Genomic DNA, 144,179 nt, shown 5'->3' on the forward strand with positions numbered 1-144,179 from the left:
TTCTGGGATAATGCTGTTGATGTGAGCCATGACCAGCCTTTCAAAGCACTTCATGGCTACAGACATCAGTGCTACGGGTCGGTAGTCATTTAGGCAGGTTATCTTAGAGTCCTTGGGTACGGGGACTATGGTGGTCTGCTTGAAACATGTTGGTATTACAGACTCAGTCAGGGACATGTTGAAAATGTCAGTGAAGACACTTGCCAGTTGGTCAGCACATGCTCGGAGTACACATCCTGGTAATCCGTCTGGCCCTGCGGCCTTGTGAATGTTGACCTGCTTAAAAGTCTTACTCACATCGACTACGGAGAGCGTGATCACATAGTCATCCGGAACAGCTGGTGCTCTCATGCAGTAGTGAATGCATACATTTTCATATTTGTTCGTACTGGTCCCCCATGGGAATCAAACCCACAACCCTGGCGTTGCAAGTGCCATTCTCTACCAACTGAGCCACACGAGAGCAGTAATCCAGATGGGAGAGGACAAATGCTTGGATTAGGACCTGTGCTGCTTCCTGTGTGAGGTAGGGTCAAACTCTATAGATGTTGTAGAGCATGGGTATTCAACTCTTACCCTACGAGGTCCGGAGCCTGCTGGTTTTCTGTTCTATCTGATACTTAATTGCACCCACCTGGTGTCCCAGGTCTAAATCAGTCCGTAATTAGAGGGGAACCATTTAAAAAAGCAGTGGAACTGGCTTCGAGGTCCAGGGAGCATGAACCTGCAGGAGCGAGTCACTGCTTTGGCGTTTGCAGAGAATGACAGGATGTTGTCCAGGGTCACGCCAAGGTTCTTTGCACTCTGGGAGGGGGACGCCATAGAGTTGTCAACCGTGATGGAGAGGTCTAAGAGCGGGCAAGCCTTCCCCTGGTGGAAGAGTGGTCTTGTCAAGCTGGTGGGGCAACATCCAAGCTGAGATATCTGCCAGGCACACAGAGATGTGTGTCACTGCCTGGGTGTCTGAAGGGGGAAGGAGAAAAGTAATTGAGTGTCATCTGCATAGCAATGATAGGAGAGACCATGTGAGAATATGACGGAGCCGAGTGACTTGGTGTATAAAGAGAAGAGGGCCTAGACCGAGCTCTGGGGGACACCAGTAGTGAGAGTATGTGGTGTAGACACAGATCCTCTCCATGTCACCTGGTAGGATGCATCCAAGAGTGTGCAGAGCCTGAGACGCCCAGCCCTGAGAGGGTGGAGAGGAGGAGAGGAGGATCTTGATGGTTCACGGTGTCGAAGGCAGCGGATAGATCTAGGATGAGAACAGAGGAGAGAGAGCAGTCTCGGTTGATTGACCCATCTTGAAGCCTGACTCGTTAGGGTCAAGAAGTTAGTTCTGAGAGAGATAATGAGATAGTTGTTCTGAGATAGCAAGCTCAAGTATTTTGGAAAGAAAAGAAAGAAGGGATACTGGTCTGTATTTTTTGCCATCAGAGGGGTTGAGGAGGGGAGCGACTCGGGGCATTTTGAAGTCAGAGCTGACGCAGCCAGTGGTCAGGGATGAGTTGATGAGGGAAGTGAGGAATGGGAGAAGGCCTCCAGATATGGTCTGGAGAATGGAGGAGGGGAAGGGCCCAGCGGGTATGTTGTCGGGCGGCCGGACCTCACTAATTGCAGGATTTTATCTGAAGAGAGAGGGAAGAAAGAGGTCAAGCCGTAGGGTAGTTATGTGTGAGTGGGACCAGTGGATTAAATAGGCTTAGTGAATGAGGAGCGGATGTCGTCCACCTTCTTTTCAAAGTGGTTGACAAAGTCGTCTGCATAGAGGGAATAGGCAGGGGGAGGATTAAGGAGGGAGGAGAAGGTGGAAAAGAGTTTCCTAGGGTTAGAGGCAGAAGCTTGAAATGTAAAGTGATAGTGGCTTTAGCAGCAGATACAGAGGAAGAGAAGGTAGAGAGGAGGGAGTGAAAAGATGATAGGTCCCCAGAAGTTTATTTTTCCTCAATTGTTGCTCAGCTGCCCACAGCCCTGTTCTGTAAGCCCACAATGAGCCACTTAGCAGGAAGAGAGGGCAAAGCCTGCCGGGAGGAAAGGGGACAGTGCGAGTCATAGGTTGCGGAAAGAGAGGATAGGAGGGTTGAAGAGGCAGAATCAGGAGACAGGAGGAAGAAGGATTTAGCAGAAGGTAGAGATGATAGGATAGAAGAGCGACTAGTGGGAGAGAGAGTGTGAACATTGTGACGGTGCATGACCATCTGGGTAGGAGCTCAGTGGAGGAGAGGGAGACAGAAAAGGAAACAAAGTAGTGATAGGAGACCTGGAGGGTGTTGGCAGAGGGGGGGCAGAAGTGAAGGGGTTGGCAGGGGTGGGTGCTGTTTCTGGGACATCTTGAGCACTGACAGGGGTGGGGGCCGTTTCTGGGACATCTTGGGTGGTTTGTTGGGTGGTGCTTGTGGAAAGGTTCTGGGTCTTTGATGTTGTTGTCTGGTGGAGGGGGTGGGGGTTGGTGGGGTTGGGTTTTGGGTTAGTGGGGTTGGGGTTGGTGGTGTTGGCGCTTGCCCTGCCGGCGTAGGAACTGGGGCAGTTTCTGAAGAAGTGGCCTCCTTTCCCGCACAGGTTGCAGGGGCATGTGAAGGTACAGTCTGATGTGGAATGGTTGCCTTTACAGATTTTGCAGATGATGGCTGTGTACGCTGCGGCCAGTTGGCCGCAGTTTCTGCAGAGTCTGGGTCTGCCGTAGTAGTGGACAGAGCCTGTGTTGTTCTGCAGTGTGAAGGTGCTGGGGAGGTGCTAGACCACCCACTCCGGTTGGGTCCGGTCTTAACTGGACCAGCCATTTTCGTGCCACAGTCCGGACGCTGTCTTGGTCTAGGACCCTACTTGCTGCTGACTTGAGGAAGGGACACAACCTCAGAAAATCTCCACCACACAGGGTTGTGCGTAATGAAGCGAAACCAGTGTGTGTAAGCCTCAATAAAGTTACAAATGTGTCTTTGCTCAACCTTAACATGTGATGACAATATAACAAAACAAATGAAAAGGAATGACATTTATTTCCACAGGTGGCCTAAAACAACTATCTAAAAGCCACACCCCTACTATGCCACGCCTCCAGTCTTCAAAGTGAATAACCCAACTAAGTGACCCAACTCACTGGGTCAAAATAACCACCATTTACCCAGGGCTGGGTTGTTTTTAACCCAGCATTTTTTTGAGTAAATACTTAAAATGGAGTTGATGCTACATATAGCAGTGAACCCCTTGGATCCTTGACCGGAGCTCATCCAGATCTAAATAATGTATACTGATTGTGTTGAAGGTAATGGGACAATGTAATGGTATAACACCTTAAGAATTTATGATCAGAAATGGAGGAGGGCAAAGTCCAAACCATCTCACCAGTAATAAGCTCAGTCCCCATGGGACAGTGATGTCTCCAACCTCTGCCAGTGCACATCAGTCAACAAACCCAACACAGAATCTCTAGGTAGACAGCCAAAGGTAATCTTGTTTCCCAACTTACTCCTTTGAGAATAAGATCAAATCAAATCAAATGTATTGGTCACATACACATGGTTAGCAGATGTTATTGCGAGTGTAGCGAAGTGCTTGTTCTTCTATTTCCGACAGTGCAGTAATATCTAGCAAGTAATATCTAACAGTTCCACAACAAATATGTGTAAAGGAAGGATTAAGAATATATAAGTAAATATATGGATGAGCAATGTCATTGTCAGAGCGGCATAAGCTAAGATGCAATAGATAGTGAAGAATACAGTATATACATATGAGATGGGTAATGCAAGATATGTAAACATTATTACAATAGTATAGAAAACAGTATATATATATGAGACGAGTAATGCAAGATATGTAAACATTATTAAAGTGGCATTATCAAAGTGTTACATTTATTAAAGTGGCCAGTGATTTTCAAGTCTGTATGTAGGGAGCAGCGCCTCTGTGCTAGTGATGGCTGTTTACAGTTTTTCTCAGTCGCTTTGGTGCATTTCTTAGATCAAAAGTGCAATTCTTGATACTACTTGTACAAATTCCAAATCATCTAGTCACTTGTGCACATCATTAAAGCAATGTATTATTCCTTTGAACAAATTGCAATTGCTTTTGTACATATTGCAATTGATAATGTACAAGTGTCAGCTTTTTTCCACATTTTCAATTGCTCATGTCATGTTGATCAAAATATAGTAGATGGTTCTCTGTTGAATAGTCTTACCCCTCAAAACATCTAGGCATTAGTTCCTTGCATAAGCCATTACATGCAAAATTGTTGAACTATTTGTCATAAACTGTCAAGCATAGTTTTACACATTTCTATTAGACCTTTTGTACAAAAACGTAAATTGCTGAATTGTGCAGGTGAAATTAACCCTCACTCATGAAGGAATGTAAAGTGTTAGTTCAACCAACAATCAACCAGTTGTCTAAATTGCTCAAAGGTGCATCTCATGAAGAATCAATTGGCAAGCATATATAGACAGACCACAACACAGAGTTGCAATTTTCCAATAATGGATGGACCAGGAAACGAACAGGGTCAACAGCCAAGAGGAGGAAGAAGAGGAGCAAGGATGCGTGGTGGAAGGCAAAACAGAGGAAGAGGCAGAAGAGGACATAGGCGCATATCTGATGACATAAGGGCCACTATTGTAGACCATGTTGTCAATCATGGCCTTACAATGGCTGAGGCGGGTCGAAGGGTGCAGCCGAATATTGGGAGATCAACCGTGTCCTCAATAGTACAAACGTTTCGAAGAGAGAACAGGTATGTCCACCAATGTACAGTGCACTGTTACTGTATATAAGCAGTATACTGTATACTTCCTACAATGCTTCATATTACAGTAGTCCACTTGTATTTCACAGCATACAGAAATATACTCTATACAGATACATACTGCACCTTACATGCACCCACCTGTATGTTTTACAGTAAAATGTGTGTTCGCATAGTTTTTGTCTATGTGAAAGTGTGCAATGCATCACTGCATTTTTCCACACATAGGACTGCAAGATTACCTCAAACCGGTGGCAGAGGACGCCTTTTCACACCTCAACAGGAGGAGGCTATTTGCACCATGGTCCGAGCAAACAATGCCATGAGACTCAGGGAAATACAAAGGACCATTATAGAAGACAACGATGTCTTTGAAAACATCCATACGGTTAGCATCTCAACCATCGACAGGGTGCTGCATAGAAACCAGATGAGTATGAAACAGCTGTACCGTGTACCATTCCAAAGGAATGAGGACAGAGTTAAGGAGCTACGGTACCAGTATGTACAGGTAAAACATATATCTATGTAACTACTTTACAGCAACATTTTATAGTGTTACATAGTACAGTAAGCATAAACTGCACACATTTCCATTGCTGTGGAAGGAACATGCAATATATGTACATTTTATGTCACTCTTCCTTACCAAAACAAATTCAACTGTGTGTTCTGGGATATAGCGTATAATGGAGTTGGAATCAAGTGAACCCTCTCACAACTTTGTATACGTGGATGAGGCTGGCTTCAACCTGACCAAATGCAGAAGGCGGGGTCGGAATATCATCGGTCACAGAGCTACTGTGGATTTGCCAGGCCAACGGGGAGGAAATATCACCATGTGTGCTGCTATTTCGAGCATGGTGTCCTAACCCATATCCCCCTTTTAGGGCCATACAACACCCAGCATCTACTCAACTTTTAGAGACTCTATACAGGGCTCTCATCCCTGATGATGAGAGGGGTCTGTTTAGAGAGGATTTGCCAAAGTATGTGGTCATTTGTGATAATGTGAGTTTCCATCGATCAAACATCATAAGGCAATGGTTTGTGACCCACCCGAGGATGCTCATAGAATTCCTCCCACCTTATTCACCATTCCTTAACCCAATTGAGGAGTTCTTTTCAGCATGGAGGTGGAAGGTGTACGATCGTCAGCCACACACACAGATGACCCTGCTGGCTGCAATGGATGCAGCATGTGAGGACACCACAGTAGACGCCTGCAGAGGATGGATAAGGCATTCCAAAATATTCTTTCCACGTTGCATTGGAAGGGAAAATATCCGGTGTGAAGTGGATGAGAATATGTGGGCTGACAGACAGGAACGTCTGGATGTGTAGAGACAGCACTAGAACAGTGCTGTGGGCAAAGTTGTGCCTTAGGGGTGGTTTCCTGTGTTTCTTTCTAATTTAGTTTTTTTTTCCTTTGTGCCCCTTTGGGTTGTCCAGTCTCTTTCAATCAATAACCCACATACAGTAATATGTAAATAGTACTGTTGAAATTGATATATGCCATAGAAGTGCAGCCTTGTGCATTTTCAATACAGTAACTGTCATCCAAACTGTAGCCTAAGTTTACATCAGGTAATACTGTCAAAGTACACAGTTCCATTGACAACATGCCTAAACATTTTGACAACCTTGTTCGTGAACAATGACTCAATGACTTATCATTCTGATGACACTGACATGATCATTGGCATGAATATTTACTTTTGAGAGATGTACTAAGGATTTTTAGTGACTGACTAGCTTTAGAAACATATCTATTGTATATTGCAGTTTGTACAAATTGTTCTGAGAAATGCACTTATTATTTTGCACATGTTAGGGATGATGTGAAAAATGCACCAAAGCGACTGAGAAAAACTGTAACAATCTGATGGCCTTGAGAAAGAAGCTATTTTTCAGTCTCTCGGTCCCAGCTTTGATGCACCTGTACTGACCTCGCCTTCTGGATGATAGCGGGGTGAACAGGTAGTGGCTCGGGTGGTAGTTGTCTTTGATTATCTTTTTGGCCTTCCTGTGACATCGGGTGCTGTAGGTGTTCTGGAGGGCAGGTACTTTGCCCCTGGTGATGCATTGTGCAGACCGCACCACCCTCTGGAGAGCCCTGCAGTTGTGGGCGGTGCAGTTGCTGTACCAGGCGGTGATGCAGCCCAACAGAATGCTGTCAATTGTGCATCTGTAAAGGTTTGTGAGGGTTTTAGGTGACAGGCCATATTTCTTCAGCCTCCTGATGTTGAAGAGATGCTGTTGCGCCTTCTTCATCACACTGTCACACTGCTATGTCCTGAAGTTCACCATCATCTCCTTTATTTTGTTAACGTTGAGTGAGAGGTTATTTGCCTGAAACCACACTCCGAGAACCCTCACCACCTCCCTGTTGGCTGTCTCTTCGTTGTTGGTAATCAAGCCTACTACTGTTGTGTCGTCTACAAACTTGATGATTGAGTTGGAGGCGTGCATGGCTACGCAGTCATGGGTGAACAGGGAGTACAGGAGGGGGCTGAGCACACACCCTTGTGGGGCCCCAATGTTGAGGATCAGTGAAGTGGAGATGTTGTTTCCTACATTCACCACCTGGGGGCAGCCCATCAGGAAGTCCAGGACCCAATTGCACAGGGCGGGGTTGAGACCCAGGGCCTCAAGCTTAATGATGAGCTTGGAGGGTACTATGGTGTTAAATGCTGAGCCATAGTCAATGAACAGCATTCTTACATAGGTATTCCTCTTGTCCAGATGGGAAAGGGCAGTGTACAGTGTGATGTCGATTGTATCGTCTGTTGACCTATTGCGGCGGTAAGCAAATTGAAGTTGGTCTAGGGTGACAGGTAAGGTGGAGGTGATATGATCATTGTCTAGTCTCTCAAAGCACTTCATGATGACAGAAGTGAGTGCTATGGGGCGATAGTCATTTAGTTCAGTTACTTTTGTTTTCTTGGGTACAGGAACAATGGTGGCCATCTTGAAGAATGTGGGGACAGCAGACTGGGATAGGGAGAGATTGAATATGTCCGTAAACACAACCGCCAGCTGGTCTGCGCATGCTCTGAGGACGCGGCTAAGAATGCCGTCTGGGCCGGCAGCCTTGCGAGGGTTAACACGTTTAAATGTCTTACTCACGTCGGCCACGGAGAAGGAGAGCCCACAGTTATTGGTTGCTGGCCGTGTCGGTGGCACTGTGTTATCCTCAAAGCGGGCAAAGAACTTGTTTAGCTTGTCTGGCAGCAAGACGTCGGTGTCCGCGACGTGGCTGGTTTTCCTATTGTAGTCCGTGATTCTCTGTAAACCTTGCCACATACGTCTCGTGTCTGAGCCGTTGAATTGTGACTCCACTTTGTCTTGATATTGACGCTTTAACTGTTTGATTGCCTTGCGGAGGGAACGACCACTCTGTTTGTATTCTGCCATATTCCCGTCACCTTGCCATGGTTAAATGCGGTGGTTTTTCACGAATGCTGCCATCTATCCACAGTTTCTGGTTACGGTAGGTTTTAATAGTCAAAGTGGGTATGACATCTCCTATACACTTCCTTATAAACCCACTCACTGAATCAGCATATATACATCTATATTATTCTCAGAGGCTATTCGGAACATATCCCAGTCCGCGTGATCAAAACAATCTCGAAGCGTGGATTCTGATTGGTCAGACCAGCATTGAATAGTCCTTAGCACGGGTGCTTCCTGTTTGAGTTTCTGCCTATAAGAAGGGAGGAGCAAAATGGAGTCGTGGTCAGATTTGCTGAAAGGAAGTCGGGGGAGGGCCTTGTATGCAGCCTCAGGATATATGGTTTCCTGTTCGCATAAAGTCCAGTACGTTCCTTGAGGGCCGTCATGGTATCGGCTTGAGGGGGGATATACACGGCTGGAACAATAACCGAAGAGAATTCTCTTGGGAGATAATACGGTTGGCATTTGATTGTGAGGAATTCTAGGTCAGGTGAACAAAATGTCTTGAGGTCCTGTATGTTGTTACAATTACACCATGAGACGCATCTCTGTTATTCCTTTTGATTAAACTTTTAAAACTGATACAGTCAATCATCGGTGGGTGGTGGTTGGCGGTTTAAGAATGTAAAATGTATGTGTCTGTTATGTACTCTATATGAAGGAAGGATATTCCACACTCTTTGATGATGGAAAGAAAGCATTATGTCAAGCTAATTGACCAAGACAGTTGTGATGTGTTTACCACCTCAAAGTTTAATTACCAGAGCGAGTAATTTACTCTGTTCATACTATATGTCATTTTTAGATATAGATAATATGGTAACATAACAGCGCCGGAAGAAGATGGCTGCCGTTTTACAGCCCTCTAACCAATTGTACTACTATGTGTGTTTTTCCGCGTTATTTGTAATTTATTTTGTACATAATGTTTCTGCCATCGTCTCTTATAACCAAAGAGAGCTTCTGGATATCAGGACAGCGATTACTCACCTCGCGTTGGACGAATACTTTTTCTTCAATGAGGCGTTCGCGAAGGATATTCTACAGACTCCCGACAAGGCCCAGATCCCCGTCATTCGCGTGAGGAAGAGACGGAGATATCGTGGACGCAGATCCGGGTGCCTTGTAAGGATCCGACGGCGAACGAGTAAACTGCCTCTCCCATCAATCCTATTAGCCAATGTTCAATCTTTTGAGAATAAAATTGACGATTTAAGATTACGGTTATCCTACCAACAGGACATTAAAAACTGTAATATCTTATGTTTCACAGAGTCGTGGCTGAACGACAACAATGACAACATTCAGCTAGCAGGCTATACGCTACATCGGCAGGACAGAACGGCAGGCTCCGGTAAGACGAGGGGTGGCGGTCTCTGTATATTTGTAAACAACAGCTGGTGCACAAAATCAAATACTAAGGAAGTCTCGAGGTTTTGCTCGCCTGAGGTAGAGTATCTTATGATGAGCTGTAGACCACACTATTTACCAAGAGAGTTTTCATCTATATTTTTCATAGCTGTCTATTTACCACCACAAACCAATGCTGGCATTAAGATTGCACTGAATGAGTTGTACAAGGCCATTAATCAACAGGAAAACGCTCATCCAGATGCAGCGCTCCTAGTAGCCGGGGACTTTAATGCAGGGAAACTTAAATCCGTTCTACCTCATTTCTACCAGCATGTTAAATGTGCAACCAGAGGGGAAAAAACTCTAGACCACCTTTACTCCACACACAGAGACGCATACAAAGCTCTCCCTCGCCCTCCATTTGGCAAATCTGACCATAACTCTATCCTCCTGATTCCTGCTTATAAGCAAAAACTGAAGCAGGAAGCACCAGTGATTCGGCTAATAAAAAAGTGGTCAGATGACGCAGATGCTAAGCTACAGGACTGTTTTGCTAGCACAGACTGGAACATGTTCCGGGATTCTTCAGACAGCATTGAGGAGTACACCACATCAGTCACTGGCTTCATCAATAAGTGCATCGATGATGTCGTCCCCACAGTGACCGTACGTACATACCCCAACCAGAAGCCATGGATTACAGGAAACATCCGCACTGAGCTAAAGGGTAGAGCTGCCGCTTTCAAGGAACGGGACTCTAACCCGGACGCTTATAAGAAATCCCGCTATGACCTCCGACGAACCATCAAACAGGCAAAGAGTCAATACAGGTCTAAGATTGAATCATACTACACTGGCTCTGACGCTCGTCGGATGTGGCAGGGCTTGAAAACTATTACAGACTACAAAGGGAAGCACAGCCGCGAGCTGCCCAGTGACACAAGCCTACCAGACGAGCTAAACCACTTCTATGCTCGCTTCGAGGCAAGCAACACTGAAGCATGCATGAGAGCACCAGCTGTTCCGGACGACTATGTGATCACGCTCTCCCTAGCCGATGTGAGTAAGACTTTTAAGCAGGTCAACATTCACAAGGCCGCAGGGCCAGACGGATTACCAGGACGTGTACTCCGAGCATGTGCTGACCAACTGGCAAGTGTCTTCACTGACATTTTCAACATGTCCCTGACTGAGTCTGTAATACCAACATGTTTCAAGCAGACCACCATAGTCCCCGTGCCCAAGAACTTTAAGATAACCTGCCTAAATGACTACCGACCCGTAGCACTGACGTCTGTAGCCATGAAGTGCTTTGAAAGACTGGTCATGGCTCACATCAACAGCATAATCCCAGAAACCCTAGACCCACTCCAATTTGCATACCGCCCCAACAGATCCACAGATGATGCAATCTCTATCGCACTCCACACTGCCCTTTCCCACCTGGACAAGAGGAACACCTACGTGAGAATGCTATTCATTGACTACAGCTCAGCATTCAACACCATAGTGCCCTCTAAGCTCATCACTAAGCTAAGGATCCTGGGACTAAACACCTCCCTCTGCAACTGGATCCTGGACTTCCTGACGGGCCGCCCCCAGGTGGTAAGGGTAGGTAACAACACATCTGCCACACTGATCCTCAACACGGGGGCCCCTCAGGGGTGCGTGCTCAGTCCCCTCCTGTACTCTCTGTTCACCCATGACTGCATGGCCAGGCACGACTCCAACACCATCATTAAGTTTGCCGACGACACAACAGTGGTAGGCCTGATCACCGACAACGATGAGACAGCCTATAGGGAGGAGGTCAGAGATCTGGCCGTGTGGTGCCAGGACAACAACCTCTCCCTCAACGTGACCAAGACAAAGGAGATGATTGTGGACTACAGGAAAAAAAAAGAGGACTGAGCACGCCCCCATTCTCATCGACGGGGCTGTAGTGGAACAGGTTGAGAGCTTCAAGTTCCTTGGTGTCCACATCACCAACGAACTATCATGGTCCAAACACACCAAGACAGTCGTGAAGAGGGCACGACAAAGCCTATTCCCCCTCAGGAGACTAAAAAGATTTGGCATGGGTCCTCAGATCCTCAAAAAAATTCTACAGCTGCACCATCGAGAGCATCCTGACTGGTTGCATCACCGCCTGGTATGGCAACTGCTTGGCCTCTGACCGCAAGGCACTACAGAGGGTAGTGCGTACGGCCCAGTACATCACTGGGGCAAAGCTCCCTGCTATCCAGGACCTCTATACCAGGCGGTGTCAGAGGAAGGCCCTCAAAATTGTCAAAGACTCCAGCCACCCTAGTCATAGACTGTTCTCTCTGCTACCGCACGGCAAGCGGTACCGGAGTGCCAAGTCTAGGTCCAAAAGACTTCTCAACAGCTTCTACCCCCAAGCCATAAGACTCCTGAACAGCTAATCATGGCTACCCGGACTATTTGCACTGCCCCCCCACCCCATCCTTTTACGCTGCTGCTACTCTGTTAAGTATTTATGCATAGTCACTTTAACTCTACCCACATGTACATATTACCTCAACTACCTCAACTAGTCGGTGCCCCCGCACATTGACTATGCAACGGTACCCCCCCTGTATATATAGCCTCCCTACTGTCACTTTATTTTACTGTATATATAGCCTCCCTACTGTCACTTTATTTTACTTCTGCTCTTTTTTTCTCAACACTTTTTTGTTGTTGTTTTATTCTTACTTTTTTTTTTAAAATAAATGCACTTTTGGTTAAGGGCTGAAAGTAAGCATTTCACTGTAATGTCTGCACCTGTTGTATTCGGCGCATGTGACCAATAAAATTTGATTTGATTTGATTTGATTTGATATGGCTGCCATGGCTTCATAATAGTTTTTGTGTCTTAAAGTTTGAAAGCTGTACCAAAACTAGCAAGGTACTGTAGCCTACTAATGTTTTCAATGTTAAGAGGGTGCCTTAGTAGATTTGTAAGGGCATATCCAACACTCTGGGGCACTCCTGAGATTTGAAGCCTGGTAGCAGCCATAGAATGACAGGCATGCATGAGATGTTGGCCTACTTTTGCGTAAAGCTGTTTCTTTTGATTCACCCCCTTTCCTTTGACATTTGTGTTTGCTCTTTTCAGGCCATATTACTTTGAAGCTTGGATACACATCTGTTGGTATTGGATTTGTCCCTTATGTATTTTTTTATTATATATGTATCGGGTCATGTTGAGAAGAGAGAAACCATTTTTAAATTGATGGATTACGTCCTGAACTTGTCCAGTAGGAACGTTGAGACAGAGAGACAGAGAGAGAAAAAGAGAGCGACGTTGAAAGCGAGTGTGACATAAACAAATAGTATAATACACAAATAGTAGAAGACACAACGTGCAATTTCGAAATTTGGTAGTGCATTAGCAGTTTTCCTCTTGTTGGTGCAGGCAGATCGCTCAAGGTTGACTTCGAAATTGGATGTCTGTCCTTGTCCTGAGGACTTCGGGAAATACCTTCAAAACTGACCACTAGGGGCAACAGTGAGCACTATTACTTTTAATGAGAATGACATATCTATAACTCACATTTCTATGTGAATTTGGTCGGGTCGCCAATAAAGTTACATATTGTAGCTTTAACCCTTTACTTCAAAATTTGACGTTTGTAGAAATGGAACGATGCTGAGCAGGAGGAGTCAACCCAGGGTGTCAAAAACACTTTAACATTTTACGTCTGGTGTGATTTCAAAATGTGTAGTTTGAAGAAATGTGGATAAACGTCAGAATCTGAAGTCAAATTGATAAAATCGTGAGATCTTGTTATGTTAGTCACTGACAGTCACTCAATTAGCACATTTTATAGATTGCCAGAAATGTTAGTCTAGCCAGCTATATAAACCTTGTACTCTTCATGGGCAAATTACTGACTGGGCACTAGGGACCCTGACCTCCCGTAGACCCCCATTGATTTTGTAAGTCACTCTGACTCAGATATCATATGAACATGGCATAATGTGTAGAAATGCGGAAAAACTGCTAAACGTTCTCTCCATCCCATGGCAAAATGTGTATCTCGCTTAGGGCCCCAAAAACCCTATAAACTGCCCCGTAGAGCAGACCTGGGATAACTATAGTTTAACTTTAATTTTTGCGGAGGAACAAATAGTTACTATTTGAATACAGATCCCAAAAAATTACTTATTTTTAATACTATTTGAATATGGATCTCAGAAAGTGACTACTATTTGAAAACAGTTCTGGAACTGCATGTTGAATATGTTGCTTATATGTTGATAAAGTTACTGATCCCCTCCCCCGTGTCAAACACTTGGAGTCAGGAGGCAGGATTATTAAGAGGCTAGGGTGACATCGCCCTTACGCTTTCATTTGAATCCACCAATGGTAACATGATATTGACTTACCTAATTTAAATAAGTACCAACATTGGAGAAGGCGTGTTTGCAGAGGGGTGTGGTTTATATAGCTAGATGGCTAATCTACTGGTTCAAAAATTTGACTGTTGGGTGTCAGAAAATGTAATTAAAAGTTTACCCTATTCATCTATGGCAAAGATACTTATATGTTTCCCCTTCATCTGTGTCTGGTGTAAGCAAGTTACTGTCTAGCTAGGTCTTCATCCAGCATGGAACAAAACTCAAACGCAGTTGTCAAGTCAACACATCCGTCAGTGCTGCTGTGAACGGCATTACAAGAGACATGCCAAATGGGAGACGTCTAAAACATTTTTGTCATCATTGATACAATTTCAATGTTGTTTGAGTTGCTTTTTGTATCACCAAATTAGCTTGAGATGATTTTACTGCAACTCTGCTCATTGCAGCCAAGTTGCTTGACATAAGTGTTTCAAAGAGCTGTCAGTCAAGGCAAGCTCATGAATATAAGCTCCCCGCCCACTTAGCCTGTCTTTTCAAATTTCCTGGTAGTTAACCATATTTTTGGCCACCCGTGAGAGTAAATGTAATTCCTGTTCATTATGTTAAGTTTGTACACATCTTACTTAGTGTGAACACATTATATATATTTGTACGTTTGTACACTACAAAATCAAATTTTCTTTCAATGTTTTTGCACAATGCTTATTTTAATATAAATTGAATAACATTATTTAAATATGATAGTGGTAACTCTCCTAACATTGGGGTATAAATAGGCACTTGAGGAACTCATACTATGGTGTAAGCCTCATTAATTGTAATGAACAATCAAAACTGTGTTTTTCATTCAATTAGATGATATTTAAAGGAAACCAGATCAAAGATGATGACCAAAGTATGAAAAATGACTTTTGCTTCCACATTGATGAAGTTTGATCATAAAATGAATGGTACCCTCCCCCATGTCAAACACTTTATTCATTATTAAGGGGACAAGGTGACATCACCTTAACTCTCATTTGAATACACTAGTGGTAGCATGACATTCTGGCTTATTGGCCTATTGAGGGCTTGACTTTCAGATTGTTATTTTTGGCCACACGTGAGAGTAAATGTCGTTAGTGTTCATCATGTTAAATTTGTACACCCCAAATTGAAATTGTCTTTCAATATTTTTTTACATGACATATTTTAGATCCAGCACCAGTCCCAGCACCAGCACCAAGCCAGATCCTGGTTTTCAGCACCAGTCCCAACACCAGACCATCATATGAGGTGCGGGGGAGGGACAAAAGATCGAACCGGTACCCGGAGTGAGCAGGCAACAGGGAAGTACCACTTCTGGTTGTAGGGCTCCCTTGTGTGTCTGCTTGCTCCTTAGGTTGTCCTTTCTCCCCTCTACAGATCCCGACCCAGCACCTGCAGAAGCCCCAGTTCCTGTTTAGTTTTTTCCTGGTCCCCAGCACCAACCCCTGGCCTCTAGTCCCAGCACCAGTACCAGTACAAGTATCAACCCAGATTTTCCCAGCCACAACAACAGCACCAACCCTGGACACAGCACTGACCAACCACAACTGCCACCTCTTATCAGCAACTGCCAGCCCAGAACAACCCCCTTCCCCTCCCCTCCCCCAACACAAAGACACAGACACATTGTGGACTGACTGACACATTTTTCTGATTCCTTTTTTTGATTTGTTAGGTTCTGACAAACAGAGTCAAACTCACAGAAGACTAGTAAAGCTCAAACCAAGTTTTTTCACCCAATTGGTCAAACAGCTGAAAAGACAAAGACATGTTCACACCAGCACAAGTGTTTATACCCTCCTATTAGGCAGAGTCTACTCCTTGCACATCTATACAGCCAATACATCTCTGTTGCCAGGCAGGAACTTAGGAGGTGTGTGTGTGTAATATAACTGTTCCTTGTCACTTCATCTGACCTGACCTCGGCCCGAATTCTTCACTCCTCCCTACTCCACGGCTGTCCTACCTTATCAGTGACTGAAACCAGACTGTTGCCCTTTGCCCCTCTTCATAGCATACAAGAGATTTAACACTAACATGTTCTGCAGAATGTAAACTTTCTGCACTCCCCTTTCCCACTCAATAACTTTCCGTACACCTGGTTCTCATCCACCCTCAATTGATCCCAACATATACAGTCCCAGTCAGAAGTTTGGACACAGCTACTCATTCCAGGGTTTTTCTTAATTTGTTATTATTTTACAAATAAACTATGAAATAACACATATGGAATCATGTAGTAACCACAGAAGTGTTAAACAAATCAAAATATACTTTATATTTTAGATTCTTCAAAGTAGCCACCCTTTGGCTTGATGACAGCTTTGCACACTCTTGGCATTCTCTCAACCAGCTTTACCTGGAATGCTTTTCCAACAGTCTTGAAGGAGTTCCCACATATGCTGAGCACTTGTTGGCTGCTTTTCCTTCACTCTGCGGTCCAACTCATCCCAAACCATCTCAATTGGGTTGAGGTCGGGTGATTGTTGAGGCCAGGTCATCTGATGCAGCAATCCATCACTCTCCTTGGTTAGATAGCCCTTAAACAGCCTGGAGGTGTGTTTTGGGTCATTGTCCTGTTGAAAAACAAATGATAGTCCCACTAAGCGCAAACCAGAAGGGCGGATTGATGCAGTCTCCTCTGAACAGTTGATGTTGAGATGTGTCTGTTACTTGAACTCTGTGAAGCATTTATTTGGGCTGCAATCTGAGGTGCAGTTAACTAATGAATGCAACTGCACTTGAATAAACTTTCGAAGTGCTTGAAATGTTCCGGATTGACTGACCTTCATGTCTTAAAGTAATAATGGACTGTCGTTTCTCTTTGCTTATTGGAGCTGTTCTTGCCATAATATGGACTTGGTCTTTTACCAAATAGGGCTATCTTTTGTAATGGGTTCTCACTAAATACGATGTCACATAAACACAGTGTACAAACTTATTTGTGACGTGAATGTATTTAGTATAGTTTTATCTAAAAAGGATAACTTTTTCAATGTTTTACCATTTGTATTAAATTCACTGAGGAGGATGGTCCTCCCCTTCGAGGAGCCTCCACTGTGTGATGTTCAACATATCTTCATAGTAGTTTCTATATTGTGCACAGTTAGCTGTCCTTCCTCTCCTACAAGCTATCCCCTGTATCACTATACATAGAGTGGTATCATTCCCCAGAGACTCTATTACCCACTTCCTTAACTTATTAGCCACACAAATCTCCGCCCCAGTCATGTTCAAATCCACTTTCCCAATTCCTTGTAACGTTAACACCTTGGTTTTTGGGACTCCAAAGAATGCATTGATATTTACATTTACATACATTTTCATACTTTTTTTCATACTAGTCCCCCATGGGAATCAAACCCACAACCCAGGCATTGTAAGCGCCATGCTCTACCAACTAAGCTACACGGATTGATATCAGTCCTGCCAAAATCTGCAACTAACACCCTTATGCAAACAGTCTGTCTCAAACAGAAGATACTTTGCCGGCCACAAATACATTTGCACATAAATCATTCCATCTAACCCATAACACGTTAGTCACTACTGCTAGTCCACCTATATAGTTATAAACATACTACAACATGCTCAAGTCAATTAGTCAGTTTCCAACAATCCCTCCTCTGGTACAATGATCACTCACATGTTACACGCCAACTAGAAAACATAGACTTAAACAGGGAAGAGAAAATACATGTTTAATAATTTCGTACCACCCTTGATGAGAATGAGATTGGGGCAAGGACCGTCCATCCGTTCTGTTTTATGCCAATGGGATGCTAGTCTCCATGCCAGTCTCCTTCATCCTCATCCTCGGGTGTCAAAGCAAGATGCAGACTACGAGCCTTGTAAGTAATGAATTATACTGCATCATCCAGAAAGCCAAATGTATTGATTCGCTTTAACATTAGGATTCTGATGACATGGTAAAACAAAACCCCTACTATCAATGTCCCCATCATGGTTAGCCCAAGCTACCATCTAGTGGGTTCTCTGATAACCTCCCTCTCGGAGGACACTAAAAGATAAGGTTTCCTGGGAGGAAACCCTCCCTAGACTCAATAGATTAGAGCAGTGCACCCTCCCCTCACTTTGTGCTCTCTCTCTCCTCGCCTTTCCGAAACAACTTATCCAACCCAAATTTAGAATGACAGTCCTTAGTGCTTCACGTTGAGTCTATCACTCGAATTCAAGACCATCAACTTAGCACACACCGACACTGGCAGAATGTACATTACAGATAGGGGAAAATATATACATAGTATGTACTATTAACTTTTCTCATCATGGCCACCATGTATCCCTGTCTTACACTGTCGCGAGTGGCATGTTAATGACATATCCGTATCTCAATGCAGTTTTTAGTCTAAATTACTGTACTTTCCCAGTGTGCAGACCCCCACAATCAACCTGATACCCCAAATAAACAATTTAGGGCAACCCTAAATCAATTTACGGGCACAGTTGATCACCCCCATCCTTCCCGGCTCTCAATCTTCTGGCGTCTCTTCACCTTCTTCTTCAGATAGCATTACAGGTCATCTTCCCAATGGCACATATGTAACTTATGCCTGTCACAGTTGATGGCCCTTGATAATGTCCTGATTTCAATATCTGGGAAATAATCTGATTTTCCCAAGCAAACTAATCTCTCACCTGAGCCTCCACCACCATTCTGTACTATCCATTCCGACCAGTACACCAGCAGCATGAGAGGAGTTTGGACATTATTTTTCTCCATGCTCACTCCACATGTACTGTCTCAGGACTCATACCGCACTCCTGAGAGAAAAGGCAGTTGATAGCTTCAACTGGATGCTGTACACAGATTGCTGGCTTGGACTCAAGTCTCAGTAGAAATGGTGAAAGACAGGGCCGTAGTGAACGCCATTGTCGCTATTACTTAGAGGGGGTGAGGCTCACACTGTTTAAGGCATTTCTGATTCAGGAAATCCAGAGAAACTATTCACCGTATGACAAATTATTACAGTCCCAATTTTCTTAACACCAAAATGTCTAAGACAAATGTCAAAGAGCATAACAACCCACTGTTGAAACCATTTTGCAAATTGGCTTATACTCCCCTATCATATTGGCGACCTCACCGCAGAGTTACAGAGTCAGGGAATTAGAGGGCTAACCATTACGGAGAAATCCCGACCATACAGCAGACCCAACCTGGTGAGATTTGCATTGAAACAAAGACAAAAACAAAACAACCAAAACCACAACACTTCTTCATATTATACTTACATCTCACCCAATGTCGCTACTCTTTCTAGTGAGGGTGAGCAGGCATCACCAGAAAGTCAGAACAACTGTCTTTCAACACCATTAAGTATTTATTTTCTTTCCCTGTACTTCAGACTACTTATTTAAAAACATTTCAAACCTTTCCATCATTCTGTGTACCCGGTTGACATTGGGTTTCTCAGTACCTTTCTTATCAGGAGAATCTACATGGGTGCAACCAACATTCGGACAATAGAAACTTCAGAAAATGTAATGTGTGTGCCCTTTAAGGTGCATCCTTTCTAACCCGTGAAGAACCTACTAAAACCAAATTAAAAGACCCCACACAATTAAATCAAACACGATATTCACACCAATAACAAAAATGTATAACCGTGTGTGTGGAAAAACGTAGGGCAAAAACAAACAAATGACCAGGCCTTACTTAATTGGGAGCTCCCTTTACGGCCGGATCCGGGTACCTTTATATTGATAAAACTGCAAAACTTCACAAACTGCTCTCCCAAGACAACATCCTCGGGAAATATTTTATTTTAGCGCCTCTATGGCTTTGCTATAGTTTTCCTCATCTATTCCCCATTTTACGGGAGTTTCAGAAACAACGGATTACATTTCAATGGTGGTTATTTCTGCACCTATCTCGATGGTGTCTAGGGTATTTAGATTTCCTCACTCAAGGCTCTAATACATGCCCTCTATTAACAATTTTCCAAGGTAGTGATACCCACTTTCCCAGAGAGTAGTAATGGTATTTGGTCACGGCACCTGATACCTTGTATTAGAACCAATACTGAAGTGTCTGCCAATTTACTACTGGAGAATACGGTAGACCTAATGTCTTATACCAGCGTCACGCTTCAAATATCTCTGTCGTTGACAACACACATAACCAAAATTATTCACAGTTGTCTTCCTATTTCCACATAATCTGTCACAGTTCCCCGCCCCAATAGGGCATAAACCAACCTCTCTCCTTATTGCTACTGCCAAATACACACAAATTATGTTCAAACAACTTTCAAATATCTTATTTGCCTTTCTAACCATGGATGGGGCTTTCCTCCAGAACTTATAGGCAACCTTCTATCACCAGCCACATTCCCTCCTTGTGTCCTTCTCCATGGACTACTTCTCTACAACCTATCGTACTAGTACACAAGCAAGACAATTTATCCATACACACACACACACACACTCTACAGCCACCGCTTTCACCTCCCCTTTATGGGACTTACCCTCTGTAGGTACCAGCCTGCTCGGGCTTACCTTCCGGGACTTACCCTATGCTTATATGAAGCTAGCAGGAACCAACCCACTCATGATTTACCCCCTAGGACATATCCTCCGCAGGGACTACCCTGCTCGGGCTTACCTTCCAGGACTTACCATATGCCATAAATCTACGACCGGTCGTAATACAATGGGACTACTGAATAAGCTCAGGCTTTCTAGGTCCATTTCCTATAATTGGTTCAGCCGACGACTCTCATCTCCCCAAGATGTCAGAATGAGTGATAACAGGTATAGGAACTGTGCCTACCTTGTTTTTGGTGCCGGCTCCTGTTTCGCTGATTCAGACTCTCTAGTTCGACTGTAAATCGTGGTGAATCCTGCCGACAATGCCAACTGTTAGGTTCTGACAAACAGAGTAAAACTCACGAAGACTAGTAAAATTCAAACCAAGTTTGAAAAGACAAAGACATATTTCGACAAGGAAAGGTATCTATACCCTGCTATTAGGCGGAGCCTCCTCCATGCACATCTATACAGCCAATACATCTCTGTTGCTAGGCAGGAACTTAGGTGGTGGGTGTGTAATATAACTGTTCCTTGTCACTTCATCTGACCTGACCTCGGCCCGAATTCCTCACTCCTCCCTACTCCACGGCTGTCCTACCTTATCAGGGACTGAAACCAGATTGTTGCCCTTTGCCCCTCTCCATAGGATACATGAGATTTAACACTAACATGTTCTGCAGAATATAAACTTTCTGCACTTCCCTTTCTCACTCAGTAACTTTACATAAACCTGGTTCTCATCCACCCTCAATTGACCCCAACATATAAATTCATGTAAAGTAATCAACTTCTAGTTTAGCAAGTATTTCAAGCTAGAATCCAACAGATTGGATGACCATATGGTTTGTTTAATTAGAATGTATTACTTATTTTTTAAATTGTTTATTATTTTAAATTTGTATTTGTTGAACATTTTAAACTGTAATGAATTTTGATGCTTACCGATTTTGATGCATGCCTTGGAGCTCCGGTATCAAATGTAACATCACTAGTGGAAAGGTCTGGGATTGGTTCTTCTTTGTTGGCAGGTAGCTTAGTGGTTAAGAGCGTTGTGCCAGTAACCGAAAGGTCGCTGGTTCTAATCCTGAGCCGACTAGGTGAAAAATCTGTCGATGTGCCCTTGAGCAAGGCACTTAACCCTCATTGCTCATGTAAGTCGCTCTGGATAAGAGCGTCTGCTAAATGACTAAAATGTAATGTAAATGTTGTTGTCTGGTGGAGTGGGTGGTTGGTGGGTTTGGGATTTGAGTTGTTGGCATTTGCCCTTGTGGTGTAAGAACTGAAAAAGGGGTTATGCTCTGAGTCTGTTGCACAGGGCTGAATCCTTGCAATTTCTGAATTTTGACCAAAACTGTTCTAGTAACTGGAGGGTTTTGCAACTGGCTTCAAATGATTAATGTGGCCCTGGGGGTTTCACCAGACAGTTCAGGTCAGACAGATGGTGGGTTTGGTGGGGATTTGGAGAAGGATGGTGTTAGTTCTGGTCGGGTCTCGATTTTGTCTGTTCTTGTCATTGGTCTGCTCCAGTCTTGCAGGGAGAGGATGGACAAATCTCACAGCAAGCAGACACACCTGAAAGCCTGTGACCCATGTGTCAATGGAGGCATGCCCCGGTGGTCTGCTTGCTCCAAATAAAATAAAATCAACTTTTATTTGTCACATACACGTGTTTAGCAGATGTTATAGCAGGTGTAGCGATATGCTTGTCCAGGAGTAAGGTGTACGTTAGCTTCATGAAAGCTACAAAAGCATCAGTGCTCAACCTTAACAAGTGATGACAAAACAATAGAACAGAAACCGGAATTACATTTACTGTCACGGGTGACCAAAAATAACTATTTGAAAGCCACACCCCTACTAAGGCATGCCTCCAGTCCTCTGATCTGATCTGGTGGGTCATCGCTCAATAACTTAGCATCAATAACCCAGCAACCCAACTAAGTGACCCAACTGTCTGGGTCAAACTTACCCAACATGTGTTCAGTCCAATATTTACCCAAATTGGGTTGTTTTTAACACAGCATTTTTTTGAGTGTTTGTGTATTTCATAAGGCCTTATTTTGTGGGCTTAGTTTTACCTTAATACAGGGGCGTGAAACTCATACACAAGTGACTACTTTTCTAAATTATTTGAATACAGATCTCAGAAAGTAATTACTTTAAAATATATATTCTAAGACAGATCTGAAAAAGCAACTACTTTTTCAAAATATTTGAAATATACAGATCTCTGGAAGTGACAACTTTTCTGAAACTATTGGATTGGCTGCCTACAACTAATGGCAGGGCTGGAACAGCATGTTGAATATATAAATATAATTAATAGAGCACACACAATCTCCTATACTATTCCAACCATATTTGATCTGCACGATACATTTTTATCTGAATATTCTGTAAATGTACATTCAACTGAACATTCATTGCCCCAGGTGTACACAATCAAGTTAAACCAATTAACAAATTAGATTTTGTACAAATAAGTATGAAAAAATTACTAAAATGTAAATGTAATACGTTGTGACGGTCAAGTACTGTATGACTCTTTTAACATGACACTGAAAAGTTTGAAACCTATAATTCATTGAATGATACCTGCAAATACTGCAGAGTAATTCAAAGCCAAATGCAAACAGCAAGTTGGATGCTTACACAGCAAATGTGCCAGTGTTGGAAAATAAATAATAATAATAATAATAATAATAATAATAATAATAACACTGAAAGTGTGGTCTGTGGACCCATATAGACACTGGAACAGTGTTATATATGAGTGTTTCCTTTTGAGTAAATTGTAGAGTTATCACCTCCATGACTGTATTTGTTATTGACAGACACATGCTTGTTGCATTCATCAATTTTTGGTCCTGGGGACTTCACCAAGTGAGATCCAAAGCAAATATGTAAAAAAAAAGAAGAAAAAAAATACACACAATATGCATATGCATTTCATAAGGCCTTATTTTGAGGGCCTAGTTTTACCCTAATACCGGGTCCTGAAACTCATACACATCACTTTGAACCAAAAACACGCCCATCGTTATCATATTTCCCAGCCTGCTCTATTGCAGGTTGATTCCTTGAATTATTTGTTTCAATATCTATGCTTGTGCATGTACATTGACTGATTAATCTTATGCTACACAAAGATAAATACAGTGAGGGAAAAAAGTATTTGATCCCCTGCTGATTTTGTACGTTTGCCCACTGACAAAGAAATGATTAGTCTATAATTTTAATGGTAGGTTTATTTGAACAGTGAGAGACAGAATAACAACAAAAAAATCCAGAAAAATGCACGTCAAAAATGTTATAAATTGATTTGCATTTTAATGAGGGAAATAAGTATTTGACCCCCTCTCAATCAGAAAGATTTATGGCTCCCAGGTGTATTTTATACAGGTAATGAGCTGAGATTAGGAGCACACTCTTAAAGGGAGTGCTCCTAATCTCAGTTTGTTACGTGTATAAAAGACACCTGTCCACAGAAGCAATCAATCAATCAGATTCCAAACTCTCCACCATGGCCAAGACCAAAGAGCTCTCCAAGGATGTCAGGGACAAGATTGTAGACCTACACAAGGCTGGAATGGGCTACAAGACCATCGCCAAGCAGCTTGGTGAGAAGGTGACAACAGTTGGTGAGATTATTCGCAAATGGAAGAAACAGAAAATAACAGTCAATCTCCCTCGGCCTGGGGCTCCATGAAAGATCTCACCTCGTGGAGTTGTAATGATCATGAGAACGGTGAGGAATCAGCCCAGAACTACAGAGGAGAATCTTGTCAATGACCTCAAGGCAGCTGGGACCATAGTCACCAAGAAAACAATTGGTAACACACTACGCCGTGAAGGACTGAAGTCCTGCAGTGCCCGCAAGGTCCCCCTGCTCAAGAATACAACATATACAGGCCCGTCTGAAGTTTGCCAATGAACATCTGAATGATTCAGAGGAGAACTGGGTGAAAGTGTTGTGGTCAGATGAGACCAAAATCGAGCTCTTTGGCATTAAATCAACTCGCCGTGTTTGGAGGAGGAGGAATGCTGCCTATGACCCCAAGAACACCATCCCCACCATCAAACATGGAGTTGGAAAAATTATGCTTTGGGGGTGTTTTTCTGCTAAGGGGACAGGACAAATTCACCGCATCAAAGGGACGATGGACAGGGTCTTGTACTGTCAAATCTTGGGTGAGAACCTCCTTCCCTCAGCCAGGGCATTGAAAATGGGTAGTGGATGAGTATTCCAGCATGACAATGACCCAAAACACACAGCCAAGGCAACAAAGGAGTGGCTCAAGAAGAAGCACATTAAGGTCCTGGAGTGGCCTAGCCAGTCTGCAGACCTTAATCCCATAGCAAATCTCTGGAGGGAGCTGAAGGTTCGAGTTGCCAACCTTAATGACTTGGAGAATATCTGCAAAGAGGAGTGGGACAAAATCCCTCCTGAGATGTGTGCAAACCTGGTGGCCAACTGCAAGAAATGTCTGACCTCTGTGATTGCCAACAAGGGTTTTGCCACCAAGTACTAAATCATGTTTTGCAGAGGGGTCAAATACTTATTTCCCTCATTAAAATGCAAATCAATTTATAACATTTTTGACATGTGTCTGGATTTTTTTGTTGTTATTCTGTCTCTCACTGTTCAAATAAATCTACCATAAAAATTATAGACTGATCATGTCTTTGTCAGTGGGCAAATGTACAAAATCAGCAGGGGATCAAATACTTTTTTCCCTCACTGTAACATGCATTTTTATAAACTAATCCAATCAGTTAGTTAGATTTTTTGCACCAGTTACTGAAATGTTTGTTCCAGTTGAAAATGTCTTAGGTAATTATAATCCACACATTTTATGTAATAACTCCACTATTATGCAATTATAAAGCAATTTCCAAAGTCATACGTAACATCAATGTTGCTATTGTAATAATCACTAAGTTACTTCACATGTATAAGAACATGATGTCAAGTCTTACTGTATTACGTTGTGTCTCAATTATTATGAAAATATATGTTACGTCATTCTGAAGCTGCAAAAGTGGTCTACTCTAGTATTGAGGTGATTCCATGTCCCTTATGTATTTAATTCTAGCTTTAGGCTATATTAAGATTCATATCTGAGCCTTTCAAACCATGTGCTGATTATCATATATTTAGACTAATTCAACCAACTGTTGTAGTTTTTGTTCTTCATTAAATATTTGGCAGCCATCAAGTAATTTACTTTTTTGTTTTCAAATAACTTGCATATATTCAAATACCTTCAAATGTTATTTGGTTTTCTGAGAGATATTGAAAATACTTTCAAATATTATTTGTTTTTCTGAGACCCGTATTTGAATATCAAATTTTCTAATAAACTACTACAAAATAAAACTATTTTCTGCCCAGGTCTGCTGTAGAGAGACATAGAGAGAGAGAGAGCAATCAAATTCTCTATGTTCTCCGTGGGTGGACGTAGTGTATAAAAAACAAATTCATAATACAGTTCCCATATTTGCTAAAAGGTATGAGTAGTAACTCCCTGTGTGCTCGTATTTTCTCCGTTGGTGAATGAGATATGGGTAAATTAAGCTATAGTATAGAGTTATGAAGCAAGCCTGATGAACCAAACCACTAATCTTTCTGATGATACCAACAGATTTCATCACTTTGCTGCAGACAAATTGAATATGATCTTACCAAGATAACTTTTCATCAATTACAACTCAGTGGAATCCAGTGGATGTGAATCGTTCCATTTCATTACCACCAATTGAGATTCTGGCTCTTTGTTATTATTATTATTATTATTATTATTATTATTATTATTATTATTATTTATTTTTTTTACAATATTTCTTATGCTTACTAGTGAATACAATAAAGTTGGATTTTTTTACATTTAAAGATCATTTGTTTATCTGGAACCATGAATAAAAATTTGGCCATGCCTGAGTTGGCTTCATTAATAAAATTACACAAGAATGATAAAAAAGTAAAGTGACAAGACGATGACAAGATTCAATAGAAAATTGTAATAATTTGTCCCGTCAAAATAATGCTAATTGATCTTAAATACGAATGAATATACAGTATTCCCTATTTTGTCATTCTAGGTTAAGATAATATTCTCTGGAGACCTATTCCCAGTCGCAAGCTTTGCTTTGTTGTCACTTTTAACTTTTGGAACAAAGCTTTTTTTCAGTAAACACTGTCTTTATTTGAGTCCTTTCCCTTGGAGGAGTTAGCAGCTGGGCAATTCCACGGAAAAAAATGTATGCTGAGATTGTCACTTTAAAATGAGCAGCAACCCGTCCCGGTATAGGGACGCCAATCCCGTAGAGGTTAAACAAATTTCACTGAACATTCTACAAAAACACATTTACTTGAAGAACAGTGCAGGTGTAAAGTTTGGTAAAAGAATGAAGGTAAAATATCCCTCTTTTTCTTATATGAATTAAGATTCAAAGATGTCTAAAGAAAGAATGGGGTGACAGCTATGATATGACACCTTGAGATTGAAGAAATCGATTTTGGTTATTGAACAACAATAAGTGAAGTGGAGTAACATCTGGTAACAGAATGATGGTAACAGAATGACATCATGGGTCCCTGATTCTATTCATACTGATGTATCCTAAATAGGTACACAAAGGTAGAAAAATGTAATATCCTCCATTGTATGTTTGGGTATTATTATATACACATTGCCCCCAAACAAGACCAAATTTGCTTGGTCAGGACCGGACCTAATCTGTACTAATCATAGCAGTATTGGTGTGTGAGTAGAATCACTGGGGAAGTCAGAAAAAAAAAAGCCATATTACAACTTATGAGTTGTGATAATTGCATTGTTTGCTCTATAACCTGTTAGTTCATATGCCTTGCAACCGTGATATATAGGCCTAAAGGCCGAGACAATAAGAAGACACATTGGCAGAATAAATTCCACCACTCCTTTGTTTCATCACAAAACTCAAAAGTCCACAAAGCATATTGCATGTAATATAACAAACAGCATGGTCAAGCAGGTTAATGTTTCCGATATTTTCGGACCACTAAACAACTATTGACTTAGAACCACGGAGAGTGTGTGCGTGGCATGTGTGCATGCATGCATGTTCGTGCAAGTAGAAAAAACATGTTGAGACACCCTACTTGTAGTGAAACGGCAATGACATCCTCCTCTCTTTCATGTTGACGAAACAGTCTATCACTCTGTCATACAGGACATGCTTTTATTTTTTGTTGTCCTAGGCTACCTGGCTAAAATGCTTGCTCGCTAGCCCAACTTCCTTCATGGGCAACGCTAGCTAGTTAACATTAGCCTTCTACATCTAGCTACATATTGAACTTACATCCTCTCAGGCCATGGGCACAATGTATGAATTAATGGTTGGATCAGAATCACTGTTTTAATCATTGGCCAGTACAGAGAATTAAGTAAAATCACAAGTCCAAATCCCTATCTCCATCCATGGCTAATTTTGGAAAGGGACAATTTTAGCTAGCTAGCTAGCCACCGGAGGACAACAACACAACAAGATGCAACAATTCAAGTTGTTTCTGTCAATGATGTATGCTCTCAAAGTGAGTTGATAGGAGTGACGCCAAATCCAAACTGGCTTCCCTTGACACTTTTGTTTGGTGCGCCAGGACCATTCACAGTTGAGCTCACTTAGTTTAGCTCAACGCCGATTGGCTATTATTTTATACTTTTTTTATCAATGGAGGCCAATTGCTTGCTGGCTTCCCTTGCATTCAATGCTACGGATGGCAACAATGTCATACTCTTTTGGACCAGACAGCATCAGATAGATGGCCTAGACATACAGAGACAGAGGGGCACTGCTTCACTCGCTTGGATGCTTTCTCCGGTGACATACATTCAGTCTCTAAGCGAACTGAAGGAAAATTATAAAACACAGAGAGATGAAAGATCAATATTTTTTTTTATTAAAAAAATGTATTGGTCAGTTTTCTGGGGAAGCATGGCTTCCCTTGGCATCAATGAATACACGTCACTGAATCATAGAGGTCTACTGTATGTTTCACAAGTTTGGACATCATAGCATAGAACAGTAAATCACAGCACAGTACAGTAGAGTAGAGTTCAGTACATTACAGCATATTAGAGTAGAGTTCAGTACGGTACAGAATAGTTCAGTACAGTAACGAACAGTACAATACAGCAAATTATACTGTACTGTACTTGTGAAACAGATGTCTATGATTGGTTTTAGATTTGGGCTGACCAAATTTCAACTAGTTTTCAACATCCATGGATGTCAGGTGTCAGTCGGTGCTCAGTGGGTGAGGAGGCTGGTTACAGTGAATGGAAAAAGAGGGGGCGTGTCAGTAAGAGGTGACACTATTAGGTGGACAGTGTTAGGTGACCTACAGTGGCTTGCGAAAGTATTCAACCCCCTTAGAATTTTTCCTATTTTGTTGCCTTACAATCTGGAATTAAATGGATTTTTTGGGGGTTTGTATCATTTGATTTACACAACATGCCTACCACTTTGAAGATGCAAAATATGTTTTATTGTGAAACAAACAAGAAATAAGACTGAAAAAACAGAAAACTTGAGCGTGCATAACTATATGATTTCCAATTGTAGCCAATTCAGGTGGCAGGTAGCTTAGTGGTTAAGAGCGTTGTGCCAGTAACCAAAAGGTCGCTGGTTCTAATCCTCGAGCCGACTAGGTGAAAAATCTGTCGATGTGCCCTTGAGCAAGGCACTTAACCCTAATTGCTCTGGATAAGAGCGTCTGCTAAATGACTTAAATGTAAATTAATCATTCTGTTACATATTTTTTGGTCAATCTGTTACACGTTTTAATCACTTAATAAATCATGAACCCAAATAGTTATCAATAAAACACTACAACCGATTGGTAGGTCTACCTTTAATTGTTACTTCTGTGAACTTTCATTATCCTGCCTCCTCATGAGAGAGATAAATTAGACAATATCTTATGTGGTTGTTTGGTAAGAGAATGGCAAGACACTAGGCAATATTTCTTAAATTTACATAAAATACATTTGCCAAAACTACATTAATATAAATGTTAATATCAGTTGGAGGTCTTTAACATTATTGTGTTTTGATGTAATTCTAATACCTTTTAAGATTTTTGCTGCTAGATGTTTTCTAAGACCCCTTTTCTATCTATTTGACCAGAAATCAAAGCCTTTGCTTATTCCACATTTTTTAAATCCTAATTTATAAACTTGGTTTTCATTTGACACTAAATGTGATGTGCTCCTATGAACTTCACATTAGTGCTCATTGGGCCTTTTACATGGAAATGCCCAGCTGCTTTTGTAAAACTTTGGGAGTGTGATGTCATAAGGAAATTGAGAAGTTGGGCTCACAGTGTGTTAATCTACAAACTCTAGTTAATTTTATTACCCTAAAAGAAAAGTGTTGGGCAACACTTCGTACAGTTGGGTCCATTATTTATTTACCCAAGTTACCTATTCATGTAACCTAGTGAAAATAATATTTATCTCTTTCCTGCTGTATCGTCTCATTACAGAAAGTATGTGGATACTTGATTCCTGTAGGTGAAGGAGATGAGGACTGTGGAAACTGAACCGAACATGAAGGAACTTGAGAGGCATAATGATTTCCTTTAGTGCGCTTGCTCTTCCTTTTGACCTCTTAGTCACTTTTATCTGCTTTGTGTTCCAACCGACTCCTCAGACACAGCTCTATTAGGTAGAGACGGTAAACAAACAGGCTAGCAACAAAAATATAGGACACATGTAGGACTGTGGCAGTCATGACATTTTGTCAGCCAGTTATTGTCATGCAAATGAGAGGTCTAATAAATCCATGTAATATACACCATCACAATAAATCAGTTATTTATTTTAGGCAGGTTTAAAGAACATTATGATGAAAATGTATTTCAGAAGAACCGAATATGAGTCGGCTTAATGTACATACAGTTGAAGTCGGAGGTTTACATACACCTTAGCCAAACACATTTAAACTCAGTTTTTCACAATTCCTGACATTTAATCCTAGTAAAAATTCCCTGTCTTAGGTCAGTTAGGATCATCACTTTATTTTAAGAATGTGAAATATCAGAATAATAGTAGAGAGAATGATTTATTTCAGCTTTTATTTATTTCATCACATTCCTAGTGGGTCAGAAGTACATACACTCAATTCGTATTTGGTAGCATTGCCTTTAAATTGTTTAACTTGGGTCAAATGTTTTGGGTAGCCTTCCACAAGCTTCCCACAATAAGTTGGGTAAATTTTGGCCCATTCCTCCTGACAGAGCTGGTGTAACTGAGTCAGGTTTGTAGGCCTCCTTGCACGCACACACTTTTTCAGTTCTACCCACACATTTTCTATAGGATTGAGGTCAGGGCTTTGTGATGGCCACTCCAATACCTTGACTTTGTTGTCCTTAAGCCATTTTGCCACAACTTTGGAAGTCTGCTTGGGTTCATTGTCCATTTGGAAGACCCATTTGCGACCAAGCTTTAATTTCCTGACTGATGTCTTGAGATGTTGCTTCAATATATACACATAATTTTTCTTCCTCATGATGCCATCTATTTTGTGAAGTGCACCAGTCCCTCCTGCAGCAAAGCAACCCCACAGCATGATGTTGCCACCCCTGTGCTTCACGGTTGGGATGGTGTTCTTCGGCTTGCTAGCAACCACCTTTTTCCTCCAAACATAACGATGGTCATTATGGCCAAACAGTTATATTTCTGTTTCATCAGACCAGAAGACATTGCTCCAAAAGTACGATTTTTGTCCCCATGTGCAGTTGCAAACCGTAGTCTGGCTTTTTGAAGGCGGTTTTGGAGCAGTGGCTTCTTCCTTGCTGAGCGGCCTTTCAGGTTATGTCGATATAGGACTTGTTTTACTGTGGATATAGATACTTTTGTATCTGTTTCCTCCAGCATCTTCACAAGGTTTGCTGTTGTTCTGGGATTTATTTGTACTTTTTGCACCAAAGTCTCCTTCCTGAGCGGTCTGACAGCTGTGTGGTCCCATGGTGTTTATACTTGTGTACTATTGTTTGTACAGATGAACATGGTACCTTCAGGCATTTGGAAATTGCTCCCAAGGATGAACCAGACTTGTGGAGGTCTACAATTCTTTTTCTGAGGTCGTGGCTGATTTCTCTTGATTTTCCCAGGATGTCAAGCAAAGAGGCACTGATTTTGAAGGTAGGCCTATGAATACATCCACAGCTACACCTCCAATTGACTCAAATGATGTCAATTAGCCTATCAGAAGCTTCTAAAGCCATGACATCATTTTCTGGAATTTTCCAAGCTGTTTAAAAGCACAGTCAACTTAGTGTATGTAAACTTCTGACACACTGGAATTGTGATACAGTGAATTATAAGTGAAATAATCTGTCTGGAAACAATTATTGGAAAAATTACTTGTGTCATGCACAAAGTAGATGTCCTAACCAACTTGCCAAAACTATAGTTTAATAACAAGACATTTGTGGAGTGGTTGAAAAACAAGTTTTAATGACTCCAACCTAAGTGTATGTAAACTTCCGACTTCAACTGTATGTTATGTGGCTATGCACCATACCATAGGCTGTAGGCTAGTTCATGTAGCAGACAAGATATGCTCATAAGTCCCGTTCCATTATTTTATATAATATGATTTTATTGTAAGAATAATATAATTATACTGAATAAAATAGAAAATATACTTTCATATTCCAAAGCGAGTGTGAAGTGGCTATGTTGAGCGTAAAAGTTATCATTTGAAACAGGTCCTATATGCTACATTTAGAGTTATTTGGCAAATTTTGTTGTGAATGATACAAACCTTAGAATGTCTTAAAAATCAAAACATATACTGAACAAAAATATAAACGCAACATGTTTTGGTCCCATGTTTCATGAGCTGAAATAAAAGATCCCAGAAATGTTCCTTACGCACAAAAAGCGTATTTATCTCAAATGTTGTACACACATTTCTTGATATCCCTGTTAGTGAGCATTTCTTCTTTGCCAAGATAATCCATCCACCTGACATGTGTGGCATATCAAGAAGCTGATTAAACAGCATGACAATAAAAGGCCACTCTAAAATATGCAGTTTGGTCACACAACGCAATGCAATAGAATTTGGCAGTACGTCCTACCATTTACATTTTTACATTTTAGTCATTTAGCAGACGCCCCTATCCAGAGCGACTTACAGTGAGTGCATACATTTTTTTCTTCTTCATACTGGCCCCCCGTGGGAAACGAATCCACAACCCTGGCGTTGCAAGCTCCATGCTCTACCAACTGAGCTACACGGGGCCACGACCAGCCTCACAACCACAGACCATGTGTAACCACGCCAGCCCAGAACCTCCACATCTGGCCAGACCAGCCACCTGGACAATTGATGAAACTAAGGAGTATTTCTCTCTGTAATAAAGCCCTTTTGTGGTGATAAACTCATTCTGATTGGCTGGGACTGGCTCCCAAGTGGGTGGGCCTATGCCCTCCCAGGCCCACTCATGGCTGTACCCCTGCCCAGTCACGTGAAATCCATAGATTAGGGCCTAATTATTTATTTTAATTGACTGATTTCCTGATATGAACGGTAACTCAGTAAAATCGTTGAAATTGTTGCATGTTGCGTTTATAGTTTTGATCAGTATATATGGGCTGCATGATGCGACTATAAGCTATTGACTATTTGAAAAAGTCGCAAAAAAATCTTGCGCTCTGTTCCTTGCCTCACACCCTGTTCTCTCATCAAGTGATCATATTTTTATCAATCAAACTATTCTCAATTTAATATTGTCTTTACTAATATGTGACATTTGTTTAGATTTATAATGGCCCATTATCAAATGTGTAAGAACGGGCAGGAAAAAAAATAAAAGTAATCCGTATGCACTTGAATAGCGAATGGGAGGCTGCTTTTCCGCTCTTTAAATCATGCCAGGCAGGCTACTCTGTTTTATAGCAGAGCAGCTGAAAAATAGGCCTAAATATACTAACAGCTGGGATCCTCCTCTTTTCAGTGGCAACCATCAAAACTCTACTTTCACAAGGGATTGCATATAGAAATCACTAGGCTTATAAGAACACTTACTTTACTTCACGCATCAACCACTCTTTGAGGAGAATGTAGCCTCTTGCTGCGCGACAGGCAATGCTTGATTTGAGTACCCCTCAGATTTGACTTTGTTTGTTCCGGCATCCATTTGCCCGGATCCGGTACCTCTCGCGGCATGATTTATTAATTGTTTCACTGTTCTCACTGTAAACATTCTAATAAAAGTGATCAGCGTTAAATCAAGTTGTCTCCTCGTTATTTATCCTGCCCCCAAGAAATACCATCATGTAAAAGCGTGGTGATCCTTCTGTGTAATCATTCTATCCTGCCACACTGATTCCAGACCTGCTCTCTTATTTGTACATAGCGGTTATGGGGAGGACTGGTGTTGTAAGTAACTGATCTTGACACAGGTCTTGGTAGTGGTGGTCTGCTAGTGAAGAAGTCCCTACGTAATCACGTCACGTAGCCTTAGTCGTCTCCCTACTGAATTTGAATCGTGGGAAAGCCAAATAAAAAATGGACAAGAAAAGGCAATCGAGTTTGATGACATTTTTCAAGTCTAAAAGTCCAGAGAAAGATGGTGAATCGAACCCAGAACGAGCCAGAGAACTGTCATTGCCGGAGGAGAGGAGTGAGGGGCAAACTGTTCCTGATGGCGATGCTTTAGCTAGCAGCGCTGCTAATCCCGCCAGTTCAGCATCACCACCGGCACCTCCACTAGCTAGTAGGCCTACTAGCGAGTTAGACTCAGCGGTAGAAAGGGAGCTGGGGGGGAGCGAGGCAGTGCATCCAACGACGAAATGCTTGGAGTAGGTGTAATTTGCAGTTCAAGAACAAGCAAACATACTGTATAACCCTAGGCTTGTAATGCAGAATTTAAAGTTGGGCTGTACAACATGCAAAAAGGTAGGGAGGTTGGGTCTAGAAACGGGTCTAGAAAGGGAGGTTGGGTCTAGAAACCTCAGGTGTAAAACAACAACAACAAAATAACAAAGAACCCTCAGAAAAAATTGTTTTTGAACATGCTAAAGAGGACACCCAGGTTATATGAAAAAAATAGACACTACAGCTACACTCTTCAGAACAGCCTTAGAAGGAGGCTAAATGTCACAGCCACAGGCCCGCCAATGGCTTTGAGCAATAAATTGAATCTCAGGAGTTAGATGGACTTGACACGAGGAGAGTCATTGTGGGAGGTTTTGAAAACTAAGGTAGGACTTATTTTTTTACAAACTTCTTCTGTTATGTGACGGTAATCTGAATATGTGCTTCATATTACCACATAGGCAGGAGCCCTACACATTCTCATATGTGTGTTCAGCTGTAGCCTACATTGATGTATTTTATTTGAAGTTATATTCCGATATTGTGATATTTTCTCTACTGCTACATTGATGTCTTGAAAATGTGGGTCTTGTAAGCCCCACAGCTGAATATGTGTGCATATGCATATGGAGGGTGTTCTGCAGTGTTGTCTAAAAATGTTGCTGTACATTGATGTCTAGAAAATTAGGCTATAAGAAATTTGGACTTGTGTAAGCCCCGGAGCTATACTCAAGTATGTAGGCATTCTGCAGTGATGTATAAAATGCTTTGAATTAATCAGGAAATTGGAGAGTGCTGTCCGTTTCACCACCATAGATAGAAGGCTACTTGGCTGTTTACTTTGTCTGCTGTGCTGCTACGTTATGTTTGACACTTTTTTTCTCAATGTGTTCCTGCACCTCAGAGCCCCCCGGATAACCATACTTTCTTGCGCTCACTATTTGTCTCGGGACCTCCCGATTTACAAATTAAGCACTGGCGACAGGTGATATTCTGCTCAAACTCTGTATGCCATGGTCTCTCCAGCCATGTTCCTGCAGCTATCCCGTGCTTAAATTGGGAAAACCAAGTGAAATCTGTTCCGGACATCGATAGTAACATGTTTTCACAACAAAAGATATTTAATGAAACTGTTAACAGCCCCCATCGCTGAGCGCTCGAGAAAGGAATGAAGGAGAGAGAGGAGGAGATGGAAACACACAGTGATTATATATTCTGTAGCTTAAGGTAATAGCCTATTAATTATGAAAATATACAGAAATACCCTATTACCAGGCTATTCAATATCAAAATCAAATTCATTATAATTGTAGGCCAACTCCGTATGCTGCTCTGCACAATCAATGAACCAACAGCATCGGTTAGGCCTATACGTTCTCTCCCAGACTCATGGATAGAAGGTTTGGAACGTATCATGAGGTAACCAGTCCATCCAGTATGCATAATAGTACAGTTCACACTCAAAGGCAATTACTAGAATTGGTTGTATTTTGGAGTATAGGCTAGACCAATTATGTACCAAAGACCTCTTAAATCTATGTTTTTTTATATGTTTTTAAATAGTTTTTTCTGCCATGCGTAATATGCAGTAGGCTATTCAACTATGTTTTTTTAAATGGCACAATCATTATTTTAATTCAGTTTTTCTTTTTTCGTACTTGGGCTCATATACAGTGCATTCGGAAAGTATTCAGACCCCTTGACTTTTTCCACATTTTGTTACCTTACAGCCTTATTCTAAAATTGCTTACATTTTTTTTTCTCAACAATCTGCACACAATACCCCATAATGAGAAAGCAAAAACAGGTTTTTCGATTTTTTTGCAAATGTATTAAAAATAAAAACTCAAATTTACATAAGTATTCAGACCCTTTACTCAGTACTTTGTTGAAGCACCTTTGGCTGCGAGTACAGCCTTGAGTCTTCTTGGGTATGACGCTACAAGCTTGGCACACCTGTCTTTGGGGAGTTCCTCCCATTCTTCTCTGCAGATCCTCTCAAGCTCTGTCAGGTTGGATGGGGAGCATCGCTCCACAGCTGTTTTCAGGTCTCTCCAGAGATGTTCGATCGGCTTCAAGTCCAGGCTCTGGCTGGGCCACTCAAGGACATTCAGAGACTTGTCCCGAAGCCACTTCTGCATTGTCTTGGCTGTGTGCTTAAGGTCGTTGTCCTGTTGGAAGGTGAACCTTTGCCCCAGTCTGAGGTCCTGGGCACTCTGGAGCAGATTTTCATTAAGGATATCTCTGTACTTTGCGTCATTCATCTTTCCCTTGATCCTGACTAGTCTCCCAGTCGCTGAAATACATCCCCACAGCATGATGCTGCCACAACCATTCTTCACTGTAGGGATGGTGCCAAATATCCTCCTGACGTGACGCTTTGCATTCAGGCCAAAGAGGTCAATCTTGGTTTCATCAGACCAGAGAATATTTTTTCTCATGGTCTGAGAGTCATTTTGGTGCCTTTTGGCAAACTCCAAGCGGGCTGTCATGTGCCTTACTGAGGAGGGGCTTCCGTCTGGCCACTCTACCATAAAGGCCTGATTGGTGGAGTGCTGCAGAGATGGTTGTCCTTCTGGAAAGTTCTCCCATCTCCACAGAGGAACTCTGGAGCTCTGTCAGATTGACCATCGGGTTCTTGGTCACCTCCCTGACCAAGGCCCTTCTCCCCGATTGCTCAGTTTGGCCGGGTGGCCAGCTCTAGGAAGAGTCTTGGTAGTGGTTCCAAACTTCTTCCATGTAAGAATGTTGCTAGGGGACCTTCAATAATGCAGAAATTTTTTGGTACCCGTCCGCAGATCTGTGCCTCGACACAATCCTGTCTCAGAGCTCTACGGACAATTCCTTCATTCCTCATGACTTGGTTTTTGCTCTGACATGCACTGTCAACTGTGTGAACTTATATAGACAGATGTGTGCCTCCAAATCATGTCCAATCAATTGAATTTACCATAGGTGGACTCCAATCAAGTTGTAGAAAAATCTCAAGGATGATCAATGGAAAAGGGAAACAGGATGTACCTGAGCTCAATTTTGAGTCTCATAGCAAAGTGTCTTTATACTTTTGTAAATAATGTATTTCTGATGTTTATATTTAATACATTTGCAAAAAAAAAAACTGTTTTCGCTTTGTCATTATAAGGTATTGTGAGTAGATTGATGAATAACTTTTTTTATTTAATCAATTTAAAAATAAGGCTGTAACGTAACAACATTTTGAAAAAGGGAAGGGGTCTGAATACTTTCCGAGCCTTCAGAAAGAATTCACACCCCTTTTTATTTTTTTAATTTTTATTTCACCTTTATTTAACCAGGTAAGCCAGTTGAGAACAAGTTCTCATTTACAACTGCGATCTGGCCACGATAAAGCAAAGCAGTGCGATAAAAACAACAACACAGAGTTACATATGGGGTAAACAAAACATAAAGTCAAAAATACAACATAAAATATATATACAGTGTGTGCAAATGTAGTAAGTTATGGAGGTAAGGAAATAAATAGGCCATAGTGCAAAAATAGTTACAATTTCGTAATTAACACTGGAATGATAGATGTGCAAAAGATGATGTGCAAATAGAGATATTGGGGTGCAAATTAGCAAAATAAATAACAATATGGGGATGAGGTAGTTGGGTGGGCTAATTTCAGAAGGGCAGTGTACAGGTGTAGTGATCGGTAAGCTGCTCTGAAAACTGACGCTTAAAGTTAGTGAGGGATATAAGAGTCTCCAGCTTCAGAGATTTTTGCAGTTCGTTCCAGTCATTGGCAGCAGAGAACTGGAAGGAATGGCAGCCAAAGGAAGTGTTGGCTTTGGGGATGACCAGTGATATATACCTGCTGGAGCGCAGACTACGGGTGGGTGTTGCTATGGTGACCAGTGAGCTAAGATAAGATGGGGATTTGCCTAGCAGTGATTTATAGATGACCTGGAGCCAGTGGGTTTGGCGACGAATATGTAGTGAGGGCCAGCCAACAAGAGCGTACAGGTCACAATGGTGGGTAGTATATGAGCTTTGGTGACAAAACGGATGGCACTGTGATCCAATTTGCTGAGTAGAGTGTTGGAGGCTATTTTGTAAATGACATCGCCGAAGTCAAGGATCGGTAGGATAGTCCGTTTTATGAGGCATGTTTGGCAGCATGAGTGAAGGAGGCATTGTTGCGAAATAGGAAGCCAATTCTAGATCTAACTTTTGATTGGAGATGCTTAATGTGAGTCTGGAAGGAGATTTTACATTCTAAGCAGACACCTAGGTATTTGTAGTTGTCCACATACTCTAGGTCAGAACCACCGAGAGCAGTGATTCTAGTCGGGTGGGCGGGTGCAAGCAGCGTTCGGTTGAAGAGCATGCATTTAGTTTTACTAGTGTTTAAGAGCAGTTGGAGGCTACGGAAGGAGTGTTGTATGGCGTTGAAGCTCATTTGGAGGTTTGTTAACACAGGGTCAGATGTATACAAAATGGTGTCGTCCGCATAGAGGTGGATCCGAGCATCACCAGCAGCAAGAGCAAAGTCATTGATATACACAGAGAATAGAGTCGGCCCGAGAATTGAACCCTGTGGCACCCCCATAGAGACAGCCAGAGGTCCAGACAACAGGCCCTCCGATTTGACACATTGAACTCTATCTGAGAAGTAGTTGGTGAACCAGGCGAGGCAGTCATTAGAGAAACCAAGGCTATTTAGTCTGCCAATAAGAATGCAGTGGTTGACAGAGTCAAAAGCCTTGGCCAGGTCGATGAAGACGGCTGCACAGTACTGTATTTGATTGATCGCGGTTATAATATCGTTTAGGACCTTGAGCGTGGCTGAGGTGCACCCATGACCAGCTCGGAAACCGGATTGCATAGCGGAGAAGGTACGGTGGGATTTGAAATGGTCGGTGATATGTTTGTTATCTTGGCTTTCAAATACTTTTGAAGGGCAGGATGGATATAGGTCTGTAACAGCTTGGATCTAGTGTCACCCCCTTTGAAGAGGGGGATGACCACGGCAGCTTTCCAATCTCTGGGGATCTCAGACGTTACGAAAGAGAGGTTGAACAGGCTAGTAATAGGGGTTACGACAATTTCGATGGCTAATTGCAGACAGAAAGGGTCCAGATTGTCTAGCCCAGCTGATTTGTAGGGGTCCAGATTTTTCAGCTCTTTCAGAACATCAGCTGTCTGAATTTGTGTGAAGGAGAAGCGGGGTGGGGGGGGCATGGGCAAGTTGCAGTGGAGGGTGCAGAGCTGGTGGCCGGGGTAGTGGTAGCCAGGTGGAAAGCATGTCCAGCCCGTAGCAAAATGCTTGTTGAAATTCTTGATTATTGTAGATTTATCGGTGGTGACAGTGTTTCCTAGCCTCAGTGCAGTGGGCAGTTGGGAGGAGGTGCTCTTTTTTTCCATGGACTTTACAGTGTCCCAAATCTTTTTGGAGTTAGTGCTACAGGATGCAAATTTCTGTTTGAAAAAGCTAGCCTTTGCTTTCCTATCTGATTGTGTATATTGGTTCCTGACTTCCCTGAAAAGTTGCAAATCGCGGGGGCTGTTCGATGCTAATGCAGTATGGCATAGGATGTTTTTGTGCTGGTCAAGGGCAGTCAAGTCTGAGGAGAACCAGGGGCTATATCAGTTCTTAGTTCTGAATTTTTTGAATGGGGCATGCTTATTTAAGATTGAGAGGAAAGCACTTTTAAAGAACAAGCAGGCATCCTCTACTGACGGAATGAGGTCAATATCCATCCAGGATACCCGGGCCAGGTCAATTAGAAAAGCCTGTTCGCTAAAGTGTTTTAGGGAGGGTTTGACAGTGATGAGGGGTGGTCGTTTGACCGCGGACCCATTACGGACGCTGGTAATAAGGCAGTGATCGCTGAGATCCTGGTTGACAGCGGAGGTGTATTTAGAGGGTAAATTTGTCAGGATGATATCTATGAGGGTGCCCATGTTTACAGATTTAGGGTTGTACCTTGTAGGTTCGTTTATAATTTGTGTGAGATTGAGGGCATCTAGTTTAGATTGTAGGTTGGCCGGGGTGTTAAGTATATCCCAGTTTAGGTCACCAAGCAGTACGAACTCTGAGGATAGATGGGGGGCAATCAGTTCACATATGGTGTCCAGAGCACAGCACGGGGCTGAGGGGGGTCTGTAGCAAGCGGCAACAGTGAGAGACTTATTTCTGGAAAGGTGGATTTTTAGAAGTAGAAGCTCAAACTGTTTGGGCACAGACCTGGATAGTATGATAGAGCTCTGCAGGCTATCTCTACAGTAGATTGCAACCCCACCCCCTTTGGCAGTTCTATCGAGACGGAAAATGTGGTAGTTGGGGATGGACATTTCTGAATTTTTAGTGGCCTTCCTAAGCCAGGATTCAGACACTGCTAGAACATCAGGGTTGGCGGAGTGTGCTAACACAGTGAATAACTCAAACTTAGGGAGGAGGCAAAGCATATTGACATGGGAGAGAGGCATAAAGCAATCACAGGTGTTATTCGAGAGAGCTAAGACAACAGCTGGTAATAGCGACAAAGTTTGGGCTGAGGCTGCAATGTTAGGATTCGAACCAGAGTATCTTGTTTCCAAATAGGAGATTTGACAAGTTAAGACACAGCACCCAAGAACATCGCACTTCGAGATAGCAAGCCCGCACTTCAGAGGATGTGTATGGCAGTTGGTAACGTGAGTTGGATGTTTAGCAGTACTGATAATAGACAGTACTGTGCAGCCGTTTTCATTGACCTGGCCAAGGCTTTCGACTCTGTCAACCACCGCATTCTTATTGGCAGACTAAATAGCCTTGGTTTCTCAAATGACTGCCTCGCCTGGTTCACCAACTACTTCTCAGATAGAGTTCAATGTGTCAAATCGGAGGGCCTGTTGTCTGGACCTATGGCAGTCTCTATGGGGGTGCCACAGGGTTCAATTATTGGGCCGACTCTTTTCTCTGTGTATATCAATGACGTCGCTCTTGCTGCTGGTGACTCTCAGATCCACCTCTACGCAGACGACACCATTTTGTATACATCTGGCCCTTCATTGGACACTGTGTTAACAAACCTCCAAATGAGCTTCAATGCCATACAACACTCCTTCAGTAGCCTCCAACTGCTCTTAAACACTAGTAAAACTAAATGCATGCTCTTCAACCGAACGCTGCTTGCACCCGCCCACCCGACTAGAATCACTACTCTCGACGGGTCTGACCTAGAGTATGTGGACAACTACAAATATCTAGGTGTCTGGTTAGACTGTAAACTCTCCTTCCAGACTCACATTAAGAATCTCCAATTCAAAGTTAAATCTAGAATCGGTTTCCTATTTCGCAACAAAGCCTCCTTCACTCATGCTGCCAAACATGCCCTCGTAAAACTGACTATCCTACCGATCCTTGACTTCGGCGATGTCATTTACAAAATAGCCTCCAACACTCTACTCAGCAAATTGGATGCAGTCTATCACAGTGCCATCCGTTTTGTTTCCAAAGCCCCATATAATACCCACCACTGTGACCTGTACGCTCTTGTTGGCTGGTCCTCACTACATATTCGTCGCCAAACCCACTGGCTCCAGGCCATCTATAAATCACTGCTAGGCAAATCCCCGCCTTATCTTAGCTCATTGGTCACCATAGCAACACCCACCCGTAGTCTGCGCTCCAGCAGGTATATCTCACTGGTCATCCCCAAAGCCAACACCTCCTTTGGCCGCAATTCCTTCCAGTTCTCTGCTGCCAATGACTGGAACACATTGCAAAAATCTCTGAAGCTGGAGACACTTATGTCCCTCACTAACTTTAAGCATCAGTTGTCAGAGCACCTTACCGATCACTGCACCTGTACACAGCCCATCTGAAATTAGCCCGCCCAACTACCTCATCCCTATATTGTTATTTATTTTGCTCATTTGTACCCCAGTATCTCTATTTGCACATCATCTCTTGCACATCTATCATTCCAGTGTTAATACTAATTGTAATTATTTTGCACTATAGCCTATTTATTGCCTTACCTCCATAACTTGCTACATTTGCACACAATGTATATATATGTATTTCTGTTGTATTTTTGACTTTGTTTTGTTTTACCCCATATGTAACTCTGTGTTGTTGTTTTTATCGCACTGCTTTGCTTTATCTTGGCCAGGTCGCAGTTGTAAATGAGAACTTGTTCTCAACTGGTTTACCTGGTTAAATAAAGGTGAAATAAAAAATAAAAAATAAAAAGGGGTGTGAATTCTTTCTGAAGGCTCGGAAAGTATTCAGACCCCTTCCCTTTTTCAAAATGTTGTTACGTTACAGCCTTATTTTGAAATATATTAAATAAAAAAAGTTATTCATCAATCTACTCACAATACCTTATAATGACAAAGCGAAAACAGTTTTGCGTAAAGGAACAGTCCAGCAGGCATCAGCTGTATAGCTGAGTTATCATAAGGTCCGGTGAACAGCAATAGGAAAGTTCGGAGGTAGTTCAGGGGCATCTACAGCACTGGCGAGCAAGAGGCCATGACTTGCGTGTGCTAGCGGGCCGGGGCTAGCAGATTGATCTTCGTGGTCGACGTCGTAACGGGAAGCCTGTTGAAACCACATCACACGATTTCATCGGCAGACCAGTCGTGTTGGATCGGCGGGGCTCCGTGTCAACACTAGGAGGTCCTGTCCGGTTGACAGAGAGGTAGATAGCTGGGAGATGGGCCTGGCTCGAGGCTAGATCAGGACTGATTAGCCAACAACTACATCCATTTGGTTGCAGCTAGCTAGTTGCGATGATCCAGTATTAAAGGTCCAGTGATTCAGTTATTCCAGCAGAAAAACCAAAGTTTTGGGTCAAAAATGCGCTGTGCAGACAGTGCAGACTGGCCGATAATAGTCCAGACTAGAGCTGGCTCGTAGGTAGTGCAGGCCACGGACAATGGTGAAAAACCGCTAACGGTGGCTAATAGCAAGTAGCTACTTAGCTGGCTAGCTAGTTTCAACTGGAGATTCTAGATAAAAGGTAAGTCAATAATAGAATCCGTTCCACATTGAGTGAGGCGGGTTGCAGGAAAGTTTATTTTGTAGAAGGATGAAAAGTGTGATAGGGAAATAAGTACGAAAAATACAAAAAAATACAAAAAACAGGCTATTTACACGGACACACAACAAAGAACACGACCGCACTGCTACGCTATCTTGGATTTGACTAGACTTTTTCCACAAAAATGTGTTGTAATAGCCTGAATTTCAATGGATTAAATTGAGATTTTTGGGTCACAGGCCTACACCCCATATTGTCAAAGTGAAAGTAATTATGTTTTTAGAAATTTTATAAACTAATAAAACATGAAAAGCTGAAATGTTTTGAGTCAATAAGTATTCAACCCCTTTGTTATGGCAAGCCTAAATAAATTAAGGAGTAAAAATGTGCTTAACAAGTCACATAATAAGTTGCATGGACTCAGTCTGTGTGCAATAATAGTGTTTAATTTATTTCTGTACCCCACACATACAATTATCTGTGAAGTCCCTCAGTCGAACAGTGAATTTCAAACAAAGATTCAACCAATGCCTCGCAAAGAAGGGCACCTATTGGAAGATTAAAATAAAAAAAGACACCTGTTAGATGGATAACAGACATTTAATTATCCTTTGAGCAATCTACTTGAAAATATATGGCAAGACGTGGAAATGGTTGTCTAGCAATGATCAACAACCAATTTGACAGAGCTTGAATAATTTTTAAAATACAAAATTGGCAAATGTTGCACAATCCAGGTGTGGAAAGCTCTTAGAGATTTACCCACAAAGACTCAGCTGTAATCACTGCCAAAGGTGCTCCTACAAAGTATTGACTCAGGGGTGTGAATACTTATTTAAATTAGATATTTTTGTGTTTAATTTAAAATAAATTTGCTAAAATGTCTAAAAACATGTTTTCACTTTGTCATTATGTTGTATTGTGAATTGAGGCTGCAACACAACAAAATGTGGAGTAAGTCAATGTGTATGAATACTTTTGAAGGCACTGTATAGGCTTATGGGTGTTTTACATGCAACGTCTTATATTCTTTGAATTAATCATCACCTTAAAAATGCGCTGTCCATTTCGTTGTGTTTGGCTTTAAAACAACGATCATGTTTTCCACTCAGTTTCAACCTGTTGTTGAACTTCTTTAATCAAATTGATCATCACAGTGAGATCACCACTTTTTTGCCTAACAGTGAGATTTAAAGCATGGTACTGTTTTTATGATGTGTTTGATGTGATTTTCGATAGCGTTTGCATTCATCTCAGTGTGGTAAGAGGAACAATAGAGCACTGAGTACCAGGCCATTAGCGACCTGATGGTCATTAGCGAGTTGGGTACATGTCCAGGGTGCATAAGAGTAGATTACCGTGACTCAGCGGTCATGTGGAATTTGATTACGGTCATGACAAATGACTGCTGGTGTGGTGGTAATACAGTCACTGCAACAGGCCTAGACACACGCCAAAGACTCCATCCACCCGAGACATGGACTGTTCTCCATGCTACTGTCCGGCAGGCGGTATCGGTGCAGTAAGGCTCAAACAAACAGACTCCTAAACAGCTTCTATCCCCTGGTCATAAGACTGTGAAATGGCTAACAACTACTGCTCTCCCACTCCCACAGACTATCCACACGGACTCTATGCCCATCTACAGGTCTTTACACACTCAGACACAACCTACACTGCTGCTAAAATTATTATTGATTAGACTAATTACTCCATTAAACTGCTGTCCAATGATTATTGTATTTATCTATTTATTGTGTTTACCATTACCAGTAGTATTTATCTGTTTATCCTGCTACTGGTCAATATTAATCCTGCTTACACGTATATATTACCATCAGTATATTACAATAAGTGTTTATATATTCCTGCTGACAGTCACTTTTCAGCCCTGTTTACATATATGTGACCTGTTTCAAGAAGCCAGGCGTATGTCACACGTCACTACTTCACAGGACAGGCATTTGAACATACAGTACCTGTCAAAAGTTTGGACACACCTACTCATTCAAGGGTTTTTCTTTATTTTTTGTATTTTCTACATTGTAGAATAGTAGTGAAGACATCAAAACTATGAAATAACACATATGGACTCATGTAGTAACCAAAAAAGTGTTAAACAAATTTGAGATTCTTCGAAGTAGCCACCCTTTGCCTTGATGACAGCTTTGCACACTCTTGGCATTCTCTTAACCAGCTTCATGAGGTAGTCACCTGGAATGCATTTAAATTAACAGGTGTGCCTTGTTAAAAGTTAATTTATGGAATTTCTTTCCTTAATGCGTTTGAGTCAATTAGTTGTGTTGTGACAATGTATGGGTGGAAGATAGCCCTACTTGGTAAAATACCAAGTCCATATTATGGCAAGAACAGCTCAAATAAGCAAAGAGAAACGACAGTCCATCAATACTTTAAGACATGAAGGTCAGTCAATACGGAAAATGTCAAGAACTTTGAAAGTTTCTTCAGGTGCAGTTGCAAAAACCATCAAGCGCTATGATGAAACTGGCTCTTATGAGGACCGCCACAGGAAAGGAAGACCCAGAGTTACCTCTGCTGCAGAGGATAAGTTCATTAGAGTTAACTGTACCTCAGATTGCAGCCCAAATAAATGCTTCACAGAGTTCAAGTAACAGACACATCTCAACATCAACTTTTCAGAGGAGACTGCGTGAATCAGGCCTTAATGGTCGCATTGCTGCAACGAAACCACTCCTAAAGGACAATAATAATAAGAGACTTGCTTTGGCCAAGAAACACGAGCAATGGACATTAGACCGGTGGAAATCTGTCCTTTGGTCTGATGAGTCCAAATTTGAGCTTTTTCATTCCAACCGCTGTGTCTTTGTGAGACACAGAGTAGGTGAACGGATGATCTCCGCATGTGTGGTTCCCACCGTGAAGCATGGAGGAGGAGGTGTGGTGGTGTGGTGGTGCTTTGCTGGTGACACTGTCAGTGATTTATTTAGAATTCAAGGCACACTTAACCAGTATGGCTACCACAGCATTCTTCAGCGATACGCCATCCCATCTGGTTTGCGCTTAGTGTGACTATCATGACCCAACACACCTCCCATCTGTGTAAGGGATATTTGACCAAGGAGAGTGATGGAGTGCTGCATCAGATGACCTGGCCTCCACAATCACCTGACCTCAACCCAATTGAGATGGTTTGGGATGAGTTGGACCGCAGAGTGAAGGAAAAGCAGCAAACAAGTGCTCAGCTTATGTGGGAACTCCTTCAAGACTGTTGGAAAAGCATTCCAGGTGAAGCTGGTTGAGAGAATGCCATGAGTGTGCAAAGCTGTCATCAAGGCAAAAGGTGGCTACTTTGAAGAATCTCAAATATAAAATATATTTTGATTTGTTTAACACTTTTTTGGTTACTACATGATTCCATATGTGTTATTTCATAGTTTTGATGTCTTCACTATTATTCTACAATGTAGAAAATAGTAAAAATAAAGAAAAACCTTTGAATGAGTAGGTCTGTCCAAACTTTTGACTGGTACTGCATGGCTCTGGCCTAAAGGCATGAAACATCAATCAAAGATAAGAGAATGGTTAGGGTAATTAAATAACCGTGGCAATAATGAGCATCTCTCTTTAGTAGCATATCATAATCATGCTGTTTCTGTCCCATCAGGGACATCAGATGCCTCGTTCAGTCTCACTTAAACACAGTCATTACCTACACTCTTCTTTGGTCAAGTGGCTCTCTTATAATTCTACTAGTACTGAATAGAGAGGGCTGCTTGGTAGGCTCATTGGTTGGTCATCACTATCAGTCTGGGCAGCAGATGCAAATTACTTCCACTGAAGGAAGGCTTTGTCATGGGATAATGTGATTTGTTTCATTTTTCTTAAACTACTGTCACTTGTAACACAAATTCCCAGTCTGGCAAGCCTGTCATCGCATCTCTTCTTGGCTCCTCCTTGCCGTAGGACCAATGGGTTTCTGTACATGAGTGCACACATATTCCTTGAGCGACATCTACTGTAAGTAATGTGGCACCAGCCTTAGCATAGAAAATATTTTTGCTGGATTGGTTGGACTTGGATCCAAGGATGTGGTAGCTGAGCTTGCAGATAGAAAACTGAGGAAGGTTGGCACTGTAGTCTTCCACTCATCGAAAACAATGGTCCAGCTGAAGGCTTTAAGTGAGTGGGAACTAGTCTGACGCAGGACTGAGTTGAAGTAAAGAGTTGTTAGGGTGGTGCATTCTTTATTTACCAACTTCAGCACTTCCTTTACCACCACACCCAGGCCAGGGATTACGATTAGATTGCTGGCGATAGCTGTGAAATGACCCCGCGCTAAATGGTTAGCAACTGCCTCCCACGGTTTATTTGTTTATTTGGATCCCCATTAGCTTTTCCAGAAGAAGCACCTACTCTTCCTGGGGTCCCAAAAAAACACAAAATATGACAAGTAACAAAACGCTGATACACTGATAGACAACGACAGTCACACACATTTTAAATACAAAGATATACAAACAATACAACTAAAAAAGAATACAAACAATACAACAAAACAATTCTGTGTGTGTGTGAGTGTCTGTGTGTGTTTGTGTGTGTCCCCACACAGTCCCCGCCATTCCATGAGATGTTGTTTAATCAATTTTTTTAAAGGTCTCTTCTTCTTATTGGGTGCTTTGCTGGTGACACTGTCTGTGATTTATTTAGAATTCAAGGCACACTTAACAAGCATGGCTAACACAGTATTCTGCAGTGATACGCCATCCCATCTGGTTTGGGCTTAGTGGGACTACCATTTCTTTTTCAACAGGACAATGACCCAACATACCTCCAGGCTGTGTAAGGGATATTTTACCAAGAAGGAGAGTGATGGAGTGCTGCATCAGATGACCTGGCCTCCAGAATCCCCCGACCTCAACCCAATTGAGATGTTTTGGGATGAGTCGGAAGGCAGAGTGAAGGAAAAGAAGCCATCAAGTGCTAAGCCTATGTGAGAACTCCTTCAAGATTGTTGGAAAAGCATTCCAGGTGAAGCTGGTTGAGAGAATGCCAAGAGTGTGCAAAGCTGTCATCAAGGCAAAGGGTGGCTATTTGAAGAATCTCAAATATATAATATATTTTGATTTGTTTAACACTTGTTTGGTTACTACATGATTCCATATGTGTTATGTCATAGTTTTGATGTCTTCACTATTATTCTACAATGTAGAAAATAGTAAAAATAAAGAAAAACCCTTGAATGAGTAGGTGTGTCCAAACTTTTGACTGGTAGTGTATATTAATATGGGTTATTTTAGCAATTTCCTGGGTAGCTTATCGGAGATAGACATAATATACTGTAAATCTTTTTTTTTAAAGTAACATTTAAATAAATACATTGTTTAGCTAATAGAGTCAGTCAATCAGGCACTTGTGAGTGTTAGTTTGTGTACATTGACGTCAGAAAGTAGTCACAACCCTTGACTTTTTCCACATTTTGTTGTGTTTCAGCCTGAATTTAAAATGGATTACATTGAGATTGTTTTGTCACTGGCTTATACACAATACCCCATAATGTTGAAGTGGAATAATGTTTTATTTTTGTTTTTTACAAATTTATAAAAAATGAAAAGCTGAAATGTCTTGAGTCAATAAGTATTCAACCCCTTTGTTATGCAAGCCTAAATAATGTCAGGAGAAGAAAATTGCTTAACAAATCACATAATAAGTTGCATGCACTCTGTATGCAATACTAGTGTTTAACAGTATTTTTTAATGACTTCCTCATCTCTGTACCCCACACATACAATTATCTGTAAGGTCCCCATGTCAAGCAGTGAATTTCAAACACAGATTTTACCACAAAGACGAGGGAGGTTGCAAAGAAGGGCATCTATTGGTAGATGGGTAAAACAATGCAGACATTGCATATCCCTTTGAGCATGGTGAAGTTATTAATTGCACTTTGGATGGTGTATCAATACACCCAGTCACTACAAAGATACAGGAGTCCTTCCTAACTTAGCTGCCTGGTGAGGAAGGAAACCGCTCAGGGATTTCACCATGAGGCCAATGGCGACTTTAAAACAGTTACAGAGTTTAATGGCTGTGATAGGAGAAAACTGAGGATGGATCAACAACATTGTAGTTACTCCACAATACTAACCTAACTGACAGAGTGAAAAGAAGAAAGCCTGTCCAGAATATAAATATTCCTAAACATGCATCCTGTTTGCAACAAGGCACTAAAGTGATACTGCAAAAAATGTGGCAAAGCAATTCACTTTTTGTCCTGAATATAAAGTATTATGTTTGGGGCAAATCCAATTCAACACATTACTGAGCACCACTCTCCATATTTTCAAGCATAGTGGTGGCTGCATTATGTTATGAATATGCTTGTAATCGCGAAGGACTGGGGAGTTTCTCAAGATAGAAAATAAATGGAATGGAGCTAAGCACAAAATTCTAGAGGAAATACCTGGTTCAGTCTGCTTTCCACCAGATACTGGGAGAATAATTCCCCTTTCAGCAAGAAAATAACCTCAAACACAAGGCCAAATCTACACTGAAGTTGCTTAACTTGAAGACAGTGAATGTTCCTGAGTGGCCGAGTTACAGTTTGACTTAAATCTAGTTGAAAATCGATGGCAAGACCTGAAAATGGTTGTCTAGCAATGTTCAACAACCAATTTGACAGAGCTTGAAGAATTTTGAAAAGAATAATGGGGAAATGATGCACAATCCAGGTGTAGAAAGCTCTTAGAGACTTACTCAGAAAGACTCACAGATGTAGTCACTGCCAATGGTGTTCCTACAAAGTATTGACTCAGGGTTGTGAATACTTATGTAAATTAGATATTTCAGTGTTTTATTTTCAATAAATTGGAAAACATTTCTAAAAAAAAGTGTTTTCACTTTGTCATTATGGGATATTGTGTGTGAATGGGTGAGGGGGAAAAAAAAATCCCAAAAAAATGTACAGGCTGTAACATAACAAAATGTGGAATAATTGAAGTGGTATGAATACTTTCTGAAGGCACTGTGTGTGTGTGTTTGTGTGTGTGTGTGTGTGTGTGTGTGTGTGTGTGTGTGTGTGTGTGTGTTTGTGTGTGTGTTGTTGGGCTGAAGCTACTGAACATGAAGCTTGGCTCTCTCACTCCTGCTAGGCTTTTGAGAGGGAGGGTGGACAATGAGCTTCTAGTAGCAGATGTAAGCAATGTCCCCACACACTCTGGCAGCTTTCATAGTTGGGATACGTTCGTTCTGCCTCTGGTGCACAGCTTCAGAGAAGTCCTCGTTGAGGAAAATGTTGATGTCTCTCAAGTTCTTTGCTCTCTCCAGAACAGCCATCTTGTCCTTGAATCTTAAGAACTTGACCACTATCAGCCTGGGTCTGTCACCTTGGCTGATTACAGGTTTTCCAGACCAGTGGGAGCGCTCCACCTCAATCTTCCTTTGAGCCTACAGTCCGGTAAATACACAGCAAATTTGTGGGTATTAAAATCTCAGTGGTGAGGTAAAAAGTGTTTTGAGTGTTATATCTTAGTGTTGATTATAGTGGAGCAAACACCAGTGCGATTTAAATTGACACCACCTGTGGTGAATAAATTAAGTGTTATTTGAATCAGAGTGGAATCAACACCACATGGTGTTGTTGTTACTTGACTGTGTTGAGTTAATTTATGTTAGGGTCGTTCAAAACTCTGACACAGTTGTCATGTCAACATATCCTTCAGTACTGTAGTGAACCGCATCACAAGAGACATACCAAATGGGAGATGTATAAAATTAATCTCAATGTTGATTGTTCGAGCCCTTTAAATAATCCCACAGTTGAATAGAGATCAATACAATTAGTGGGGTGGTTAAATTGTGTTGGTTGTGTTCTATTGTAGGTGGTAAGTAATCTGATTCCACCAGCATGTGTTTTTATCCACTAGTGGACAGCATTTTCAGGGTAGTGTTAACACTGTGGGGGGAGGGAAGGGGCGGGGTTGTAAATCAAAAAGACAATGACAGTACAAACAGTTCTCCATAAGAGGGCGGCATTCAGGGTAAAGCTTTGCAAGGTAATGAATTCAATGGTAATGAAAACAAGTCCACGTTATTTATTATTGTAATGTATTGTGGTGAAGTGTTCTGGTCCATGGGAGTTGCAGGGCAATCATGGTGGTTGGAAGGTCCAGTATTTGGCACGGCTGTAGTAGGAGTCGGATGCAAGGTGGCAGCTTCTTACCTCTGCTGGGTTGGAGGTGAGGGGCTTTGGGCTAGGAATTGTGGTGGTCGGTGCAGAGTTCATAGGGACGTTGGTAGGTGGGGCGATGGTGATGTCCTTCGGTCCAGTGATCTTCCAGTGGCTGTTGGTGGTGTCTTGTCCCAGGCGGTGAGTGTCCAGTGTGATGTCGTACTGGTTGGTCTTTTGGATGATACGTGCGCTGATGATGGGGAGTGTGTGTCCTGTTTGTGGAAGAGTTTGGTGTTTCTGGTGTCCAATATGATGCTTTGTGTCGTTGATGACCGTCCAGGCTTTCCTCTCTTGGGGTGTCCGAGGTCCCTCAGGTGATCAGAAGAGGATGGCCTGGAGCAGTGTTTCCCAACCCTGGTCCTCGAGAACCTCAACAGTACATATTTTTATTGTAACCCTGGATAAGCACACCTGATTCAACTTGTCTACTAATCATCAAGCCCTCAATGAGTTGAATGAGGTGTGTTTGTCCAGGGCTAAAAAGAAAATGTGTACTGTTCGGGGTACTCGAGGACCAGGGTTGGGAAACACTGCCCTGGAGCGTCATCACAGCCATCCCAGAGAGTCTGGTGAGGAAAGCAGAGGTCATTAGTCAGATGTTTTGTGCCACCTTGCTTCGCCAAAGGATGTGCTCTTCTGTTTCTTTCTCACTACAGCCATGCGGGCATGAGTCTTTCCTGGCAATACCCCTGCTGAACATGAGAAGCCTAGTGGGGAAACAGTGAATGGCAGCCATCCACACTATGTCTTTGTGTCTGTTGGGAAGGGCGGGTGAGGCTATGTTGTTCCATACTGTTGTGGTTTGCTCAGTGGTCAGTGAGGGAATAATGGTGACGGTGTCTCTGTCTGTGATATGCTTTCTGAGGGCTTTGAATGACCTGTTCTGGCTTGTTTGTGTCTGGATGATTACTTTTTTAAGGTCTTTGTAGTGTTTCGGGGGGTCCTATGGTCAAGGGTACAGAGCCCTAGCGGTCTGATCATGGTGGAGAAGTAGAAAATGTTAAAGATGCTGGCCTAACTGTTTTCTGTATGTTGGAAATGGTGTAACTAAGGCCCTGCACTGCTACCATGAGTGGGATGTTATGGATCCCTTTACTCCCCTTGTTGATTGTCTTCCACATAGTCTGTTTTTTACCTGTTCCTGGCCGCTGCCCCAGAGGAAGTGGAAGATGACCTGGTTGATACGTCTAGCTGTATGTGTGCATGGCGGAAAAACCTTACCTATGTAGACCAGGATCGGGTAAAGGATGGCTTTGATCACTAATCCCTTCCCAGTCATCGAGAAGGATCGCCCTTGCCAGCTACAGATTTATTTTTCACCTTGGCAAGGGTGTCCTTCCAGCTTCGGTCTCCCATTGTGGGGTCGCCCATTGTGACACATCTTGTCGAAAACCTTTTCTATATCAAAGAAGATGGCCGGGTAAGTAATCTTTTCTTGAACTTTCTGAGAATTTATTCTGAAAGTCTTGGAATGTTATCTATGGTTGTTCTTGTTTTTCTGAAGTCATCCTGGTGGTTTTTGGGTGAGTACTCTCTCGAACAGCTTTCCAACATAGCTGAGGAGGCTGAGTGGTCTGTAGCTTGTGACGTTGTATGGGTCTTTAATGGGTTTGTGGATCATTGTAACAACTGCAGATTTACAGGGTAGGGTGAAGTGGCTGTGGGTGAGAGGTTGGAGAGGAGGTGCAGGTATTCATCGAGTGCTTGTTTGATGAGTATGCTGTCAATGTTGTCTTCCCGCGGTGCTTTGTTTTTTTAAAAAATGTTTCAGGTGGATCTTTGTTTCTTCGAGAGTGATGGATCGGGTGAGAGGATGGTCTACTGGTATAAGGAGAGAAGTAAGTGCCAGATGTGAGGTAAATGTTGTTTTCTGTATTTCTCTATCGACAATGTTTTTCCAGTCCTGGTCAAAGAGAGGGGCATTGGGGCAAGAGTGGACATTTTGTAGGTGGTTTCTGAATAGTACTGCTTTTGCTTTGCTATCTTTTACGAGTTGGTCTTGGGACTTCAGCACAGGTATGATATTGTTGGTTTTGTCTCCGTTAATGCTTTAGATTTTTTGCCAGAAGGTCTGGGGATTTGTTTCTGTATCTTGCTGGTGGTAGAAGGCAGTCCACCGTTTTTGTTTATAAAGGGTGAGTGATGTCTGATATGGTTCTGTAGCCAGTTAACTTGGCAAGATGATTTTGGTTCTCTAATGAAATCATAGTGTTCAGAATACTTTGCCCCAGTAACTAACCACGCCCACGGGAGCTCAGAAAGAGTGTCAATTGTCAATGGAAATCAAATGTATCAACCCATGGAGGTCTGGATTTGGAGTCACCCTCAAAATTAAAGTGGAAAACCACACTACAGGCTGATCCAACTTTGATGTAATGTCCTTAAAAAAAGTCAAAATGAGGCTCAGTAGTGTGTGTGGCCTCCACGTGCCTGTATGACCTCCCTACAATGCCTGGGCATGCTCCTGATGAGGTGGCGGATGGTCTCCTGAGGGATCTCCTCCCAGACCTGGACTAAAGCATCCGCCAACTCCTGGACAGTCTGTGGTGCAACGTGGCGTTGGTGGATGGAGCGAGACATGATGTCCCAGATGTGCTCAATTGGATTCAGGTCTGGGGAACGGGCGGGCCAGTCAATAGCATCAATGCCTTCCTCTTGCAGGAACTGCTGACACACTCCAGCCACATGAGGTCAAGCATTGTCTTGCATTAGGAGGAACCCAGGGCCAACCGCACCAGCATATGGTCTCACAAGGGGTCTGAGGATCTCATCTCGGTACCTAATGGCAGTCAGGCTACCTCTGGCGAGCACATGGAGGGCTGTGCGGCCCCCCAAAGAAATGCCACCCCACACCATGACTGACCCACCGCCAAACCGGTCATGCTGGAGGATGTTGCAGGCAGCAGAACGTTCTCCACGGCGTCTCCAGACTCTGTCACATCTGTCACATGTGCTCAGTGTGAACCTGCTTTCATCTGTGAAGAGCACAGGGCGCCAGTGGCAGATGTGCCAATCTTGGTGTTCTCTGGCAAATGCCAAACATCCTGCACGGTGTTGGGCTGTAAGCACAACCCCCACCTGTGGACGTCGGGCCCTCATCCCACCCTCATGGAGTCTGTTTCTGACCGTTTGAGCAGACACATGCACATTTGTGGCCTGCTGGAGGTCATTTTGCAGGGCTCTGGCAGTGCTCCTCCTGCTCCTCCTTGCACAAAGGCGGAGGTAGCAGTCCTGCTGCTGGATTGTTGCCCTCCTACAGCCTCCTCCACATCTCCTGATGTACTGGCCTGTCTCCTGGTAGCGCCTCCATGCTCTGGACACTACGCTGACAGACACAGCAAACCTTCTTGCCACAGCTCGCATTGATGTGCCATCCTGGATGAGCTGCACTACCTGAGCCACTTGTGTGGGTTGTAGACTCCGTCTCATGATACCACTAGAGTGAAAGCACCGCCAGCATTGAAAAGTGACCAAAACATCAGCCATGAAGCATAGGAACTGAGAAGTGGTCTGTGGTCACCACCTGCAAAACCAGTCCTTTATTGGGGGTGTCTTGCTAATTGCCTATAATTTCCACCTGTTGTCTATTCCATTTGCACAACAGCATGTGAAATGTATTGTCAATCAGTGTTGCTTCCTAAGTGGACAGTTTGATTTCACAGAAGTGTGATTGACTTGGAGTTACATTGTGTTGTTTAAGTGTTCCCTTTATTTTTTTGAGCAGTGTATATATACATACATATACATACACATACATATACTCATACATACACATACATATACATATATATATATATACATATCCTTTAAAAAAATATATTTCCCTTTACTTTCCAACCCCACCACCCCTTCCCTAATTGGAGTAAACTAGTGAACAACAATGCTTAGGCCTCTACTTCCAGCTTATACATATTACAAACATTTTTACAATAATTATATTTTGTTTGTTTTTACTTCTGAACTTCCTCTACCCTCAACCTCTCCGATCATTGTCATGATGTCCATTCGGTTTGCTTCTATATGCCATATCTTTCTAACTGTGCTCTTTCACAAAAGCTCTCAACCTATAACCTACATTCTTATTATGGACAAAGAATGCTTTACATTAGTTATATTGTTATTAGTCCCATCCTTCAACTCCATTCAACACCACCCATCTATCTCTTAACACCATCCATATTGGATTTCTATTTGCCATATATTTTTCAACTGTACTGTGATGTTTTACAAAAGTTCTGAACCCTTCTATTCTCATTGTTTCTACAGATTGTAAATTGAAAATAAACATTTTTGCTAGAAGTATTATTATGTTATTGATCAATTGACTACGACTTTTCAGATCACCCAGTAGTGCTATCTGCAGGGTTTGCACAGGTAAATATTGCAATCCTTTAGCCATTCCTGGACCTGCGTCCAAAAACAAGCTACAAATGGACAGTACCAAAACAAATGATCTAATGATTCTGTCTCTTCGCAACAAAATCTGCAGAGCTGAGAATATTGTATCCCCCTTATAAATAACATTATATTGGTAGCAAGAATTTGGTATAATAATTAAAATTGAAAAATTCTAAGTTTTGAATCCGGTGTCATTTTGCGTATCAGTTCATAAACACTATGCCATGGAATCGGTACATCAAAAATCTCTTCCCAACTATTTTGCAATCTATATGGGATGGCTGTCAATCCTTTGATCCTTAAATGAAACTGGTATACTTTTTTATTTATCACAATTTTCTTTAACCAATTATGTTCTTTAATGCAGGGCCGACAGACAAGTTCCTTACTTTTTCCAACTTCCACAAACCTCTTCCATTTTTGTGGTAATGCTGCAATTATTTGGTTGTAATTTTGGGTAGAGCAGACATTTCCATATGTTTTTGTTAGCTGCATGTGCGACATAACTCCACCAGTCCTACCTATGATATCATTTACGAAGATTATACCTTTTTTAAACATTCTTTCAAAAATAAATGTTTTTTTAATCAATTAGTATATTTGAGTTTAACCACAATATTTGTTGCATTATTTGTTCTGACGTTTCTGGAGGATTAAATTGAAATTGCAACCAACTTTCTATGGCTTGTTTTAGAAATAGTGATATTTGGGAGATTTTTCCTTTTCAAATAACTGAAAGTGAAAGTTTGTAATCTGAATAAAGGGAAAAAGGCCATTCTTGAACATTGGGTGAGACAATCTTACTAATTTGCTAGAAAACCAGTTCGGATTTAAGTATAACTTTTGTATGACTGAAGCTTTTAGTGATAGGTCTAATGCTTTAATATTTAAGAATTTCTGTCATCCGAATTCATATTCATTATATAAATAGGCCCGTTTAATTTTGTCTGGCTTGCCGTTCCAAATAATAAGGCGTAGGCAAGACCATAAGCAAATAGTTAAACTGGGATAATACTAAAGAGTTAATCAGGGTGATTTTTACACCAATTGACAGGTATTTAACTAGCAAGATCTTATCTATTTTTGCTAACTTTCTATTAAAATGTATTGAAGTGAGATCATTTATTTCATTTGGGATATGTATTCCGAGTATATCCACATCACCATCAGACCATTTTATTGGTAAACTACATGGTAATGTAAAAATGGTATTTGAATCATCAGCGTACAATGAGACCGTTGTTTTTAAGCCTTGGATTTCTAATCCCTTGATATTATTGTTGGATCTGATTTTAATAGCTAACATTTCGATTGCCATAATACATAGATATGCCAATAGTGGACAACCTTGTTTCACTCCTCTTGACAGTTTAAAACTTTTGGAGAAATAGCCATTATTTACTATTTTACACCTAGGGCTACTATACTATTATGTTAACCCATTTTATAGATATTCTCCAAAATTGAAACGCTCCAGGCATTTATATATAAACCAAATGCCTTTTCAAAGTCTGCTATGAATAGCAGGCCTGGTTTCCCAGATTGTTCATAGTGTTCTATTGTTTCCAGTACTTGCCTTATATTATCTCCAATGCATCGTCCATGTAAAAAACCTCTGATTAGAATGAATAATGTCCGACGATACCTTTTTAATTCTATGCGCTATACATTTTGCTAGCATTTTTGCATCAAAACACTGAAGTGTAAGGGGCCTCCATTTTTTTAAATGGACTGGATCTTTATATTTTTCACTTGTATCCTGTTTCAGTAATAATTAAATCAGACCTTCTTTTCTTTAGTGTCTGATAATCTACCATTTACATAGGAGTGGTTAAAACTAATGATGGTCCTCTGAGTACATCAAAAAAGGTTTGGTATACCTCGACTGGTATGCCATCCAACCCTGGAGTTTCCCAGACTTAAAGTCTTTAATTGCATCCAGAAGTTCCTCCTCTGTAATTTCACCTTCACATGAGTCTTTCTGTATGGCTGTTAATTTTACATTATCAATAGAAAAACATCTCTACAATTAGCTTCAGTTAGAGGAGATGGAGGCGACTGAAACGAAAACACATGTTTAAAGTACTTTGTTTCCTCCTTTAAAATATAATTTGGTGAATCATGGGTGACTCCGTCATTTGTATCAGTTTCAGTAAATTCTTTTTCGTAGCATTTCTATGTTGAAGATAAAAAAAAAAATTGTGCATTTTTCCCCATATTCCATCCAGTTTGCTTTATTTTTATAATATATTGCACTTGATCTTTCTTGAATAAGTTTCTCCATATCTTTTAGTTTTTCATCTAATTTATTCTGAGCCTCTATGTTACAGTTTTTATTGCTATCTATCTGTTCTGTTAGACCTTCTATTTCCTTTGTTAGTATGGACTCTTTTTACCAAACGGGCGGCAGTTCGGGGCAAGGATTACTGTGAGAGTAGTTCCATCTGTATCCAAGTGTTCTCTCTCTCCTGCTCTCTGTAACTCGCCATCTTTTGTAACAAGTGTCATATTGTGTTAGTCTGCTAGGGACCTGTTTTCATTGTATTAAGTTTCTAATCCCTATCCTATACTGTGTATGTGTTTGAATCTTGTGTAATCATTTTAATTAATCAGTAAATAAATGATTAAATCAATTTGTGTTGTACGGAATGATCAGAAAGATCCGGGTTTGTACGGATTTATGGAGTCTACGACTTTCAGAATGAGACTTATGAGGTAAATTATTAATAGGTGACTGTTAAATGATATAACAGATATCTAGATATCTTTAGAGTTAATTCGGGAAACGGTAACTCATTAAAAAACTTTTCCCATGGTGCCCCAAATTCATAATGAGTTAATTGTTACATTATTAATTTAATTGGGTAACAGTTAAACATAGTTAGTTGATTCGTTAAAATAACAGTCATCACATTAATGAAAGTCACGTCACGACACTGAAATGGTCAGCGAGGCCTGTATGATTGCCTTCAGTGATGGGAACATATCAGGGTCTAACCATTTATGCACACAGGACATCTTTCTTTCTTTGAGAGGTAATGTTTAGCAAGGACTACTTCCTCTGGTTTGAGAGGAATATGCCATGTTTGTCTTGTGTGGGCCTCCCCTCTCTCTATGTTCTCCTGTGTTCTCGCTCTGTCCTGTCTGCTCCCCTCTCTTCCTTGCTGTCTGAAGTTCTGCTTTCCTGGATCTCCTATATTATTACAGAGACGGCATAGTATCAGTGCCGTAGCAATATGGAGTATTCTGAACAGACAAACACACACAGAAGCAATATACGCACACACACACACACAATATGAACAACAGGCAAATAATGTTTACATGAATTGAGCTAAAGGTAAAATCTGGGAGCATTTCTGTTCCTTAATGATATTAGCAGTTCACTCAATCTTAAACCTGATTAGCATTCAACTGTCTTACGCTTCACTAACCACAATAGCTGTGTTCTCTCTCTGTCGCTTTAGCAACAAAATCGAAATACAACAACCGTCTCTGTGTTTGCTGAGCTTCATCTTCTATTTCGTACGGTATGTCCATCTTCTATAAATTTGAAAAAATGTTAATTCAGCTATCCAGCTTAGTTTTTTCAACAGATAGCTAATTGAGCTGACGTTACCAAAAGTAGCTAATGTCATGTTAGCCATGTTAGCCTTAAGTTAGCTAAAGTTAGCTATATTTATTAGTAATTTTTAGCATATTTGGACAGTACTTGATTAGACAATAATTGGTTAGTTAGTGATACTTTGTCGGGTGGTGAACAGAGCTCCAGCAGTTGGATTCAGTGTTCAGATAGCTAATCAATAACTGTATTGTCAAAACCCTTCTCATAAAATGTGCTAAGTTGCTAATGAAGCAGCACTACTAGCTAGACTGGGTAGTCCCTCATGTTAGTTAGTTAGCTTAACGTTATCTGTCAGTGCAGCTTTTGAGTCAACATGTTGATATGTAAGTTACTCGAATCTGGCTTACTGTGAGGTTAATAACTCTGAATAACATCATCATGGGCTAACAAACTGTGCTATAGTAATAGCAAGCTAACAAAGTTTACCTCTGGTTCTCCTTCCCATCTTTGCGCTCTCTCCCTTAGAGAATGAACAGTCACCCGCGTGTGCCAAAATATGTTTTTGGGGGGACGAATCAAAAATGACTTTGGAAAACCACTTTGACTCCTCCTCCTAAAGTGCCGCCGTACACAGAAATGCTGGTTTTAGGCAGCACTAAAAAGGCTGGGCAGGCCAGGGCTCATGTTTGGAGTATTCATTGCAGTGGGTAATGCAGTGTCGCCTAGCTTGTTTTACACCATCCCAGCAGGGCAAAAGACTTGGGCTGATGTTGAACTCTTTTGTGGGTTTATTGTCTTCGGCTGTTTAATTGCCTCTTTGTGCCAACCTGCAATTTATCTTTGCCCTATTGAAGTCCCTCGTGGGCCAGGGGGATGTCCTTGACTAGATTAGCTTTTGTAGTTGAATATTGAGTTTGCTGCTTAGGATTTCTTTGTGAATGTCTTTATTTGGGGGAGGGGGTAAGTTGTGTCACTTGTGCTTTCCCTTCTGGCCTGTTTTCGTGGGTGAGTGCTGTGCAGGTTTCCATATTTTTCCATGTTTTGGGTGACAATGTCAGAAAAAGTGCCTTAAGGTGGGGATAGGGGTAGTGCTTGTGAGGAGTTAGTTGCTGTGGCGTCGCCATGTAGGAGTGTCTTGCTCATTTTCGTGAGGGTGCCTTGAGGTTGAGGAACAAAGTGGGCAAGTGGAGTGGATTTAATGTGTTTGTTAAGTTCACAGAAGAGGTATTGGAATCAAATATTTCATGAAGCATTGTGGATTCCATTTTGTCCTTGCTGAGTGGTATTTATTTTCCAGTGTGGGGTGGGGGAAGGGTTGAGGTAATGTCCTTGTCTGATTTGGTGTGCTCCTTAGGTGGCCTGGTGGTCTCCATTAGTGGTTTGAAGGAGTCTTTCGAGGTGGGTTTAAGCTACGGACAACGAACACAATTGCATTTAATCGATAGCAATTTTAAATCACAGAGATACCGTGAAGAGATCCTTAGGCCCATTGTCGTGCCATTCATCCGCCGCCATCACATCATGTTTCAGCATGATAATGCAAAGCCCAATGTCGCAAGGATCTGTACACAATTCCTGGAAGCTGAAAATGTCCCAGTTCCTCCATGGCCTGCATACTCACCAGACTCATTGAGCATGTTTGGGATGCTCTGGATCGACGTGTACAACAGGGCGTTCCAGTTCCCGACATCCCACAGGCCACAATTTGCATGAGGCAAATGGTGGTCACACCAGATACTGACTGGTTTTCGGATCCACGCCCCCTACCTTTTTAAAGGTATCTATGACCAACAGATGATTATCTGTATTCCCAATCCATAGATTAGGGCCTAGTGAATTTATTTCAATTGACTGATTTCCTTATATGAACTGTAACTCAGTAAAATCTTAGAAATTGTTGCATGTGCATTTATATTTTTGTTCAGTGTAATAAAATAATGATAAAATAGTAGATTTATTAAGAAAATACTCTGCAAAACCAGGCTATACTATATTAAAAGAGCAAATAAAATGGGGCAGTCTAATACCAGTAATTAGTTAGAAAATCTTGCTAGGAAAAATATACTAAGAACGGGAGCTCGGCGCGGTTAAACTAAAACCTTACAGATGAGTCAATGCTAAATTGCCAGGTGATAATAGGTGATGATCAGGTGCTTAGGAACGTGGGAATTGGGGGACTAGCTTTGTGATAAGTGAACTCAGAAGTGCTTCAGTATAAAATTGTGACTTTGTGACAATGCTTGACTAGGATCAACGGATACCTTGAACCAACCACGCTTCTCCATACGTTGGGGAAAACAGGATAGTTCGGTCGCTCGAGGCTGGGTTAAGGTGGCTTGGTAGTAGCTCGCTCCAGTCCTACAGCTGGAGCCCGACAGCTGTGGGCTCACGGTAGTTTGGCTGGCTGCGCCGAAGGAAAGCAGCATAAGGTCACCTTCTGTCTTCAAAAACCTTCAAAAAAGAGGAATGAAGGGTTGCTCTTTAGAAGACAGATATGGATTTTTCTCTTTTGCTAGAGAGTTCACTAGTTGAGTTCAAGTGAATGAATGCTTTTAACAGTCGGTCTGGTGTCTGTTTTGGTGTGTGTGTGTGGGGTCCTGGCTGTCTTCGGCTTCTGTGAAGAGTGATAAATACGATTTTGTCCTCCGGGGGAGGACAGGAGGTAGAGAGCGGGGAGACTGGGGACCCCAGGCTGGAGTGGAGGTTTATGGACATTTCTCATTGGTGGCTGGGTTCTGGGTCGGAGTAGTAGGAGTCTTCTGATGCGGTGTCGCTGGAGTATAATTATTCTGTTGTGGTTTGTTCTGTTTCTGGGGTGGTGACTTTAGGTTCTGCTGGGGGGGGGCTGGTTCTGGTGTTGGCCCTGGTCTGGGTGCTGGTCTCAGCTTGACAGCACTTTAAGGTGAAATCCTCTTCCAAAGATTACTGAACTGACAGTTGTAAAAGAGCAGTTTATCATTTCTCAACATAACCATCATCCACTTAAACTGGTACAACACTTTCACTGATGGTTGGCACAAATACACATATATTAGACCACAACACCAAATATGCTAATGAGCCCCACCAGTACATTGCCCCCACCTACATTTCAAAGCGCAGTGATCAATCAATCAATCAAATGTATTCATAAAGCCCTTTTTTACATCAGTAGATGTTAAATGCTTATACAGAAACCTAGCCTAAAATCCCAAAGTGCAAGCAATGCAGATGTAGAAGCACGGTGGCTCTGAAGGGTGGTCAGTCCTCTTCTGGCTGGACCGGTGGAGATTTATAAGAGTACATGGCCATTAAGGCTAGATCATTCTTCAAGATGTTAAAATGTTTGTAGATGACCAGCAGGGTCAAATAATAATCACAGAGGTTATAGAGGGTGCAACAGGTCAGCACCTCAGGAGTAAATGTCAGTTGACTTTTCATAGCCGAGCATTCAGAGGTTGAGACAGCAGGTGCGGGAGAGAGAGAGACCGAGAGAGAGAGAGAGCGAGGGAGAGAGAGAGAGGGTCGAAACAGCAGGTCCGGGATAAGATAGTAGGTCCGGTGAACAGGTCAGAGTTCCATAGCCGCAGGCAGAACAGCAGAAACTGGATGAGCAGCACGACCAGGTGGACTGGGTTACGGGGACAGCCAGGAGTCGTCAGGACAGGTAGTCCTGAGGCATAGTCCTAGGGCTCAGGCCCTCCAGGAGGGGAGAGAGAGAGAGATGGGAGAATTAGAGAGAAAACATATTTCCCTCAATAAAATGCAAATCAATTTATAACATTTTTGACATGTGTTTTTCTGGATTTTTTCGTTGTTATTCTGTTTCTCCCTGTTCAAATAAAACTACCATTAAAATTATAGACTGATATCATGTCTTTGTCAGTGGGCAAACGTATAAAATCAGCAGGGGATCAAATACTTTTTTCCCTCACTGTAGGTATCAGCAAGTCCATGTAATGCCTTGTAGGTTAGCAGTAAACCCTTGAAATCAGTCCTTTAACAGGAAGACAGAGGCTAGCAATGGAAAAATATACTTCTAGCCAATATTCTAGCAGCTGTATTTAGCATTAGCTGAAGTTTATTTAGTGTTTTAGCAGGGTATACGGAGAGTAGAGCATTGCAGTAGTCGAATCTTGAAGTGACAAATGCATGGAATAGCTTTTCTGCTAAATTTTTTGACAAAAAGTTTCAGATTTTTGCAATGTTAAGAAAATGATTGTATTTTTATATATATATATATATGCATTACCTTAATGACAGCTTTGCACACTCTTGGCATTCTCTCAACCAGCTTCATGAGGTAGTCACCTGGAATGCATTTCAATTAACAGGTGTACCTTCTTAAACATTAATTTGTGGAAATGATTTCCTTCTTAATGCGTTTGAGCCAATCGGTTGTGTTGTGACAGAAGATAGCCCTATTTGATAAAAGGCCAAGTTCATATTATGGTAAGGACAGCTCAAATAAGCAAAGAGAAACAACAGTCCAACATTACTTTAAGATATGAAGGTCAGTCAATCTGGAAAATGTCAAGAACTTTGAACGTTTCTTCAAGTGCAGTCGCAAAAACCATCAAGCGCTATGATGGTGCCTGAGAAGATGGCTGCCGTGTTACAGCCCTCTAACCAATTGTACTATTATGTTTTTTTTTCGTGTTATTTGTAATTTATTCATTACATAATTTTTCTGCAACTGTCTCTTATGACCAAAAAGAGCTGGATTACTCACCTCGTATTTGACGAAGATTTTTTCTTCAACGAGTCGGGCGCAAAGGATATTCTACAGACACCCGACAAGGCCCAAATCCCCGTCATTCGCATGAGAAAGAGACAGAGTTATCGTGGACGTAGGTTGTGGAGCCTTGTAAGGATCTGACGGCGAGCGAGTAAACTGCCTCTTCCATCAACCCTATTAGCCAATGTTCAATCATTTGAAAATAAATGGACGACCTAACATTAAGGTTATCCTACCAACAAGACATTAAAAACTGTAATATCTTATGTTTCACCGAGTCGTGGCTGAACGACCGACATGGATAACATACAGCTGGCGGGATATACACTGCATAGGCAGGATAGAACGGCTGACTCCGGTAAGACAAGGGGTGGCGGTCTGTGTAAATTTGTAAACAACAGCTGGTGCATAAAATCTAACACTAAGGAAGTCTCAAGGTTTTGCTCGCCTGAGGTAGAGTATCTCATGATAAGCTGTAGACAACATTATTTTCCAAGAGAGTTTTCGTCTATATTTTTCGTAGCTGTCTATTTACCACCACAAACAGATGCTGGCACTAAGATTGCACTCAATGAGCTGTATAAGGCCATAAGTAAACAAGAAAACGCTAATCCAGAGGCAGCGCTCCTAGTGGCTGGAGACTTTCATGCAGGGAAACTTAAATATGTTCTACCTAATCTCTACCAGCATCTTAAATGTGCAACCAGAGGAAAAAATAACTCTAGACCACCTTTACTCTACACACAGAGACGCGTACAAAGCTCTCCCTCGCCCTCCATTTGGCAAATCTGACCATAACTCTATCCTCCTGATTCCTGCTTATAAGCAAAAACTAAAGCAGGAAGCACCAGTGACTTGGTTAATAAGGAAGTGGTCAGATGATGCAGATGCTAAGCTACAGGACTGTTTCGCTAGCACAGACTGGAATATGTTCCAGGATTCTTCCGATAGCGTTGAGGAGTACACTACATCAGTCACTGGCTTCATCAATAAGTGCATTGATGACGTCGTCCCCACAGTGACCGTACGTACATACCCCATCCAGAAGCCATGGATTATAGGCAACATCCGCACTGAGCTAAAGGGTAGAGCTACCGCTTTCAAGGAGCGGGACTCTAACCCGGGCGCTTATAAGAAATCCCCGCTATGCTCTCCGACGAACCATCAAACAGGCAAAGAATCAATACAGGACTAAGATTGAATCGTACTACACCGGCTCCGACGCTCATCGGATGTGGCAGGGCTTGAAAACTATTACAGACTACATAGGGAAGCACAGCCGCGAGCTGCCCAGTGACACAAGCCTACCAGACAATCTAAATTACTTATATGCTCGCTCGAGGCAAGCAACACTGAAGCATGCATGAGAGCATCAGCTATTCCGGATGACTATGTGATCACGCTCTCTGTATGTCAGTGGTCAGTGTGCAGCGCTAGGGACGGAGTCAGGCACAGGACACAGAACTGAGTAAATAACTAACTTTATTCAGAAAACAACAAATCTAATTTCCACGCAGGGAAATACAACAGCTCACAGCAGTATACAACACCAAACAAAGAACAATCACGCACAACACCATGATGGAACCAGAGGGTTAAATAGGGAAACAAAATAACGTGATGGGAACCAGGTATGTACAATACAGGTGTGTACAATACCCCCCCCCCCCTTGACGCGCAGCTCCAATAGCTTGCCGACACCGACCTCGGGGACGACCGGGAGGACGAGGGGCAGGACGATCCAGGTGGAGACGGTGAAATTCCTGCCGTAAGGAAGGGTCCAGGATGTCCTCCACCGGCACCCAGCATCTCTCCTCCGGACCATACCCCTCCCACTCTACGAGGTACTGAAGGCCCCTCGCCCGACGCCTTGAGTAGATGATGACTCGCACAGTATACGCCGGAGCCCCCTCGATGTCCAGCGGGGGTAGAGGAACCTCCTGTACCTCAGACTGCTAGAGCGGACCAGCCACCACCGGCCTGAGGAGAGACACGGTTAATACGGTAATCAGGGGGGAGCTGTAACCTATAACAAACCTTGTTCAGTCTCCTCAGGACTTTAAATGGCCCCACAAACCGCGGACCCAGCTCCCGTTAGGGCAGGCGAAGGGGCAGGTTTCGGGTGAAGAGCCAGACCCACCTCACTGCGGTGGCGGTCGGCACTCGCCTTCTGTCGCCTGATGGCCCATTACAGGCGCACATGGGCAGCGTTCCAGTTCTCCTCCGAGCGCCGAAACCATTCATTCACCGCAGGTGCCTCGATCTGGCTCTGATGCCACGGTGCCAGGACCGGCTGATACCCTAGTATACACTGAAATGGAGACATGTTAGTGGAGGAGTGGCGGAGGGAGTTTTGGGCCATCTCTGTCCAGAGGATGAAAGCCGCCCACTCCCCCGGCCGGTCCTGGCAATAGGACCGCAGAAATCTACCCACATCCTGGTTTACTCTCTCCACCTGCCCATTACTCTCGGGGTGAAACCCTGAGGTCAGGCTGACCGAGACCCCCAGACGTTCCATGAACGCCCTCCAGACCCTCGATGTGAACTGGGGACCCCGATCAGACACTATATCCTCAGACACCCTGTAGTGCCGGAAGACGTGGGTAAACAGAGCCTCCGCAGTCTGTAGGGCTGCAGGGAGACCGGGCAAAGGAAGGAGATGGCAGGACTTAGAAAACCGATCCACAACGACCAGGATCGTGGTGTTACCTTGTGACGAAGGAAGATCCGTCACGAAGTCCACCGATAGGTGTGACCACGGCCATTGTGGAACGGGTAGGGGTTGTAATTTCCCTCTGGGTAGGTGTCTAGGTGCCTTGCACTGGGCGCACACCGAGCAGGAGGAAACATAAGTCCTTAGCTAAAGTGGGCCACCAGTACTTCCCACTAAGACAGTGCATTGTCCGACCGATGCCAGGATGACCAGAGGAGGGTGACGTGTGGGCCCAACAAATCAATCGATCGCGGGCATCAACCGGAACGTACAGACGCCCAACTGGACACTGGGTGGGAGTGGGTTCCGTACGTAACGCCCGCTCGATGTACTCGTCAACCTCCCATACCACCGGTGCCACCAGGCAAGAAGCCGGAAATATGAGAGTGGGATCCCTGGACCGCTACTTTGTGTCATACATCCGGGACAGTGCGACTGCCTTAGCATTCTGGGAACCTGGTCTGTAGGATAGGGTGAAAACAAAACGGGTGAAAAACATGGCCCACCTGGCGTGTGTTCAGTCTCCTTGCCGCCCGGATGTACTCCAGATTGCGGTGGTCAATCCAAATGAGGAAAGGGTGTTTAGCCCCCTCAAGCCAATGCCTCCACGCCTTCAGAGCTCTGACAACAGCTAACAGCTCCCGGTCCCCCACATCATAGTTTCGCTCCGCCGGGCTGAGCTTCTTCGAAAAGAAAGCACAGGGGCGGAGCTTTGGTGGTGTACCCGAGCGCTGAGACAGCACAGCTCCTATCCCAGCCTCGGACGCGTTCACCTCTACTATGAATGCCAAGGAGGGATCAGGATGAGCCAGCACGGGAGCCAAGGTTAACAGAGCCTTCAGGTGGCCAAAAGCCCTGTCCGCCCCAGCTGACCACTGCAGTCGCACGGGATCCCCTTCAGCAAGGAGGTAATGGGAGCCGCTACCTGACCAAAGCCCCGGATAAACCTCCGGTAGTAGTTGGCAAACCCTAAGAACCACTGCACCTCCTTTACCGTGGTTGGAGTCGGCCAATTACGCACAGCTGAAATGCAGTCATTTTCCATCTACACCCCTGACGCGGTACCCTAGGAAGGAGACAAACTGTTCGAAGAACAGACATTTCTCAGCCTTGACGTACATGTCATGCGCCAACAGTCGACCAAGCACCTTGCGCACCAGGGACACATGCTCGGCGCGTGTAGCGGAGTATATTAGAATGTCATCTATATACACCACTACACCCTGCCCGTGCAGGTCCCTGCAAATCTTGTCTACAAAGGATTGGAAGACTGATGGAGCATTCATCAACCTGTACGGCATGACGAGGTACTCATAGTGCCCAGAGGTCGAACTAAATGCCGTCTTCTACTCATCACCCTCCCGGATACGCACCAGGTTGTAAGCGCTCCTGAGATCCAATTTGGTGAAGAAGCGCGCCCCGTGCAATGACTCCGTCACACTGGCTATGAGAGGCAGTGGGTAACTGTACTTCACAGTGATCTGATTTAGCCCACGGTAGTCAATGCACGGGCGTAAACCTCCATCCTTCTTCTTCACAAAAAAGAAACTTGAGGAGGCAGGTGAAGTGGAAGGTTGAATGTATCCCTGTCCCAGAGATTCGGAGACATATGTTTCCATAGCCGCCGTCTCCTCCTGAGACAGCGGATACACGTGACTCCTGGGAAGTGCTGCGCCTACCTGGAGATTTATCGCACAATCCCCCTGTCGATGGGGTGGTAGTTGAGTCGCGAGAGCCAAAGGCGAGAGCCAAATCGAAGGCGAGAGCCAAATCGGCATATTCGGGGGGAATGTGCATAGTGGAGACCTGGTTTGGACTCTCCACCGTAGTTGCACCTATGGAAACACCTACACATCTCCCTGAGCACTGACGTGACCATCCCTCGAGAGCCCTCTGTTGCCACAAAATAGTTGGGTCATGAGAGGCCAACCAGGGAAGCCCCAACATCACAGGAAACGAAGGGGAATCGATCAGGAAGAGATTAATTCTCTCCTCATGACCATCCTGTATTTTCATCCATAGTGGAGCTTTGACCTCCCTAATCAGGCCCGACCCTAAAGGACGACAACTAAGGCATGTACAGGGAAGGGCACATCAACAGGAACAATAGGGATCCCTAATCTAAGTGCAAAGGAACGGTCAATAAAGTTCCCAGCTGCACCTGAATCGACTAGCGCCTTATGCTGGGAATGCGGGGAAAACTCCGGAAATTCTATATTAACATACATGTGCGCAACAGGGAGCTTTGGGTAAGTCAGGAGCCTACTCATCTGGGATGATCCACCAGTGCCCTGCCTGCTGCCTCGACTCCCTGGGGAACCTCCCCAGCACCGACTAGCAGTGTGCCCTCTGCGGCCACACTTGGTGCAGGAAACGGCCCCCCCTCCGGTCACCCTAGGAGCAGCACCTCCGAGCTCCATAGGGGTAGGGTCGGAGGTGCTGGGGTATGGAATGGACGGACCCTGATCCGGACGTCCGCGGGTGGCCAACAGGTTATCCAGCCGTATAGATAGATCCACCAGCTGGTCGAGGGAAAGGGTGGTGTCCCTGCATGCCAGCTCCCGACGAACGTCCTCACGTAGACTACACAGGTAATGGTCGATCATTTCATCCCGCGCTGGCCGCCAAGGTCCGGAAGTCCAGTGCGAAGTCCTGTGCGCTCCTCCTCCCCTGTCTGAGGTGGAACAAGCTTTCCTCCGCCACTCTCCCTTCCGGTGGATGATCGAAGACCGCCCGGAAGCGGCAGGTGAAATCCTCATAGCGGACCAACGCTGCGTCTATTCCTCCCCATTCGGTGTTGGCCCACTCAAGCACTCTACCCGACAGACAGGAGATGAGGGTGAACACGCTCACGTATCCCGATGGAGCCTGGTGGATGGTCGCCAGGTAGAGCTCCACCTGGAGCAGGAACCCCTGGCACCCGGCAGCCATCCCATCATATGCCCTTGGGAGCGAGAGCCGAATCCCACTGGGTCCAGGTGACGGAGGGGTGGACATCGGTGTGGGTTGACCTGAAGTGGATGGGGTTGTGGGAAAACCCCCTCTCTCCCATCGCTCCATGGTCTGCAGCACACGATCCATCGCTGTGCCGAGATTCTGGAGCATCGTCGCGTGCTGTTGGAAGTGCTCCTCCACTGCTACCGGAGGACTGGCTGCACCTGCTGACTCCATATCGGGTGCGTGATTCTGTCAGGTGTGCAGCGGTAGGACGGAGTAAATAACTAACTTTACTCTGAAAACAACTAATCTAATTTCCACACAGGGAAATACAACAGCTCACAGCAGTATACAACACCAAACAAAGAACAATCACGCACAACACCATGATGGAACCAGAGGGTTAAATAGGGAAACAAATTAACGTGATGGGAACCAGGTGTGTACAATACAGACAAAACAGAGAGGCACCAACTTGGGCGAAAGTCGTGACACCGTAGCCGATATGAATAAGACTTTTAAGCAGGTCAACATACACAAGGCCGCAGGGCCTAACGGATTACAAGGATCTGTAATACCAACATGTTTCAAGCAGACCACCATAGTCTCTGTGCCCAAGAACAATAAGATAACCTGCCTAAATGACTACCGACCCATAGCACTCACGTCTGTAGCCGTGAAGTGCTTTGAAAGGCTTGTCATGACTCACATCAACACCATTATCCCAGAAACCCTAGACCCACTCCAATTTGCATACCACCCCAACAGATCCACAGATGATGCAATCTATATTGCACTCCACACTGCCCTTTCCCACCTGGACACGAGGAACACCTACGTGAGAATGCTATTCATTGACTACAGCTCAGCGTTCAACACCATAGTGCCCTCAAAGCTCATCACTAAGCTTAGGACCCTAGGACTAAACACCTCTCTCTGCAACTGGATCCTGGACTTCCTGACGGGCTGCCCCCAGGTGGATGGCCAGGCACGACTCCAACACCATCATTAAGTTTGCAGACGACACAACAGTGGTAGGCCTGATCACCGACAACGATGAGACAGCCTATAGGGAGGAGATAAGAGACCTGGCCGTGTGGTGCCAGGATAACAACCTCTCCCTCAACGTGATCAAGACAAAGGAGATGATTGTGGACTACAGAAAAAAAACGAGGACTGAGTACACCCCCATTCTCATCAACGGGTCTGTAGTGGAACAGGTTGAGCGCTTCAAGTTCCTTGGTGTCCACATCACCAACAAACTATCATGGTCCAAACAAACCAAGACAGTCATGATGAGGGCACGACAAAACCTATTCCCTCTCCGGAGACTGAAAATATTTGGCATGGGTCCTCAGATCCTCAAGAAGTTCTACAGCTGCACCATTGAGAGCTTCCTGACTGGTTGCATCACCACCTGGTATGGCAACTGCTTGGCCTCCGACCGCAAGGCACTACAGAGGGTAGTGCGTACATCCCAGTATATCAATGGGGCCAAGCTTCCTGCCATCCAGGACCTCTATACCAGGCGGTGTCAGATGAAGGACCTCAAAATTGTCAAAGACTCCAGCCACCCAAGTCATAGACTGTTCTCTCTGCCACCGCATGGCAAGCGGTACCGGAGCGCCAAGTCTAGGTCCAAAAGGCTTCTTAACAGCTTCTACCCCCAAGCCATAAGACCTGAACAGCTAATCATGGCTACCCGGACTATTTGCATTGCCCCCCCCCAAACCAACCCCACCCCACCCCACCCCCACCTCCTCTTTTACTCTGCTGCTACTCAGTTTATTTTCTATGCATAGGCACTTTAACTCTACCCACATGTACATATTACCTCAATTACCTCGACTAACCGGTACCCCCTGTATATAGCCTCCCTACTGTTATTGTGTTTTACTGCTGCTATTTATTTTCTACTTATCTATTTTTTACTTAACACTTTTTTTTTTCTTCTTAAAACTGCATTGTTGGTTAAGGGCTCACATTTTACTGTAAGGTCTACACCTGTTGTATTCGGCGCATGAGGCAAATAACATTTGATTTGATTTGATGAAACTGGCTCTCATGAGGACCACCACAGGAATGGAAGACCCAGAGTTACCTCTGCTGCAGAGGATAAGTTCATTAGAGTTAACTGTACCTCAGCTTCCAGCCCAAATAAATGCTTCACAGAGTTCAAGTAACAGACACATCTCAACATCAACTGTTCAGATGGGACTGTGTGAATCAGGCCTTCATGGTCGAACTGCTGCAAAGAAACCACTATTAAAGGACACCAATAAGAAGAAGAGACATGTTTGGGCCAAGAAACACTATTAATGGACATTAGACCGGTGGAAATTTGTCCTTTGGTCTGGAGTCCAAATTTGAGATTTTTGGTTCCAACCGCTGTGTCTTTATGAGACGCGGTGTGGGTGAACGGATGATCTCCGCATGTGTAGTTCCCACCGTAAAGCATGGAGTAGGAGGTGTTATGGTGTGGGGGTGCTTTGCTGGTGACACTGTCAGTGATTTATTTAGAATTCAAGGCACACTTAACCAGCATGGCTACCACAGCATTCTGCAGCGACACTCCATCCCATCTGGTTTGGGCTTAGTGGGACTATCATTAGTTTTTCAACAGAACAACGACCCAACACAACTCCAGGCTGTGTAAGGGCTATTTTACCAAGAAGGAGAGTGATGGAGTGCTGCATCAGATGACCTGGCCTCCACAATCCCCCGACCTCAACCCAATTGAGATGGTTTGGGATGAGTCGGAAGGTAGAGTGAAAGAAAAGCAGCCAACAAGTGCTAGCATATGTGTAAACTCCTTCATGACTGTTGGAAAAGCATTCCAGGTGTAGCTGGTTTAGAGAATGCCAAGAGTGTGCAAAGCTGTCATCAAGGCAAAGGGTGGCTATTTGAAGAATCTCAAATATAAAATATTTGTTACTACATGATTTCATGTGTTATTTCATAGTTTTGATGTCTTCACTATTATTCTACAATGTAGAAAAAGTAAAAATAAAGAAAAACCCTTGAATGAGTAGGTGTGTCCAAACTTTTTACTGGTACTGTATGTGTTTGTCAAAAGAGAGATCAAGGTTCAGAGTGACGCCGAGGTCATTCACAGTTTAATTTGAGACGACTGTATAACCATCAAGACTTATTGTCAGATCAAAAAGCAGATCTATTTGTTTCTTGGGACCTAGAACTAGCATCTTTGTTTTGTCTGAGTTTAAAATTAAAACATTTGCCGCCATCCACTTCCTTATGTCAGAAACACAGGCTTCCAGGGTAGGCAATTATGGGGCTTCACCATGTTTCATCGAAATGTAGAGCTGTGTCTCATCTGCATAGCAGTGAAAATTTACATTGTGTTTACGAATGACATCACCAAGAGGTAGCATATATGCTGAAAACAATAATGATCCTAAAAGGGAACCTTGAGAAACACTGAAACTAACATTGATTTATCAGAGGACAAACCATCCACAGAGACAAACTGATATCTTTCCGACAGATAAGATCTAAACCAAGCAAGAAGTTGTCCACATAGACCAATTTTGGTTTCCAATCTCTCCAAAAGAATGTGGTGATCGATGGTGTCAAAATCTATTTCAATCTAAAATATATTTTCATTTGTTTAACACTTTTTTGGTTACTACATGATTCCATATGTGTTATTTCATAGTTTTGATATCTTCACTATTATTCTACAATGTAGAAAATAGTACAAATAAAAAGAAAACCTTGAATGAGTAGGTTTGTCCAAACTTTTGACTGGTACTGTATATATTTCTTTTTATATACCTAAAGGGGTCCACAACCATTTGCAATTGTATGAACTCATCATGGCCTGAAAATACGAGGCATTTATTCTGCAATGGTTATGATATACAGTATTTATTATGTATTATGTTTAGAAATGAAATATTGTCTACTCGAGAAATTTGACATTATAGTATTCAGACTTAGCTTACAAAAATCAGTGGAAAGTTGAACCGACTGGTCTACCATTAATCTGTGCTTCGGATCGGATCAGATAGAGAAAACATACTTGTAATAGCTATTTACTACTGTAAGGGTGGGTCCAATTAAATGAGAGATGGCACGAATGGTAGCCTATCCTAACTTGCTATAGGCCTATAGGCTATTTCGCGAGTATGAAACCTTGGCAGTCAGAAAAGATGAGGAATTTATTCTGAAATGATCATGGAAATGAAATAAATAATAGGAAATAGATGCCTATTTCTAATTATTTTATAATGCAAAGATGAAACAACATTATTTTCACTCCTCTCACTAACTGCAAATGATTGCATCTTGTCATCATATTTTTTGGCACAAGGCCAGGCTACTTTTGCTTTCTTGCCATGCAATACTTCAACCACTAGAAACTGTGCAAACGCATGGTCTAAAGTTTGCAGGAGGATAAGCACATTCTCACCTCAAGTTCAGTTTTTACGAATGCCAACTTTTGCGTGACAACTGGCACATGCATGTTTTGGGGCACGTACGCAACGTTTATAAATGAGGCCCCTGGCCTCTAGCTAGTCAAGCTCGTCAGCAAAACTACACTTATCATTATAGCCCTATTTGATAAAAGGCCAAGTTCATATTATGGTAAGGACAGCTCAAATAAGCAAAGAGAAACAACAGTCCAACATTACTTTAAGATATGAAGGTCAGTCAATCTGGAAAATGTCAAGAACTTTGAACGTTTCTTCAAGTGCAGTCGCAAAAACCATCAAGCGCTATGATGGTGCCTGAGAAGATGGCTGCCGTGTTACAGCCCTCTAACCAATTGTACTATTATGTTTTTTTTTCGTGTTATTTGTAATTTATTCATTACATAATTTTTTCTGCAACTGTCTCTTATGACCAAAAAGAGCTGGATTACTCACCTCGTATTTGACGAAGATTTTTTCTTCAACGAGTCGGGCGCAAAGGATATTCTACAGACACCCGACAAGGCCCAAATCCCCGTCATTCGCATGAGAAAGAGACAGAGTTATCGTGGACGTAGGTTGTGGAGCCTTGTAAGGATCTGACGGCGAGCGAGTAAACTGCCTCTTCCATCAACCCTATTAGCCAATGTTCAATCATTTGAAAATAAATGGACGACCTAACATTAAGGTTATCCTACCAACAAGACATTAAAAACTGTAATATCTTATGTTTCACCGAGTCGTGGCTGAACGACGACATGGATAACATACAGCTGGCGGGATATACACTGCATAGGCAGGATAGAACGGCTGACTCCGGTAAGACAAGGGGTGGCGGTCTGTGTAAATTTGTAAACAACAGCTGGTGCATAAAATCTAACACTAAGGAAGTCTCAAGGTTTTGCTCGCCTGAGGTAGAGTATCTCATGATAAGCTGTAGACAACATTATTTTCCAAGAGAGTTTTCGTCTATATTTTTCGTAGCTGTCTATTTACCACCACAAACAGATGCTGGCACTAAGATTGCACTCAATGAGCTGTATAAGGCCATAAGTAAACAAGAAAAACGCTAATCCAGAGGCAGCGCTCCTAGTGGCTGGAGACTTTCATGCAGGGAAACTTAAATATGTTCTACCTAATCTCTACCAGCATCTTAAATGTGCAACCAGAGGAAAAAATAACTCTAGACCACCTTTACTCTACACACAGAGACGCGTACAAAGCTCTCCCTCGCCCTCCATTTGGCAAATCTGACCATAACTCTATCCTCCTGATTCCTGCTTATAAGCAAAAACTAAAGCAGGAAGCACCAGTGACTTGGTTAATAAGGAAGTGGTCAGATGATGCAGATGCTAAGCTACAGGACTGTTTCGCTAGCACAGACTGGAATATGTTCCAGGATTCTTCCGATAGCGTTGAGGAGTACACTACATCAGTCACTGGCTTCATCAATAAGTGCATTGATGACGTCGTCCCCACAGTGACCGTACGTACATACCCCATCCAGAAGCCATGGATTATAGGCAACATCCGCACTGAGCTAAAGGGTAGAGCTACCGCTTTCAAGGAGCGGGACTCTAACCCGGGCGCTTATAAGAAATCCCGCTATGCTCTCCGACGAACCATCAAACAGGCAAAGAATCAATACAGGACTAAGATTGAATCGTACTACACCGGCTCCGACGCTCATCGGATGTGGCAGGGCTTGAAAACTATTACAGACTACATAGGGAAGCACAGCCGCGAGCTGCCCAGTGACACAAGCCTACCAGACAATCTAAATTACTTATATGCTCGCTTCGAGGCAAGCAACACTGAAGCATGCATGAGAGCATCAGCTATTCCGGATGACTATGTGATCACGCTCTCTGTATGTCAGTGGTCAGTGTGCAGCGCTAGGACGGAGTCAGGCACAGGACACAGAACTGAGTAAATAACTAACTTTATTCAGAAAACAACAAATCTAATTTCCACGCAGGGAAATACAACAGCTCACAGCAGTATACAACACCAAACAAAGAACAATCACGCACAACACCATGATGGAACCAGAGGGTTAAATAGGGAAACAAAATAACGGGATGGGAACCAGGTGTGTACAATACAGGTGTGTACAATACCCCCCCTTGACGCGCAGCTCCAATAGCTTGCCGACACCGACCTCGGGGACGACCGGGAGGACGAGGGGCAGGACGATCCAGGTGGAGACGGTGAAATTCCTGCCGTAAGGAAGGGTCCAGGATGTCCTCCACCGGCACCCAGCATCTCTCCTCCGGACCATACCCCTCCCACTCTACGAGGTACTGAAGGCTCCTCGCCCGACGCCTTGAGTAGATGATGACTCGCACAGTATACGCCGGAGCCCCCTCGATGTCCAGCGGGGGTAGAGGAACCTCCTGTACCTCAGACTGCTAGAGCGGACCAGCCACCACCGGCCTGAGGAGAGACACGGTTAATACGGTAATCAGGGGGGAGCTGTAACCTATAACAAACCTTGTTCAGTCTCCTCAGGACTTTAAATGGCCCCACAAACCGCGGACCCAGCTCCCGTTAGGGCAGGCGAAGGGGCAGGTTTCGGGTGAAGAGCCAGACCCACCTCACTGCGGTGGCGGTCGGCACTCGCCTTCTGTCGCCTGATGGCCCATTACAGGCGCACATGGGCAGCGTTCCAGTTCTCCTCCGAGCGCCGAAACCATTCATTCACCGCAGGTGCCTCGATCTGGCTCTGATGCCACGGTGCCAGGACCGGCTGATACCCTAGTATACACTGAAATGGAGACATGTTAGTGGAGGAGTGGCGGAGGGGAGTTTTGGGCCATCTCTGTCCAGAGGATGAAAGCCGCCCACTCCCCCGGCCGGTCCTGGCAATAGGACCGCAGAAATCTACCCACATCCTGGTTTACTCTCTCCACCTGCCGATTACTCTCGGGGTGAAACCCTGAGGTCAGGCTGACCGAGACCCCCAGACGTTCCATGAACGCCCTCCAGACCCTCGATGTGAACTGGGGACCCCGATCAGACACTATATCCTCAGACACCCTGTAGTGCCGGAAGACTTGGGTAAACAGAGCCTCCGCAGTCTGTAGGGCTGCAGGGAGACCGGGCAAAGGAAGGAGACGGCAGGACTTAGAAAACCGATCCACAGCTTACAAACATCAGTGGAAAGGTGAACCGACTGGTCTACCATTAATCTGTGCTTCGGATCGGATCAGATAGAGAAAACATACTTGTAATAGCTATTTACTACTGTAAGGGTGGGTCCAATTAAATGAGAGATGGCACGAATGGTAGCCTATCCTAACTTGCTATAGGCCTATAGGCTATTTCGCGAGTATGAAACCTTGGCAGTCAGAAAAGATGAGGAATTTATTCTGAAATGATCATGGAAATGAAATAAATAATAGGAAATAGATGCCTATTTCTAATTATTTTATAATGCAAAGATGAAACAACATTATTTTCACTCCTCTCACTAACTGCAAATGATTGCATCTTGTCATCATATTTTTTGGCACAAGGCCAGGCTACTTTTGCTTTCTTGCCATGCAATACTTCAACCACTAGAAACTGTGCAAACGCATGGTCTAAAGTTTGCAGGAGGATAAGCACATTCTCACCTCAAGTTCAGTTTTTACGAATGCCAACTTTTGCGTGACAACTGGCACATGCATGTTTTGGGGCACGTACGCAATGTTTATAAATGAGGCCCCTGGCCTCTAGCTAGTCAAGCTCGTCAGCAAAACTACACTTATCATTATAATTTTTCCTAGCATGCACTATTGTAGTTATATTTTTAGAATTCATTGTTTCAATAACTGTGTTTTTGCATGAATATTTATTGATGAATTAATCAATTAATTTATCTTATGCTACACAAAGATAAATAACATACTTTTAAAAACTAATCCAATCTTTTAGTTGGACTTCTTGCACCCATTACTGAAATTGTTGTTCCAGTTTAGATGGTTTAGGTAGTCTTGTTTGTTTGTCATATTAACCCTGGCAGTCATTCTGACTGCAGATTCTGGTTGAATAATAGTTCTAATTGCAAAGGCTTGTCACAACAAAGGCTTGTCACCAGTCTATGCTGATCAATACTGTTTTTTTCAACAGGGAGACTGTACAATTCCAGAGACTCAAGTCTGTGAATCAATTCAAGCCATTTCACTTTATGGTAGCCAGCAACTGAGTATTGCTAGCTTTTTACTAATAGCAATTAGGCATACTACAATACTTTCCCTTTACAACCCAATTATATGGCCTCATTTGATTACGTCAGAGTCTTCTGATATGATGTGATTAATAACAAGTTGGTTTTGAAATTGTACTTTTATTAATACATCTATTAAAGATTTGTTCAAGTAGACTTTAATCCTGTTAGTGAATGGTTGATCAAACAGAGTTTTCTACATGCCTGTGCTATATTACCATTCAAATAACAAGTTTGATCAATGACCTTGGGACCCCCAAACAGATGGTAGTTCTACAAAACCAACACTGATAAACCCAACAGGATTTTTTGGACTGAAAACATTTTTTAAATAAATGCTTGATTGTTTACCAGTTGAAATTGTATTGTAAATGATTTGATGAACAACAGGTTATAGTACATCAACAACTGGGACTTCACATCTGTTTGTGCAGATTGACAGAGATGGATTAAAGTAAATATTGGCTTAGTTTTTCAAACATATTTCTTTAATTCTTGATCTACTAAAATCCAGACAGAGGAATTAAATTAGTCCTTATGCAAAGTCTATAATCGAGTGTACTTCGCACAAAACAAAAATAGATTAAATTGTCACTCTGGCATTAAACATTCACATTATTGTTTTCTTCTGTTTTGTCAAATAATTATGTTCCCAGACAGACCATCATTTGTGCAAAGAGTGAGTCAGCCAGTAAGGTATATTATCAGCACAGTGCTCCTTTACAGATGATGAGGAGGAAGAGACAGTTGAAGCCCGAGGCACGCTTTTCTAGATGCTGAAAAATAATTGAAATGTACAACAGATAATGAAATTGGCTCCAGTGAGATTTAATGACAGTTAAGAAGACACTACTATACATACAGTAAAGGTATATCTGCATTATACCTATAGTAAATGTATCTCTGTATTATACCTAGTCTAGTGCATTCTGAGACAAACTGGACCAAAAATCCAGATCCATTCAAACAGTGTCAAGCTCATAGTTGGTCCAATCCTAACTTGGCCACTCACTATGCTAGCTACAGCTAGTGATTCACTAGCTACATTAGTTAGCTGGAAATGTAGCTACAGTAGTTAACTGGCTAGGTACTGTAGCTACTGCAGTTGATTTGCTAGTAAGGGAGAGAATGTGATTATACTGGAATTAATGTTAGTGTGTAGCTACTGAGTTAGGATCTGCCCTGTAGAGAGGGATAAAATTCCCCTGAAAATGACCAGGACTGATTGGATTTATCCTACCTATTTTAATGAGAGTATAGGTTGTGGATTCCCCCCTACTAGGGAACAGTATAGGGGTTTTCCCTTTTATAGCACTGCATGGATTCAGTTGGAGCACAAAATCTTTGCCAATAGATGTATCTATCCTTTTTGTCTTCTTCACTTTTTCTGTTCATGCAGTGCGGCACACAATAGCCTGGCCTTGAATAGGGCAACACACATTATAGACAGTTATAAAGCTGTCACTGCAGAATGGGGTCAGGCACAGGATATGCTGCAACAGAAAAAAATGAAATGGAGAGCTTGAACTAGCCAGAATGTTCTATTTAGAACTACAAGCATTTAAAGTGGAACTGACAGCGTTTTAACTACTTTACAGATATGAAACAAATAGACAATTATAATATCAGTAAAAAATATCAAATTCCCAGTTTATGCTACAAAACCAACTTCATAAGAGGTTTTAAAAATAGGTTCTATTTGACTCAACATTCCATGACATACACTAAGGCATTGTTGGCAGAATAGATGGATGCAGTTCAATTAATGATTAACATAATTCACCCATACATTTCTTGGTTGTCCAAAAAATATTGCTATCAGGTTGTGAATCACAGCTGGCCTGGTACATTGTTTGCTGCCTCTATTCGGGATGCACTGTTTCAGTATTAATGACTCAATATTTTGGACAAAAACAGACGAATGTAACTAAGGCTGGGAATGTCAATACAATCAAACTAGCAAGGGCAATTATCACAAGTCAGTCATAACGTGGCCAATAGGCTAGCATATCTATTTATGTAGCAAGTTAAAAACATGGAGCCTAACGTTAGCTAAATAGCCAGCTATCTAGCTGCTGGGAGGATGTGATGTCATGCCATTGGAGGAGTGGGTGAGTGACTGACTTTTTCCCCTTATGTCGTTTTTTGGTGGCTATACACAGCTAGAGATACAAGTGTCATTTGGTTAGCTAGCAAGAACTTGAATGACTGTTATCCAGTAGCATATCTCTTTCAAATTCACTCTGGCTATCTACTCTGATTTCAGAGCACCTTTGTCTGTGTGCCAGAGCACAGAATAACTGATGAATGAACATGGAACACCCGCTGAATATGACCGGTGTCAGTAAACATAGGTAAAAATAGTAATAGTTAGTCAAGAACGCTCTAGATAACATGTAAACAGCCTAACTAGCTCTACTAGGGTGAGTAAAATGGTCAGAGTGAGGTGGTCTCTCATTTGTATCTGGAAGTAGCTAGCTAGCAAGCCAGCCAACTTTAGCCAGTTAGCTTGGGTGCTTGGTTGGGACAAGCATGCATAAGGCAGGCAAGCTGTAGAAGGACAATTCCCCATCGTTTATCATTGCAATTTTGACGGCCAACCACCTGAAAAGGTTTGAGAGGGTTTATCTAATGTTCCTTTGTTATATTTTAGCTCATCTTGCTCTGACTAGCATTAGTTGTTGATCTTGTTGTTGTTTTCGTGGCTGTTTGATCAAGAGGACTGTAAAGTTCCCAAATGGGAAAGGACTCCCGTGGTATTTACATATTTGCAGAAATCCATTGACGTATATTTTGTGGCTTTTGGCGAATGAGTTCTAATGATCTAAAGTCACGCTCTTACAACTGCCTGTAAACACACAGTCCAGTTAAAAGTGAATGGTGGCAGGCCTGTGTGGCAAATGGCTTGTTTGCATAAAGGTCTACTGTAGCTCTGATTGGCTATGGCGCCCCAGTCTGCGTCGACTCCAGTCCTTGACGAGACAGATGTTTTTATTCATTGTCCTGCTGGAAGGTGAACCTCCGCCCCAGTCTCAAATCTCTGGAAGACTGAAACAGGTTTCCCTCATGAATTTTCCTATATTTAGCGCCATCCATCATTCCTTCAATTCTGACCAGTTTCTCAGTCCCTGCCGATGGAAAACATCCCCACAGCATGATGCTGCCACCACCATGCTTCACTGTGGGGATGGTGTTCTTGGGCTGATGAGAGGTGTTGGGTTTGTGCCAGAAATAGCGTTTTCCTTGATGGCCTAAAAGTTCAATTTTAGTCTAATCTGACCAGAGTACCTTCTTCCATATGTTTGGGGAGTCTCCCATATGGCTTTTGGCGGACACCAAACATGTTTGCTTATTTTTTTCTTCAAGCAACGGTTTTTTTCTGGCCACTCTTCCGTAAAGCCCAACTCTGTGGAGCGTACGGCTTAAAGTGGTCCTATGGATAGATACTCCAATCTCCGCTGTGGAGCTTTGCAGCTTCTTCAGGGTTATCTTTGGTCTCTTTGTTGCCTCTCTGATTAATGCCCTCCTTGCCTGGTCCGTGAGTTTTGGTGGGCGGCCCTCTCTTGGCAGGTTTGTTGTGGTGCCATATTCTTTCCATTTTTTAATAATGGATTTAATGGTGCTCCGTGGGATGTTCAAAGTTTCAGATATTTTTTTATAACCCAACCCTGATCTGTACTTCTCCACAACTATGTCCCTGACCTGTTTGGAGAGCTCCTTGGTCTTCATGGTGCCGCTTGGTTGGCCTTTCAGAACAGGTGTATATATACTGAGATCATGTGACAGATCATGTGACACTTAGATTGCACACAGGTGGACTTTATTTAACTAATTATGTGACTTCTGAAGGTAATTGGTTGCACCAGATCTTGTTTAGGGGCTTCATAGCAAAGGGTATGAATACATACGCACCCACCACTTTTCCGTTATTTCTTTTCTATAATTTTTTGAAAAGTAATTTTTTTCATTTCACTTCACCAATTTGGACAATTTTGTGTATCTCCATTACATGAAATTAAACTAAAAATCAATTTAAATTACAGGTTGTAATGCAACAAAGTAGGAAAAACGCCAAGGGGGATGAATACTTTTGCATAGGTCGCTTTTCACTCGGAATTTAAGACAATACATGAATGATGCATTTATATACAACTGTAGGACATTTAGCAGATGCTCTTATCCAGTGTGAAATACAGTCAGTGCATTCAACTAAGGTAGGTAAATCAACCACATCAGCAAAATGTTTGGATGCTCTTATCCAGTGTGAAATACAGTCAGTGCATTCAACTAAGGTAGTAGTATGAACATTTGTGCACTCACTAATTGTAAGTCGCTTTGGATAAGAGTGTCTGCTAAATGACTAAAATGTCAATGTAAATGTAGGTAAGTCAACCAACCATGTTTAGAAAGTATACATGAACTAAATGTTCAAATCTAAACCTAGTGACTAATATATGTAAAGGAAGGACCTACAGTAACAACACATGTCCTTCTTTTCATAGAGAGAGGTAAACTACCTAGAGCATGTGAGCTCACACTGAAAGCAAATCCAATGTTGCAAATTGAAGTGAAACACATAGATTTATCAGATATTAGATTAGAAAGTACTGCCCTCAGGTGGAAGAATCAATTACTACAAAAGACTGGATTGTTGCGTTGCTCCACGCATCACACAATTAGAAGCAATAAGATGACCACTGCACATACCCGGAGTACATGAACAAACCAATACACTCCAGCATCACTGAGTAAAGTGGATACAAATGATGAGGGAGATGAAAACATGCCACACCAGTAACATTTTGTAATATCAGTTTAAATACTCTTTTGGATTTCTACAATAGACTAATGGAATTAATGGGTCAAAAGTTAATATACAAAACAGAATTGGAAATATATTCATAGTATATGGTATGATGATGTATTTGATGATATTGACTGGTTGTGATTAGGCCAGCTGAAACTCAATATTACCCACATCACATGAGATTTTCCTAGAAAAAAATATGAGCTATTGTGCTTTTAAAATGATTTGCTAATGACTGTAAACGATGCAGGCAGTACCCTTTCAAAGGGTTGCCATGGTGACAGTGGTGCATAGTGCAGTGATGGAGTCATGACCAGACAAGCGCAGACCTTTATCCCAGACACCAAGAATGAGTTGCAGTATGTCAAGACCCAGTCCACAGACCACGTAACCCACAGCTGCTGGTAACATTACAGTTGACAGACCACAATCCATGTCTCAGTGGTTTTACAGATCATGGTACTATCTGTTGAGACAACCATGCATCTCTGAAGCAACAGCACACAATCCTGAAAAAATGCAAGCGGTAAGAGATGCTCTCATGCAGCATCAGTCTCGACAGTATGTAACATCATCCAAAATAAAGGCTTTGAAGAGAAAAGGAAGAGAGTATTAGTAGCTTGTCCCTTCCTTCATACCCTAGTCTCACCACTAACCCACATACACTCACGTACATATAATATGCGTCAAAAATGGCTCCCTATTCCCTATTTGGGACACATCTATAGTCTATGCAGTGCAGGAGGGTTCAGGACCCTGGAGAGTACCCAGCAGAGAGAAAAAAGAGCTCCGGTAAGTGCTGCATGTAATCAGTAAGGACCACATAGATGACACATCCTTAGAAGAGTTCAGCACAACTCCTTATTAGATTCCTATAGACTACTTAACTCTCAGTGAAGCCCTGGGTGCATCCTAAATGGCATCCTATTCCCTACATAATGCACTACTTTTGACCAGGGCCCTATGGTAAAAGTGTGTGCACTATATACGGAATACAGTGTCATTTGGGACACATCCCTATACTCTCTTAGTGAAGCCCTGACGAAAACCCTCTTGGGCTTTTTAAAGAGAAGCCTGCTGAGAACAGTGGAGAGAAGGATGACATAGTGCCACTGAACTGACTGAATCTCCATAGAGAGACCACATAAACAGCTGAAATCTCAATGAAAAACGGTCCATTTTTATAAGGATAAAAAAAAATTTGAGGAGCTTGAATAATGGGTAATCATGACGTAAAAATGGTCTCACAGTGGCCATTTTCATGTTATAAATGTTCAGAACTGAATGTATTTTGTATGCTGTCAAAAATTCTTGCTCAGCTTGGTCTGAATGGGAAGAAGAAGCATCTGAATAGACAAAAAAACACCTTTAGAGAATTTGAAAAAATGTAATCCATTCATCCTGGGAATATCAGCAGTCTCCGAGAAGTTGGTTGTAGGCTCTTAGAACTGCATCCCGAATGGCACCCTATTTCCTATGTAGTGCACCACTCCTGACAAGGGCCCATTATGTCTATGGTCAAAAGAACTTCACTGTATAGGGAAAAGGGTACCATTTGGGACAATAACAAAATCTCAGGTCAACCACACTCCCTTCCATCCATTTCCTCTGAGAAAACCAATATGTTTAGCCACTGAATATTTCATCCCAGTTTCAAATTCCTAGAAAATAAGATTCCGCAGATGCATTAACATTTTACCTTGCTTTTGCTCTGTCACTGGTGAGACTTAGAAAATGTTCAATTTCATGGATGGTCAGGTATTGTCCTTGCTTAAATCTGATGTTGGTGCGTGTGAAAGTCACATTATGGAACTGTTAATGAGGCCTAAAGTGTGTCTGTTGGAAAAGGTTAATGGTAGTGTGAACTCTCCACCATACAGTGACATTTGGAACTATAGATTATTGAAACAATACCGATAGGCATGCATCCTGACATGATATATAAAGGTCCAATGTGATATCAAATCATATCACATCATTTCTGGGTAACAATTAAGTACCTTACTGTAATCGTTTTCAATGAAAACGGTCAAAAATGTACAAAAATCGCTTCTTCGCAAAGAGCAATTCCTCAAGCAATAATTTTGCTAGGACTGTCTCGGAGAGGTCTGAGTGGGGAGGGGAAAAACGGAAAACTAGCTGTTGTTGGCAGAGAGGTTTGGAACTCTCTTTCTTATTGGTCTAATTTACCGCCTGGTAATGCCACCAGGCAGTCCAAAAATCCATTCCACCATAACAGGCTGAAATTTCAGGTGGTCTATTCAAACAGCTCTTACACTAAAAGGACATTATCATAAATTTCACAATTTCACAGTATTATTCCATCCTCATAGTGTGGAATTTTTATGTTGTTTGCTAAGTAACTTATACATACCTTAACTAAAGCACTGACCAATAGAACAGTAATTTCATAATAGCATATTTGCTAAGGGGTACTTCAGTGAAATATATCTACTTATACATAATTCATAAGCACAAAAAATGTGCCTTTGACACCAGAAATTGAAATTAACAATAAGAGGAGGAGAAACAGTTAAGTGTTAAGTGGTTTTATCTTACATATTTACATTATGCAGGTTCTCTTGACTCCTCAGTTCAGATTATTCCTCTCTTAACAGCCTTCAACTTAATGGTACTGTTCAATAGAGGCATCAATCTAAGACTTTATAGATGTACAGGCTCAAAAATTATGCCATACTTGTTAACATTATACCCAGAGAGGAAGTGGCTCATTTAATTTTTATTTTTGAAACACATTAGAGCCATTTAACATAGCTAAATATGAGAGGATATTAGAACTTTCCTGAAGGCTCATATTTACATAGAGGGCTTGTTTAAGTTGAATACCGGGGGAATTAGATTACCATCCAAATATGAGGATCTATGCTCAACTCCGTGAACCGTGAACCATGAATACAATATATTGAGGGTGGGGGGTTCTAGCCTGATGACTCACACTAAATTATTCTGCTGCTCTGTCGTTAGCAACATGCATTATTCTGAGACTGCCATCATTGAAGTCGTTCGTGGTGAAGAGGGGCACAAGGGGCGTTGTACAAAACAAAGTCATCAGCGATTGGATTGTCTCTAACCAATCAGAGTATCAACACCCAACCACACGGCCCCAAATGTGTTCGCATTTGGTGAAGGGTCGGGGAAGTCCATGGGCATGCTCTAGCATTTGGCCGGAGCAAGGAGTCTTGTGTTAACTGTAGGGGTACGCATGGTGCTGGGGATCAGAATTGTCCAGTGAGAGAAAGGCAGGTTGAGGTTGCCAGGATCAGAGTAGTACAGAAGGTGTTGTTTGCTGAGGCAGTGAAGAGAGTAGTAGAGGAAGATGGGTCCAGGGCGAGGGCTTCTAAGAGGATCCCTGTGAGTAGGCCAAGGCCAATAGAGTGATAGCATTAACATGTGCTTCAGTAAGGTTGGTTTCTTAGCGTTCATAGCCATGGTTATCAACTTTACTGCAATGTATTTTACTGGAATGTAAAATCACAGAAAATAGATGTTGCGGTGGTAGCCGCATAGAATAACTTGGGTGTACGAGATTTTACTGCAAAAGAGTCACAAGGTGTGTTGAACGATAGTGTCCCATCCTCCCAGCTGACTGGCCTGGTGTAGGATCACTGGAGAGGTTATAGTTAATGGGTGTAGGATTAGTTGGTACTGGTAGGGCAATTTTCTTTCCCTTTTCCTTCCCTTTTTGTGTCACAAAGTGTAATGAATTCACACTCCAGAACAGTAGACGGAAACACAGGGCTAGATAAGAGAAATAGATGACTAGGTAAACATTGAGGCTAGGAGGATTTAGGCAAAGAGGATGAAGGAATGGTCTGGATAAAACTAGGCTTTATAGTCTTTAAAATAAATTAACCAGGTCAACACACGAGGGGAGTATGTGGTCCTCTGTAGCTCAGCTGGTAGAGCACGGCGCTTGTAACGCCAAGGTAGTGGGTTCGATCCCCGGGACCACCCATACACAAAAATGTATGCACGCATGACTGTAAGTCGCTTTGGATAAAAGCGTCTGCTAAATGGCTTATTATTATTATATGTAAACCAAATTTAAAATGTACTTTCATTTTTCTGTCTGTCTTCTCCCCCTCCCAAAATAGAGCATGTTTGAGTGAATCTGAGTTGTCAGCGAGATTCCATTGCCTGACTAGCTTAGATCCTATAACACTTTTCACCTTCTATAGCTAGAGGACTCCTGATATCTCCAGGATTGATAAGTATACTTTTTGTCTTAATCTGTTGTTGTCTAGTACTGTCTTTTTGCTAGCTAGAGCCATCTACTTTAAGTCATATTTCCATTCATTTTTTAAAACCGGTACCTGTTACTTTCAGACGAGTCCCGTGACACTTGTGGGGGTCGTAGAGCAAAACATTTGTAGACCAAATGGTTCGGACCCTACAAACAGACGTTGGCACATCGACGGTACCAACTTCAGACGAGTCCCCTGACAATTGTGGTTGTAGAGCAAAACGGAGAACACCATCGTGTTCGTGAGAGTCTCCCCTTTCCATAGATTGGTCATAATAGTTTGTAGGTCAAGGCTCCACACCACTCTCTCACTTGAGTTTCTTAGCTAGTTATTTTCAGATGATCTCATTTTGCTCTTTTGTAACTTTGGCAACTATGTGTGAGTTTTCTGTACCTGTTCGCTCCTCTCACTGTAGGCTTTACAGACACTCCCCACTCCTTGGCTGCAAGCCTTCAAATTTAGTTTACCCTGTGCGTACAACCCATGTGGAATTCCTGGCCTCCGGCAGCGGTTGGAACTGCCGATCTGCGGTCAAGAACACTGAGTTCATCTCAGCATATGCTGCCATTCAGTCTCTAGACTTTTTGGCTCTGACAGAGACATGGATCACCCCAGACAACATTGCTACTCCAGCTGCTCTCTCTAAATCTGACTACGTGTTCTCTCATAGTCCGAGAGCATATGGTCATCGCGGTGGTGGCACAGGGCTACTAATTTCTCCTAAGTGGAGATGTTCTATTTTCTTCCTCACTCACCTCTCCATGTCCTCATTTGAATTCCATGCTGTCACTGTCATGTCACTTGTCCACTCAAGCTTAACATTGTCATCTATCGCCCACCAGGTGCCCTTCGAGATTTCATCAATGAGCTTGACACCTTGATAATCAAATTTCCTGACGATGGCTTACCGCTCTTCGTACTGGGTGACTTCAACCTCCCGATGTCTGCCTTCGATTCATTTCTTTCCAAGTATTTATTTCTCCTTGTCTCTTTTGACCTCACCCTTTCCCAGTCCCCTCCCACTCACAAAGCAGGCAATACGATTGACCTTATCTTTACTAGAGGCTGTTTGCCTACAAATCTCACTGCAACCCCCCTACAGGTCTCTGATCACCACTTTGTTTGCTTTTCTGTCTCCCTCTCCTCCAACCCTAGTGACTTAGCCCTTACCCCAGGGTTTCCCAAAATTCGGTCCTCGGGACCCCAAGGGGTGCACATTTTGGTTTTTGCCGTAGCACTACACAGCTGATTTAAATAATTGTCTAATCATCAAGCTTTGATCATTTGAATCAGCTGTGTAGTGTTAGGGAAAAACCGAAACTTGCACCCCTTGGGGTCCTGAGGACCGAGTTTGGAAAACGGTGCCCTACCCAGGTGGTAATTTGCCATTGCAATCTTTGCTCTCTCTCTCTCCCACTACTCTCTCTTCTTCTATCCTATCATCTCTTCCTTCTGCTAAATCCTTCTCCTTCCTGCTAAATCCTTCTTCCTCCTGTCTCCTGATTCTACCTCTTCAACGCTACTCTCCTCCCTTTTCACATCCTATGACTCGTATGGTGCATTTTCCTCCCTGCCCGGCTCAGACCGCCCCTTCTGCTCCGTGGCTGAGTGATTCTTTACGAGCTTACAGAACAGTGCTGTGGGCAGCTGCACTAAAAAATAGTAAAACTAAACTTCCGGAGGACCTATCATCATTTCATTCCTTCCTCTCTACCTTCTCTTCTTTGGTATCTGCTGCTAAAGCAGTTTCTCTCATTCTAAATTTCAAGCTTCTGCCTCTAACTCTAGGAAAGTATTTTCCACCTTCTCCTCCCTACTTAATTATCCACCCCCTCCCCCTCCCTCTCTGCAGACAACTTTGTCAACCAGTTTGAAAAGAAGGTTGATGACATCCGCTCCTCATTCACTCATCTTATTGAATCCACTGGTCCCACTCACACAGAACTACCTTATGCCTTGAACTCTTTCTCCCCTCTCTCTCCAGATGAAATCATGTTACTAGTGAGGTCCTATCCCCTCCTTCATTCTCCAGACCATCTCTGGAGACCTTCTCCCATTCCTTACCTCCCTCATCAACTCATCCTTGACCACTGGCTGCGTCCCCTCTGACTTAAAAATGTCCAGAGTTGCTCCTCTCCTCAAGAAATGACCCATCTGACGTCAAAAACGACAGACCGGTATCCCTTCTTTCCAAAATACGTGAGCATGCTGTCTCTGACCAACTCTCTCGCTATCTGTCTCAGAACTGTCTTTTGATCCTAACCAGTCAGGCTTGAAGACGGGTCACTCAACGGAGACTGCTCTTCTGTGTCACGGAGGCTCTCCGCACTAATAAAGCTGAATCTCTCTCCTCTGTTCTCATCTTCCTAGATCTATCTGGTGCCTTTGATACCGTGCACCACCAGATCTTCTTCTCCACCCTTTCAAGGCTGGGTGTCTCAGGCTCTGCACACCCTTGGATTGCATCCTACCTGGCAGGCCGCTCCTGCCAGGTGATGATCTGTGTCTGCACCACATACTTTCACTACTGGTGTCCCCCACGACTCAATTTTAGGCCCTCTCCTCTTTTCTCTATACACCAAGTCACTCAGCTCATGGTCTCTATTATCATAAATATGCAGATGACACAGCTACTTTTCTCCTTTCCCTTGTTCTGACACCCAGGTGCTGACATGCATCTCTATGTGCCTGGAAGATATCTCAATTTAGATGCCGGCCCACCACCTCAAGCTCAACCTCGACAAGAAGGAGCTGCTCTTCCTCTTGGGGACTGCTCCATGACCTCTCCATCATGATTGACAACCCCACTGTGTCCCCCTACCAGAATGCAAATAACTTTGGTGTGACCCTGGACAACACCCTGTTGTTCTCTGCATACATCAAAGCAGTGACTCACTCCTGCAGGTTCATGCTCTACAACATCTGTAGAGTATGACCCTACCTCACACAGGAAGTGGTGCAGGTCCTAATCCAGGCACTTGTCATTTCCCATCCGGACTACTGCAATTCACTGTTGGCTGGGCTCCCCGCTTGTGCCATCAAATCCCTGCAATTTATCCAGAACGCTGCAGTCCACCTGGTGTTCAACCTTCCCAAGTTCTCCCATGTTACCCCGCATCCGCACATTCCACTGGCTTTTATTCTAAGCTCGCCTCCACTACAAGACCATGGTCCTTGCATTCAGAGCAGCAAGAGGAACTGCCTCTCCCTACCTTCAAGCTTTGCTCAAACCCTACACCCCAACCCGAATACTCCGTTCTGCTACCTCTGTTCTCTTTGCCCTCCCACCCCTATGGTAGGGCTCCTCCCGCTTAGCCCAGTCCAAGTTATTCTCTGTCCTGGCACCCCAATGGTGGAACCAGCTTCCCGCTGATGCTAGGACAGTAGAGTCCCTGCCCATTTTCTGAAAACAGCTGAAGCCCTACCTCTTCAAAGAGGATCTTGAATAATCCCACAGCACCCTCGCACCCCCTAATCACAGCAATTTAGATGGTACAGTGGTTCACTACACTATTCAGTGCCAGTTTTCTTCACATAAACGGAAATTGGGCGAACAGTGTCGAATTTTAGCAACCAGGAAATGACAGAGTGATATTTATATTGGTGACTTGACCCAATTTCCACTAGATAACACAGCCACAAAGTCAAAACAGCTTTCCCATTTTGATTTCTATGACTTTGATATGTGGTTGTCCCACCTAGCTATCTTAAATGAATGTCCTAACTGTAAGTCGCTCTGGATAAGAGTGTCTGCTAAATGACTAAAATGTAAAATGTAAATGTAATTTGAAATTATGCATCAGAAGTTTTTTGTCTTCAAGGACAAGGGTCTTAAGGGACTCAAATAGTCCTTTTCAATATTAAGGAACTTACATTTTGTTCCAGAGGATATGCTGATTTCCAAGGTTGTAAAAGATGCATATTCATATGCTGAGTTTACACAATACAAAACAACAAAGCAGTAGTTTACATAACCTTTAAAGTTTCTCATCAACAGAGGTACAAACAGCATTTGCATGAGGAGGATAGGGGTGTGTGTGTGTATGTGTGTGTGTTTGATTTGATGTGCATGTGTTTGGCATGTGCCTGTTTGTGTGCATCTGTGTGTGTGTACGGGTGCCAGGGCGCGTGTGTGTCCATATTTCTCTGATGTGGGACCGCTAGCTGAGATTGTCCAGTTTCCCCATTTCCCCTCTGGCTAATCACAAGAGCCCCCAGTAAATCCTTGGTATCATTGCAGGATCAAGAAAAGGCCTCCAGCCCTGGGAAACCTATCTCCACTGAGAGAAAGGAGAACACACACAATAACACTCCTCTATATATCTGTCTGCCGGCCCTGGCATGGTCATGGTCATGGTCAAAAACTGGGCTGCATCCCAAATGGCACCCTATTTCCTTTGGAGTGTACAACTTTGGGCTCTGGTCAAAAGTACTGCACTGTATAGGGAATAGGGTGCCATTTGATACAAGAAGGAGGACAAGGAGGAGGAAGGAAATGATGATGTCACTGGTCACCCTGCGCCGGGCTGCCTTTAGTATACAAGAAAAGTAAAAGTCACCTTTAAAATCAAACAACCTTCCTCATTCAAGTATGAAAGGACAAGGACTATAGTGAGAGCGCAGGTTGTTATGAACGAAAGAGAGGGGAATATTGAGAAGAAGAATAGGAGAAGTTCAGAGTCCGAGATAGAGATCACATTGTAATACTTTACAATGCCGCACTGTTTTCCAGCTGCTGTGAATAATTTGTTTACTAGGGGGGGGTATGGAAGGATTAGCACCTGGAGGGCAGTTTCACTGGTAGCCTCATACTCGGATGAGAGCTGAGATATACTGTCACAGTCACACACTCTGTGGCAACTCAGAGGAGGCTTTTGATGGTTGTTTATGCCTTGAGCATCTGACAATTAAACCCTGAATGGCAAAAAGGTCAAAGGAAGTCATATGCACTGGACTTTCACTGGTGAAGGTCACGGGGTGACAGGGGGGTCGTAAAGTACAGTGAGGGAAAAAAGTATTTGATCCCCTGCTGATTTTGTACGTTTGCCCACTGACAAAGAAATGATCAATCTATAATTGTAATGGTAGGTTTATTTGAACAGTGAGAGACAGAATAACAACAACAAAAATCCAGAAAAACGCATGTCAAAAATGTTATTAATTAATTTGCATTTTAATGAGGGAAATAAGTATTTGACCCCCTCTCAATCAGAAAGATTTCTGGCTCCCATGTGTCTTTTATACAGGTAATGAGCTGAGATTAGGAGCACACTCTTAAAGGGAGTGCTCCTAATCTCATCTTGTTACCTGTAAAAACAACAACTGTCCACAGAAGCAATCAATCAATCAGATTCCAAACTCTCCACCATGGCCAAGACCAAAGAGCTCTCCAAGGATGTCAGGGACAAGATTGTAGACCTACACAAGGCTGGAATGGGCTACAAAACCATCGCCAAGCAGCTTGGTGAGAAGGTGACAACAGTTGGTGCGATTATTCGCAAATTGAAGAAACACAAAAGACCTGTCAATCTCCCTCGGCCTGGGGCTCCATCCAAGATCTCACCTCGTGGAGTTGCAATGATCATGAGAACAGTGAGCAATCAGCCCAGAACTACACGGGAGGATCTTGTCAATGATCTCAAGGCAGCTGGGACCATAGTCACCAAGAAAACAATTGGTAACACACTACGCCGTTAAGGACTGAAATCCTGCAGCGCCCGCAAGGTCCCCCTGCTCAAGAAAGCACAAATACAGGCCCGTCTGAAGTTTGAATCATTCAGATGTTCATTGGCAGAGGAGAACTGGGTGAAAGTGTTATGGTCAGATGAGACCAAAATCGAGCTCTTTGGCATCAACTCAACTCGCCGTGTTTGGAGGAGGAGGAATGCTGCCTATGACCCCAAGAACACCATCCCAACCGTCAAACATGGAGGTGGAAACATTATGCTTTGGGGGTGTTTTTCTGCTAAGGGGACAGGACAACTTCACTGCATCAAAGGGACAATGGACAGGGCCATGTACCGTCAAATCTTGGGTGAAAACCTCCTTCCCTCAGCCAGGGCATTGAAAATGGGTCCTGGATGGGTATTCCAGCATGACAATGACCAAAAAACACACAGCCAAGGCAACAAAGGAGTGGCTCAAGAAGAAGCACATTATGGTCCTGGAGTGGCCTAGCCAGTATCCAGACCTTAATCCCATTGAAAATCTGTGGAGGGAGCTGAATGTTCGAGTTGCCAAACGTCAGCCTCAAAACCTTAATGACTTGGAGAAGATCTGCAAAGAGGAGTGGAATAAAATCCCTCCTGAGATGTGTGAAAACCTGGTGGCCAACTACAAGAAACGTCTGACCTCTGTGATTGCCAACAAGGGTTTTGCCACCAAGTACTAAGTCATGTTTTGCAGAGGGGTCAAATACTTATGTGTCTCCTGAGTGGCGCAGTGGTCTAAGGCACTGCATCGCAGTGCTAGCTGTGCCACTAGAGATCCTGGTTCGAATCCAGGCTCTGTCGCAGCCGGCCGCGACCGGGAGACTCATGGGCAGTGCACAATTGGCCTAGCGTTGTCCAGGGTAGGGGAGGGAATGGCCGGCAGGGATGTAGTTCAGTTGATAGAGCATGGCGTTTGCAACGCCAGGGTTGTGGGTTTGATTCCCACGGGGGACCAGTATGATAAAATAAAATAAGAAAAAATAATGTATTCACTAACTGTAAGTCGCTCTGGATAAGAGCGTCTGCTAAATGACTAAAATGTAAATGTTATTTCCCTCATTAAAATGCAAATCAATTTTTGACATGTGTTTTTCAGGATTTATTTGTTGTTATGCTGTCTCTCACTGTTCAAATAAACCTACCATTAAAATGATAGACTGATCATGTCTTTGTCAGTGGGCAAATGTACAAAATCAGCAGGGGATCAAATACTTTTTTCACTCACTGTAAGTGCATTATGATTGGAGATTATAGATGACTCGTTGTTGATGCTGGGTTATTTATGCTGGGTTATTGCGATATCACCCAACGGGTCAGATCAGAAGACTGGTGGTGTGGCTTAGCAGGGGCGTGGCTTTCAGGTATTTATTTTCTGGCCACCAGTGAGAGTAAATGTAATTCCAGTAAATCTGTTCTGTTGTATTGTTAGCACATATTAAGGTTGAACACTGACACAGTTGTATCGTTGATGATGCATACACAAGTTTATGAGTTCTGTAAAGGTCATGATCAGCTGCCTGAGGTAGTGATAGATAAATTAAGTTTTGAGGCTTTCTGAACATTTGTGTCAAAAATAGGCTTTGATCAACAGTGTACACTAGTTGCACCTGGTCAAATTTTTTTTGAAAAACCTAAGTAATATAAATGTCACAAACACCGTAGCGCATGAGCAGTGTAGCCTTTTTTGTCTTCTACCGAAATGTATGCCAAACCAATCAGGTGGTTGTTCAATGAAACAAGGCTTTGTACGTCATTGATCATGTGCTTCTGATAAAGTGATACAGGCATCGGCACACTGCTTCGAAGTAAACTGCTTAGCGAATCCGACGCTTGCCTCGGAGCTCCGGTATCAAACGTAACATCACTAGCCTGAGGAGGCGACAACGGACTGCAGGCCTTGAAGCAAGTAGTGTACTGCCGAGGCGAGCCTTGCACCCTCTACACTGGGCCTGCAGCCCTACTCTCCTGCCATTTTTCCATCTGCTCTCCTCTGGCCACAACTGACCAGACCAGCACCAGCAGAGCGCCAACCACCCGGAGCAGACCATACAGCATTACATTTACATTTAAGTAATTTAGCAGATGCTCTTATCCAGAGTGACTTACAAATTGGTGCATTCAACTTAGGATAGCCAGTGGGACAACCACCACTGGGGGAGGGGGGGTGTAGAAGGATTACTGTTATACCATTCCAGGTATTCCTTAAATAGGTAGGGTTTCAAGCTGTCCTGGCATTGTGGGGGAGCTTGTTCCACCATTGGGGTGCCAGAGCAGTGAATAGCTTTGACTGGGCTGAGCGGGAACTGTGCTTCCATAGAGGTAGGGGGGCTAGCAGGCCAGAGGTGGATGAACGTAGTGCCCTCATTTGGGTGTAGGGTCTGATCAGAGCCTGAAGGTAAGGAGGTACCTTTCCCCTCACAGCTCCGTAAGCAAGCACCATGTTTTTTTACTAGATGCGAGCTTCAATTGGAAGCCAATGGAGTGTGCGGAGGAGTGGGGTGACTTGAGAGAACTTGAGAAGGTTGAACACCAGACAGGCTGCAGCGTTCTGGATAAGTTGTAGGGGTTTAATGGCACAGGCAGGGAGCCCAGCCAACAGTGAGTTGCAGTAATCCAGACGGGAGATGACAAGTGCCTGGATTAGGACCTGTGCCGCTTTCTGTGTAAGGTAGGGTCGTACTCTGCGAATGTTGTAGAGCATGAACCTGCAGGATCGGGTCACCGCTTTGATGTTAGCGGAGAACGACAGGGTGTTGTCCAGGGTCACGCCAAGGTTCTTTGCACTCTGGGAGGAGGACACAATGGAGTTGTCAACCGTGATGGCGAGATCATGGATCGGGCAGTTCTTCCCCGGGAGGAAGAGCAGCTCCGTCTTGCCGAGGTTCAGCTTGAGGTGGTGATCCGACATCCACACTGATATGTCTGCCAGACATGCAGAGATGTGATTCGCCACCTGGTTATCAGAAGGGGGAAAGGAGAAAATTAATTGTGTGTCATCTCCGTAGCAATGATAGGAGAGACCATGTGAGGATATGACAGAGCCAAGTGACTTGGTGTATAGAGAGAATAGGAGAGGGCCTAGAACTGAGCCCTGGGGGACACCAGTGGTGAGAGCACATGGTGCGGAGACAGATTCTCGCCACGCCACCTGGTATGAGCGACCTGTCAGGTAGGACGCAATCCAAGAGTGAGCAGCGCCGGAGATGCCCAACTCGGAGAGGGTGGAGAGGAGGATCTGATGGTTTACAGTATCAAAGGCAGCAGATAAGTCTAGAAGGATAAGAGCAGAGGAGATAGAGTTAGCTTTAGGAGTGCGGAGAGCCTCCTTGACACAGAGAAGAGCAGTCTCATTTGAATGACCAGTCTTGAAACCTGACTGGTTTGGATCAAGAAGGTCATTCTGAGAGAGATAGCAGGAGAGTTGGCTAGAGACGGCACACTCAAGAGTTTTGGAGAGAAAAGAAGAATGGATACTGGTCTGTAGTTGTTGACATCGGAGGAATCGAGTGTCGTTTTTTTGAGGAGGGGTGCAACTCTTGCTCTCTTGAAGACGGAAGGGACATAGCCAGCGGTCAAGGATGAGTTGGTGAGCGAGGTGAGGTAAGGGAGAATGTCTCCGGAAATGGTCTGGAGAAGAGAGGAGGGGATAGGGTCAAGCGGGCAGGTTGTTGGGCGGCCAGCCGTCACAAGTAGCAAGATTTCATCTGGAGAGAGATGGGAGAACGAAGTCAAAGCATAGGGTAGGGCAGTGTGAGCAGGAACAGCGTTGTCATTTGACTTAATAAATGAGGATCGGATGTCGTCAACCTTCTTTTCAAAATGGTTGACGAAGTCATCCACAGAGAGTAAGGAGGAAGGGGGAGGAGGAGCATTCAGCAGGGAGGAGAAGGTGGCAAAGAGCTTCCTAGGGTCAGAGGCAGAGGCTTGTAATTTAGAGTGGTAGAAAGTGGCTTTAGCAGCAGAAGCAGAGGAAGAAAATGTAGAGAGGAGGGAGTGAAAATATGACAGGTCCGCAGGGAGTCTAGTTTTCCTCCATTTCCGCTCGGCTGCCCGGAGCCCTGTTCTGTGAGCTCGCAATGAGTCGTCAAGCCACGGAGCAGGAGGGGAGGACCGAGCCAGCAAGGAGGATAGGGTACATAGAGAGTCAAAAGATGCAGAAAGGGAGGAGAGGAGGGTTGACTAGACAGAATCAGGAGATTGAGGGAGAAGGATTTAGCAGAGGGAAGAGATGATAGGATAGAAGAGGAGAGAGTAGCGGGAGAGAGTGAGCGAAGGTTGCGACGGCACATTACCATCTGAGTAGGGGCAGAGTGAGTAGTGTTGGAGGAGAGCGAGAGAGAAAAGGATACAACGTAGTGGTCGGAGACTTGGAGGGGAGTTACACTGAGATTAGTAGAAGAACAGCATCTAGTATAGATGAAGTCAAGCGTATTGCCTGCCTTGTGAGTAGGGGGGGACGGTGAGAGGGTGAGGTCAAAAGAGGAAAGGAGTGGAAAGAAGGAGGCTGAGAGAAATTAGTCAAAGGCAGATGTAGGGAGGTTAAAGTCACCCAGAACTGTAAGGGGTGAGCCATCCACAGGAAAGGAACTTATCAAGGCGTCAAGCTCATTGATGAACTCTCCACGGGAACCTGGAGGGCGATAAATGATAAGGATGTTAAGCTTGAATGGGCTAGTGACTGTGACAGCATGGAATTCAAATGAGGAGATAGACAGATGGGTCAGGGGGAAAAGAGAGAAAGTCCACTTGGGAGAGATGAGGATTCCTGTGCCACCGCCGCACTGACCAGATGCTCTCGGGGTATGCGAGAACACATGATCAGACAAGGAAAGAGCAGTAGGAGTATCAGTGTTTTCTGTGGTAATCCATGTTTCCGTCAGCGCCAAGAAGTCGAGGGACTGGAGTGTAGCATAGGCTGAGATGAACTCTGCCTTGTTGGCTGCAGAACGGCAGTTCCAGAGGCTGCCGGAGACCTGGAACTTCACATGGGTCATGCGCGCAGGGACCACCAGATTAGAGTGGCAGCAGCCATGCGGTGTGAAGTGTTTGTATGGCCTGTGCAGAGAGGAGATAACAGGGATAGACAGACACGTAATTGACAGGCTACAGAAAAGGCTACAATAATGCAAATGAGATCAGAATAAAATTAACTAAACATCTGGGGAAGCGAGAGAGCGGGGCCTCCCTCACTTACCTTTCACTGAAACACTCAAATATAACTCTCCCAACTTCCACTTTAGAAATTATAATTGTTGTAAACTACAGCGGTTCAATGTTTTCTAGGAATAGACTCTAACTTAGTTCATTCAGCTAGCTAACTTGGTACAGTATTCTTCCGTGAAAACCGTCCAGTACATCATATCCTATGACGCCATAGCTAACTAGCATGCTAGCATCCAATAACACACGGTTTAGCACCAATACTTGGTTACAACAAACTACCAATAGTGCGTTAACACACTAAACAGATAATTTGTGTCCGTGTCATTACCACCAGAGGCGCAGAGGAAGGACCAAAGACACCAACCTATGCCTGGAGCGTGCAGACTACAGGGTAGTGCCTCGATTGACCTATGGGTCACGGGCTTCCAGGTGTGTCTGCTCAATCTGAGGTTTGTCCTTCCTCCCCTTGCAGGGCCGGAGCTGACCAACGACCAGACCAGACCAGAACAAACACCCTCCTTCTCCAAATCCTCCCACCCCCACCTGAACAAGATGACCGAAATGAACCCAGGAGCGATGTGCCGCTAATCTCCATCGCGGAAGTTGCTGCAATAACAACAACAACAGCAACAGCAACAACAACAACAGTAACAATAATCAGACCAGAAATCATGACCCGTCTGGAATTCAGCAGGGCAGATCCCCAAAGAGGTATGGGCTTTGTGTCGTCTGACCTGAACTGCCTGCTGAAACCCCCATGGCCACAGGAATAATTTAAAGCCAGTTTCAAGGCTGCACAGTTACAATAACATTTTTGGTTAAAATACAGAAATAAGATAAGCTCACATTTAACAAGTTTTTATAAAAACACTCTGCCACAGAATCGAAAGTAGTTACAGTCCAATCCCACAACGAAACCATCGTAAGAGTACGACATAGAAGTTTAGTTACACCGTTTTCGACACACCCTTAAGTCAGCAGCTAGGAGGGTTCCAGACAAAGACAACATCTGCACTGGGGCTCGAAAATGGCTTGTGCAGTTAAGACAAGACCCAACAGGAATGGTCGGAGTCCAACATCTCCCCAGTCATTATACTTTGATCTGGTTTCATCCAAATATCATCAAATGTAATGAAAAACATGATTTTATTTTGACCTAACCAGTTGGGTCACAAACAACCCATTGTTTTCTTTAAATTGGGATGTTTGTGCTTTTTTTTTTTTACGGAGTATGAACATGGCATAAGTCATAACAAAATGTGTAACATTCATTTTAAAGCCGCAACATTTTTAAAGTGTTGGTCCCATGTTACATGAGCTGAAATAAAAGATCTCAGAAATGTTACATGAGCACAAAAAGCTTATTTCTCTCTAATTTTGTGCACAAATTAGTTTACCTCCCTGTTAGTGAGCATGTCTCATTTGCCAAGATAATCCATCCACCTGACAGGTGTGGCATATCAAGAAGATGATTAAACAGCATGATCATAACACAGATGCACCTTGTGCTGGGGACAATAAAAGGGCACAATAAAATGTAAAGTTTTGTCACACAACACAATGCCACATGTCTCAAGTTTTGAGGGAGCGTGCAATTGGCATGCTGACTGCAGGAATGTCCACCAGAGCTGTTGCCAGAGAATGTAATGTTAATTTCTATAAGATAAGCCGCCTCCAACATTGTTTTAGAGAATTGGCAGTACATCCAACCAGCCTCACAACCACAGATCACGTGTATGGCGTCATGTGGGGGAGTGGTTTGCTGATGTCAATGTTGTGAAAAGAGTGCCCTATGATGGCAATGGGGTTATGGTATGGGCAGGCATAAGCGACGGACAATGACCACAATTGCATTTTATCGATGGCAATTATAATGCAGAGAGATACCGTGACAAGATCCTGAGGCCCATTGTCATGCCATTCATCCTCCGCCATCACCTCATGTTTCAGTATAATAATGCACGGCCCCAGGTCACACCAGATACTGACTGGTTTTCTGATCCACGCCCCAATGTGACCAATGGATGCATATTTGTATTTCCAGTCATGTAAAATCTATAGATTAGGGCATAATGAATTTATTTAAATTGACTGATTTCCTTATATGAACTTTAACTGAGTAAAATATTTGAAATTGTTGCATGTTGCATTTATATGTTTGTTCAGTATTGAAACAGCCCTGTTGTTGACGGCTGTAGTGATGGTTGGTGTGAAGCTGGGTTGGGCCATATGGGATGTGTCGGCTTTATGTTGGGATCAGGGAGGGATTGAGCAGTAATGGGTGGGCATTGTTGGGGAGCGTACAGTGATCCCACAGGATTCATCTGATGAGCCGGGATTTGATTCATCTGCTCCGTCTATCGATTTGTTTTGGCCATACAGATCTCTAACTCTGCTGTTGAAGCTCAACTTTTTTATTTTTAACCAATTCTGAGAAGGTAATACCTCTGAACACAATTTCATCTCCTTCTTCCATCTCTCGTCATCCAAAACTTGCTCTTCTTCTGATCAAAGTTGTATGGTGGTGGATATATGGCTCATCTCCAATGTTGAAATGAAAGTTGAATTATATCTGAGGAAAAATACCAATTTGCTCACCTTGTAGCCTATAATTTGATGCAACCTCAACAAGTATAAGATAGAGGTTGAGCTCAATCTGTCAATAACGTAATAGTCACTTCAATAAGGAGCAAAAATATAACTTGAAAACCATTATTTTCATAATTTTTTCAAGATTGGCTTTCAAATGAATAAAACAGTCATTAATTTATATATTCTTTACACCCACCCCTAAAGATTACACCCCCATAGCTTTGAGTGATGTTTTCAGGTCTAACTTTCTGTCATGTTGGACGAGACTCTCATCAGTGTATTTCACATCCATCCACAGCAGCCTCTCCTGGCATACTTCAAATTCGAGCAGAAGCATGCAGTGTGCTGGACTGTACCCAATGAAGACAGATCCCCCTCATGTTAGCCAATCCTGCTGGATATTCAAGAGGCAGCCCTAATGACGGAGGACATGTACTCGGAGGATGCGAGTGAAGTATTTATCAATGGGCCCTGGTCAAAAATAGTGCACTACATAGGGAATAGGGTGCAATTTGGGATGCACACACAGGCTGTGTTGACTTCAAGGCCTTCAGGCTTGCAGATTCTTTGAACAGACACAGAGAGTGGAACAGGGCAGGAAAGGGTCTGGCAAACAGAATGCTCAGGGGGTATCTGTATACAACAGTGATGTACAATATACAGCCTGGTCTGGTCTGTCTGTACTATTGGATAAAGCAGGTGGTTGATCATTGAAGTGGGTATTTTTTGATATAGGAGAATATCCTGTAATAGACTAGTACCTCAATCTTGTAGGGTTGGTTTCCTTGACACTGACTAAGCCTTGTCCTGTACTACAACAAATTCAATTGAGAATCTCATAGAGAAATGTAATAAAGAAACCGCCTCGTAGAGTCTCAAATATTATGAAAGCTATCAGGAAATAATAAACTCAGCAAAAAAAGAAACGTCCTCTCACTGTCAACTGCGTTTATTGTCAGCAAAGTTAACACGTGTAAATATTTGTATGAACATAAAAAGATTCAACAACTGAGACATAAACTGAACAAGTTCCACAGACATGTGACTAACAGAAATTGAATAATGTGTCCCTGAACAAATGGGGTGTCAAAATCAAAAGTAACATTCAGTATCTGGTGTGGCCACCAGCTGCATTAAGTACTGACGTGCATCTCCTCCTCATGGACTGCACCAGATTTGCCAGTTCTTGCTGTGAGATGTTACCCCACTCTTCCACCAAGGCACCTGCAAGTTCCCAGACATTTCTGGGGGGAATGGCCCTAGCCCTCACCCTCCGATCCAACAGGTCCCAGACGTGCTCAATGGGATTGAGATCTGGGCTCTTCGCTGGCCATGGCAGAACACTGACATTCCTGTCTTGCAGGAAATCCCGCACAGAACGAGCAGCATGGCTGGTGGCATTGTCATGCTGGAGGGTCATGTCAGGATGAGCATGCAGGAATGGTACCACATGAGGGAGGAGGATGTCTTCCCTGTAACACACAGCGTTGAGATTGCCTGCAATGACAACAAGCTCAGTCCGATGATGCTGTAACACACCGCTCCAGACCATGACGGACCCTCCACCTCCAAATCGATCCCGCTCCAGAGTACAGACCTCAGTGTAACGCTCATTCCTTCGACGATAAACGCAAATCCGACCATCACCCCTGGTGAGACCAAACCGTGACTCGTCAGTGAAGAGCATTTTTTGCCTGTCCTGTCTGGTCCAGCGACGGTGGGTTTGTGCCCATAGGCGACGTTGTTGCCGGTGATGTCTGGTAAGGACCTGCCTTACAACAGGCCTACAAGCCCTCAGTCCAGCCACTTTCAGCCTAATGCGAACAGCCTGAGCACTGATGGAGGGATTGTGTGTTCTTGGTGTAACTCGGGCACTTGTTGTTGCCATCCTGTACCTGTCCCACAGGTGCGATGTACCGATCCTGTGCAGGTGTTGTTACACGTTGTCTGCCACTGAGAGGACGATCAGCTGTCCGTCCTGTCTCCCTGTAGCGCTGTCTTAGGCATCTCACAGTACGGACATTGCAATTTATTGCCCTGGCCACATCTGCAGTCCTCATGCCTCCTTGCAGCATGCCTAAGACACGTTCACGAAGATGAGCAGGGACCCTGGGCATCTTTCTTTTGGTGTTTTTCAGAGTCAGTAGAAAGGCCTCTTTAGTGTCCTAAGTTTTCATAACTGTGACCTTAATTGCCTACCGTCTGTAAGCTGTTAGTGTCTTAACGACCGTTCTACAGGTGCATGTTCATTAATTGTTTATGGTTCATTGAACAAGCATGGGAAACAGTGTTTAAACCCTTTACAATGAAGATCTGTGAAGTTATTTTGAATTTTACGAATTATCTTTGAAAGACAGGGTCCTGAAAAAGGGACGTTTCTTTTTTTGCTGAGTTTAGAACGATGAACAGGTAGTTAACACCTTGCATGCAGATGATGTCCCAAGCAGGACTATGTTCAAGGCACACCAGTGACGTACTATTGAACTTTTGCACTCACAAGGGAATATCAGAGATCAAATAATGATTTGGTTTGTCCACTGCTGGACAACAGTATGCAGAGCATGTTCACTCTAGTGAGATAATTGACAGATTAGAATCCCGACAGGGACGGTTGATTGATGAGTGTGTTGTTTTCAGGAGTTTATTTATGAATCCTCTTATTCATTTCTCAAAGGTTTCGTCCAAAATGGCAACCTATTCCGTGTATATGGTGATATTTGGGAAGCAGCCCAAGTATGGAAACATGGTCACAGAGTGGGATGTTGCATAGTCTCGTTGGAAAGAACCAAGCAGGGATGATGTTGGATTCATCAAACGTATTATTTTCTTTAGACACAGACATTTGAATGCATTATTTACTTTAAGGTCAAGGCATTTACCATAGCACTCCCGGGTGAGTAGAGCTGTTATTGTGCTAAATCCTCCATACAAAAACAAGCTCCACAGAATATTTTGTGGAGAACATACAATAGCATCTTTGTGTGTCACTGACCCTATCCACACTACAACTTATATAAACTTCAGTATATTGGTGTTAAGGGTTCATGAGTGTTTGTTAATGTTGTAACCCTGTTTGTGTGCAATTGTAAGTGTTACAAACCATTTTTGACGACTATTTTGTATTACTCAGACTTTTGTAAAAAAAAAAATACCAAAAAGATAAGTAATTAATGAGAACATATTAAAAATAAACGATACAAAAAATTAATTACGTAATTCATTAGATTTCGAAACGGACCATACATATCACTGATAACACTTTAAAAAGCCTGGAAATGCTAATCTTACCCTGTCTGGCTCTTGGAATAAATACAATATATATTGATTTTGAATAAATAAAACACTCATGGGATGAGTCCTAAATGGTACCCTATTCCCTACATTGTGAACTATGGTAAAACGTTAGTGCTCTATATATGCAATAGGGTGCCATTTGGGATGTAGATTGCTTGATTTGCATCCCTGTTATCCATAGAATGTATTATCTCTATGGAATTTAGCATTCAGTATTATCTGCAACACCCCAAATCAATACAGTGTGCCTTTGAATATGGATCAGGGCATAGATTTGTTGAAGAGCAAGTCCTAGTTTACTGGAAAGCATTTAACAAATTACAAGCTTTCATTAGAAAAGACTACCCCCTCATTCAGTGTAATTTAGCATACAATCTTTGAAATAAGGGTACGGTTAGGGTATAGTATTGTTCCCTGGGGTACAAAAATATAAAAATACTCATAATGTACCTTCAGAGCAGCTACACATAATGATCTCACATAGTACTGTTCAGTACCTTTTAAGGTACATGTTTTGAATGTAAAGTTATTATCATTATACGCTCACTCTCAGAAAAAGGGGTACGGTTTGAAAGTATATTTCTATTTCCCAGGGGAGAATGTATTTTGTGTACCCTCAATACCCTCAATACCCACAGTAAGGTACAATTATGCATTTTTGCCACCTAAAAGAAACTAACAGCTTTGTCACTGGGGTCGTACCCTAAAAAGGCAAACGTCTACCATAATAATTATCATATTTCCCAGCATGCTCTACAGCAGGTAGATTTTTTTAGATTTGTTTTTAATATCTGTGTTTTTGCATTGATTAATCTTATGCTACACATAGATAAATAACATTCCTCTTTCTCAACTATTTTTTTGCACCAGTTACTGAAATGATTGCTGCAGTTTAAAGGACTTAGGTAGTCTTCTCACAACATGGCAGTCATTCTGAATGTAGGTTGTGGGTGAATAAAATTCCCATACAACTCTGGTTTTCTCTTAATTATGCACAAGCCTGTGCAGGGGAGATTTTCTGGGGTTGTGCCCCTCTCTTTACCTTCTTTCTCTCTCTCTTCTATTTTCTTTTTGACGGACTAGGGTACAGCGCTAGTAACAGTGGCTTGACCACAGCTGGTACTGTTCCCCTAGTCCACTGACCACACCGACACCTGAAGGACTGGGGAAGAAGGAAAGGTAACTGTAGCTTGACGGAGGCCTGACCTGACTTCCTAATCCACAGATCACCCGGACCCCCACAGTGTCCAGAACCAGCATCGAACCAGCTTCCTGGGGAGGACACGATGTACTGCAGGCCTTGAGCCGAGTAAAAGCACTGCCGTGGCTAGCCTTTATAATCACTCTACCCCCTGGCCTGCAGCCCTACTCCCATGCTTATTTTTTTCTGGGATGAACCCAGGAGCGATGCAGCACTGCAATGCGGTGAGGATGACGCTATTCCCCAACATGGAGGCTGCTGAGGACCGCGCCACCAATCGCCGGGGAGCAGGAGCAGGAGCAGGAGCTGGAGCTGGAGCTGGAGCTGGAGCAAGAGCAGGAGAAGCAACAGCAACAACAGGAGCAGCAGCCAGAAACCATGACCCACCTGAAATTCAGCACGGCAGTTCTCTAGAGAGGTATGGGCTTTGTGCCGTCTGACCTGAACTGCCTGGTGAAACCCATATGGCCACAAGAAGAATTTTAAGCCAGTTTAGAGACCCCCCAGTTACAAGAACAGTTTTAGTAACAATTCTGAAGTTGCAAAGATTCAGCCCCATTTAATAGATTTAGAGCGTATCCTCTTTCTGAAACAGAATCTAAGCTAGTAACAGTACAGATTCACAATGAATGCATCCATGACTATAACATGCAAGTTTGTTTAACCCATAACAGTCTAAGCCCTGTCTAAGCCGGGGGTGTTATACTAAGCTACTGTATGTGGAATTGTTTTAAGAAGATCATACCAAGTATCATTTAGCTATATTGATTTTGAATTTTAAGTCCCCTTGAAGTATCAATCCCCCAAAAATGATACAAAAATTACCAAACAGAAAAGACCAGACAAACAACAGACCAACAACAGACCAGATCAGAAGACCACCCCAGAACCCCAACACCAGCAAACACGACTCCCAAAACCCCCTATCCCCTTTGAGAAACATCATAGAGGCCCTCATCGACCTCTGCAACGAAATTATCAAACCCGAACCTGGACCCCCCCAATAACACATCACCATGATCCTGACAATACCATCAGAACAGAAAGACTTTCTTCAGATGGATGTTCATGGTTGCCTCCCCACTAGAAAATCCATACATAGACGGCACAAGGTACGTACAGAGAACTGCCCTCACGGATGCACTCACACGGAACTCAACTTCCAACTGTTAGTGAGTGCTTCGTGGCCAAGTGGGTCTCTGGGCCCTGTTGGTTCCCTCTGTCCTCCAGCCTCCAGCGTCCAGCCTTGCCGCCGCATTGCTCTTCCAACAGCACCAAGCCACGACATATGAACATACCCTCCACCCCCCTTCTCCCTCCGTACATCTACACATATCCCTCTCACAGAACCAGGAACCATTCATCACCACACCAGAAGAGGTGTGGAGGAAGGACCAAAGATCTAGACCTACGCCTGGAGTGAGCAGGCCATAGGGGAGTACCATCACTGACCTCAGGGTCTTGGGCTTCCAAGTGTGTCTTCTCGCTTCTCTGTTTGTCCTTCCTCCTCTCTGCAGATCAAACATCTGTCCCAATTCCAGCACCAGAACCAGCACCAGACCCAGCACCAGAACACCAGACGAGGTGTGGAGGGAGAACCAAACATCTAACCTTCACTCAGAGCGAGTGGACCACAGGGGAGTGCCACCACTGACCTCTGGTTCTAGGGCTTCCTTGTGTGTCTGCTTGCTCCTCAGGTTGTCGTTCCTCCCCTCTATAGATCCAGTCCCAGCATCAGCACTGACCCAGCTCCCTGATTCCAGTACCAGCACCAGAATACCAGACGAGGCATGGAGGAGTGACCAAATATCTAACCTTCACCAAGAGCGAGCGGACCACAGGTGAGTGCCATCATTGACCTCTTGCTCCTCAGGTAGTCCTTCTTCCCCATGCAGGCCCAATTGCAGCACCAGCACCAACCCAGTCGCCGATTTCCCGTTCCAGTCCCAGCACCACTGTCGTGTAAAAAAGTAATCTACATTTAATATCTGCAATATTACAGGCAGTTAATAAATAAAAAATATAAAAAGAAAGCACCATTGACCTCTGGGTCTAGGGCTTTCTGCTTGTTCCTTGGGTTGTCCGGCCTACCCTCTACAGACCCAGATCCTGACCCAGCATCTGCAACAGCCCCAGTGTCCTGCTTCCCGGTTCCCGATTCCTGGTGCCTAATCCCAACACCAGACCCTGCATCAATCCATGTTTTCCAGTCCCGGCCCCAGCACTAGCACAGTTCCCAGTTTCCAATCCCGTTGCCAACCCTGAATACAGCAGCAGCCAACACAACTGCCACCCCATCCAACTGCTGCCAGCCCAGACCCCACCCCTTCCCCTCCCCAACAAAACGACATAGACCAGGGGTGTCAAACGTCCGGCCCGCGGGCCGGATCATGCCCGCAAACGGGTTTAATCCGGCCCGCGAGATGATTTTGTAAAGTATAAAAATGAGCTGCAATTTTTCAATAAAAGAAACTGCTGTTCCAATTGTGTCCACTGGATGGCGCAATAGCAATTGTGTTAAGCAAGCAAACTGTTTATACCGGGGCAGAGCAAATAGGTCAAGCAAGTGCAGCCAGTCCGGATGAGCTACTTTGTTTTGCCCGCGATATTTATTACGGCTTCTACTTTTAACATTATGTGCTTTGGCACCCTCATTGCCCCAATATGTCTCTGTCAAAAAAGAGAAAAGTGGACGCAGAGTGCAGTGTTCCAAGAAAAATTGTCATCCTTCTATTTATTCACGGAATTGAAAGGGAAAGCTGTATGTTTGGTGTGTTCACAGCATGTTGCAGTGCTGAAAGAATATAACCTTCGTCGCCACTATGTGAGTCTTCATGCCGACAAATATGACAACTTTCAAGGACAGCGGAGAAGAGAGAAGGTTAAATGAACTGTTGGTGGGTCTGAAGAAACAGCAGTCTGTGTTTACTCACAGCCGAGACATCAGTGACGCTGCAGTGAAAGCTAGCTACCTCATTGCTAATGAAATCGCAGTGGCTTCAAAACCATTTAGTGAGGGTGAATTTGTAAAAACATGCATGATGAAGGCAGCAGAGATTGTGTGCCCTGTAAAGCACCAGGCTTTTGCAAATATCAGCCTGACAAGAAACACAGTTGCAGACAGGATTTCCGATCTTTCAGTGGATTTGGACAGCCAGTTGAAGCAAAAAGTAAAGTCATTTATTGCGTTTTCGGTTGCAATTGATGAAAGCACGGACATTACAGATGTTGCACAACTGGCCATTTTCATCCGCGGAGTTGATGACACATTGACCGTCACCGAGGAGTTCGTGGAGATGACAGATACAACGACAGCAGCTGATATTTTCACTGCACTCGTCGGCGCGCTGGACAGGGTCGGAGTGGACTGGTCCCGCGCTGTCAGCCTGGCTACAGATGGTGCGCCCTCAATTATCGGGAAAAAAACAGCCATTGTGACAAAGTTCAGAGAGAAAGTGCAATCTGCAAATGGAGGACGTGATTTTTGGACTTTTCACTGTATTTTGCACCAGGAGGCTTTGTGTTGCAAGTCATTAAAGATGGATAACGTCATGAATAAAACAAAGCTGCGCTCAAGGCTCACGCACAAGCACTTGAATCACATCCTGAAGTTGGCTGCCACTCAGGATGTGACGCCTGATATTGATGCGCTGGTGAAAGCTAAAAGATGCCAGGTATCAGGAGTCAAATAAACTATGCAACCCCACTTAAAGTGCTGCATGAGACACCCTGATATAGTTCTGTGATCTGTGATATACTTCTGTGAATCACTGAGGCATTGTGTGTTTGTGTGTTGTTTGTCCTCAGAATTTCAAATAACTTGAGGTGTTTTATGATTAATAGTGATGTTGTGCTTTTGGACACACTGTCCTCAGGCTCCAGCTTTATGTTTATATGTTTTTATGTTGATGTGCTATTGTTTTTAATTGATTTTATTTTATTTGTATATTTAACCTATTCTTGACTCTGTGGTTCTTGCACTTGTTTGGGGAACAGGATTTCATTATTTGTATCTACATTTCTGCCTGAGAAATGACACCCTGATATAGTTCTGTGATCTGTGAAACAGTTATGTGAATCACTGAGGCATTGTGTGTTTGTGTGTTCTTTTTCTTTAGAATTTTCAAATAAACTTCAGGTGTTTTATGATTAATAGTGATGTTGTGCTTGTACTATTTTGGACACACTGTCCTCAGGCTCCAGCTTTATGTTTTATGTTGATAGTATTAAAACAAAGAAAACAATCTGAAGTTGTTGTTTTTAAGTTATATATACCATGATTTTACCGGTCCGGCCCACTTGGGAATAGATTTTCCTCCATGTGTGTCACAAACCGGGCTAGAAACTCCGGTCTCAGATGTGGAGAGCTGGGGGTACTACCCCTTAGCCACAGAGGAGGTGTTGTAGGACCCAAATGAAACACCCAAGGCAATACTCCAGGCAAGTAGATTTAATGTTCCAAAACAGGAGGCAAAACAAAACAACTCCACGAGGGGAGAAAAACAAACTAAAGATAACTTTGAACAACTTACTAGGACAGACACGGTGGGACAAAGCAGGAGACACATAGTCAGGACGCATGAGGAAGAACTAAGGCAGAGGGGAACACAGATGACCTCTAGAGGCCCGGAGACAAACAGGAGGCAGGAAGCTGACACACACGAGGAAGAACTAAGGCAGAGGGGAACACAGATGACCTCTAGAGGCCCGGAGACAAACAGGAGGCAGGAAGCTGACAGGACCCCCTCCTCTAGGAACGACTCCTGACGTTCCTTCCAGAACACCCTGGCCCCAGGGTGCGAAAATCCCGGATCAAACCTGGGTCCAGGATGTCCCTGGCTGGAACCCAGGAGCGCTCCTCCGGCCCGTAGCCCTCCCAGTCCACCAGATACTGCAGAGAGTTCTGGACCCTCCGGGAGTCCAGTATCCGGCGGACTGTGTAGGCTGGCTGGCCGTCAATGATCCTGGGAGGTGGCGGGGGTCTGCGTGGGGGGCAAAGGGAGAAGACAAGACAGGTTTAAGGAGTGAAACATGGAAAGTGGGGTTAACTCTAAGGGAGCGAGGGAGAACCAAACGATACGACACAGGGTTAACCTTTCTAGCAATGCGGAAAGGCCCGATGTATCTCTGGGAAAGCTTCCTGGATTCGACCCGGAGGGGCAGGTTCTTTGTGGCCAACCAAACTCTCTGACCAGCTCGGAAACTAGGGGCCGTCCGGGCGGTGGCGATTAGCCTGACTTTGGTATCTCTGGGAGGTCCGAAGGAGGGCACGCCTGGCCTTCTTCCAGGTCCGCCTACAGCGTTGGACAAAGCGCTGGGCCGAGGGAACACCAACTTGCGCCTCCTCCTCTGGAAACAATGGAGGGTAGTAACCGAACTGGCATTCGAAGGGGGACAATCCGGTGGCTGAGGACTGGAGGGTGTTGTGGGCATATTCAGCCCAAATGATATAGGTGGCCCAAGACGTGGGATTACTGGCCGCCATACACCGCAGGGTGGTCTCCAGATCCTGATTAATCCGTTCCGTTTGGCCATTAGACTCTGGATGGAACCCCCGACGATAGGCTGGCTGTGGCCCCAACAAGCCTGCAGAAGGCCCCCCCAAAACCGGGACGAGAATTGGGGACCTCGGTCAGAGACCACGTCCAGGGGAATACCAAATATCCGGAAGACATGGTTCATGAGGAGCTCCGCAGTCTCCTTAGCCGAGGGCAGCTTGGGCAGGGGAATAAACCGGGCAGCCTTAGAGAACCGGTCTACCACCACTAGGATGACGGTGTTGCCCTGGGATAGAGGAAGTCCCGTAACAAAGTCCAGAGAAAGGTGTGACCATGGCCTTCGAGGAACAGGTAAGGGATGGAGCAGTCCCTGGGGTCGCTGGCGTGTCGACTTTCCCTGGTTGCACACAGGGCAGGCCTCAACATAGACCTGCACGTCCTTCTTGATGGACGGCCACCAAAACCGCCGTCGGAGGAACTCCAGTGTGCGAGCACTGCCTGGATGGCATGTCAAGGGCGACTCATGACCCCACTGCAAGACGCGGCCCCGAACAGAGAGAGGAACGTACAGGCGACCGGCAGGACCACCGCCTGGATCGGGCTCCTGGACAAGAGCTTCTCGTACCCCTCTTTCTAGTTCCCACTGAAGAGGTGCGACGATCCTAGACCTCGGAATAATCGATGCCAAGGGCTTCTCTTGTAACTCGGGAGAATAGACTCGAGACAGAGCATCCGGCTTGACGTTCTTGGTGCCAGGTCGGTAAGTCAGGAGGAACTGGAATCGATTAAAGAAAAGGGACCATCGTGCTTGCCGAGGGTTCATCCGCTTAGCCTGTTGGAGATATTCCAGGTTCTTGTGGTCTGTGAGAACCTGGAAAGGGTGCTGAGCCCCCTCAAGCCAATGGCGCCACTCTTCCAATGCCAGTTTTACCGCAAGCAACTCTAGATCCCCCACGTGGTAGTTGCGCTCGGCCTCAGACAGGCGGCGAGACATGAAGGCACAAGGGTGTAATCTCCCATCCGCACCCCTCTGTGACAGGACGGCTCCCACCCCCACCTCTGAGGCGTCCACCTCCACCACGAAAGGTCTCTCTGGGTCAGGGGTCACCAGAATCGGAGCAGACGTGAAGCGGCGCTTGAGATCCTCGAAGGCCCCTGCTGCTTCCGGACCCCAGTGAATCTTGGTCCCTCCTCCCTTGGTAAGCGTCGTCAAGGGGGCTACCACCGAGCTGAAATTCTTAATGAACTTCCGATAGAAGTTAGAAAAGCCAATGAACCGTTGAACCTCCTTGACCGTGGCAGGTGTGGGCCAATCGTGGACCGCCTTGACCTTCTTGGGATCCATCTCTAGGTGCCCGGGAGTGACAATAAACCCGAGAAACTGAGTCTGAGAAACATGAAATTCACACTTCTCAGGCTTAACGTAGAGGTGATTGTCAAGGAGCCTCTGGAGAACCCTGCTAACATGCCCCTCATGCTCCTTCAGTGACCTCGAGAAGATGAGGATATCGTCCAGGTACACGAAGACGAACAGATTAAGCATATCCCGGAGAACATCATTAATCAGGGCTTGGAATACTGCGGGGGGCATTGGTGAGCCCGAACGGCATCACCCGATATTCATAGTGCCCCGTGGGCGTGTTGAACGCCGTCTTCCATTCGTCTCCTTGCCGGATCCGCACGAGATGGTAAGCATTGCGGAGATCCAGCTTAGTAAAAATGGAAGCCCCTTGAAGCAGCTCAAAAGCCGTGGCCATGAGAGGAAGGGGGTATCGATTCCGAACCGTGATCTTGTTGAGTCCCCGGTAATCAATACAAGGCCTAAGACCCCCGTCTTTCTTTTCAACAAAAAAGAAGCCCGCCCCAGCCGGGAAGTAGAGGCATAGATGAGGCCGGCTGCCAAGGACTCCTTAATGTAGGTGTCCATAGCTGCGTGCTCGGGGAGGACAAGGAAAAGATCCGACCTCTAGGAGGGCAGCACCCAGGGAGTAGATCAATGGCACAGTCATACGTGCGATGAGGCGGTAAGGAAGTAGCCCGGGCCTTGCTGAACACTGCCTTGAACCGATGGTAAACACTGGGGACTCGGGAGACGTCAACAGACTCTTGAAACTGGGTGCTAGGGGCTGAGGGACTCTGAAGCATGCAGGTGAGTTGGCAGGCGGGACCCCAGCTTAGAATGGTGCCCGTAGGCCAGTCGATCTGGGGATTATGTCTGCATAGCCAAGGGTGACCCAGGATAATAGGATACTCGGGAGAGTCAATGAGATAGAAGGTCTCCTCCTGCTGGTGTTGAGAGATGGTAAGTCGCAGGGACTGAGTCGCCTCGGTAACCTTTCCTGGTTCCAGAGGTCTGCCATCTAAGGCTGTAACTGCCTGGGGTTGAGGAAGTAGTTGGGTAGGGATCTTAAGTTCCTTAGCCAAGGTTACATCCAGGAAATCACCTGCGGCACCGGAATCGATCATAGCCTGGACCCGATGCTGGTGGCCCCCCAGGACAGAGTGGCTGGAATAGCCAGGACAGCGTTAGTAGGAGGAGCTCTAACTCTCCCCATCACAGCCCTCCTGTAGCTGGGCGGGGACAGGCGTTTCCCAAAGCTCGGGGCAAGTGGAGCGGAAGTGGCCGGCAACCCCGCAGTAGAGGCACCGACGTTCCCTCATGCGACGTTCCCTTTCGTTGGGAGAAAGCCTGGAACGGCCTAACTGCATGCTCTCCGGGGAATCCTGGAGCAGTTCAGGAGCCGGGGCAGCTCTGAATGACGGAGTCCAAACAGGAGAAACAGAGCTGCTCAGAGGAACTTGGGAATGAGACACCTGACGGCGAGCCGTTCTCCGCTCTCTTAGACGATTGTCCAGGCGGATGGCCAAGGCTATGAGGGACTCGAGATCACCAGCTGGTTCTCGGGTGGCTAACTCATCTTGAAGGGGCTCAGATAACCCTCCCTGAAAGCAGACCCTCAGCGCTTCATCATTCCATCCGCTCCTTGCTGCTATGGTCCGGAAATCAATGGCAAAATCTGCCATGCTTCGGGGCCCCCTGACGGAGAGACAGTAGGCGCTTGGAAGCCTCCCGCCCACTGACAGGATGATCGAACACCCGCTTGAACTCTTCTACAAATGCAGCGTGGGAGTCACAACAGGCCTCCTGGGACTGCCACACCGCAGAAGCCCAGGCGAGCGCCTTGTCTGAAAGAAGGGTAATGATGTAGGCAATCTTGGAACGGTATGTGGGAAAACTTGAGGGTTGGAGCTCGAAGGTGAGGGAGCATTGGGTGAGGAAACCCTGGCAAGAGCTTGGATCCCCAGAAAAGGGCTTGGGAGGTGGTAGTCGGTGCTCCGCCAACCGAGACGACCTGTCGTCACTGGGGGGTGACCTGGGGGAAGGGAGAGGACCAGGGAGGCGTTCAAAGAGCTGGCGGAGGGAACTCATCATTTCGGCCAGGAGTTGAGAATGACTAGCCATCAGCTCCTCTTGTCGGCTGAGAACGGCTTCATGGCGCTGGAAAGAAGCCTCATGTCGAGTGATCACCGCCAACAGGTCCGGGGAACTGAGTGTTTCTGGGTCCATGATTGGACTTGGTTATTCTGTCACAAACCGGGCTAGAAACTCCGGTCTCAGATGTGGAGAGCTGGGGGTACTACCCCTTAGCCACAGAGGAGGTGTTGTAGGACCCAAATGAAACACCCAAGGCAATACTCCAGGCAAGTAGATTTAATGTTCCAAAACAGGAGGCAAAACAAAACAACTCCACGAGGGGAGAAAAACAAACTAAAGATAACTTTGAACAACTTACTAGGACAGACACGGTGGGACAAAGCAGGAGACACATAGTCAGGACGCATGAGGAAGAACTAAGGCAGAGGGGAACACAGATGACCTCTAGAGGCCCGGAGACAAACAGGAGGCAGGAAGCTGACACACACGAGGAAGAACTAAGGCAGAGGGGAACACAGATGACCTCTAGAGGCCCGGAGACAAACAGGAGGCAGGAAGCTGACAATGTTGCCCCTGAGCTAAAATGAGTTTGACACCCCTGACATAGACAGACCGTCAACCACTCCGCAAGACCAACTATTCAAGCAAAAACCCCAATCTCAACATACACTGCAAAATAAAAGCAAGCAAGCAAACAAACAATCAAACAAACAATAAATAAATATGGGTTGATTTTCTCACTTCTTCCTTTGACAATTTGATTTGATCTGCCTGTTTTAGGTATGATTTGGTGACTTATTGATTGAATTGCTTATTTATTGGACAGTTTGAAGTATCTCTTAACTTCATTGATAATTTAATTCTGTGTTGACTTGAATAACCAAATAATATGACCAAAACATTCCAACTGTTGGATATCCTAACTTTGCCTGGATTCCAATAGGAATTATACGTCACTTTGCATACCAGCATAACGTGACTTGCAGGTAGGGTTACGAAATTATGAAAACTTTCTCAACGTTCCCAGGTTTCCAGAAATTTCAGTGTGAAGAGTCCTGGAAACAAGTGCATGCTAGACATGGCCTGTAAACCATGAAAGTATTAGGGTAAAGATAGGCATCAAAAAATGCCTTACAAGATATGTAACATATTGTCAAAAATAATTTCAATGATAACATCCACCTAGGAATTCACTTGGTGAAGGCCACAGGTCTGAACATCAATTCAACAACCATGTCTATGTCACTATCAAGTACAGTCATGGGTGGTAACTCTACAATTCACTCGAAAAGGCAAGGCACACTGGGAAATTATATTAGAGTCGCGGCTTAGTGGGGGCATGGCTTTCAGGTAGTTATTTTGGCCACCTGTGAGAAGTGTTGTACCAGTTTAAGTGGTCTATGGTAAAGGTAGTACTTTTTATTAGGTACAATTGGCTTTGTCACTGTGGTGGTACCCTATAAAGACAAAATGTAGCTTTTATCAAATGTAAATTTGTACCTGTGGACTGTATGTAAGAAAGGTACTATCCAGGGTATGAAATAGAGTGCAATTATGTACCTATAACTAAAGTTACAAAGGATGACCTTATACACCCCAGTGACAAGCAGTTGTACCCCTTTAAGAACTAATATAAACCTTTATTTCAGAGAGGGTACTTGTATATGCACATCAATTCAGGCACCAGTTTAAAACTCAATCTTACAGTGGAATAACACTCATTGTTTAATGTAATTATAATACAGTCCTATGAGGACTAATAGCATTACTATACTGTATATATGATTAAGGCCTATGATAGGAGAAGAATCTGAACATACCTCAGTGGATTGGCTGTGGCTATCTAACAACAAAGTGGTAGAGCTCACACAGAGAAGCTGTAAAGCTTCAATAGCAATCCAGCTCACAATGCTCTGTGAGAAATGCTTTGATTGGCACCAGTCTTGAAGAAAGCGGCCCCTGAGTACATCCTTACACTCATCCATTCCAATCAATTACAGAAGAATGTTACTTACTGCAATGGAACTGTTGAACAGTCAATGACTTATTAATGAATTAATTGTTTGTTGTTGTCTCTATCTGTCTCTTTAGGGTGGCAGGTAGCCTAGCGGTTAAAGCGTTGGGCCAGTAACCGAAAGATTGCTAGTTTGAATTCCTGAGCCGACAAGGTGAAAAATCTGTCAGCCTGTACTTGAGCAAGGCATGTAGCCCTTTCCTGCAGTCAAGTGGCCTGATGGGTGGAATGTTATTCATATTTTTCCTAATTAATATACATAATATTGTTTAAACCTGCAGGGTTCCCTGTCAATAAAGGCTGATCCCACACTCTCCGAGGGTGTCTTTTTCACACTTGTACAAGTTACACACTTGTACATGTGTGAAACCGGAGAAATATAAGACACTTGCAAGTATCTTCACTGACATTTTCAACATGTCCCTGACTGAGTCTGTAATACCAACATGTTTCAAGCAGACTACCATAGTCCCTGTGCCCAAGAACACTAAGGTAACCTGCCTAAATGACTACAGACCCGTAGCACTCACGTCTGTAGCCATGAAGTGCTTTGAAAGGCTGGTCATTGCTCACATCAACACCATTATCCCAGAAACCCTAGACCCACTCCAATTTGCATACCGCCCCAACAGATCCACAGATGATGCAATCTCCATTGCACTCCACAATGCCCTTTCCCACCTGAACAAAAGGAACACCTAGATGACAATGCTATTCATTGACTACAGCACAGCGTTCAAAACCATAGTGCCCTCAAAGCTCATCACTAAGCTAAGGACCCTGGGTCTAAACACCTCCCTCTGTAACTGGATCATGGACTTCCTGACGGGCCGCACCCAGGTGGTAAGGGTAGGTAACAACACATCTGCCAATCTGATCTTTAACACTGGGGTCCCTCAAGGGTGCTTGCTCAGTCCCCTCCTGTACTCCCTGTTCACCCATGCCTGCATGGCCAGGCACGACTCCAACACCATCATTAAGTTTGCTGACGACACAACAGTGGTAGGCCTGATCACCGACAGCGATGAGACAGCCTATAGGGAGGAGGTCAGAATCCTGGCCGTGTGGTGCCAGGATAACAACCTCTCCCTCAACGTGATCAAGACAAAGGAGATGATTGTGGACTATAGGAAAAGGAAGACCGAGCACGCCCCCAATCTCATTGACGGGGCTGTAGTGGAGCAGGTTGAGAGCTTCAAGTTCCTTTGTGTCCACATCACCAACAAACTATCATGGTCCAAACACACCAAGACAGTCGTGAAGAGGGCACGACAAAGCCTATTCCGCCTCAGGAGACTGAAAATATTTTGCATGGGTCCTCAGATCCTCAAAAAGTTATACAGCTGCACCATCGAGAGCATCTTGACTGGTTGCATCACTGCCTGGTATGGCAACTGCTCGGTGTCCGACCGCAAGGCACTACAGAGGGTAGTGCGTACGGCCCAGTACATCACTGGGGCCAAGCTTCCTGCCATCCAGGACCTCTATACCAGGCGGTGTCAGAGGAAGGCCCTAAAAATTGTCAAAGACTCCAGCCACCCTAGTCATAGACTGTTCTCTCTGCTACCGCACGGCAAGCGGTACCGGAGCGCCAAGTCTAGGTCCAAAAGGCTTCTTAACAGCTTCTACCCCCAAGCCATAAGACTCCTGAACAGCTAATCAAATGGCTACCCGAACTATTTGCATTTCACTGTTGTATTTGGCGCATGTGACGAATAACATTAGATCTGATTTGATTTGATTTGATGTCTGTCTGTCTCTCTTTCATTCTCTCTCAATCTTGGCCGTGACATCACTCTCAGGGGGAGTGGGATATGCAAAAAAAAATCATAATAATCAATTTCACACTTGGACAGGTTTCACATTTGTAGATGTGTGAAACAGGACAAAACAAGCATGTCTGTCTGTCTCTCATTCTCTCTCAAGCTAAGCTAAACATTGACTAGACATTTATTGACACACATCCAACAGTGCAGAACCATTTATTGAAGGTACTAGAGAAAAGACCCACATTGTATTGAAAAGACTCTCAGTACATCTGAATATCTTCCACCCCTGCAATCTCAGAGAGGAAATGGTCTTGATAATTGAGCGAGAAGTCAGAGGAATCCATTGCCAGATAGCTTCCAATCTGCACCCAGTCAAAGAGAGAAGTGTCAGCTTTTTCACCCACTGAGTGATTTGGACTGCCATCGATGGAAATTGATGAGTGCCTTAGAGATTTATGATGCTTTCCCCAGCACATTAAATATAGACTTTCTAACATGCACTGAGAACCCCTTTTGAAAATGTAATCTTGCAGTGAAGTTGCAAATAAATAGTTGTAGACAGGCAGGTGCAACACATCATACATTTACAGCAGTGAGATATCGAGGACTCCACACTATAAAAAATGTCCTGTAATTTTTATAGTAAATTACTTTATATTTACTTGACAAGGATTTTTGATTTCAAAAATACATTATGGTACTGAAGTCTGGTACTGAATTACAGTAAATTACTGGCAGCACAGTAGCCTGTTATTTACTGTGGATTTATAGGACAACATTTTTAGATTTCAAAAATATGGTATGGTACTGTATTCTGCGGGGTACAGAAATCACACTAACGGTGCAACAAATATAGCGTCTTTCAAGGCACACCTCAAAATATGTTCCCTGCCCACAACATTTCCCTGGCAACAAAATGTTGCAGTAAAGTAATACAGTAATTTACTGTAAAACTGCTGTAATTTTACAGCAGTGTAGTGGAATGCAGTTGAGCTCCCACAATGCATTGCATTGCTCTTTACAGTACTGTACTGTAATATTGAATTACAGTAGCTAACTGTACATTATTTGCTGTATATGGACAGCAATCTTTTTGTGTAGTCTTTCTCAGTCCTTCTCAGTCCTCTGCTGCTGAATGTAATATATGATGTTCAGTTTATAAAGCCTTAATGCCTTCATACATAAATGGGTTACAAAGCATGTATAAAAGTATGTAATGCTTTATAAAGCGTTCATAAATGCAGCATAACTGTGTGACATAATCACCAATGTCAAATGTGACATAACCCACTATGTCGAATATGATATTAACATGTGCTTTATAAAGGGTGACATGTTGTGCTGAAGGATGGCTAAAGTGATGTCATGTTAGTCACATTACACCTAATCTCATTCCCAGACACTTCCGCCCAAATGCACGGAAGATCTGGTGAACCAACGCATCAGACTTGGCTTTCAGTTAGGGTTAGGTTTAAAATCACATTTTAAGAAGATAAATTATGGAAATGGGCAAGGTTTAGCCATAATTATTACTTTTTGACTGTGTTAAGTAGTGATGATGACAAATACTTTACTCAGTAAGTTCACTCCTATAGAATTCTATGGTCACTCCCACTAAGGCCAACTTTGAATGGTTGCTATCGCAGGCTTATGTGCTGTGTGTGCAATAGCCTGGGGACGACATTACACCAAGAAACACTTACCTTGATGAAAGCCCCCAACCTAAAGAAATTGAAAGGGTCTTTCTTCTGGAACCAAGTTACATGTTCCTCAGTACACAAACATGCACACAACCAAAATGAGCCATACTGCGCGGTGCTGGGCCCAGTCAGGTCTTTGACACATTCACCCACTCTCCCACTGAAAGATCAGCCACAAAATGTTGGCACCATTGTAACAGGTTGTAATCAACCCCTGGTCTCCAGCATGGGAACAGAAGAGGAATACCTGGTGCGGTAGTCTCAGGTTGGACTACTCCAAATCATCTTGGTTCTGACAAACACACACAAATGCAACCTTTGCAGGTCCATCAACCCATTGAAATACCACTCACACCCTACAGGAACCTGTGGATTATGAGAGAATCTTCATAAATCAGCAAAACTTTAATTATTAGTTTAAAGTGAGACACCTTCGGTCATTCATAACACATCCATAAAGACTCTATGTCGCACGACGCTGTACTTAATTTAAAGTCAGACCCTCTCTGGTAATTTATAACACATACATAAATGCCTTGTATCATATGATGCTGCACTTACTATGAAGTCAGACCCACTTGGTAATTTACAGTGCATTCAGAAAATATTCAGACCCTTCCCTTTAAAAAAAAAAAATTAAGTTACAGCCTTGTTATAAAATGGATATTTTTTTTTAATCATCAGCAATCTACACACAATACCCCATTATGATGAAGCGAAAACAGGTTTTTGTTGCAAATTTGTTAAAAACAGAAATACCTTATTTACATAGGTATTCAGACCCTTTGCTATGAGACTCGAAATTGAGTTCAGCTGCATCCTATTTCCATTGCTCATCCTTGAGATGTTTCTACAACTTGATTGGAGTCCACCTGTGGTAAAATCAATTGATTGGAAACACCTGTCTATATAAGGTCCCACAGTTTACAGTGCACTTAAGAGCAAAAACCAAGCCATAACGTAAAGTGAGACCCATTTGGTAATTTATAACGCATACATAAATGCCTTGTATCATACGACGCTGTACTTACGATAATGTCAGACACATTTGGTCATTCATAATACATACATAAATGCATTGTATCATATGACGCTGTACTTACTATGAAGTCAGAAACCTTTGGTCAGACATAACACATACACTACCAGTCAAAGGTTTGGACACACCTACTCATTCCAGGGTTCTTCTCTATTTTTTACTATTTTCTACATTGTAGAATAATAGTGAAGACTTCAAAACTATGAAATAACACATATGGAATCATGTAGTAACCACAAACATTTTGAACAAATCAAGATATATTTCATATTTGACCAAGTCCATATTATGGCAAGAACAGCTCAAATAAGAAAAGAAAAAACAACAGTCCATCATTACTTTAAGACATGAAGGTCAGTCAATACGGAACAATTCAAAAACTTTGAAAGTTTCTTCAAGTGCAGTCGCAAAAACCATCAAGCGCTATGATGAAACTGGCTCTCATGAGGACCACCACAGGAATGGAAGACTCAGAGTTACCTCTGCTGTAGAGGATAAGTTCATTAGAGTTACCAGCCTCAGAAATTGCAGCCCAAATAAATGCTTCACAGAGTTCAAGTAACAGACGCATCGCAACATCGACTGTTCAGAGGGGACAGTGTGAATCAGGCCTTCATGGTCGAATTTCTGCAAAGAAACCACTACTAAAGGAATCCAATAAGAATAAGAGACCTGCTTGGGCCAAGAAACACGAGCAATGGACATTAGACTGGTGGAAATTTGTCCTTTGGTCTGGAGCCCAAATTTGAGATGTTTGGTTCAAACCGTCGTGTCTTTGTGAGAAAAGGTGTGGGTGAACGGATGATCTCCGCATGTGTAGTTCCCGCCGTAAAGCATGGAGGAGGAGGTTATGGTATGGGGGTGCGTTGCTGGTGACACTGTCTGTGATTTATTTAGAATTCAAGGCACACTTAACCAGCATGGCTACCACAGCATTCTGCAGCGATATGCCATCACATCTGGTTTGGGCTTAGTAAGACTATCATTTGTTTTTCAACAGGACAATGACCGAACACACCTCCAGGCTGTGTAAGGGCTATTTCACCAAGAAGGAGAGTGATGGAGTGCTGCATCAGATGACCTGGCCTCCACAATCCCCCGACCTCAATCCAATTGAGATGTTTTGGGATGAGTCGGACGGCCCAGTGAAGGAAAAGCAGCTAACAAGTGCTCAGAATATGTGGGAACTCCTTCAAGACTGTTGGAAAAGCTTTCCAGGAGAAGCTGGTTGAGAGAATGCCAAGAGTGTGCAAAGCTGTCATCAAGGCAAAGGGTGGCTATTTGAAGGATCTCAAATATAAAATAAATTTAGATTTGTTTAACACTTTTTGGGTTACTACATGATTCCATATGTGTTATTTCATAGTTTTGATGTCTTCACTATTATTCTACAATGTAAAGAATAGTACAAATAGAGAAAAACCCTGGAATGAGTAGGTGTGTCCAAACATTTGACTGGTACTGTATATAAAGGCTTAATGTATTAATACTTAGGGAATTATCACTGACAGCTAAAGCAAATTAACATTAAAGACATGTTTAAACCATACATTTCCTTTTATTTGTACATTTTGAAAACAAATCAAATACAAGACGTTTCTCAAATTCAAGCAATGCAGTTCCATTGAACATTACACAGGGCTGTGAATAGTGTAGCTTGTCCCTGAGGTGGTGGATGAATGGTTCTTGACTCTTACTGCTAGAGATACTGCATGTTGGTTGCAACCTTAAAAGTAACAACAAAGAAAGTTAGCAACTCTGTTAGCAAATGCCTTTGTCCCACCATCTGGATAAGGGCATTTCTGTGCTCTGCCAGATATTCTAAATGGGAAACTCCATTCAATTTGTGTTATTATATTTCTCTTTCATTTACATATCTCATGACGTGACTATGAGATGTGGCTGTATCTAGGGGGATTTGTATTTAGCTGAGTGAATCACTGTATATGGAATACATATTGGCTTAGAGCAAGAACTATTCTGGGTGCCGCAGTAAAGGTATTGTAGGGAATACTCAGTAGGGTCTGTAGAATGTTTATACAGTATGGTGTCATTTCATTGGGCTCTGAATAATGCAGAGTGTTGCTGGCCTTTCATTCCATTGGCGGCCGAATCACATCACATGTGCACTTACTGCACTACAGAAAACCCACTAACCAAACAACAGTGCAGGGCATGCTCACTGAAAATACACAAAATAAATCTACGTATTTTTCTATTTTTGTCCCAGACCTCAAAAGTAATCTCCTGATGTGGTTTAAGCATTGTTGTGAACACAGAAAATCCAATTTTATTGCTTTTCTATTAAAAAGGTGTACATAAAACTGGGGTAAACCAGACAAAAATTTGGAAATCAGAAACCTGGAAAAACTAAACGAAGAAAACATAATTTGGGGAGGCAAAACATAAATTGCAGATTTTAAAAAGCCCTACTAGTGATGTGGCGGTCATGACATTTTTCAAGCCGGTGATTGTCAAGCAAATAACTGCAGGTCTCACGGTAATTGATCGTTAATTAACATAAACACATGTAGCATCTCCTGGCTTCCATGCATAGCCTACAAGCCACTGATGCAGACCTTTGGAACAGTCTAATAAATCCATGTTATATAGCCTGCACCATCACAATACATCCATTATTTATTTTAGACAGGTCTAAAGAAACATTACTTGAAGAAAATGTAGTATATTTCAGAAGAACAGAATAGCATACTCTCAGTTGCGTCGAAGGAGATGGCTGCCGTTTTACGGGCTCCTAACCAATTGTGCTATTGTGTGTGTTTTTTCGCGTTATTTGTAACTTATTTTGTACATAATGTTTCTGCCACCGTCTCTTATGACCGAAAATAGCTTCTGGATATCAGGACAGCGATTACTCACCTCGTACTGGATCAAGATTTTTTCTTTAACGAGTCAGACGCGAGGGATTTTCTTCAGACACCCGACAAGCCCAAATCCCCGTCATTCGCATGAGTAAGAGACAGAGATATCGGGGACGTAGGTCGGGGTGCCTTGTAAGGATCCGACGGCGAGTGCGGAATCCGCCTCTACCATCAGTCCTATTAGCCAACGTACAATCATTGGATAACAAAATAGACGAACTAAGATCACGGATATCCTACCAACGGGACATTAAAAACTGTAATATCTTATGTTTCATAGAGTCGTGGCTGAACGACGACATGGATAACATACAGCTGGCAGGATATACGCTGCATCGGAAAGATAGAACAGCTGCCTCCGGTAAGACAAGGGATGGCGATCTGTGTATATTTGTAAACAACAGCTGGTACACGAAATCTAATATTAAGGAAGTCTCAAGGTTTTGCTCGCCTGAGGTAAGCTGTAGACCACAATTTTACCAAGACAGTTTTCATCTATATTTTTCGTAGCTGTCTATTTACCACCACAAACTGATGCTGGCACTAAGACCACAATCAATGAGCTGTACAAGGACATAAGCAAACAGGAAAACGCTCATCCAGAGGCGGTGCTCCTAGTGGCCGGGGAATTTAATGCAGGAAAACTTAAATATGTTTTACCTAATTCCTACCAGCATGTTAAATGTGCAACCAGAGGGAGAAAAAAAAACTCTAGACCACCTTTACTCCACACATAGAGACTCGTACAAATCTCTCCCTTGCCCTCCATTTGGCAAATCTGACCATAACTCTATCCACCTAATTCCTGCAAAAACTAAAGCAGGAAGCACCAGTGACTCAGTCAATAAAGAAGTGGTCAGATGACGCGGCTGCTGAGCTACAGTACTGTTTTGCTTGCACAGACTAGAATATGTTCCGGGATTCTTCCAATGGCATTGAGGAGTACACCACATCAATGACTGGCTTCATCAATAAGTGCATCAATGACATTGTCCCAACAGTGACCGTACGTACATACCCCAACCAGAAGCCATGGATTACAGGCAACATCCACACTGAGCTAAAGCATAGAGCTGCCGCTTTCAAGGAGCGGGACTCTAACCCGGACACTTATAAGAAATCCACTATGCCCTCCGACGAACCATCAAACAGGCAAAACGTCAATACAGGACTAAGATTGAATCGTACTACACCGGCTCCGATGTTCGTCGGACGTGGCAGGGCTTGCAAACTATTACAGACTACAAAGGGAAGCACAGCCACGAGCTGCCCAGTGACACGAGCCTACCAGACGAGCTAAAATACTTCTATGCTCGCTTCGAGGCAAGCAACACTGAAGCATGCATGAGAGCATCAGCTGTTCCGGATGATTGTGTGATCACGCTCTCCGTAGCCGATGTGAGTAAGACCTTTAAACAGGTCAACATTCACAAGGCCGGAGGGCAAGATGGATTACCAGGACGTGTACTCCGAGCATGTGCTGACCAACTGCCAAGTCTCTTTACTGACATTTTCAACATGTCCCTGACTGAGTCTGTAATACCAACATGTTTCAAGAAGACCACCATAGTCCCTGTGCCCAAGAACAATAAGGTAACCTGCCTAAATGACTACCGACCTGTAGCACTCACATCTTTAGCCATTAAGTGCTTTGAAAGGCTGGTCATTGCTCACATCAACACCATTATCCCAGAAACCCTAGACCCACTCCAATTTCCATACCACCCGAACAGATCCACAGAGGATGCAATCTCTATTGCACTCCACACTGCCCTTTCCCACCTGGACAAAAATAACACCTACATGATAATGCAATTAATTGACTACATCTCAGGGTTCAAAACCATAGTGCCCTCAAAGCTCATCACTAAGCTAATGATCCTGGTACTAAACACCTCCCTCTGCAACTGGATCATGAATTTCCTGACGGGCCGCCACCAGGTGGTAAGGTTAGGTAACAACACATCTGCCACGCTGATCCTCAACACGAGGGCCCCTCAGGGGTGCGTGGTCAGTCCCCTCCTGTACTCCCTGTTCACCATGACTGCATGGCCAGGCACAACTCCTACACCATCATTAAGTTTGCTGACGACACAACTGTCGTAGGCCTGATCACCGACAACGATGAGACAGCCTATAGGAAGGAGGTCAGAGACCTGGCCGTGTGGTGCCAGGATAACAACCTCTCCATCAACGTGATCAAGAAAACAGATGATTGTGGACTACAGGAAAAAGAAGAGGACCGAGCACGCCCCCATTGACGGGGCTGTAGTGGAGCAGGTTGAGAGCTTCTAGTTCCTTTGAGTCCACATCACCAACAAACTATCATGGTCCAAACACACCAAGACAGTCGTGAATAGGGCACAACAATGCCTATTCCCCATCAGGAGACTGAAAAGATTTGGCATGGGTCCTCAGATCCTCAAAATGTCATACAGCTGCACCATCGAGAGCATCCTGACTGGTTGAATCACTGCCTGGTGTTGCAACTGCTCTGCGTCCGACAGCAAGGCACTACAAAGGGTAGTGCGTACGGCCCAGTACATCACTAGGGCCAAGCTTCATGCAACCCAGGACCTCTATACTTGTTTCCCGAGTGGTGCAGTGGTCTAAGGCACTGCATCGCAGTGTTAGCTGTGCCACTAGAGATCCTGGTTTGAGTCCAGGCTCTGCCGCAGCCGGCCTCTACCGGGAGACCCATGGGCGGCGCACAATTGGTCCAGTGTCGTCCAAGGTAGGGGAGGGTTTGGCCGGCAGGGATGTGTGTTTGTTTCCCACGGGGGGCCAGTATGAAAAAAATAACACTAACAAAAAAGCAGTACCATATCGCCAAGTCTAGGTCCAAAAGGCTTCTTAACAGCTTCTATCTCCAAGCCATGAAAATATTGGGCTATATGTTTTGATTTTTAAAACATTTAAAGACTGCATGAATCGACTATAATGCAGATTTGAAAACAGTCGCATGAAAGGCATGAGGTCTGCTTAGTTTTTTGCGCAAGCTGTACACACTTCATCAGTCTCTCTCATTTACAATTTGACAAGCACTTGATAATGCCTCGAATTTCCTGACTGCATCCCCTTTGTGTGGCTGTAATGCCCCCTAAAAAAATCCATGCCTTTTGCGGCCAGTGTCCTTTGTGCCCTTGGGCTGAATATCTACTATCACCCATTGTACAGAAGTTGACCTATTCTATTCTTTGCTAGATATAAATATTCCAAACATAGTCTGGGACAGTTGTGGGACGCAATAGATCCCAAATTAATACAACAGTTGAGAACTTGTTCTCACCTGGTTAAATAAAGGTGAAAAAAATAAAAATAAACTATTTTAAGTAATGAGCCTGAAGCAACAGATCAGAACGTTTAGCTTAAAATGATAAACTATTAGGCTATTTCTTCTCATTATACTGTGCATTCGGAAAGTATTCAGACCCCTTGACTTTTTCCACATTTTGTTACGTTACAGCCTTATTCTAAAATGAATTAAATATTTTTTATCCCTCATCAATCTACACATAATACCCCATAATGACAAAGCAAAAACAGGTTTTTAGATTTCTTTGCAAATTTATTAAAAATAAAAAAACGGAAATATCACATTTACATAAGCATTCAGAAACTTTACTCAGTACTTTGATGAAGCGCCTTTGGCAGCAATTACAGCCTTGAGTCTTCTTGAGTATGACGCTACAAGCTTGGCACACCTGTATTTGGGGACTTCATCCCATTTACAACGGGCTCTACACCCGTTGTAAAGCGGATTAATGTGCTTCATTTTAAGAAGTTATTTGTCCACTTTAATTGTGATACAAACCTTATCAGAACATATAGGCCTATGGGCTAGGCTACATGAGGTGTGTGACTATGATTTGAAAAAGTCGCAAAAAAAGGCATGGCTGTTTCTTGCCTTAAGCTTGTCATCATTCACAAGTGATAATATATGATTCACAAGTAATAGGCTAATATTGTCACAATCATTACTTTTGGGGATTACATTTAGGGAGGAGAGCGAGAAGGGGGAGGAGGATCTAAATGTAAGCCCCAAAAGTAATGATTTATCATTAGAGGGCATAAACAATACCTAGTAATGCTGCATACAATCCTTTGCATGAACTGCCTATCTTGTTACACATATTATTTGTTAATTATGAAAATAAATATTTTTTAGTAGCTATATATAATGCAAATCGAGGTGAGGGCGATGGAAATGTTTTGGGCGGTTGATCTGTTTCTGTTCTGTGGGTGGCACCGTGTGCTCTTTTCGAAGGATGATCCGGGGGAACGGGGGTGGTCTGCCGGTCACTGGGATGACAACCCAACTTGGGATGGGGAGGGATTTTAGCGGGTGGAATAGTGGGGAACAATTAGAGGTTTACTTAGTAGCAATGCAAATATCATGGTACAGCTGTTTGGACACTCAATCACTATGGTACTTTTTAATGGTGAGTTTACAAACATATATTATGATGAATAGATTTGAAACTTGTATCTCATTATGGTAAATGGTGAAATAAGTATAGCCAGTTATAATTTTAATGGCTTAGCAGATAATAAGAAAAGACGATCAGTATTTACCTGGTTAAAAGGTAAGGAATATAATATCTATTGTTTAGGAAACTCATTCAACAAACTCATTCAACAATTTTAGATGAAGTTGTGTGGAAAAAGGACTGGGGGGCGAAATATATTTCTCCCATGGGCAAAGAAATTAAAAAGGGGTGATGATATTAATTAACGGTAATTTTGATCTGAATGTGCAAATTGTCCAAACAGATCCTCAAGGTAGATGGATGATTTTAAATATGTTATTGGACCATAAACAGATATGTCTCATTAACCTATACGGTCCAAATAATAATGATCCACACTTCTTTGAAAATATATATAATAATTTATCAACTCTACTAGCAATACAAGACTCTATTATTATGGTGGGAGATTATAATATGGTTTTAAATACCTCTATGGACCGTAAACGAAATCACACTACAAACTATCACCCGAATGCCATGGATATATTGGAACTAGTGGATATATGGAGGCTTAAATATCCTGACCTAGTGAGATATACATGTCGGGGGCTCAATCAATCTAGTCGTCTTGACTACTTTCTTATTTCACTCTCTCTGGCACCCAAAGTTTAAAAAGTGTTGATAGGGGACAGAATGCGGTCAGACCATCAAATAATTGGCATACATATTACTCTTACAGAATTTCCACGTGGGCGAGGATATTGGAAATGTAATCAAAGCCTAGGACAGAATCATTTATAACTGACTTTTTCCTGACATAACATAGGTACAGCAGATCCCCTTATTGTATGGGACACTTAAATTAAATGTGCATTTAGAGACCATGCAACTCAATACTCATCTCTAAAACAAAAGCAATTTAGGTCGAAAGAGTCCATATTAACAAAGGAAATGGAAGGACTAACAGTCCAGATAGATAGCAATAATGACTGTACCATAGAGGCTCAGAATAAGTTAGAGGAAAAACAAAAATAAATGGAGAAACTTATTCAAATCAAATCAAATCAAATTTGCCACATGCGCCGAATACAACAGGTGTAGACATTACAGTGAAATGCTTACTTACAAGCCCTTAACCAACAATGCATTTTTTTAAGAAACATTTTTTAAAAAGTGTTAAGTAATTGTTTATTTTTATTTAATAACTAAAGAGCAGCAGTAAAATTAAATAACAGTAGGGAGGCTATATGCAGGGGGGTACCGGTGCAGAGTCAATGTGCGGAGCCACCGGCTAGTCAAGGTAATTGAGGTAATATGTACATGTGGGCAGAGTTAAAGTGACTATGCATAAATAATAAACAGAGTAGCAGCAGCGTAAAAGAAGGGGGTGGGGGTGGGGGGGGCAGTGCAAATAGTCTGGGTAGCAATGATTAGCTGTTCAGGAGTCTTATGGCTTGGGGGTAGAAGCTGTTGAGAAGCCTTTTAGACCTAGACTTGGCGCTCCGGTACTGCTTGCCATGCGGTAGCAGAGAGAACAATCTATGACTAGGGAGGCTGGAGTCTTTGACAATTTTGAGGACCTTCCTCTGACACCGCCTGCTTTAGAGGTCCTGGATGGCAGGAAGTTTGGCCCCAGTGATGTACTGGGCCGTAGGCACTACCCTCTGTAGTGCCTTGCGGTCGGAGGCCGAGCAGTTGCCATACCAGTCAGGATGCTCTCGATGGTGCAGCTGTATAACTTTTTGAGGATCTGAGGACCCATGCCAAATCTTTTAAGTCTCCTGAGGGGGAATAGGCTTTGTCGTGCCCTCTTCACGACTGTCTTGGTGTGTTTGGACCATGAGAGTTTGTTGGTGATGTGCACACCAAGGAACTTGAAGCTCTCAACCTGTTCCACTACAGCCCCATCGATGAGAATGGGGGCGTGCTCAGTCCTCTTTTTTTTTCCTCTAGTCCACAATCATCTCCTTTGTCTTGATCACGTTGAGGGAGAGGTTGTTATCCTGGCACCACACGGCCAGGTCTCGGACCTCCTCCCTATAGGCTGTCTCATCATTGTCGGTGATCAGGCCTACCACTGTTGTGTCGTCAGCAAACTTAATGATGGTGTTGGAGTCGTGCCTGGCCATGCAGTCATGGGTGAACAGGGAGTACAGGAGGAGACTGAGCACGCACCCCTAAGGGGCTCCAGTGTTAAAGATCAGGGTGACAGATGTGTTGTTACCTACACTTACTACCTGGGTGCGGCCCGTCAGGAAGTCCAGGATCCAGTTGCAGAGGGAGGTGTTTAGTCCCAGGATCCTTAGCTTAGTGATGAGCTTTGAGGGCTCTATGGTGTTGAACGCTGAGCAGTAGTCAATGAACAGCATTCTCACGTAGGTGTTTCTCTTGTCCTGGTGGGACAGGGCAGTGTGGAGTGCAATAGAGATTGCTTCATATGTGGATCTGTTGAGGCGGTATGCAAATTGGAGTGGGTCTAGGGTTTCTGGGATAATGGTGTTGATGTGAGCCATGACAAGCCTTTCAAAGCACTTCATGGCTACAGACGTGAGTGCTACGGGTCGGTAGTCGTTTAGGCAGGTTATCGTAGTGTTCTTGGGCACAGGGACTATGGTGGTCTGCTTGAAACATGTTGGTATTACAGACTCAGTCAGGGACATGTTGAAAATGTCAGTGAAGACACTTGCCAGTTGGTCAGCACATGCTCGGTGTATACGTCCTGGTAAACCGTCTCTATGTGAATGTTGACCTGCTTAAAAGTCTTACTCACATCGGCTACGGAGAGCATGATCACATAGTCATCCAGAACAGCTGGTGCTCTCATGCATGCTTCAGTGTTGCTTGCCTCGAAGCGAGCATAGAAGTGATTTCACTCGTCTGGTAGGCTTGTGTCACTGGGCAGCTCGCGGCTGTGCTTCCTTTTGTAGTCTGTAATAGTGTTCAAGCCCTGCCACATCCGACGTGTGTCAGAGCCGGTGTAGTACTATTCAATCTTAGTCCGGTATTGACTCTTTGCCTGTTTGATGGTTCGTCGGAGGGCATAGCGGGATTTCTTATAAGCGTCCGGTTTAGAGTCCCGCTCCTTGAAAGCGGCAGCTCTACTCTTTAGCTCAGTGCGGCTGTTGCCTGTAATCCATGGCTTCTGGTTGGGGTATGTACGTACGGTCACTGTGGGGACGACGTCATCGATGCACTTATTGATGAAGCCAGTGACTGATGTGGTGTACTCCTCAATGCTACCTGAAGAATCCCGGAACATATTCCAGTCTGTGCTAGCAAAACAGTCCTGTAGCTTAGCAGCCGCGTAATCTGACCACTTTTTTATTAACCGAGTCACTGGTGCTTCCGGCTTTAGCTTTTGCTTATAAGCAGGAATGAGGAGGATAGAGTTATGGTCAGATTTGCCAAATGGAGGGCGAGGGAGAGCTTTGTATACATCTCTCTGTGTGGAGTAAAGGTGGTCTAGAGTTTTTTTCCCCCTCTGGTTGCACATTTAACATGCTGGTAGAAATTAGGTAGAACGGATTTAGGTTTCCCTGCGTTAAAGTCCCCGGCCACTAGGAGCGCTGCATCTGGATGAGCGTTTTCCTGTTTACTTATTGCCTTATACAGTTCATTGAGTGCAATCTTAACGCCAGCATCGGTGTGTTGTGGTAGATAGACAGCTACGAAAAATATAGATGAAAAGCATCTTGGTAAATAGTATGGTCTACATCTTAGAACGATCATGTGTAATATATTATCAAAATAAAGCGAACTGGATGGAATATGGGGGAAAACGCACCAAATTATGTTTTAATCTTCAACATAGAAATGCTACCAAAAATAATTTACTGAAACATTTTACAAATGACGGAGTCACCCGTGATTCACCAAACAATAAGCATATGTTTTTGTTCAGTCGCCTCCATCTCCACTAACCGAAGCTAGTTGTATGGAATTTTCTTTCTATTAATTATGTTAAATTAACAGCTGTACAGAAAGACTCATGTGAAGGCCAAATTACAGAGGATGAACTTATTGATGCAATTAAAGCCTTTAAGTCTGGGAAAACTCCAGGACTGGATGGCATACCAGTGGAGGTATACCAAACCTTTTTTGATATACTCAGAGGATTGTTATTAGCATGTTTTAACCACTCCTATATCAATGGAAGATTATCAGACACTCAACAAGAAGGTCTGATTAAATTATTACGGAAACAGTATCCAAGTGGTAAATATAAAGATCCAGTCTATTTAAAAAATGTGAGGCCTCTTACACTTCAGTGCTGTGATGCAGAAATTCTAACAAAATGCATAGCGCATATAATAAAAAAGGTATTGTCGGATATTATTCATCCTAATCGGCCAGGTTTTTAACATGGACGATACATTGGAGATAATATATGACAAGTACTGTAAATAATTGAACACTATGAAAAATCTGGGAAACCAGGCCTGCTATTCATAGATGACTCTGAAAAGGCTTTTGATAAACTACGGCTGGAGTTTATATATAAATGTCCGGAATATTTCAATTTTGGAGGATCTCTTATAAAATGGGTTAAGGTTATGTATAGTAACCCTAGGTGTAAAATAGTAAATAATGGCTACTTCTCAGAAAGTTTTAAACTGTCAAGAGGAGTAAAACAAGGTTGTCCACTATCGGCATATATTTTTATTATTGCCATCAAAATGTTAGCTGTTAAAATCAGATCCAACAATAATATCAAGGGATTAGAAATCCAGGGCTTAAAAACAAAGGTGTCATTGTATGATGATGATTCATCTTTTCTTTTGAATCCACAACTTGGATTCCTCCACAGCCTACAATTCTCACTTTCGGTTATTTGAAAATGATATAATCTCCAAAATATCGCTATTTTTAAAACAAGGCATAGAAAGTTGGTTGCAATTTCAGTTTAATCCACCAGAAAAGACAGAACAAATACTGTAATACAACAAATATTGTGGTTAAACTCAAACATAATAATTGATTAAAAAATAACATTATCTTTCGATATTTTTTTTTTTACAAAGTGTAATCTTTGTAAATTATATCATAAATAGGACTGGTGAAGTTATGTCACACATCAATCAATCAATCAATTTTATTTTATATAGCCCTTCTTACATCAGCTAATATCTCGAAGTGCTGTACAGAAACCCAGCCTAAAACCCCAAACAGCTAGTAATGCAGGTGTAGAAGCACGGTGGCTAGGAAAAACTCCCTAGAAAGGCGAAAGCCTAGGAAGAAACCTAGAGAGGAACCAGGCTATGAGGGGTGGCCAGTCCTCTTCTGGCTGTGCCGGGTGGAGATTATAACAGAACCATGCCAAGATGTTCAAAAATGTTCATAAGTGACAAGCATGGTCAAATAATAATCAGGAATATGCACATGCAGCTAACAGAAAAATATGGAAATGTCTGCTCTACCTATTTAAAAAATGGAAGAGGCAAGTGGAAGGGGGGGAAAGTAAGGAACTTCTCTGTTGTCCCTGCATTAAATACCAAAATTAGTTAAAGAAAATTGTGATAAATAGAAAAGGACAAAAAAATTGACCGCTGTGCCATACAGATTGCAAAATAGTTGGGAAGAGATTTTCGATTTACCGATTGTCACGCGTGCTGTAGGTGGGTGCAGTGGTTGAATCAAACGCAAGACACCGAAGTATAGTCCAACAGACTTTAGTAATCTCCAACAAGGAAATAAGACAACTCTTGCCCGAAGGCGAAATTACGCACGAAGGCGAAACAAAACGAAAGCGCACAAAGCAGGTGCGTAACACTCCAACGCAGTGGAGGGAAGCTCAACCGAGCGAAATTACAAATGAAGCCCTACACACGACAGACCAAAATCAATAACACACAACACTAGACAAACACAACGAGAAACTTATAGGACACTAATTACGCTAAACGAGAACAGGTGTGACAACAAACAGACAAAAGCAAACGAAGATGAAACATACAACGGTGGCAGGTAGTATTCCGGAGACAACGAACGCCGAAGCCTGCCCGAACAAGGGAGAGAGGCAGCCTCGGCCGAAACCGTGACAGTACCCCCCCCTTGACGCGCGGCTCCAGACGTGCGCCGACTCCGCCTCTGGGACGACCCGGAGGACGCGGAGCAGGGCGTGTCGGGTGCCCACGATGGAATTCCGTCAGGAGAGACGGGTCCAAAATGTCTCTCCTCGGCACCCAGCACCGCTCCTCCGGACCGTACCCCTCCCACTCCACTAGATACTGGAGACCCCCCATCCGACGTCTCGAATCCAAGATGGACCTCACGGAGTACGCCGGTGCCCCCTCGATGTCCAATGGGGGCGGAGGAGTCTCCCTGATCTCACTTTCTTGGAGTGGGCCAGCTACCACCGGCCTGAGAAGGGACACATGGAACGAGGGGTTAATACTTTTATATTCAACAGGTAGTTGTAATTTGTAACACACCTCGTTCAACCTTCCCAGGACTTTAAATGGCCCTACAAACCGCCGACCCAGTTTCCGACAGGGCAGGCGGAGGGGCAGGTTTCTGGTAGAGAGCCAGACTCGATCACCAGGTGCGTACACCGGTCCCTCACTGCGGTGGAGATCGGCGCTCGCCTTATGACGTCGGAGGGCCCGCTGCAGGTGGACGTGTGCAGCGTTCCATGTCTCCTCCGAGCGCCGCGCCCACTGATCCACCGCAGGAGCCTCGATCTGGCTCTGCTGCCAAGGTGCCAGAACCGGCTGGTACCCTAACACACAATGGAAAGGGGTTAGGTTAGTGGAGGAATGGCGTAGGGAATTCTGGGCCATTTCGGCCCAGGGAACGTACCTTGCCCACTCCTCCGGCCGGTCCTGTCAGTATGTTCTAAGAAACCTACCCACATCCTGGTTCACACGTTCCACCTGCCCATTACTCTCCGGGTGGTAACCCGAGGTGAGGCTCACCGAGACCCCCAACCGCTCCATAAAAGCTCTCCAGACTCTGGAGGTAAATTGGGGACCTCGATCAGACACAATATCCTCGGGTACCCCGTAGTGCCGGAACACATGGGTGAATAGGGCTTCGGCAGTTTGCAGGGCGGTAGGAAGGCCCGGCATGGGGAGCAAACGACAGGCCTTAGAAAACCGGTCCACAACGACCAGTATAGTGGTATTCCCCTGTGAAGGAGGAAGGTCAGTAAGGAAATCCACCGAGAGGTGGGAGCATGGTCGTTGTGGAACGGGCAGGGGTAGTAACTTACCCCTAGGCAGATGTCTAGGCGCCTTACACTGGGCGCACACCGAGCAGGAGGAAACATAAACCCTCACATCCCTTGCCAACGTGGGCCACCAGTACTTGGCACTAAGACAGTGCACTGTCCGGCCGATACCCGGGTGTCCAGAGGAGGGTGACGTGTGAGCCCAATAGATCAATCGATCCCGAACCTCGAGCGGAACATACTTCCGACCCTCCGGGCATTGTGGTGGACTAGGGTCGGTGCGTAACGCCCGCTCGAGCTCAGCATCGACCTCCCACACTACCGGTGCCACCAGACACGACTCCGGCAGTATGGGAGTGGGCTCCACGGACCTCTCCTCCGTGTCATACCGCCGAGACAGCGCATCTGCCTTACCGTTCTGTGACCCAGGGATGTACGTGATCTTAAATGTAAACCGGGTCAAAAACATATTCCATCTAGCCTGCCGAGGGTTTAGCCTCCTCGCTGCCCGGATGTACTCCAGGTTACGGTGGTCCGTCAAAATGAGGAAAGGGTGTTGAGCCCCCTCAAGCCAGTGCCTCCACACCTTTAGGGCCTGTACCACGGCTAACAGCTCCCTGTCCCCTACGTCATAGTTTCGCTCCGCCGGACTGAGCTTCTTGGAATAGAAGGCACAGGGGCGGAGTTTAGGTGGCGCGCCTAACCGTTGTGAAAGCACAGCTCCAATACCGGCCTCAGACGCGTCCACCTCTACCTGAAATGGTAAAGAGGGATCCGGATGCGCCAGCACTGGAGCCGAGGTAAACAGGTCCTTCAGCCTCCCAAACGCCCTGTCCGCCTCGGCAGACCACTGCAGACGCACCGGGCCCCCCTTCAAGAGAGACGTGATGGGAGCTGCCACCTGTCCAAAACCCCGGATAAACCTCCGGTAGTAATTCGCAAACCCCAAAAACTGCTGCACCTCCTTCACAGTGGTTGGTGTTTGCCAATTACGCACGGCTGACACCCGGTCTACCTCCATCTTCACCCCTGACGCAGACAACTGATACCCCAAAAAGGAGACCGACTCCTGGAAAAACAGACACTTCTCTGCCTTAACATACAGGTCGTGCTCCACCAGCCTCCGCAACACTCTGCGCACCAGGGCCACATGCTCGACACGGGTAGGCGAGTACACGAGAATGTCATCTATGTACACCACGACCCCCTGCCCGTGCATGTCCCTGAAGATCTCATCCACGAATGATTGGAAAACTGACGGAGCATTCATCAACCCGTATGGCATGACAAGATACTCGTAATGGCCCGATGTGGTACTAAAGGCTGTCTTCCATTCATCGCCCTCCCTGATGCGCACCAAGTTGTACGCGCTCCTGAGATCTAATTTAGTGAAGAAACGCGCCCCATGCAAGGACTCAGTCATGGTCGCAATCAGCGGGAGTGGATAACTGTACTTCACCGTGATCTGATTGAGACCACGGTAATCGATGCACGGGCGCAAACCACCATCCTTCTTCTTCACAAAAAAGAAACTCGAGGACGCAGGGGAAGTGGAAGGCCGTATGTATCCTTGTCTCAGAGATTTGTCTATGTACGTCTCCATAGCTTTCTTCTCCTGAGACAGAGGATACACATGGCTCCGTGGGAGCGCAGCTCCTGCCTGGAGGTCTATCGCACAATCTCCCTGCCTATGGGGCGGCAACTGCGTCGCCCTCGACTTACTAAACGCAATAGCCAAATCCCCATACTCAGGGGGAACGTGCAATGCGGGCACCTGGTTTGGACTCTCCACCGAGGTAGCCCCTACGGAAACGCCTAAACATCTACCCACACACTGGGCAGACCACTCCATCAGAGCCCTCTCCTGCCACGAAATAGATGGGTTATGGGTACTCAACCAGGGCATGCCCAGCACCACCGGATACGCAGGAGAGTCAATCAGAAATAGCTGAATCATCTCCTGATGACCCCCTGCGCACACATCCTAAGTGGCGCAGTGACCTCCCTGATCAAGCCCGCACCCAACGGACGGCTATCTAGGGCATGAACGGGAAAGGGACATCAACAGGAAGAAGGGGAATCCCTAAAGCTAAACAAAACTTCTTATCAATAAAATTCCCAGCCGCGCCTGAATCTACCAGCGCCTTATGCTGGGAATGAGGTGCTACCTGTGGAAAACTCACAGGCATACATAAATGTGCAACAGAGAGCTCTGGGTGAGTGGGGGCGCCTACTCACCTGGAAGGAATCCCCAGTGCGGGACCTGTCGTCCTCTCCCCTAGGAGGCCATCCCCAGCACCTAGCCGCGGTGTGTCCTCCCCCGACCACAGTTGGTGCAGGGGATGGACCCCCTAGTAAGCCGACCCCTCCTCTCTCTAGCGCCAGCGCCCCGAGCTCCATGGGGCACGGCTCGGAGGCGCTGGAGGGTGAAATGGACGGACCCCCCTCGGGACGTCCGCGGGTAGCTAGCAGGTTATCCAGCCTGATGGACATGTCGACCAACTGGTCGAACGTAAGGCTGGTGTCCCTACAGGCCAGCTCCCGACGGACGTCCTCTCGTAGACTACATCTGTAGTGATCGACGAGAGCCCGATCATTCCACCCTGCATCTGCCGCTAGAGTACGGAATTCGAGGGCGAACTCCTGGGCACTCCTCCTCCCCTGCCGGAGGAAGACCAGACGCTCCCCCGCCGCTTTCCCCTCCGGGGGATGGTCAAACACCGCCCTGAAGCGGCGGGAGAACTCGTCGTAAGTTATGGTGTCCGCGTCGATCCTCCTCCACTCCGCGTTGGCCCATTCCAACGCCTTCCCGGACAGGCAGGAGATCAGGGCGGACACGCTCTCATGTCCCGAGGGCGCCGGGTGCACGGTGGCCAGGTACAGCTCCACCTGGAGAAGGAAACCCTGGCACCCGGACGCGGTCCCATCTTAAGCCCTCGGGAGCGAGAGTCGGACTCCTCGGGGTTCCGGTGCGGGAATGGGCTGACTGGCCGATGGTGCTGGCAGGGAGGGTGGCGGTGGCGGCGTCCCCCAGCCTCGGATGGTGGTGATCACCTCCTGCAGTGCGGTCCCCATCTGCAGGATCTGGTCACCTTGTTCCCGGACCCTGTCCTCCAGCGTCGCCTGGGTTGCTGCGGCTCCTGCTGATTCCATTCTTAGGTGTGTTATTCTGTCACGCGTGCTGTAGGTGGGTGCAGTGGTGGAATCAAACGCAGGACACCGAAGTATACTCCAACAGACTTTAGTAATCTCCAACAAGGAAATAAGACAACTCTTGCCCGAAGGCGAAATTACGCACGAAGGCGAAACAAAACGAAAGCGCACAAAGCAGGTGCGTAACACTCCAACGCAGTGGAGGGAAGCTCAACCGAGCGAAATTACAAATGAAGCCCTACACACGACAGACCAAAATCAATAACACACAACACTAGACAAACACAACGAGAAACTTATAGGACACTAATTACGCTAAACGAGAACAGGTGTGACAACAAACAGACAAAAGCAAACGAACATGAAACATACAACGGTGGCAGGTAGTATTCCGGAGACAACGAACGCCGAAGCCTGCCCGAACAAGGGAGAGAGGCAGCCTCGGCCGAAACCGTGACACCGATTCCATGGCACATGGTTTATGAACTGATATGCAAAACGACTCCGGATTCAAAACTTATAATTATTCAATTTAAATGATTATACAAATATCTTGCAACCAATCGAATGTTATATACAGTGCATTTGGAAAGTATTCAGACCCCTTGAATTTTCCACATTTTATTGCATTACAGCCTATTCTAAAATGGATTTAAAAAATATAAACATAATCTACACACAATACCCCATAATGACAAAGCAAAAACAGGTTTTTACAAAGTTCACCCCAAAAAATAATATGACATTTAAATAAGTATTCAGACCCTTGACTCAGTACTTTGTTGAAGCACCTTTGGCAGCGATTACAGGTTTGAGTCTTCTTGGATATGACGCTACAAGTTTGGCACACCTGTATTTGGGGTGTTTCTCCAAATCTTCTCTGCAGATCCTTTCAAGCTCTGTCAGGTTGGATGGGGAGCGTCGCTGCACAGCTATTTTCAGGTCTCTCCAGAGATGTTAGATCGGGTTCAAGTCCAGGCTATGGCTAGACCCCTCAAGGACATTCAGAGACTTGTCCCGAAGCCACTGCTGCATTGTCTTGGCTGTGTGCTTAGGGTCGTTGTCCTGTTGGAAGGTGAACCTTCGCCCCAGTCTGAGGTTCTGAGCACCGCATACAACAATGAAACGCTTACTTACAAACCCTTAACCAGCAATGCAGTTTTAAGAAAAATAAGTGTTCATAAACAAATGATTTGTTTATCCAACTGTTTGATTATTGTCACAGCATCAGTATAGACAACATGTTGGCTGTATAATTGAGCTCATCTTAGACAATTTCAGTTGAAACTTTACAGGGTGAGGTCAGAGTACTTTTCATTAAATATATACCGTATATTGACTGTCAGACAATGTTCATATATCATGACCATCAATGATGTCAAGAAGTTTGTATGAATTTCTTCTTCTTCTTTAGTATCATCGCATTCTGACATTTTGTTTGTGCATGCCTCCACCAACTGTGTGGTAGTGTGTGGTAAAACAAGTTACATTTTGTGATACAAAAATAAAAAAGGAAGGGGGAAAAGGAAACAATTGCATCACCAACTAACTCTACACCTATATACCATTATTTCATAAAAATGCAAATCACCACCCAATTCCGCTACTTTGACCATAACTGATCCTATACCAGGCCGACAGTAAAACCTTGTACAAAACCAAGTACTCAATTTCTGCAGTACAGTTGATAACCATGGCAATGAATGCTAAGAAGCCAACCTTACTGAAGCACAAATTCATATCACTCCTTATTGACCTAGGCCTACTACTCACCCTTGACCCATCATACTCTACTCTCTTCACTGCCTCAGCATGCGACACCTTCTGTTCTACTTTGACCCTGAAAACTTCAACCTGTCTTTCTCACACTGGGCACATCTGATACCGAGCAACATGTACCCATACTACACATTCCTTTGTCCCATGTCTTCCTTCATACTTCTCACATCTAAGAATCTCCCTCCTACACACTGCTGCAACATGACCATAAGCTTGGCATCTGAAACACCTTAGTGGGTTCGGCACAAAAGCTCTCACTGGATAACTGACATATCCTAACATGACTTAATCAGGTAAATACTCTGCTTCACAACTGAAAAGAACAGACAATGTCTTTTCAGTTTCACCAGGCTCACCAACTGGTCAACGTCTCACCAAACGTAAGACATCACAGACACAAGGAATTTTCCATTTCAGTTGCTTCACTTCATTTGTATGAAATTTCTGATTGGCATGTCTCTTGACGTAATGACATGATAACTGAATCAGAGTTTTGGGAAACCCTTTCCCTGCTTTCGTTTCATGCTTGCTGAAGACCTAGCTAGCCAGTTACTAGCTATCTCCAGACACAGATGAAAGTGGAAACCTAAAAGTATCTTTGCCTTAGATGAATAGGGGAAACCTTTAATTAAATTTGCTGAAACGCTGCAGTCAAATCTTGGCACCAGTAGAGTAGCTACATAGTTATGTAAACCACGCCCTTCTGCAAACACGCCTTCTGCGAGGTTGGTCACAAGGCTTTACTTATTTAAATTAGGTAAAATTAAGACGTTACCATTGGTGTATTAAAATGTTGCTTTTTGTGATGTCACAAAAAGCCCTTAATAATCCTGCCTCCTTCCCGCCGCCTGAATCCAAGTGTTTGACATGGGGGAGGGGACCAGTAACTTTATGATCAAGCTTCATCAAATGTAGAAGCAACAGTAATTATTCATACTTTGGCAGTCTTACTTTGATCTGGTTTCATACAAATATCATCCAATTTCATGAAAACATGGTTTTGACTGTTCAGGATCTTTAATGGAGGCAATTTTCTCAAATATCCTCTGGCTGTGACATTCGGACAGTTAAATAGAGGCTGGAGTGAACCACTATTGTCAAATGCATTCATGCTATGCATTAAACATGCTTTTTGGTATATTTATAACGCAATATGATATTGATGTGGCATATGCAGGGACCAAGCCCAGATATACTGTATGTATAGAATAACTGAAAACCAAACGATACCTAAAGCTGACTCTCAATTATCGTTGCAAGGGTTGGACCTCCGATCAGCAAGAAAGATATACCAGCCAATTCCCTAGCACACACACACACACACACACACACACACACACACACACACACACACACACACACACACACACACACACACACACACACACTCACTAAATCAGTAATACTATATGATATAATGAAAGCAATATTTCAAAGTTCCTTCAGATATTCTCTCTTTATTAGTAGCTGCTTTAAATAAAGATGTTTGTTATAATGATTAATTCCAATATAACCCAATTTCCTTCGAAGCCAAAGCAAACATGCTGCACTGTGTTAACTTCATTGGCAGTTTTCTCCCTTACTAGCTCAGGCCAAATTCTCTGGGATCTATGTTTAATCTCCTCAACTTCTACATGAACAAATACCATAGTATAGCATGGTACAAATACTATAAATCACATTTTATTGGTCGCATACACATATTTAGAAGATGTTAATGCAGGTGTAATGAAATGCTTTTGTTCCTAGTTCCAACAGTGTAGTAATAAAGTACAGTGCTATGAAAAAGTATTTGCCCCCTTTCTAATGTTCTCTACTTTTGCATATTTGTGATACTGAATGTTATCAGATCTTCAACCAAAACCTAATATTAGATAAAGGGAACATAAGTGAACAAATAACACAACAATTACATATTTATTTCATAAACAAAGTTATGCAACACCCAATTCCCCTGTGTGAAAAAGTAATTGCCCCCTTACACTCAATAACTGGTTGTGCCACCTTTAGCTGCAATGACTCCAACCAAATGCTTCCTGTAGTTGTTGATCAGTCTCTCACGTCGCTGTGGAGGAATTTTGGCCCATTCTTCCATGCAGAAATGCTTTAACTCAGTGACGTGTGGGTTTTCAAGCATGAACTGCTCGTTTCAAGTCCTGCCACAACATCTCAATTGGGATTAGGTCTGGCCATTCCAAAACTTCCAATTTGTTGCTTTTTAGCTATTTCCATGTAGACTTGATTGTGTGTTTTGGATCATTGTCTTGCTGCATGACCCAGCTGCGCTTCAGCTTCAGCTCACAGACGGATGGTCTGACATCCTCCTGTAGAATTCTCTGATACAGAGCAGAATTCATGGTTCCTTCTATTAAGGCAAGTCGTCCAGGTCCTGAGGCAGTAAAGCATCCCCAAACCATCACACCACCACCACCATGCTTGTGGTCCTCTGTAGCTCAGCTGGTAGAGCACGGCGCTTGTAACGCCAGGGTAGTGGGTTCGATCCCCGGGACCACCCATACACAAAAATGTATGCACGCATGACTGTAAGGTGCTTTGGATAAAAGCGTCTGCTAAATGTCATTTTTTTATTATGCTTGACCTTTGGTATGATGTTCTTACTGTGGAATGCCGCGTTAGGTCCCATTATGCCTGGCGAAAACCAATCTCATCCAAAAAGTTGACTCAAGTTTGCCAAAAATCACCTGGATGATCATCACGATTCTTGGAAGAACATTCTATGGATAGAGGATTCAAAAGTTTAACTTTTTGGACGACATGGTTCCAGTAATGCCTGGCGAAAACCAAACATTTTCATAAGTATTCACACCCTTTACTCAGTATTTTGATGAAGCACCTTTGGCAGTGATTACAGCCTCGAGTCTTCTTGGGTATAATGCTACAAGCTTGACACACCTGTATTTGGGGAGTTTCTCCCATTCTTCTCTGCCGATCCTCTCAAGCTCTATCAGGTTGGATTGGGAGCATTGCTGCACAGCTATTTTCAGGTCTCTCCAGAGATGTTCGATCGGGTTCAAGTCCTGGCTCTGGCTGGGCCACTCAAGGACATTCAGAGACTTGTCCCGAAGCCACTCCTGCATTGTCTTGGCTGTGTGTTTAGGGTCGTTGTCCTGTTGGAAGGTGAACCTTCGCCCCAGTCTGAGGTTCTGAGTTCTCTGGAGCAGGTTTTCATCAAGGATCTCTCTGTACTTTGCTCTGTTCCTCTTTGCCTCGATCCCGACTAGTCTCCCAGTCCCTGCCACTGAAAAACATCCCCACAGCATGATGCTGCCACCACCATTCGTCACCGTAGGGATGGTGCCAAGTGTCCTCCAGACGTGACGCTTGGCATTCAGGCCAAAGTGTTTAATCTTGATTTCATCAGACCAGAGAATCTTCTTTCTCATGGTCTGAGAGTCTTTAGGTACCTTTTGGCAAACTCCAAGCGGGCTGTCATGTGCCTTTTACTGAGGAGTGGCTTCCATCTGGACACTCTACCATAAAGGCCTGATTGGTGGAGTGCTGCAGAGATGGTTGTCCTTCTGGAAGGTTCACCTATCTCCACAGAGGAACTATGGAGCTCTGTCAGAGTGACCATCGGGTTCTTGTTCTCTCCCGATCGCTCAGCTTGGCAGGGTGGCCAGCTCTAGGAAAAGTCTTGGTGGTTCCGAACTTCTTCCATT

Source organism: Coregonus clupeaformis, chromosome 34, assembly GCF_020615455.1.
Source record: "Coregonus clupeaformis isolate EN_2021a chromosome 34, ASM2061545v1, whole genome shotgun sequence".
NCBI classification, from domain to species: domain Eukaryota; kingdom Metazoa; phylum Chordata; class Actinopteri; order Salmoniformes; family Salmonidae; genus Coregonus; species Coregonus clupeaformis.